This window comes from Mixophyes fleayi, chromosome 8, assembly GCF_038048845.1.
Source record: "Mixophyes fleayi isolate aMixFle1 chromosome 8, aMixFle1.hap1, whole genome shotgun sequence".
NCBI lineage: Eukaryota > Metazoa > Chordata > Amphibia > Anura > Limnodynastidae > Mixophyes > Mixophyes fleayi.
Genome location: NC_134409.1, coordinates 28,267,367 through 28,389,262, shown reverse-complemented (window position 1 = coordinate 28,389,262; position 121,896 = coordinate 28,267,367). Strand labels below are relative to the sequence as shown.

At 41.7% G+C, this 121,896-nt stretch overlaps 3 protein-coding genes and 1 long non-coding RNA gene across 9 annotated transcripts; 2 read left to right on the top strand and 2 right to left on the bottom strand.

The window, feature by feature from the left end:
- The first annotated feature begins 578 nt into the window (after positions 1-578).
- Positions 579-41,673, top strand: SMG7 (SMG7 nonsense mediated mRNA decay factor). 6 transcript variants are annotated; one of them, XM_075182241.1, is made up of 23 exons: positions 579-797; positions 17,960-17,991; positions 19,969-20,086; positions 20,966-21,098; positions 22,481-22,652; positions 23,644-23,715; positions 24,712-24,862; positions 24,958-25,093; positions 26,378-26,540; positions 26,898-27,054; positions 27,383-27,453; positions 28,699-28,759; positions 29,514-29,633; positions 30,111-30,543; positions 30,828-30,951; positions 31,095-31,486; positions 32,508-32,897; positions 33,470-33,619; positions 36,929-37,006; positions 37,120-37,279; positions 37,894-38,064; positions 38,161-38,312; positions 39,136-41,673. In XM_075182241.1, the coding sequence occupies exons 1-23, from the start codon at positions 769-771 to the stop codon at positions 39,247-39,249; spliced, it is 3,579 nt and encodes a 1,192-aa protein (XP_075038342.1). In that variant the 5' UTR covers positions 579-768; the 3' UTR covers positions 39,250-41,673. The 6 variants fall into 6 exon arrangements, with proteins under 6 accessions (XP_075038342.1, XP_075038341.1, XP_075038345.1 ...); XM_075182240.1 differs by having other exon boundaries at positions 36,926-37,006; XM_075182244.1 differs by lacking the exon at positions 33,470-33,619.
- Positions 33,627-36,918, top strand: LOC142099103 (uncharacterized). Its single transcript, XR_012678473.1, has 3 exons — positions 33,627-35,052; positions 35,301-35,895; positions 35,934-36,918. It is a non-coding gene; the product is annotated as an uncharacterized LOC142099103 (long non-coding RNA).
- On the bottom strand, positions 41,570-69,776 carry NCF2 (neutrophil cytosolic factor 2). The gene is made up of 15 exons (XM_075182246.1): positions 69,469-69,776; positions 67,808-67,890; positions 61,664-61,772; positions 58,532-58,669; positions 56,232-56,339; positions 54,491-54,550; positions 53,143-53,186; positions 51,513-51,654; positions 46,807-46,869; positions 45,870-45,969; positions 45,357-45,397; positions 43,198-43,349; positions 42,635-42,752; positions 42,172-42,331; positions 41,570-41,954 (listed from the first exon to the last, which is right to left on the bottom strand). The coding sequence occupies exons 1-15, from the start codon at positions 69,640-69,642 to the stop codon at positions 41,884-41,886; spliced, it is 1,563 nt and encodes a 520-aa protein (XP_075038347.1). The 5' UTR covers positions 69,643-69,776; the 3' UTR covers positions 41,570-41,883.
- A 15,584-nt stretch (positions 69,777-85,360) lies between these two features.
- On the bottom strand, positions 85,361-92,209 carry ARPC5 (actin related protein 2/3 complex subunit 5). Its single transcript, XM_075182239.1, has 4 exons — positions 91,978-92,209; positions 89,303-89,375; positions 87,375-87,551; positions 85,361-87,205 (listed from the first exon to the last, which is right to left on the bottom strand). Exons 1-4 carry the CDS (start codon positions 92,115-92,117, stop codon positions 87,143-87,145), a joined length of 453 nt encoding a protein of 150 aa, XP_075038340.1. The 5' UTR covers positions 92,118-92,209; the 3' UTR covers positions 85,361-87,142.
- Between the last annotated feature and the right edge of the window lie 29,687 nt (positions 92,210-121,896).

Here is a 121,896-nt window from a genome sequence, read left to right as displayed (position 1 = left end):
TTGAATTTTCTCTAATTGTCATTTCAGCCTGATCTTGAATATATATGAAATAACTGAAAACGTAATTATAAAAATCAAAGTCTCTATTTCTATTTTTGTTATTTTATATAAGCACAGTAGTAGAAAAAACACAACTCATCCGTACTTGAGTTCAAGAGGTTCACTAAAGTTTCACTTCAATATGTAAAAGCATGGGATCGAATTCTCTAACCATAAGATGAGAGGTATAAAATGTCATATAATAAGCCTTGTATAACATTCTACGCATTACCACGTACATTATTGTAGATACATATAATAGAGCGATGGCCCAGGGCAGCTGCTGACGCACTAAGCCTGCCCAGCGCCGCCACACACAGTTGCCTAGGCGATCGCTCAGTAGAACTCGTTGCTACGGTAACAGAGTTCTCTCGCTCTCTCGCTGTCCTTCTCTCATCATCACCTCCTACTTGGCTGTGACGTCACTCCCATGCTTGAACGTTTCGCGGCTGCGCACTGCCATCGAGTGGGCGTGTCTACAGTGAGCGCTGGGAAGCTGCAGCCGGAGGGATATAGTAGACGCACCGACCGGAAGTGCTGTTTAGATAGCTGTTTCCGGAGGGGAAGGCGTTCAGTGGGACTCTCCGGGGGGTTGGTTGTCAGGGGGGCTTTGCAAGCCCGGGGCCCCGAGCTCGCAGGCGGTGGGGGGCCCGGAGAAGATGGCTGAATCACGACCGTCTCAAATTTGAGCCTGTGTGGATAGACCGATCCAGAGAGCCCCGGTGGAGGATGAGCCTGCTGTGTGCGCAGTATCTCCGGTGAGGGGGCAGAGCCAGGTTATAGTGACAAGTGTCAGATGTCGTGATGCCCCCATCCTCGATATAGTGTGCGTTCTAATACCCCCACCTGCCCCCGTGATAGTGTGCGTTCTAATACCCCCACCTGCCCCCGTGATAGTGTGCGTTCTAATACCCCCTACCTTCCCGCGTGGTAGTGTGTTATAATACCCCCCTCCCTCCGTGATGGTGTGTGTTCTGGTGACCCCCCTCCCCTTGTAAAAGTGTGCGCTTTAGTCATCCGCCCCCCCTCCCCCCCTCCCTTATATTAGGAATAGTGGATTCTGGACACCCCCCTCCCTGTGGTAGTGTGCGATTCTGCCCCCCCCCCCTTCTTGTGACAGTGTGCAGAATGGTCACCCCCTCCCCCCCCCCTTCTTGTGGCAGTGTGCAGAATGGTCACCCCCTCTCCCCCCCCCTTCTTGTGGCAGTGTGCAGTCTGGCTGCCCCCCCCCCTTCTTGTGGCAGTGTGCAGTCTGGTTGCCCCCCCCCCCCCCCTTGTGGCAGTGTGCAGTCTGGTTGCCCCCCCCCTCCCCTTCTTGTGACAGTGTGCAGTCTGGTTGCCCCCCCCCCCTTCTTGTGACAGTGTGCAGTCTGGTTGCCCCCCCCCCCTTCTTGTGACAGTGTGCAGTCTGGTCGCCCCCCCTTGTTGTGACAGTGTGCAGGTCGCCCCCCCCCTTGTTGTGACAGTGTGCAGTCTGGTCGCCCCCCCTTGTTGTGACAGTGTGCAGTCTGGTCGCCCCCCCTTGTTGTGACAGTGTGCAGTCTGGTCGCCCCCCCTTGTTGTGACAGTGTGCAGTCTGGTCGCCCCCCCCCCCCCCTTGTTGTGACAGTGTGCAGTCTGGTCGCCCCCCCCCCCACCCTTGTTGTGACAGTGTGCAGTCTGGTCGCCCCCCCCCTTGTTGTGACAGTGTGCAGTCTGGTCGCCCCCCCCCTTGTTGTGACAGTGTGCAGTCTGGTCGCCCCCCCCCTTGTTGTGACAGTGTGCAGTCTGGTCGCCCCCCCCCTTGTTGTGACAGTGTGCAGTCTGGTCGCCCCCCCCCCCCTTGTTGTGACAGTGTGCAGTCTGGTCGCCCCCCCCCCCTTGTTGTGACAGTGTGCAGTCTGGTCGCCCCCCCCCCTTACCTTCTTGTGACGGTGTGCAGTCTGGTCACCCTTCCTCTCTTGTGATGGTGCGCATTCTGGTCACCCCCCCTCCCTCTCTTGTGATGGTGCGCATTCTGGTCACCCCCTCCCTCTCTTGTGATGGTGCGCATTCTGGTCACCCCCCCTCCTCCTTGCCTTGTGACGGTGCGCATTCTGGTCACCCCCCCCCCCCCCCTTGCCCTATGACGGTGCGCATTCTGGTCACCCCCCCTTGCCTTGTGACGGTGCGCATTCTGGTCACCCCCCCCCCCTTGCCTTATGACGGTGCGCATTCTGGTCACCCCCCCCTTGCCTTGTGACGGTGTGCACTCTGGTCACCCCCCCCCCCTTGCCTTGTGACGGTGCGCATTCTGGTCACCCCCCTTGCCTTGTGACGGTGCGCATTCTGGCCACCACCTTCCCCCCCCTTGCCATGTGACGGTGCACATTCTGGTCACCCCCCCCTCTTCCTTGCCTTGTGACGGTGTGCATTCTGGTCACCCCCCTCTTGCCTTGTGACGGTGTGCATTCTGGTCACCCCCCCCCCCCCCTTGCCTTGTGACGGTGTGCATTCTGGCCACCACCCCCCCCCCCCCCCTTGCCATGTGACGGTGCGCATTCTGGTCACCCCCCTCTTCCTTGCCTTGTGACGGTGCGCATTCCCGTCCCCCGTCCCCTTGCCTTGTGACGGTGCGCATTCTCGTCACCCCCCCCCCCTCTCTTGCCTTGGGACGGTGCGCATTCTCGTCACCCCCTCTTGCCTTGGGACGGTGCGCATTCTCGTCACCCCCTCTTGCCTTGGGACGGTGCGCATTCTCGTCACCCCCCTCTTGCCTTGGGACGGTGTGCATTCTCGTCACCCCCCCCCCCCTTGCCTTGGGACGGTGCGCATTCTGGCCAGCACCACCCCCTTGGTACGGTGTATGTTCCGGTCACCCAACTACTCCCATGTGATAGTATGTGCTCAGTTTTATTTTGTTCTCTGGTGTGCGTCTTTTTATTTTTTTGTTTGCTTGTAAATGGGTTTTCTTATTATTGCTCCTTTGTATTATGATCAGCCGGTGGTATGTGTACTCCCCCAGCTCCTTTGTAGCTTTTCGGTCAGTGAAACATTTGTGAAACTCTTGGTGGTCACCCTCTCATGTTCATGCTGTTGTCAGTAATGGGTCAGTTAACCTCGAGTTAAGTTAAAGGACAAGCGGCTCTTAACTGGAATCTTGTGTATAAAATGTGACCGTTATATTGTGGACATACTCTTTACAGGGAGACTTCATTCACGCTTGTAACTTTTTTGTGACTGATTATGGCGTTTTACATATTTTTTTTTACTTTGGTGCATGGTCTACAAGATCACCTTGTTGTGTCAGCTAATTTCTGCAGATTGTGCATGATGTTATGACAGACGGATTAATAATTCTGCTCAGTGAAATAAAAATTCTAGGCATTGTCCTATAATACCATTTATTCATTCTGAGGTGGTTGCTAGAGTATATCATTGCAAATATTAATTTGTAAGGTGCCATAGTGCTCTGCAGCCCCCAAAAATGGTGATAATATAAAAACATACAATGGAGACATACATGGTAGAAAAAATAAACCCATGATTTTTGAATAGTCTTGTGAGCCATGCTTTAGTAACTTGTTGACCTTCAAGCTCTCAACACAAATATAGCGAATACAGATAGTGATGCCTTGTGGGTGCTGTATAGATCTGACAACTTTATGTGTGTAAAGTTAGGGACTTCACAGAAGGAGTTTCACTTGTCGTCTTGTCGCAGGGATGGGAGGTTTGTACTGAGCTTTCCCAATGTTAATTACTTTAACTTATTTGACTGTTCAAAATCATAAACTACCATAGTAGCCTTCTATTATTTCACATTAACTATAGCAATGAGCATTTTTCATCCTTGCTCTTCTTTACATAGAATGACATGGTTATTAGAGGCAATCTGTCTGCAAAGGAGGGGAAGAAGGGACATAAAAGGTAAATGACTTAAGAAAAAAACTCTTAATGAGCTGTAGGGTCTAGAAGTGGTGACACTTTATCCAAAAAATATAGGACACCAGTTTGCATAATGACCATAAAGAACCAAAGTTGTATCTTCTTTTATTGTGTCCAAGAACCTGAAGTCTCTTTGGTGTGTTTATGTGTTTGCCATTTCAAATATGTCACTAAACTAATGTGTATGTGATTATTTTGGAGTATATCGCTCACATGGCTGAACACAGATTGATTCTGAATGTTCTTGGTTTGTGCACGGGTGGATAACTTATACAAGACCTGGTTTATAACCTAAGAACGTGATTTAAAAGCCAGACGGATTGTGCACAAATATGCTGTAACCCATAGAAACCAGATTATACTAATCTTTATTATAGTGGCAGCATGTTCTGTGCTCTTCAATCAGAAATTTGTTCAGGCACATCGGTAGATCTTACAATCTAATTTCCTAACTGCACATAGTCACACATGCCAGGGCCACTTTAGTCAGAAGCTAATTATCCTACCAATATGCCTTTGGACGATTGGAGGAAATCAGAGTACCCACAGAACAATCAAACTTGCCACAAATATCAACGTGGTTTAAATGAATCCAATAATTATGCAATTTAACCACTGTGCCAAAATGATGGTTAATATGTGATTGGTTTGGTTAGAACATATTTATGGTCCTTGCACAATGCTATTGAATATGTCTCATAGAGGTATATTTACTAAGCTGCAGGTTTGAAAGCATGGAGATGTTGCCTATAGCAGCCAAATTCTTGCTGTCATTTTGTAGAATGTACTAAATGATAACTAGAATCTGGTTGCTGTAGGCAACATCTCCACTTTTTCAAACCCGCAGTTTAGTAAATATACCTCATGGTCTCTTTCTTTTTCCATATGCACATAACTGACTTCTGTGCATCATTTCGTACTTTATTTTCAAACTGTTGCACAAAGTTCCCAGTGGTTTAGATGAATGTAACAGACATTAGAAACAAACACAAAGTCCATGGGGTAAATGTTTCAAGCTGAGAGTTTTCTGGATTTTTCAGATTCTAGTCATCATTTATTTAGTACATTCTACAAAATGACAGCCAGAATCTGATGCATTGCTATTGGCAACATCTCCACTTTTCAAACTCGCCACAAAACTCTCAGCTTGATGCATTTACCCCAGGACTGCACTTGAAAACCTTGGTAACAATGGTGTGCTTTAAAAAAAATATGTAGTGCAAGGGAATAGAGCAGATCGTGGTATGTAAAAACATTCCCGATAGCACAGCTTATTTGAAATGGCTATGATGCCAGGTATGTACATATTAATTGGTGCGGAGTCCTTCCCCTTTATGTGAACATTGACACACCATATCCCGTGAAATATCCTTGTGTTCATTTGAAAAGTCATTAAGCTTTTATCTATATAACAAAGGCTTTAACTTGAAGGATATCTGTTGGATATGTTAGCGCTGCTGTAGTCTTTATTTTTTTCATTTTTTGTTCCTTCACTTGGTCCTAAAGAACAACTTGTAGACAAAAATAGAGGTTTGAGAAGCATACTTTTATCATCTAAACAGACCTATCTCCCTCACTAGTGCTACCAGCATTACACCGCATGTCAAATGCACTCTTGTTTATGCGGTGGGTAAAAGGCCTAAAATGGAGGCATTCATCCTGTATCGCTCCAGTTGTTGTGGAACTACAACTCCCAGTATACCCTGCCATCAGAGGGAGATGTGGTTCCACAACCACTGTTGTAAAGCATACGGTGTGTGTGTGTGTGTGTGTGTATATATATATGTATATATATATATATATATATGTGTGTGTGTGTGTGTGTGTGTGTGTGTGTATGTATGTATGTATGTATGTATGTATGTATGTATATGTATGTATATGTGTGTGTATACATATATATATATATATATATATGTATGTATACATATATATATATATATATATATATATATATATATATATATATATATATATATATATATATATATATATATATATATATATATATATATGTATGTATACATATACACAGATAGATATAAAATATAATGGCAAACCTTTTGAGTAAAAAAAAAAATATATATAATGGCAAAAGAAATATGTCAGTATGAAAAAGCAACTTGTAGGGGCATATTCAATTGTCAAATATGCCCGCGACATTAAAAGTATTACCGTTATTACGGTAATAGTAAGCTGGATTTCAGCTAGCAGCTCCCTGAGCCGCGAGCTGAAATCCAGCGAGAAAAGTACCGTAATACCGGTATTTACGCGCACTATTACCGTAATGACGGTAATAGTGCGCGGGCGCATTAATTTTGGCAGTAACGCCAACAATTGAATATGCCCCGTAGTGTTCACAAAAATGTACGGAAATCTGTCTTCTGCTTTTGTAATTAAAATCATGACCTGTTCTGTGGATGCATGCAGACTTTAACAATAGCACTAAAAGGCTGCTATAAAGACACACAGTTGAGATGCCACTTATTATCACTACACTAGTAACCAGTGCCCCGGTGATGCCCAATGACTCATTGATTTCCGTAGTTGATAGTGTATTGATGGGTTGTATACTAGATCACCCAAGCAATGGCTGCCTCAGTTTTATATGGGTTTTGTCAGATATGTTATGTTTTATAGTCATGTTACCATACATGCATGCCCATGTGTGGTTCTTACTCCCATTATCGACGCCACAGTGATGTATTTATATATTTGAGATCTCTAGTAGTGGAAATGAGTGTGCAACATGTCTTCTAGAGCATTGCACTCATCCGTTCACCTATTTTTGTTTATCTGGTTTCGATAATGATGGCTTCATTGTAGTTCTACAATCAGGGACAGGGCGAAAAATAGAAATTGTGTATGCTGGCAGATTACTTTAGCAAAACAAGCCCCTCTCCCATCCTACTTAGTTGATTAAGACAGTGTTTTCCAGGTGTCAGTCTGCTGTTACCATGTGAAACCAGTCACTGCTCCATTTTAAACAATGTTTTTTTTTTTTGTTTAATAGTCTGTCATTTAGCAGCTGTAATATAAGTGTTTGCATACTACTGTAAGTAGAACTATGGGATCCTGTGTGGTTTGAAAACTGAAAAGGACACCTGCCACTTTCATATCCCTAATTTGTAGTGTAGGTTTGTTGCTTAAAGGAATACAACCTAAAATGTTATATCTATATGAAAAAGCATCTTGAGGTGTGCGTTTCGTACTCCGGAGTAACAGGAGTTAATGTTTAGCTAACGTTTGACATTGTGTTAGGCTTTCTGTCTGTCTTCCTGTCAGCTCTTCTCTTTAATTGGCTGTTTTAGACACTGAAAGTTTCTCAGCAGCGTTCTTCTGTATGCTTGCAAAGTCTGGTGTGCGTACGAGAAATGCTTCCCCATGACCAAACACTTGCCTATGGAATGAAGTTTATGAAATGTTTCATTTATGTCAATGTTATTTTAAACGAGGTAGCTTGTATTTGAGTGTTGGTGAACCTTTTTTTAACGTTTCTCTCAAGTTTACCAATGGAAATGGAACTTTTCCTGGCACAATGAAGTTTTTGGTTTGTTGAACAGTGTCTGGTTACTGTTATGGCATTGTTCGCCATCTATGAAAACAAATGTTGCAATAAACTCAATGTACTTTACTAAAATTGCCTCGGACTTGGATGTGGACAATTTCTATGCCCTCATTTTTTTATAGCAGTTCTATTATTTTTTATTAACAATTCCCAGTAGCAATGTAGTCAGGAATGAAAAAGGGGGAGGGGTGTTTAGGCTGAGATTGATAGTAGAGGGATGATTGTACCCAGCGAATAGTCTCTAATGTGGTGAAAGTTGACTGGCAAAGTTTAGTAAGTGGGAATATGTTGTGGGTAAAGGGAGAGTTGCACCATAGTGATCAGCCCATGGTGACCAGACAGCTCAGAAAGCAGTAGGGGTGTCATAGCGTGGTTGTTATGCTCTCTATACGATACGTGGCCCACATGCTCTGAATAGTATTAGTAATAGTGGGTGAAACAATGTCTTTCCAGTTGGCGGCTACAAGGCATGTTGCTGCGATTACCATATGTCTGATCAACTTTTGTGAGTGACGGGAGATATCCGGGATGGGCCTGGGTAGCGGCGTGTATAGTACGAAGGCAGGCATGCTAATGTCTGTGATGGATCGTATAAGAAAGTGGACTTCTTGCCAGTAATGGCGTATTTTTGGGCATGTCCACCATATATACAGCAGGGTGCCTCGCTGACCACAGGCATGCCAACAGAGATCCGAGGAGTTAGGGAAAAGTGAGTGAATACGGGAGGGGACCCAGTACCATCTATAGAATATTTTGTGGGCATTCTCTCTTCCTATAATTGATATAGATGTTTTAGCATGATTAAGCCTAATTTTAGACCATTTCTTCACATCCAGACTCTCTTCCATGTCCCGCTCCCACACCAATTCATGGGGGTCTTTGGGTGGCTGATATTTTAAATCAAGATTCGGTAGATAGTTAAAATAAGACCTTTGGTCTGGAAGGAAAATGTGCATGGGGGCTAGATCTCGCATAAATAGCAGGTTGTGTCCCATCGTCCAGTGTTTGAAGAGATGAGCTATATTGTTTGTAAAAACTGGTTCAACCCATAAAATGGCTGCCTCCATTATTTATAGGCGACAGGTACTCTGTAGACTGTCTTCCAGGATAGAAATATGCATATCTGAATGTGATCTTTATGCTCTTTAAGGCATTGACTGTTTACATAAGGCTATCCATGGTGTGAAACTATACAGGTCTTGCCATACCATAGGGTTGTAGCGACTGGTTTGTACAGTATAGACTATAGTTTCTTCTCTGGGACTAGTTTCTGGTTAGGGTCTTGGTTGGTATATTGATTTACCTTTTACCTGTGATGACAGCCCTGGTCATAGCACAGAATGGTAGTATGTAGACCATTTTAGCTATGCATAATAATTCTGTGCATTTGTTTCACCAAACAGATTGAAAATGAACCCTAACTCCAAAGTGAACACTTCCAACGTATTCAAACAGGAGAGACTAGGTAATACCTGGTGTAGGCGCTACTTCACTGAAGCTATTTTCTTTTGAATACAGACCTTTATTGGCACTACACGGTCATTTGTCATAATAGTAAGGCAGTCAGTAAAACATCCAGTTGGACAGCGTTTCAGGTGAGATCCTTTCATCTCATGTGACAGAACACACCTTCCTTAGGTGTTTCTTGGAGCTGCTAGTTCTGTACTCCTCTCCCACTGTGTGTGTGTGTGTGTGTGTGTGTGTGTGTGTGTGTGTGGGCGCGCGCGCGCCCAGACAGATCACATTTCTGACATGTTCCTGCCCTCAGTGCTTTTTACAGTCAGTGCAGATTGGAGCCTTTCATTTGATCTTCATGCAGTCTGAACCAATTTTTTTTGCTATGTATGTTTTTGTGCATTGCAGTGGAAGTTACATAAATGTAGGGGCTTGTCACCTTGGACTAGTCTGTTAAGTCTTACTGTTCCTACTCTGCCCTTCATTCTTTCTTCAGTGGGTTGTGTTACAATGTGTCCAACTTGTCTGAAAGGATCAATTAAAGATTGACAGAAGCCAAAGTAAGAGAGGAGTGAAGAACATCCTTGTTCCATGATATGTCATGCAGAGGAGGAGGTTTATTTGGCTCCTGACAGAAGAGAAGAGTTGCTGTTGCGTGCCCTGTTCTCGGAGGACTTCACTATCCCTCACTTTGTCAGGCTGCTATTGCCTTGCATGAAATGCAAGCTATCCATGTTCTTTCAGTAAGAAAAGAATATAATCTGGGCTTCTGCCAAAAGGAGTAACTCTTCATCTTGCGCTCTGGACCTTTTTTTACTTTAGTTTGTGCCTCTTTCTATCCTGATTCCCAGATTGGGAAACTTCTTAAACCCAGTGTCACGAACACGCTCCTAGCTGTCGTGGCTTTGTGGTGATTTGCTGTATGAGGTCACACATTTCCAGCCCGCAGTCTCTCTTTACCTATCACACAGGTTATAGACCTACAGAATCTCCCCAAACAGCGCCCACACCCCCACATACTTCAGGTTTGCCACCACCTATTGAATACAGGCAATAGGACCCCAATATACTGTCCCACACTGGCACACGAGGCTTCTAGCTGCTCACAGACTAGCAAGACCCACACCAGCAAGCAAAGGGTTAACTCTTCACACCTCCAGACTGTTAGACAAATGTAAATACAAGCACGCACAGCTTCTTAATCAAATGTATCAACAAATCACACTCTGGCATTCAAAGGGTTAATTTGACCGAGCTATTTTCTTCTTAACAGGCTAATGGATTCGTTAGAGTATCAAGGACGCAACATATTAAATTATAGATTTAATATACAAAAGTACAGGGCATACAGATATAAAAAAATAATGAATAAACAATTAATTAATAGATTGATACAACAAGCAAAACAGTTTAAAATAAATAGCACTTACTTGAGTTTCATAATCTGTGCCATGGGAAATTGGCTAGGAAGATGGGCAGCTTATCGGTGTGAATTGATTTCCAAAAAAAAGTCTGACCACGTTCTGTAATTGGTCTCAGTCTTTTAAAGACACTTCCACACCTTTTTATATCCCCGGGGGGTTGTGGCCTGTGACACTTTTTTTCAATTACAATTTGCATGTTGCCTGACTTACTAACCAATTCTACTATGTAGCCTAACTTTTCTGTGGAGCCTCAAAGAGATCTAATTTTATCATTAATAATAACTCTGTCCATCTTTTGATACGAAACATGATGAAATTTTGACAATGTGACACATCTTTTCCAAAGATATGTGATTATAACTTCCCAGATACCGCCAGACATTCACAACCCTGGTGTGATTTCTGCTCCTCAGTATGGAGTGCCACCTGGATTTCCCAAAATATGAACTATGAAGACATTTTCCTTTTGATCTCATATTTCTATATACCTGTATAGGCCTTCAAAATACTGCCTTGGGCTGCAAGGATGTCTAGCTGGGACCGGCCCCACAAACTCTATTCAGGTGTCCAAAAACTAACTTATGTTAGGATATCTCACAGCAAGAGCTCTTTGAAGCTGCCACAGGTGACACTCCTATCTTCTCACAATGGACTGATTTAACATATTTGCACTGCAGTTATGATTCATCCCTTATAAATAACTGTAAGTTCCCTAAATTCATGTCACCCAACACAATGGTCCATGATATACCTCTCTGTGTGATACAGGGGTGGACCTTCTACTGTGTTTGGTCATCCAGTCACCATCCACTGATTTGTGTATAAATTAGATTTACTTCTTGGCTGGACTTCTGAATTGTCACATTATCCAGATCTGTGTGGGTTTCTTCGTCCATTCAGCTGATGAAACCTGCATCCATTCATATCATAGGATTTGTTGCCTTACAAAACTTCCTGAGTCTTTGTAGAGGGGGCAAATAACAGCTCGAGTCCATGACCAAGGGCCAGAGTTGCTGGATGGTGGAAGTGTTCACTATTTTTGCAGCTACAGTTACAATTGTGTGCATTACGTAGATAGAAGCTCGATCACTCAAATTGCATTCATAATCCTGTGTCCGTTTTGTACTGTCACTGGCCTGTGTGATCTAGCCCAAACGGGTCTTCACTTGGTCAATAGAGCTTGCTATGGAGACTAGGCACAAGGCAAAAAGCTATTGGACAGAATGGAAAGGTAACTTCTTTGCTTCACTGACAGGTTTTCTTGGTTGTGAGCTTGTACTTGGACATAATCTGTAAATAGCACGGAAACTGATGTATTTTCATTTACACCAATTCAGCTTGGAAAGTGGAATGCAGCTGTAGCACAGACTGAGGTAGAAGTGACAATATGACACACCGTATGTTAAGCCAGGCCTGGAGGCAGGAAGTGTGTAACAGAACTAGATAAATTCCAGTAATCAGGTGGTAGACAATACTCCTGAAAAATGGCTGTTGACACTTCTCTGGGGTAATCATTTCTTTTGATGTCCATGGATTTACATGGATCATCATCATCATTTTATTTATATAGCGCCACTGATTCCACAGCGCTGTACAGAGAACTCATTCACATCAGTCCCTGCTCCATTGGAGCTTACGGTCTACATTCCCTAACACACAGACAAAGAGAGAGAGAGACACTAGGGTAAATTTTGATAGCAGCCAATTAACCTGTTTTTGGAGTGTGGGAGGAAACTGGAGCACCCGGAGGAAACCCACACAAACACGGGGAGAACATGCCTACAAGATCAGACTGGTGGACAAAGTCATTGAGGTAGTCAAATATCCTCGTGACTGCCAATAATACGACATCTTTCCTCGACTGAAGACTAAACTTTAGTTCTGATGTGGTAATTTACTACAGCATACAATAATATATATATATATATGTGTGTGTGTGTGTGTGTGTGTGTGTGTGTGTAATGATTACTAAATTAAATGAATAGTTCTTCTGTTTGGCCTTATATAGCACAATTGAACATCATTGCTTTGGTTCTCCAGTTATTGTTTATGGTACTTAATGTTATCTGAAAGGGCTAACAGCTTTTTGGACTTCGTGGCGGTGTAATTTTCCACTTCTTTAGTTTGTCGTTGCTTACGGAGATGTAAAGGTTTTGTCCTTTGCGCTAGTGCTCAACACCCTGGAGAACATCAAATGAATACACCTCCCAGTGCCGTCTTTTTGCAACACTGGTTGGGTAACTGACATGGAGCCATTGTAGCCTTTCAATCAGCATTATCAAAACGCTGCGCTGAGTGCTATCTTCATTTAAACGTCTCCAGGGTGTCGAGCATCGGAGATGGGTCAGTTACCTGTGCCAACAAGGGCTTTTGTGGTTCCCAACACTTGCAGGAACATGGTGGGTGGGGGGTTTCACTAAAATAAAGTATTTAACGGTAGTTGTTTTTGTTGTTGTTTTAAACCTGATTAAAATAAACTATTGGTACTTTAATTTTACTAGTAGTACTGCAGTTATGGCATGAAATTGAATACAAAGATATGAACTTGCAAATGAATTGTCTATGTTGTCTACATTCACATGTCTCTCTTGGTTTGAACTTATAGGGGCATATTCAATTAGCTTTCCGATTCGCGGTAACGCGAATCCTGCACAGTATTGCCGTTAATACGGTACCGCATTAACGCAGATTTTCGTTCGCAACCCTATGGGCTGCAAACAAAAAATCCACGTTATTGCGGTACCGTGTATTGACTACGTGGCCCGTTCCGGCGCGATCCCGCGGACCGGAAAGCTAATTGAATATGCCCCATAGGCTTATATTTTCTATTGTCGGCCCTCGGAAAACAATGTAACGGGGGAGAGGAAAGCATGTAGAATATGTATTCTGCCAGGTGACACACAGCACAATTATATTCAAGCCTAGAAGAAACCAGGAAGCCTTGTAGATGTTTACTTATAGAATGCTTAACAATGGGTGATATTGTGATGGCACGGTCTTTTTAATCTGTAAACTGTCATTGATACCTGATACTTTCCTGCCTCCCTCTCTGTGATGCCTCCAAAGTGGCTGATTTCCAGTATATTATTTGATCCTCTAATGTGCTAACAGCAGCAAATGAAAAATCTATAATCTGCTTTTGATGAGTGGGAGGTATGTATCCATCTGACCATATATCCTGCACTCCCATGAGAACCATGCTTCCCAGCCTCCTACCATGGAGACATCAGGCTGGCAAATGCTTCCTCTGTCATTTTAACCCTCTCAATAATGTAAAGCCACGTACTATCTTTAGCATGACTGTTCTGTCAATTGTAGCTCTAGTTTGTTCATGTACAGCTGATGGTTTTGTTTGCTTGCTGATACTTTCAACTGGTCCTGTATTCAGTGCTCTCCCCAGAAAATTTTGACAGCCGTGTGGCATTAAGAAGCAGCCGGGTGGGGGCAGTTGCCCTGTTATAATAGGAGAAACAATGGTTTATTCTATTATGATAGGACTCTGCTGGGCTCCAGGAGCTGGGTGGCAAGTAAAAACAGCTGGGTGGTGCATCCGGGAAAAAGTTGTTGGCCAAGAACACTGTGTATTAATGTGTGTATATCTACTTTAATTACTTGCCAACTGATTGTTGTAGGCATGACTTTAACTTATTTCTATATGTGGAATTTGTTTTTAATCTTATTGGTCTGACCTCTAATAAGGATACGTACCCACTGCTTTTTAGAATTGTGTTATATGCATTAAAGCACATGAGAAATCTGATATCGTACCAAGTGAAACACTACCAATTTGCCTTTTTATATGCATTTAATTTGCGTTCCTACGTTATTTTGAGTGCTTCTTGTTCCATTTCAGGGCATTTAACGCATGTCATGCTTTTGAAAATTATACAATCATCTTTAATTGCATATCAAAACACTTTATTTCCTTTTAACGAGCGTTTAAATGCATTTCAAACTCATGAATGAAGTGGTTTATCTTGATAATTGCAGACTAGTTTGTCAGGACAATTTGTGTGTCACAATAAAAGCTAAATGTCAAAAGAATTTGGGTGTTTTTGGAGTAATGTCTGAAAATAATTTGAAATATGCTGGAATGATATGATTTTCATTGGAAATGAAAGTATTTAAAAAAAAAAAAAAAGTTTGTTTTGGGGTTTTCAATGTCTTCATTTGTTCATTAATATGACTCTGTTTAGCACAATAGTATATGAATGATGTCCCACCAAAAATAAAAATTAAAAATGATTTGCTTAGTCGGCATGTTGGTAGGTGTCTCAACATTCAAACATTTTTCTTCAAGTCTCATCGCCGTTGCTAAGAAAATATAAATAGCTGGGTCAGTGTGTTGTCTAGCTGTAGAACGGTAGTCCTTTTCCTAATGGTTAATTAATATGTTAGTATGTTTACCCCCTGATAAAAACTGGATGACCCAACTGATGCTAATGACCTTGTTTAGGTTCCTTACCTACTGTTTTCAAAATACATGCTATTACTGGAATTTTTTAATGATTCCAATGACTCCATACCTACAAACATTTGTACTTGCTGTTGGAAATGTATGTGGCATATATTGCCGATGCTCCTGTATAATTTACTTTGGTTCACTGTAAGTCTGCTCATTGGGATCTACGGAATGTCCTTGGTTGACTATCGCAAGTGCTTGTTAAACAACACAGAACTAGGTTCTGTTCGGTGCAGATGTCATTTGGATGGAGTGGGATTCTGCTTTTAAATTTAGTGTTGGCGTTCTTCTGGTCCTAATTTTGACTTGTTTTGTGTGTATTTTGGCTGTATGAACTGGGCACAGGAAAATTGGAGGACTTATTACTTTTGAGCTAATACATATTGAGGGAATACATATTTACAAGCGGGTGCTGTGATGTGAGAAGGCAGCCTCCCCCCCAGTAGTGAGGGTAGAGTGGTATGTGAACCATGACTATACTCATGATGCACTAGGTTCAATGCAAAGAGAAAAACAAATTCCTCAAGTGGCAGGTTCACCTCCCCTGTTTGTGTTGAGGGTCCCACTAATACTGCTATGTATTTAATGTGCAGAACCCTTCTACAGCTTCTGCATTCTTTTTGTATCTTTCTATATCGCCTCTGTGGCATATGTTAGCATCTACCTCAACTGAGGTCATAGCAAGGTGGCAGCCTATAGCACAATTAATTATATGGTTATTCACTTATTCACTAGTGTACGTACCGTTTGCAAGCTGGCCCACAACTTGTTTTTGTCTTTAGGTTATGTTTTTGTATTGTAATCAATGTACGTTTGGTTACAATGCTGTGGAATATGTTGGCACTTCATCATAATCATCCTGAATTTGCCTTCATATTATGTTGCATTGTATATCCACACTGGCACGTTTAAAGGGTGTTGTTTGTCCAGATTGTCAGCTCTACCACCCACCAAGTCAATAAGTAGGTATTCAGAGATTGTTAGTGGTTCATATAATCCTGCATTTTCCTACAGAAGATTCATTAATTCCTTCATTCATTGGTGGAAGTCTCAAAGACTCTAGGGGTTAAGAATTTCATTTATATTGTCTGTCCTGCATCCTGTCTCCCTCCTCCCTTCCTCACTAAATAGCTGTGTCTCATACACACACCACAGATCTAACTGTGTGTCTTGCCCTGGCCTTGTGTAGAGAGAAGGTAGTAATTAAACTGACAGATGAGTTTTGTTGATGCCGGGAGATACATCTCCCATTTCCTCATCTGCTTGGCACCATGTAGTATGGATGAAGTACGTGCCCTGGCTGTGGCAGTGTTTCTGTATCCAACCCCCCCTTTTGTGTTCTTATTTAGTGAATTGTGTGTGTAATTTGAACATTCTAAAGTAGTCACTTTAGAAGTTGTATTTTATATGTACATGTGTGACTTGTGATGCTGCTTGTGACCATTATAACTGCGGGTGTTTCAGCATTTGTGCATTCCCTTTTCTGTGTAATACATAGATTGTCACTGGTTTTCTCATTACTGGCTGCTTTCTATACACTGGGCCTGATATCGAGTTGAACTTGCACCAGTTTGCTTAGCATAAACTGGTAAAATTCGCACTGTGCAAGTCCACAAAGAGAGCAGACCCATATGCAGACTTGTGCATTTCTGTCATTTGTATCACACAGTTATGGTGTGTTCAAATAGAATGCAGCTCATGCAGATTAGGAGAAACACTCGTATATATGCCGGTTAGGAGGCCTATCTTCAGCAGCTGCTAGAGGGCAGCTACAAATACACGCTGGCTATGGCTTGTTGTAAACCGAGCACATATGCGTCTGATGCGGAGCCAGGTGCATCTTGTGTTCTGTACAGTTCTGCATATGGCATTATTCTTGCGGATTTCTTCAGTAACTTTTGTCATTTTGCGATGGACTCAGCTATGCAGTTAGATTGCCCAACGTTGTCCATTTGTTGGCTATATTGGCCTAACATCACTCATGGATACTGGAAAATCCTGGCAGCAGCCAGACCAGATCTAACTAATTTGGACAGAATGTTGCCGAATCTGGCAAAGATCTTGTCATTTGGCATTATGCAGAAAGATAATGTATAATGTGTGGCCAGTGAAATGCATGGGCAGCCACTCTGTCAGAGCAGTGGGTGACTCGATCTATGTCCAGATCGGTGACCCACATGTGACTAATTGGACAGCCAGCCTTTTGGGTGGTGGTTCATTGTTTTCTGTGCCAACACATTCGTGTGTTCAGCCAACTGCACACGGTAGGTGTAATGTAGCTCTATACCTTTCTTAATGCACCCAGTCATCCGTTTATTTAATTTATGTTCAGAAAAAAAATATTTAGTGTCCCTTTATTACTTCATACCACTCACATTTTATCTGGTCCAAAAAACTGCCGAACTAAATGAATTGCTGACATATGCATTTTTTATTTTATTGCGGAGCTGTTGTCAGTGTGTTAAAGTAGTGCTTGAAATCTGAATAGAATACAGTTTGATTTTTGTCATTCTTATGATGAGCATTTAAGGACCGCTTTTGTCAGTGGGAATCTTGACTATTAATGGATAGTTTTATTTGGCTAAGAAGCGCAATAAGATCAAGGATGTTGACAAATAAAATAAAATTGAGAGATGAGTAAATTGCTGCGGTGCCTTTGGGTCACTGAGCCTAGGATGGGCTGGTGTGTCCCAGTGTTAGAGTTAATACTTTCATCGTCACCATTTATTTATATAGCGCCACTAATTCCGCAGTGCTGTACAGAGAACTCGCTCACATCAGTCCCTGCCCCATTGGAGCTTACAGTCTAAATTCACACACACACACACACACACACACACACACACACACACACACACTCTATGGTCAATTTGACAGCAGCCAATTAACCTACCAGTATGTTTTTGGAGTGTGGAAAGAAACCCATGCAAACACGTGGAGAATATACAAACTCCACACAGATAAGGCCATGGTCGGGAATTGAACTCATGACCCCAGTGCTGTGAGGCAGAAGTGCTAGCCAATGAGCCACGTTTGCTGATGGATCAAGTTTTGTGTGTTTCCGTTCTGTCCTGTGATAACCAACTTTTCTACTTTCTTCTCTTACAGGCAGGCCGAAGTCCTGAAAGCAGATATGACAGGTAAGCATGTTTTATGATCTGTGCTCTCGCGTTACTGGGTTTTATAGTGAATGGTACCTCTGTGATGGGGCACCACCCAGTTCAAAGTACTTTTCCATCCATATAAATCTGTATCTGGACAACCTGTATAGTGCTAGATAATGTGAAGGATCTACAATATTCATCTCGTTCATTTTAGAAAAAGAATTGTGCAGGTTCATGTTTCTTCCGTTCAAGCAAATTACAAACAATAATTACATTAATTAAAATAAGAAGTATAGAATTCCTAACCCAAATAACTGCTAATATCTTAATGCTGCGCAACCACCTAAGCAAGACTTTACTTAGAGGACCCTCCTACTAGGCGGAGCTTCATGAGCTGCAGCTTCAGATTGGTCCTCCTGCTCACACCCCTGTCTGCTACCATTCAAGATTAAATCATTTGCCCTGCGAAAAGCTTTGGCATGTAGCAGCTGGATGGAGAGCACCTTAGTAAGTTCTTTAGCGTTGATGGTAGTGTAGCTTTAAGTAGAACTTACATGGTGTCTCTTTAAAGATTCAAACTTTATCATACATACTAGTAGTAAAGGTAAGACATGTGACTCTATCCCCCATCGTCTTATGTTTCAAGGCCTGTTGAGCACCACGGGTCTTTTTATTATATTGCTCACCCGCCATTTGGTGCGTATAATAGACGGGTGCGCTTTGCTCAGGATCAGATATCTCCCTGATCATTAAAAGAAAAGTTTTAATTACTTAAGAAATCTTCCTTCCTGTCATTGATGATACTACAAAGAAACCGCACACAGCCATGTGAAGTCGCAGACCATTCTACACACAAAATATATATTACAGCAGTGTTATGGATAATGTGATTAAAGTTATTAATAGCTTACTTTTAAATATAATTAAACCTATGGCTGTCCTACAGAAGTTTGTTGGCGATGGGTATGAGGTATAGACTGCTTATAGTTTAGAAAGCTATGAGAACACTACTTGGCATAAGACGGTGCAGAGGATGTCTACCAGATAATGTGTTGGAAAGTATGTGGAATGTGTGCAAGAACAAGCAGTGTAGTTTGTGCACTGCCTGTAAAGCAGGGGTAGGGAACCTGTGGCTCTCCAGGTGTTGTGAAACTACAAGTCCCAGCATGCTTTGCCAGTAGATAACCAGCAGATAGGTGGCAAGGCATGCTGGGATTTGTAGTTTCACAACACCTGGAGAGCCACAGGTTCCCTACCCCTGCTGTAAAGGGATAAAAACCTTAACATTAAATTGGCTTCTGACATGCAGGTTACTCATGACCAGTGTATTGTTTTTTGTTTTGTTTTTTGAATAACATTTGCTAAGTTTTGAGGTTTAGTTTCCCTGCTCCACTCTATCTTTATGTGAATATCATGTGTCTACTTGAGGTTTTAGCCTATGTGAGCGGCTCTTTTATTGCAGTGCATTCCTAGTTGGTTTCTTTGTATTTACATTTCTTATTTATGGTCTCTTTGTATCGAATATCCTTTTTTAAGCATAGTTGTTTTATCCTTCCTTTTGTCTCCTGCAAAATTGGATTTAAATCCGTTTATAATCGTTTGTTCAATCTAAGTCTGACCTCCTGTAACGTTAATGGGGAGGGACAGAAAATTCTGCTGGCTGATGACCACGTTAGCCAGGTATGTAGGCTTGGTCCATCTGGGTACATTGTACCCCCCCTTCCCTAATGATTCAGTCTGTAATGATTTTCGCCTTGTGCGGCCTGCTTTTATTTTTTTCAAACTAGAAACTGCCACTGGCTTTCAGGATGTGTGAGATCTAGTCAGTATGCGTTATCTGCAGATTTTCTGATTTTATGTGTTTGAGTTCACCTCTGCTTTCTCCCAAAATGGCTTGGTAATTGTATAGCATTGATTCTTCTAAATCCCCATTCACTGCCAAATGTGTAGGTGTATGTAATAGTCTCCAGACTGGAAGTGTGTGATTCTGATCTCGTGAGATTCATTTGTCAGATTCTAAGCCTGGCACAGCGGAGGTGTGGACATCACGTCAAGCTCTACAGGACTTGTATCAGAAGATGTTGGTGACAGACCTAGAGTATGCACTGGACAAGAAGGTGGAACAGGATCTGTGAGTACTCCAAAGCACCCACATCACTCCTCCCGTCACTATCGGATTGTTTAAGGTCCATTTCCAGTTGAGATCCACCCCTAGCTCCTACTGAAATTACTTATGAGGTGATGGTGCCTGGCACTTGTCTGGGGACCTTGCAGTTATGGTGTGAACACATAATTACCATACCATGCATATGAGGTTGTACGTATTCTCCAAGCAATGAGGATTGGATTGTCTGTCCCAGAAGATGCTGAATTTTAGTAGGTGTAATAAAAGTTGGCGTTTCCTTTAATGCCAAGGTGTAGAACTCACAAGCTGCACTGTAATACATAGCAATGAGTGTTTGTGAGCTGGCTGACTGCTGATTGGTTTCTGTGAAATACATAGCAGTGGTTCCCTGTGAATTGTTCTAAAAAGTCTTTCAGTTGAGAGAGTGAGATACGTTTAGTGTCCCCTTCGTGATGTTTGTCATATATATTAAACATGTGAGTATTTTTTTCTCTTTGACTTGGTACCTCAATAGCTTCTGTCTAGGTATATTGTTTGTATGTTACACACACATCCAGCCTTGTACTGTGCAGTTGGTGTAATGTAACTTCACATTGATAGCCTTTGCCCACAGGCTAGTCTCTAATTGACTCAATGGAAATTAATGAGCCATAGGTTGAGCATAAAGGCTCTTCATATATGTGTTCAGATATCTGAATTGCTAAGAGGGGACATAAAACATCAGAATCTCTTGTTACAGGGATGTACTATAAGCAGAGTTAGTCTTCAGCATCTAGGTAATGGGGGGTGCATACTGCAAGGAGGGTTGAGCTGATGGTTGTTTTTTTTCTCTTCCTTTCCTTGTAACTGTTCTGTTAATCCTGCAACCATGTGTTCACCCTGTAGTTGGAATCACGCCTTTAAGAACCAGATCACAACACTGCAGGGGCAGGCCAAAAACCGAGCAAACCCAAATCGTAGTGAGGTGCAGGCCAACTTGTCACTGTTCCTGGAGGCAGCTAGTGGATTCTATACACAGGTGAGGCATGATCTCTGTATTGTAATGTAAGTCTGTACCCCCCGGAAATCTGTGCTGAATGCAGTGTCGCGACTGTTCGTCTCCTGACGTTTCTCTTCCTCTGTGCCTCTCTGCAAGAACCTTCGTTGGCTCCCCATTCCCTCCAGAATGCAAGGTGCTTACCATCCCTTATAAAGCCCTCTTTAATGCCTGTCCTCCTACATCTCTGACCTTGTCAAGAAATACTCGTCCACTAGTTCTGTCAATGACCTTCATCTCTTCTTATCGCTGATCACCAACTCACACTCCCGTCCTGAGAACTTTGCCCGTGCTGCTCCCCACACTTGCAATTCCCCTGCCCAACCAGAATCTCCTCCAACCTCAAATCTTTCAAACGCTCCCCCAAAACTCACATTTTCCTACTTGCCTACCCGGCCCCATCCTAAGGCAATTCCCACCTTGTGCTCCACCTGCCCCTCGCACTCCACTATCTATCGTCTCTGTTTATTACCCAAATTCTCTCCAGTGTTGACTTTCTCAAATTTTGTCCCCTCTACCTTCTATCTCCTCATCCTCTTTGTAATGGAATGTATATTTATAATTATTTAATTGAAACAAATTGTAATTTGTTCTAGTTGTATCATCTTATTTAGTTGCTTTCTCTATAGTCTATTGTACGGATTTTACTGATTTCATTGTTTCTCTTGTCCCTGCTTATCTATTTTTTTTCCTGTGTTTTTTTTTTGTTGATTGTGCAGCGCTGCAGATTCTGTGGTGCCATATTAATAAATTGTGATGATTGCTTGGATATGATACTTTCAAAAACCTGTATACCTAAATAGAACTTGTGTGTGTTTTTGTTTGTACAGTACAACTGCTTTCTTAAAATCATCTAGTTCTCACTATGTCCTAAAATTAGATGTCTTTATGTACTTGTAGGTGTAAGACTCATCATTTAAGTTACTGGGTTCTACAAGCTACTGAATTGAGATGTTCTCGCATTATTCACACACGGAAGTAAATGTATTAAGCATTGGATTTGTCAAGTTGCCGATTGTGACGACCATATCTAAAGCGGAAATTTTATGAAAGGCGAAACTCAACTGGGTTTTGCCTTTCGATAAAATTGTCGTTTTAAGTGGCCATCACAATTGGCAATTTGACTAATCCAATGCTTAATACTTGGTCTCTTCATATTGACTTATTTTTGTTTAATAAATAACCACTGTAACATCTGTTATGTTGTTTGTCATATGAGATTCTAATCAAATGTTATGTCCTGATATTTAAAAACACAAATTTGAAAGATTGTATTTTCTTTTGGTCATGACTGTGTGTGTTTTTGTTTTTTTTTTGTTTGTTTGTTTTTCAAAAATGTTAAACACATCATTTTTCTCCCCAAGCTTTTGCAGGAGTTATGCACTGTGTTTAATGTGGATTTGCCATGCCGTGTGAAGTCCTCCCAGCTGGGGATTATCAGCAATAAGCAGATGCACTGTGGGACAGTGGTGAAACCTCAATCCAGTTCCTGTGCCTATATCTGCCAGCACTGCCTGGTTCACCTTGGTGACATTGGTGAGGCTTTCAGGAAATTGCGATCTTATTATACTAGGAAATTTATAATTTACATGTTTTGTTTTTTTTTGTTTTTCTTCCGTCCAGCCAATTTTGTGTCATTTTCCTTTTAAGGTGACCCTATCCTCAAAATTCTGTACAATTTCCACTTAAATTTAACATCAAGTAGGAAAATGTGATTGTTGTATTTTGTTTCTCTGCGTTTTGTGTCGCCTCACTGAACTGCAGACAGGGTTAGTAGGAAGTAGTTGACATCCTAGGTTGTCTGTAAAAACCTAGTTAAGTAATGGAGCAGGTAATCTCACTAAATTGGACCTGACAGCTGTATAAGACTACTGTACAAATACAGTGGGCTGATCTGTAGATCGGTTATGTCAATAAAGGGAAGAAAAAACATGAAATTACATTTTATCTCTGTAGCATTGTTTACAGGCATTCCCTTATTTATAGAACACAACAAGCTCTTTGTTGGACACTGTGTAGATTGTATGGTTGTGATGTATAATTTACAGATGATGATACATGTCTAGACCTTATCTTCGAGTTGTACGCAGGGTCATTTGAAAGTTGCACTCCCTTTTTTTTTTTTTTTTTTTTTTTTTTTTTTTTTACATAGGCATAGGGGGAATTCAATTGGCTGCGTTACTGTTAAAATTAACGCAGCCTGCGAATTACCGTTATTACGGTAGTTTTAACACCAGCTTTTTGCTTGCAGCTCAGCTGCCAGCAGAAAGCAGGGTTAATATTACCATAATAACGGTAATATCTTTAACGCAGAGGTACTTCGGGGGGAATTGAATTTCCCCCCATAGTCTGCAGTTAGTTCATCAGCCAGCAAATCCTACAGCACCACAATACATAGCCCCTTCCACACTACCTTCCTGCATGTATACCTATTCGCCATGTATCTAGTCCTTTATTATACAATGCCTATTTCCTGAACTTTGTACATTTTCTCTGATGTAACAATTTTAACTACCTTTCCTTGCAGCTCGCTATAGGAATCAGACAAGCCAGGCTGAGTCCTACTATAGACATGCTGCTCAACTTGTCCCTTCCAATGGTGAGTAGTTAGCATATTTTAAGACGGCCAATTGGAATCCTTCTTTCATCTTGTTCCTACGGTTTGTTTATTTATTTTTCTTGACTGGTTTAACTTGTAAAATATTGTAGAAACAAGAAACAACAACACTTAATGATTTGCATCAGCATTTCACCACTTCCAGGAAGTAGAGGATTGTAAGGTAGAGCTCCTCGCACTATTAGGATGGTGGTTCTATTCCTGCAGACTGAATAGGATGTCTGACACCACATGTGGCGCCAGTGACAGGATAGGTTAGTGGGATCACACTCCTGGGATATACTGAGCAAACAGCCCGTGAAAACACGGTGCAAATATCTTGCATCTGGCTGTCAACCAGCTGTGCTTCATTAACCAGGCTGCAGCACTGGTCCACAAGGCCAGAATAGCCAGCTACTGGCCAAAATGATTCAAGATTTGGGGCCTGTCACTGAAGTAGAACGTTAGTCAGGGGGAAGGATAATGAATATAAAGCATTAAACATGATCAAAGTGCTTTATCTTAATATATGGCATTAGTGAGTTTTTGTCCCCTACTACTTCTCTGAAGCCAATGAGGGGCAATGACCCTTCCTTCCTTGGATATGCGAGTGCTAGGCTATATGGTTCTAATACAGTAATATTCTATTCATGTTGTGCCCCCATTGCAATATGTATGTAAACTTTGCCTCTCTTGCTGAAGATTGGGATGACCAAGTCTTCTCCCCCCTACATAGCCTGAGAAAAGGACAGATAGAAAGCAAACTTATGATGCTATTTGCAAACAGAGCAGCAATTTGTCTCCAACAGTTCTCACTGCTGATGGGCAGCAGTGGTCATGCTTGGTATCCCCAACAATAGGGGACCTGTAACCTCTGAAAAACATTCCTGGGTTTAGTTTTTTGGTTTGAGTGTTTCAGCAAAGATTGTTCACTGTAAATAATTTGTTCAGTCGTAATAGAATATGCCGTTGCTGTAATGTCATCTGTTTCTCTTATAGGTCAGCCATATAATCAGCTGGCTATTCTCGCCTCATCAAAGGGGGATCATCTGACCACTATTTTTTACTACTGCCGCAGCATCGCTGTAAAGTTCCCTTTCCCAGCAGCCTCCACCAACCTGCAGAAGGCCCTTTCCAAAGCATTGGAGAGGTAACGTGTTTTTTTTTTGTGTGTAGTTTTTCCCACCTCTTTACTTCTGTGCTCTTTCTCACTTGTTCATTTCGCTGTTTCTTGTGTTTTAAAAGCCGTGAGGAGGTGAAAAAGCGCTGGGGTGTCTCGGATTTTATCAAGGCCTTCATTAAGTTCCATGGACACTTGTATCTAACAAAGAGCCTGGACAGACTGAGCCATTTGCGAGAGCAACTGGAGGAGCAGTTCAAGGTGAGTAGCTATTAAAAGAACTGCACTTGGTTATCAGGAGCAACCAAGCAACCAATGTTTCCAGGGCAACATGTACCGAAGAAAGTTCCCTTTGTCACTACTGCAGAAAGCATTGATGCATGCTGAAACATTGGCACGTTCTCACACATTAAACATTCCAGCGGAAATTATATGTAAGTCTGTAACTCCTCAGTAACCCCTTGGATGGAAGCATTTCTCCCTCATCAGAAGGTGGACACAGTGGGTTATGTTTCATTCCAAGGGAGCACGCCCCTTCTCCCAATAACCCACACCCCCATTCCTACATAGGTGTGTATAGTTCTTGCTCTATTTTACTTACACCCTTCGATTGACAGCCTGAATTGTGTGGTGAGTTTGTTTTCTTATACCCTCCACTCTCTCTCCCATTACGGGAGTCCTTCAACCCTACCTCTGCCCGCAGCTGTGGATCAATTAGATTCTTCAACCCTTGGGGTGAAGGGGCCTATACACCACTTTAGACCTCTGCAGTATTGCCAGTTCAGAGCCTTGTGTGGGGCGAGCTTGTGGCCTCAGTATGTTCCTAATAAAAAAAAACAGCTAAAAGCCTAATTTGATGGCTTCTATGTGCAGAAGGCACCTGTAGAGGCACGAGTGTCCTGAAGGCAAAGATAACAGCATCTCCTCCTGTTCAGCCAGTCATGTGACAGTGCCACACCTTGCCTGTACAGTGACAACCCTGCATGTCCTCTGTTCTACTCTGCTCGCTCATGTCTCCACTAATTCTCCATTATTGTGAGAATTGGTGGTAGGAGAGACAATTGGTACCTCCTGCAGTGCCCTGCTTCCTATGTGTGAAACATAACCTGCAGTCTTGGAGAAAGGGAATTAATGTTAAATAAAAAACAAAAGGCAAAACTAAGTGCATGTTTGTTTTTGGATTGCAAATGTTATGAATGCAAATATTTTTATTCCCATTGGTCATCGTTGTTCTAATTGTCAATTCTCTTTCCAATTCAAACATCCACAAATGAATCTTCCATAAAGAAATTCCAATCTTGTACTGCTACAGCAGTAGCATCTATCTCTTACCTGGCTTACATCTCTTGGCCCAATCTATCAGTTCCCAATGCTTTGACTAATAAGACCATGAGCCTTTATTTATCTTAAGCTTTGGAGCCCAATGCAGAGTGACAGCCCCTCCTCCTCCTCTTACTGCTTTGGAAGTTACATATTACATAGTTGACTGTAAGAGCTCCCAGTGTGTTTGATTGCTTTATTAATAAACTCACTTTTGTCTTTCAGAATATGCTCTTTCAAAAAGCCTTTAATTCCCAGCAGTTGGTTCACATCGCAGTGATAAACCTATTTCAGCTGCACCATCTACGTAGTTTCGGCACAGAGGCCGAACAACTGAGCTTTAGCCCAGAAGAGGACTTGTGCTGGTCTCAGCTCCTGGCTCTCTTCAGTGAGTGTTGCTGGTGATGTTTAATGTATAATTTTGAATTGGGAAGTATGAATTCCTGGTGTGTTTATAAGGTTTAGTATAGTCCGTCTACTATTTAGTTGCTATCGTTTGCAATACATGGTCCTTCAAAAATCTGGCAGCAAAGGTAAATTTTGGCTAGTATACAGAAGTAACAGGACTGAACCTACATAACTTTTCCTGTAAGTCCTTCCCCCCCCCCCCCCCCCCCACCCAAGTTCTTCCTTTTTTAAGAAATCAAATATACAGATGTTTTTTTTATGTGTGTGCGTGTATATAATAAAATATAACAAATGTCTCCATACCATACATTATGTTCACAATGTAAATCTTGCACAGTGTCGTTCCTGGGCATCCTTTGCAGAAGCCGCTTAAAGACCCTTCACTGTGATGAAACAACCTGTGTCGATCCACTTCCTGCTATCAAGGTGTCTCTGGACTGGATGAAGCTGCGTCCCACTGTATTCCAGGAGACCGTTGTGGAGGAAAGACAATAGTGAGTGGCAATCGCAAATTGCTGAATTGTTTGATCAGTTAGTACTAGGCAACATAGAACTGGAATAAACTCCAGCCATGGGGATTTACTTTGACTTTAAAGGTTGATTAGACCTGTTTCTAACATGCAATTGCTCGTATGTGATTTAAGGCTTCTGCTTATAAACTGTTCTATTCCTGAACAAGGAGCCATTTCGGACACACACGTAAAACCAGTGCAGCCGTAATGCAACTGTCCCTTCTCTGTCTGTGCTGGTCTTTGCTGGCATTTTGAGATTTCTTAATTTATGTCAAGGAATTTGACTTGGAGTATTTTGTCCTTCCTGCAGTGTGTGGCCGTGGCTGATTGCTCTGTTAAACAGTTTCCATGTGCTTGAGGAAGACCTGGTCAGTGCCAACTGTAAGTAGCATCTCTATTGTGCAAAGTAACTTTAAATCGTTAGGGCCAGAGATTTAGATATCCTTTTAAATTGGGTACTTTTGGCACCCCTATATTCTAACAATACACGTAGTGTGCTTGATATTTACTAGAGTTGTATGTAGGTCGCTTGGTCAAAGGTAAAAAGCTAGTTTTACTCCTATAAGATTCCATGTGTTTGTAACTAAGAAAATACCCTGCTGTTTAACTCTCATTAAACTGTCAGTATGGTGTATATACACCTGTGGGCTAAAGGTAAACACATCATATTGTACTAGCAACTTGTTTTACTTTCACGGTTGTTTTAGTTATTACTGTAATTGGACTGCCTTGGACATATCACAAGATTAGCATGTTGTAAGGATATATGGATTCGTTATTCATCCACTTAAGGTTAGAGTAATGAGACCCTCTTCTCTATTCATGCTCCATCCCGCCCTCTCCGATCTGCCAATGACCGTCTCCTCTCTTCCCCCCTGATCACCTCCTCCCATGTGCGTATCCAAGACTTCGCCCGCGCTGCCCCCCTCCACTGGAACAAGCTCCCTCCCTCCATCAGAACTTCCCCTAATCTGTTCAGTTTCAAACAGGCTTTAAAAACCCACCTTTTTCTTAAAGCCTTCCAGTCTCCCACTTAATTACCTACCTTCTCTTCTGCCTCTTTCCCTTCATTCCCCTTCCCCTATCCTCCATTCCTCCCTCTCTCCCCCGTGTCTCTCTGTCTGTCTTCCACACCCCATCGATTGTACGCTCCTTTGAGCAGGGTCACCTCTCCTCCTGTCTTCACCACTGTTAACTCTGCTCTCCAGCAACCTTGCCCTCCTCCTCGAGGACCCTCTTCTCCCCCCGTCCCCTCCCGCTCCCTCCTCTCCCCCCCTGGGGGTCTCCCTATCATCCGTGCCCTCCCTCTTGGGCTCCGTCGTATGCGGACCTTCCCCTCTCCCCTCCTCTAGCTGTGCTTTGAGCTCACTAAGTTACTGTGCTTATTGTTTACTGTACTGTGCTGTCTCTCCTCATATTGTAATTTCGTTTGTCCCTGTACGGCGCTACGGACACCTAGTGGCGCCCTATAAATAAAAAATAATAATAATAATGAGACTGCATTTATAGCGGGTATATGTTCTTGGAATACAGGAAAATAAAGCCAAGTGTAAAGGGGGGTGTACTATTAAACACTGTGAATGCACTGATGTGTGTTATTGACTACACATATAATTGTTTCCCCAGTGTTGCCACTTCCAGAGGAGTTTGAGCTGCAGGGATTCCTAGCTCTTCGGCCAGCATTCAGGCAAGTGCAAACCTCCCTGTTCAGTGCTGTCCTCATCTCTCGCTCTTTGGATACTTAGTCAGTTTTTGTTTAATACTGTTTGTTTTTTTTAATATCTTCACTTTGGGACTTCTCCCTCTCCATATGTGGGATATTCCCACCTTTTAAAGAGCCGCTGGACTGTTGTTCTAGACCAGGAAGAGCAGAAAGCTCTGTTTAATAGTAGTTCAGTTGTGCTGGGACAAGTGTGAGTGAATGCTGACCTTCAATCCCCAGATTGGCTACAGTCTTCCATCACTGAACGGTCTTGGTCTGAACCAGCTTAGCCCAAAAGCTATTCATGGGATTACTATTGTTCTTTATATAGTGGCAACGTATTAGGAAGAATTCATTCAGATTGGTCCCTGCCCCAGTGGTGGAGTTTGCAATGCAATTTCCCTACCTCAAGAACACAATCTTACACACACCATGGCCAATATTATAGGACACCAGTGATCCTGCCAGTATGTTTTGTGTAATACTTGATGGAAACAAGAACACACAAACTCCACATATATAGTGCACAGGAAAAAACAGTGCTAGCACTGCCACCTATGGGATTAAACAGACCCCTGCCAGATTGCTGCATTTGGCAGGGAAAGGGGGTGATTCATAAAGGGGACAATCCCTTTAATGTTCTTTTCAAAACCATTCTAATTGTTTCTGTTGTCTTGTTCTGGTTCATCCATGGTAAAAATATGTAATTTGTTTTGGTTTTTTTTTTTGCATCCTTTAGAAACCTAGATTTCTCTAGAGGTCATCAAGCCATTATTGGAGACCGGGAGACCCAGCACCGTAGGCTGCGACCGATCCGTCTTTCGTCATTAGGAAAATGGATCTCTGAGAACCAGCCCCGGTGTGTTCCCCAAACAGCGATACGTTTTGTCAGAAAACCTTGACGTACTCCCATCACTGTTAAATTAAAGCACTTTCTGTTGCCTGTGTGTGTTTTTGTGTTTTGTTTTGTTTGTTTTTTTTTATTGTCTTTTTAGTTTGCGTTTTAGTGTTTTGAGTAATAGTTTAGACCATTAATAGAAGTGCTTTTAAAACATCATCATAGTCCTCTAGCTCCATCCATGCAACCATTCCTTTGACTAGGCGAAACTACTGTTTTAATTCAGCCCTGGATTGGATAAACTGTCTATATATGTAGTTTCCATACCATATTTGTTTATTCACTGTTTGCCATGTAAGCACAGAGATTCTTGATTTTCTAACAGCAAGTTTATTGGTTCCCATTAAACTTGGGAGTATTGGCAGGTGAGGAGTCCAAATGTTTACTTTTATCTCTGTTCATTTGCACTGGTTAAATTACAATACTTCTCTTTCTCAGACTGATACAATATCATACTGTCCAAGGGGAAGTGTCCTTCTTCACAGACATCCCCGAAGTCATGATTGAAGATGCAGATGAGGCTGAGGACAGGTCTTCTCCGCAGGAGCCTAGACAAGCAGAGACTCAGAAATCTGAAGGAAGCCCTGGTTTGAAATCTGTACTCTCCAGTGGACGCAGCCCCAGCTGTGAGTCGTCCGAAAAACCAGTGGTTACTTTCAAAGAGAACATTAAACCACTGGAGGTAAACAGAGAAGTGCCGGCTCGGAGCTATACCAGATCGTTGAATGCTGGTAAGGAGCAGAGAGACTATAACAAGGGGATGAATACTGCTGTTAACAAGAAGGATAATAACAGTAAAAGGAAGAATGAGCTTAAGAAGACTGGTGCTGAGAAGATCCAAGAACCTGCAAAGCAGAGCATTGCTGTACAGGTGTGTGTACTGTTGCTGTGTGGGGGGGGAGTGTGCAGTGTATAGTGTTGCTGCACAGGGGGGGGGGGAGCGTGCAGTGTATAGTGTTGCTGCGCAGGGGGGGGAGCGTGCAGTGTATAGGTTTGCTGTGCAGGGGGGGAGGGTGCGCAGTGTGTTGTGGGGGGGCGGTGCTGTGTAGTGTTGCTGCTCCATACAGTTGGAGGAGAAGGTTTATTGTTATGCTGTGTGAATCTCTTTAATAGAGGGGTATTGATATCCTAACACGATATTTTATTCTGGGATAGGTGAAAACGCCAGTGTCCGAGGCAAGGAAAACATCAGTGACCCCAACAACAAGTCCAAGTACGAACACCCAGTTTATACCTATTCACCATCCTGGAGCCTTCCCACCTCTGCCTAGCCGGCCAGGTATTTTACTGTAAAGCTGCTGTGAATTGTACTTTGTTTTGTGTATTTGATACTTTCCTGTTACTTCTGTCATGGAGCTAGTCTGTGAGCTCTGGCAGAGCTCACATCTGTAGCTGACTGTTTATCCTCTTCTTTCTCCTCAGGTTTCCCCCCTCCTGCCTATGTCATCCCACCTCCTGTGGCATTTTCCATGAGCTCTGGGTATAACTTCCCTACAGGTGTCAATGTTCCAGGATCTTTCCTGCAGCCTTCATCTCATCCAGCTGCTGGAAATCAGGGCCCTCCCGGGAAACAGTCCCACATTCCTTATAGCCAGCAGCGTCCCTCTGGCCCAGGGGCACCTAACCAGGGAGCTCTTGGCAACCAGCTACCCGGCCAAACGCAGCCACAGGCTCCGTCCAATTCTCCGACTCAATCCAGCGCACAGACCGCAGCACAGCTACAGATTCAAGTATTGGCGCAGCAGCAACAGTCGCCTACTAAACCTATACAGTCACTTGGCAAGAACTCTGCGCATCATCCCTCTCTCCAGCAGGTTATTGGGTTTTTAGTGTTCTTTGGGGGTGGGTTGTAAATAGTTTAGTTAATATGTAGTTGAGGTCCTAAGCTGGGCAAACTGTATTTCAATTAAAAAAAAAATCTTAAACAAAAATATGTATTTGTAATATCTAAAAGCACAAGCTCTTGTGCACAAAGGCTGAAGTTCTCCTTTTCTGTTTTTTTGAAAGGAGAACGGTTGATTGCACAACAGATACATACACAGATATCATGATCTGTGAAGAGAAGTTGGTATAGAGCAGGCCTGTCCAACCTGCGGCCCTCCAGATGTTGTGAAACTACAAGTCCCAGCATGCCCTTCCAGCTATCAACAGGTTGTCTACTGGCAAAGCATGCTGGGACTTGTAGTTTCACAACACCTGGAGGGCCGCAGGTTGGACAGGCCTGGTATAGAGCATACAAAAATAACAACATGGAATATAGGGCATGTTCTCCACTACTTCGTTCCTGCACCCGTGTACACTGCTTTGGCGTCTCTCCATAAAGCAGACGTGGCCAACCTGTGGCTCTCCATGTGTTGTGTAACTACAGTTCCCAGCATGCTTGTCTGTAAACAGCCCACATGTAGCTGGCAGGGCATGCTGGGACTTGTAGTTTAATATCACCTGCAGAGCTACAGGTTGGCAGGTCTGCCATAAAGATTAATGATTTCTATTCCAGCATTATGATGTATTTCTTTTTACTGTCAAAAATCAACCTCAATAAGGCTTTTCCTTCATTGATCTGTTATATATCATAATAGATGATCCATTTACATAATGATGGCTGGTTTTGGTGGCCTTTGTTCTGAAGGGAAATATGAACCATTGTTTTGAAGTGCGATGGTACATTTTGTGTGCATGTCGCCCGTTCATGACCTCTCTTGGATCGGATCACCTAATTGGTGAAATCCCAGCTTATTTGATCACTGCCAACAGCCAGACAGGCTTTAGTTGATGGGGTTGCTTAGGTCTTCTCTGGTTTGTATATGATGATGTTTTCTTTCTTCTATTTTCTAGTACCAGCAGGCAGCAGACAAATCCAAGCCGCTGTGGAACTCTCCTCAAGTCCCAAACTCGCTGGGAAAGCTGCTTCCTCCCATGAAACAAAATTATTTCATGGATGGTCGCCTGCCCACCGAACCTCTGAGCATGTTGGAGCAGTGCCTACAGCACCCGGTCATGCAGCAGCCTCTGGAGAAGAAGATGAAGCCTTTCCCAATGGATGCCTACAACCAGAACTCTTCTGAAATGAAGATGTCAGACTTCTACTGGGGGGACCAAACACCCTACAACCTGAACGACAACAGGGCCCTTTTGGCACAACAATCTGTTAGTAACCAAAGGGGCAAGCGCCAACCTACCGGCTATCGCCCAGGCCAGGACTCAATGACTAGAATGCCCTTTGAGGTAAGAAATGTGTGTGATTTATGGGCAGCAGCAAAGTGTATCCTCAGTGGTTCACCGACCTCCTCACTCCCATCCTTCATATTACTTTGTGCTGTGTTTCAAGTTATGGCTGTCAGTGACTTCCTGGATTTCTGCTCCCTCCTTCCTCCAACACATAGGACGGGGATTGCAGGATAATGACAGCACTTTAGTGCGTTGGACAGGTAATAGTCTGGAGTCTGGCATAGTTACATTATGCTACAGTGGTAGATGTAAGGTTGATATTAGCAGAATATTGTAGGCTTGGTAAACACTGATTTCATTGTATTAACCTGATCTAAAGTGGCAAGAAAAGCAAATTGTGCTCAGTGCTGGGTACATATGTATACATAGATGGTGCAGATAGACTTGGTACATCTTAAGGGTACGGTAAAGTCAGACTGTGCGGCAATTATTTATGCAATCCCCGGAACGATCCTTTTTCATTAATATTCTATATCATTTTGTATAACTCGTACTTTCTCCATTTTATTTTTTCTGCTTTCTCTCTCTCTCTTTTCTTCCTTTGTTTCTTTTTGCCTGTCTCTTACTAGGAACCGAAGCGTTCCCCTCTCCTGCCCCCGGACCTGTTAAAGAGTCTGGCTGCTCTAGAGGAGGAGGAAGAGCTGGCTTTCTCCCCTCCTCCTGATCTTTACCCAGCTCTGCTCGGCCCTCTGGCCACTCTCCCTGGACGAAGCCTCTTTGTATGTATTCTGCATGGTGGACTCTCCCCTCTGCTTCTGCTCATTGTCTTTCTGTAACACTTAGGGGTAAATGTATTAAACTGCGGTTTTTGTAAGTCACTGATATTCGCCGAATATCGGCAACTTGCAAAACCTGCAGTTTAATACATTTACCCCTTAGTCTCTTAATGTCCTTCCTGCATGGAAGCTGCCAGCAAGTTCTTGCTAACCTGCAACACCGCAGTGTATTATTCAATCCAATAGATGTCGTATTGATCATTTGATCTAGCACTAAAAGGATAGAAATGTAGAGCATTTAACTGTTTTGGCATTTGTTTCTGTTATGTCCATTATTTCAGTCTTTCAGTGATAACAATTGGAAATTATCAAAGAAATACCTTTATCTACAAGACTTTAGTTGAAGATCGGTACATTACAAACACAATAAGATTATGGTAGAATGTTGAGAACCGTTATGACGGGTGGCATACAAGAAGGGAGGAACAAAGACATATCCCAAAACCTAAATGTGGTACCAACAAGAATATTTGACTAAAAACTGATCAGCAAATATTGTAGTCGGATACAATTAAAAAGAAATACATTTTTGAGCCTGTATCTTTCATGAGCGCTGTCACAGGATTTTTTCTATTTGGTCTTTGTTATAAAGATATAACATTTCCTATCTACCCCCCACCCCCCTTTTTTTTTTTTTTGTTCCTCTTTGTATACAGACTTTTTTTTTTTTTTTTTTTTTCCTTTCCTCAGACTTTAGGAAACTGGCTGTGTGAGATTGCATGTCTTTATAGATATGTTACAAGACTACTTGTGCACAGCTCTGACACCTGTAATATCACTCCAGATTGCCCATTACCAGAGTAGACATTCTTACAGTTGAGAATATAGTAGAAATGTTTCTACTTGACGGGTGGATCAGAGATCCAGTCTAAGGAGCTGGAGAAGATCTGCAAACATTGCCTACAATAATTGTTTTACAGAGGGCCTCTTTTAATAAGACACTGTTAAATATAGTGTTTCTGGGTTGTATTTTTAAAGGTAACAAAAGATTCCCATTTAGGATACGTTAATGTGGTTCAGAATGTTGGAATCTAAAAACGCAGTTTACTCTTGAAGTACAGGGTGGTTGTTACACTTTACCTTGTTTTACCAGGTCTCTGGCTCTGTCATCTTCCCAGGCAGAAGCAGTACTTATATCTTGTGTTTTGAATATGCTCCGAGTTTCATTCAAGAAGGGACATAGCAGCCATATTAGACAAATCACTGAGCGGAATAAGCATTGCATGACTTCATTTGCAGAGCTAAAGAGAAATGTTTCCATTGTTGAGCAGAGCCCCATGAAATCTATTCTTGCACAGGTTGTATTTCTGATATTTACGGCAGTTTGACGGTACTCTTGATAGTACTGTTTAGATAGAGAAACTTTCCAGCTTGCTGTCTTCCATAAACCATTAAACAGTACGGTACAGTTATATCATGATCACCAGTAAATTCCCGAAAGTCTTTTGAGATGATACTGGGTGCTCCGGTTTCCAAAAACATACTAGTAGGTCAATTTAATAGCAGCCAATTAACCTTAGTCTCTCTTGGTCTGTGTGTGTGTATGTTGGGGAATTTAGACTGTAAGCTCTATTGGGGCAGGGACTGATGTGAGTGTGTTCTCTGTACAGCGCTGCAGAAATAGTGGTGCTATATAAATGCTGACAACAAGCACATGCACATTCTTCCAATGGTATTAATGATGAACACATTTACAGAATCTTTTTTTTCATGCAGTGGTTGCACAGTGGGAGGGAATTTTTGTTTCCCCCCCCCCCCCACCTTCACATGAATCATTGGTTTGTACATGCATGCTTGCAGCTTTTACAGAAGCTGTTGCTTATTCACATTGTGCTTTTATAGACCTATGACTATAGTTGTTCTTTCTCTTCCTGTGGTGCACAAAGCTGCTCTCTGAATCCCATTATCTCCCGTGTCGTAGCACCTCATTAAACTACTCTGCCTGAGTATATACATTGATGGCTTAATGTGAGCATGAAGGTGTATGGAAAATCTATTTTCTATAAGTTACGGAAAGGTGTTTGCAGGCTAATAAATTGGTTTCATCCAAACTGGTTTTCCAATTTAAGTTTTTGTAGACATTTTTACCCGGAGGCTGGAATAGTAGAAACCATTAGAGCAACATTATTAGTATTATATTATTTCTAGTGAGGGGATTGATCAGCTACCCAGATCTACAGGCAGCTTTGCCTAGGTTTATAGTGTGTGTGTGTGTGTGTGTGTGTGTGTGTGTGTGTGTGTGTGTGTGTGTGTTTAGCAAGTTGGATGGGTGATCTTTTGTAGAGGTGCGTTTGAACAATCTTCCCGAACCAGTTTGACAGGAGGTTGACGTCACTACTCTGCTGTTACCATTTAGTTGCTTGGGTTACTGTTGTCTTGGTCCCTCCCACTAACCTATATGTGGACACTCTGAGTCGGCTGAGTAAAAATACTCAACATTCTAATACTGATTGGCTACATGTTGTTCTAGCTCTGCCCACTTCTTTTTTTAGTTTTTCTTGTACCCCTAAATTGGAAATTGGTGACTATGAGTAATCTGATCCTCTGGTTATAAGATCCTCAGTATGCCAGTCAAACACACCACCTATAAAGCAGAAATCATTCTTTCATTATCATAAAGCTAAATATATAATTAGGTGCTGTAGATTTATGTTCATTTGAATGTTCCCAGTGATGTGTGGGAAAATATAATGGTGGGACAGCACACCCATATCTAACTAGTGTGGAGCTGTCTGTTAAACAAGGAAAACTTATAGCCTCAATAAAATAAAAGTCCAAACCAGGTTGTGATCACCTGGACTACTCGCCAGGCTCTCCGGGGATCTCTAGGTGACACACACTCAATCTCTAGGTTGTTGCTGCGTTCCAGCTCTAAAATCCATGTCAAAAATCAGTGCATACCTTCTCCATACATTTCTACAGCACAACCTGTAAGGTTATGGTGAGGTGGGCTACAAAGGGAACCAAAAAGAAATCCAATTTATAGTAAAATTGCCTCCAGAATAAATCCCTTAAATTGTTGGTGGAGACATGGACATCTGCCCTTGTTTCATCAGCTAACTGCATCCAGAACCCCTGGTGTGATACCATAGATACATAGGTATGCATGCATGTACTTCTGGAATAGATGCCTTTATTTTTAAGCCCAAACCTGCCTCCCCCTAACCCCCCCACCTTGTTTACTTAATGGAAGCAGATTGCACTTTCAAATGGGTCTGGCAGTAAATTGTATCTCTCTTTCTTTTGGAGAAGTCTCTTCTGGAAAAGCCATCTGAGCTGATATCCCAGCCCCCCTCTTTCCTCTCGCTCACTGGATTTTCACTGAGCCAGGTAAGGGAGGTTATCTGCAGACCCGTTTATTTAGAGTAGACAGGAGTTGTGGTTAGATTTGTCTGTCTTCGCTGTGCAGTGGTCTAATGTTTGTGCTTTCTGGTGTTTTGCAGGAACGGTTTCCAAGTAACAGTGTGTTCAATGAGGTCTACGGCAAGTCACCATGCAGTAGCGCAAAGCCTGACTCGTGTCCACCCATTGGACAGCAGGAGACCTCTCTGTACTCTCTCTTTGAGGGTAAACCTTGGTCTCCATCTCTTCCAGCAAGCTCAGGTAAGAGGCATTAATAGTAACAGGAGATATCATTCAAATGATGAAAGGCTCAGTGTAACTAAGTGATTGGGTGTTCAATCAGCTGGCAAGTTTTCAGTATGGCGCAGGTCTATGACTACTCAATACTGTCCTAACCATAGTGATCTCCGTAGTGGGATGAACCTACAAATAGGTTTGATCAGTGTCCTCTAGTGTGAACATATTTAGTTAAATGACCTATAGTATTGTTTGTGTATAATTGCATTTGAAATGGTTTTCTACCTGCATAAGTTTTTTTGACTTTTACATGCTCTTGCAACAGTTACTAAATTACTTTATTTTTCTGGCTGTCTTCTGCTGTTCCAGCCAAGTCTTTATATCGTTAGCCTGTTATTTCTGTTGTACTGCAGTGTGACCGATCTGTGCTCTATATACAATGCAGAGAACACAACTGTCCAGGTGAACACAAAAACAAATCTGTCTCGGCAGACATGAAGGGCAAGTGCAAGGTTGTCAATTGATTTGAAGTTGGGCAACCCCCTTAACCTTAGAGCTGTAAAGCTCTTGAACCTGTATTAAAATACATGCATGTAATTCAGTTTCTATGTTCTGATATATAATTTTCTGTCTAACAGATCACTCTACACCAGCCAGCCAGTCGCCTCACTCCTCCAACCCAAGCAGTCTGCCCAGCTCTCCACCCACCCACAACCACGTAGCTCAGCCTTTCTCAAACTTTGGGCCTATTGGAACCCCAGACAACCGAGATCGCCGTGTTGCTGACCGATGGAAGACTGACAAGCCAGGTATGTTTACGTGTTTGTTGACTTATAAAAGACCATTTCAGTGTCTCCAGTGTTCAAAATTCAAATTGGGCGGTGTCTTTTCTTTTTCTTTTCAAGCGATGGGTGGCTTTGGGTTGGATTACCTGTCTGTGGCCACCTCTTCGGAGAACAGCTGGCGGCATGTAAATAATTCCAGCAGTGCTAATGCTTGGGCAGCGCAAAGCAACACAAGAGAGGATTCCTCTGCTGCCCTCATGGAGAGCTTAAAGGTTAGTGGAATTGGGTGTTTTAGGTGGTCATTTTCATGATTCTATTGGTGTAAAGTGTGAGCACAGCTGCTACATGTTGTGGATTATACACGTCTAACAAATCTGCCTTGTACGCCATGTCTATTATATGAAAACCTTGGGGTACCACTGACGTTAACAGCAGCCTGCATCTGGGCTTTTAGTAGTGGTCAGTGGCTGCAGCTGTGACGTCTGTTCCTCCGTGAGCCATGTGCCTTCTTGCTCGTTGATCAGGAGTTGTTCTGGATACCCAATTACTTACATGGGCACTGCAGTTTCTGCTCTTTGGGATGTTTACTGCTGGATGCTCTGGATATTGTTAAATGCAGATCACTTCTCCCACAGTGCCCATTGTATTCAAAAGTACTATGGGAAACTTGAATGTTTTTTTCTTTCCAAATTTGCCTCTCGCTATATACTGTCCATGGCACCAATAGATGGTGCCATCTGATATGTACTGTATTCAATGAAAGTTTGTGTATTCACAGTTTTATAAGATGCAGCACGAACATTTTTTTAAAAATAGTGGGCAAAGCTCAGGTTTGCATTGAAAGGTTTTTTTTCAATTAAAATAATAAAAAGCCTACAAAATGACCTTATTGTTATGGTTATTAACCTGAACCCACGCAGCCCAGTTCATTTTCTTTAATGAAAATTTCTTTTAGTATTTGTACGGTGGTCTGCAGAAGCATTATTATCCTCATATAAAGTATTTCATGTGCAACACTTTTAGTAAGCAGTAAACACAGGATGGATGTTTTGTACATGTGTGATTTTCCCCTCTGACCGTGTGTTTTCTCCGCAGTCCATTTGGTCAACCACAATGATGCACCCTGGCCCGTCAGCCCTGGAGCAGCTCTTGATGCAGCAGAAGGAGAAGCAACAGAGAGGCCAGGGATCACTGAACCCTCCGCACTGAGAGAGAAGGGGAGCAACATATGACATGACTGGTCAGCAGCATAGGACAGGATGTGTCCTGAGCCCTGAGGAGGGCAGCCCTCTCTCCCCCCCCCTTACCGATCTGGGGGGGGGGAGCATGTGTGGGGGAGCGTCCAGCGTATCCCACCAAATCTGAAAACCCCCCAGCCCCGCAGGCGACGATGTTACCTGACGGACAACAGCAGGAAGTTCCCATCCAGAGGGAGCTTGGGACTTCTTGAGTTTGGGGGGGAAAAGGGGTAACGTGCCCCCATCTTTCTCGTTATTTGTGCATGCCGCTCACAGCACCCCCCCAAACCTCTGCCTAACACATGGATAGCAAGTATCCCCCAGCAGTGCAAGGCAGGCGGGGGGGAATAAGAACCCTCCCCTCGGCATCTGAGTTGTAATGAGTTTTTTATGGTTCTGTTTGTAGGTGGTGGGTGCACAAGGAACACCCCCATATCCAATTTACAGCCGAATGTCAGGAACTCTCTCCATTAGAGGAGATGGAGAAACTGGTCCCCTCTCACCCACCAGCTTGTGCTGGCTGAGGGAGATATGATTGACTGGGTGGCTTTTGTTCTTTCCCCTTTCGGGAAACTGGGTGAGGGGTTGAGTGTCTGTCGTGGTTATGGATGCTTGCTTGTTCCCATTGAGTGTCCTTAATCTACTTTGGTGTCTGTCTCTCCCTGCCTGCTTAATTGTCATGTGTGTTTGTATGTGTGTGCGCGCGCTCAATGTTCCCCTAAATCTGTGTATTGCAGGATGGGTGCTGGCATATTAGGGGAGTTGCTTTTATGATGGGACAGAACTTAGAGAAAGTACAGGCTGGCTCTACGGCCTCAACATTGTTACAGCTAAAGTGCAGCTGTAACTTTTTTTTTTTTTTCTCCCTCCTCCCTCTTTGGGAAGTCCCTTCCATCTGGCAGAGGGGCAAAGTATCGGATCAAGTTGCAATACTGGGTATAAGTGCCAGAGCTCATAGCACAATACAAGAACAGAAATTGTTTCTGTCCTCTTCACTGCTCCAGCAACACGAAGAGCATTGCACACAAGCAGTGAGAGCTGGGACGTTTGTGATTATTGGGCAAGATGAACGCATGATCAGGTACAGACATGGTGTAAATGAGAGCGTACCCTCCCCTCTAAATCTGGAAGGAAGGAGACGTGGTTCTTCTACTCAAAGCTGTCACATAGGCCCCCCTTATGTGTTTGTGTTTCTCTGTATGCCACAGTAAATTTAGCACTTCATACATTGAACGTACACATTGCACACTGTTTGGGGCCAGACATCTTGTGCATAACCTTAGGATTCTCTTGGAGGAAACCAGTTCTTTCACTGGGTATAGAAAATAAGGTGGTGAGATGCCGTTCAGGCTGTGCTACCGTTAGCAGGATCTAGAGAGTGTGGAGACTCCTATTCACTCTCACCCTTTCCTTGTGTTCTTGTGTGAGCACCGTCTGCTCGGATCTGCTTTACCATTAATAAACTCATCTTCTCTACAGCTACATGCATGACTTGTCCTTTTTGTCTCTTTCCAAGAATGAACTTTCATTCATTTAAAGAAAAGCTGTTTTGAATTGTAGATCTCTAACCTTTTGTTTCAGAGTTACATTTTAGCACGTCTACTGAAACTTTCAGCTTCCTACCTAATGTCCATGACATTGAATGAATAGGAGGAAGAGACAGATTCCGTAGGTGAGCTAGCAGTTTGTAAATGGTTTTGCAATACTTATTTAGAACCAGGGAAGACAGTTTGAAAGCAGAAACTGATCAATTGGTGGAAGGGATTTTGAAATTATTCTAGACTAATCTTTTTGACAATGTGTATTATTGCAATCAGCAGCACATAAAGCTAAATTACTGTTGTATTTAAAGGGTATGAAAACAATTCTGTTTTGGAAAATTGTATAGTCTTTAATCAGTAATGTATCTCCTTTTTTTTTTTTTTTTTTATCTAACTACAATAATTATGCTGTAATTGAAATAGGTATTTTTCCTTAAATAGCCTATAAAAACTGAAGCGCACTGTTGCTGCCACTTGACAGGTTCTGAATAACTGACCTTGCTCAGCAACAGGTGTAACCATGGAAACAAACTGTACTGCATTATTTCTATGGTTACAGATATTAAGGTTGTGAATGCCAGACCTTCCTATTTGTCAAATGGCAGCAATACTCTATAATTGTAGCCTGTAGTATAATGCCCATCAAAGTGGTTTTAATTGGGCGATTTGGTGTGTATGCGCAATTGGTAAACTTTAATGTTGCTGACATGTTTTAAGTATATTAAGGGGGAAAAAAAACAAGTAACTGAATATTTTGTAATAAGAATATTTATAATCCTTAAGAATATTTCAAATTGTTCCCATGAAGTTTTGTTTTAGCCATACCTTTGTAAATAAAGTGTCTGAAGTCAATACATTTTGTGTAAAAGCATTAAGTCCTACAGAATTCATCCAGGTGTATACATGAATAGTGCTCTCATTATATTTCACTTATATATTACGCATCCCACTTAAAGGTTTAAGATTGAGTAACATAATTATGTACATGAATGCTTTGTAGCGCAGCACTGTGGCTTCATGCTCGGATGGTCGTCGGCCGCACTGGGAATTCACATGCGGACTTCTCATTCTACAAAGGCTGATGGAAAGATTCCCACCTTCTCGTGGCATTCTCCTTCCCACCATTCCTCAGACACTGCAACACAGCAAGACCGTGTCATTCAGTCTTGGATTAAATGTGATGTTGGATTTTAAACATAGCTTTAAATTAAAATGAAACATCCTTAAATTATGCAGCAGCATAGTCTTATTGGCTTGATATTGGTGGGTTGCAAAATCTTTGTCTTTATCGCTCATTTTCTAGTAAAAAATGTTTAACATCCCCCTATAAAAGATCCCTGAGAACCATTTACCTTTATTCAGAACCTTAATAGTATCTCCTTTTTTAAATGACAGATCTTCCGGTTGTGAAGCCCCGTAGTCAAACAGGGCTGTTACGCTGGTCCCTGACTTATCCTCTGATGCAGGACGTCTGTCATTTTCTTCATCTGCTCTGGATGGAGATTGTTCAGGCTAAAAATAGTAATAGTATTATTTTACATTGTTTCTCTTTTAGATCGCGTTCCCAATAAATGAATCATTTCTATGTGGAATGTGATTTTGTTCACGGTGGGTTCAGTGTTGGTATCTATGACAAATGGCAACAATCCAACACACACACACACCTCCCCCCCACCCCCAAGTGGTTTCGGCAAGGTGCAAATTTGCTTATTTTTTATTTATTTTTTCTTTGCTGCAAATGTGATTTTCACTACAGCATCTTTCACTATAATACCCCTAGAGAAATCAATGCATAATACAGATAGGGTAACATACCATATGCTTGTCATCCAGTTCGGTGCACTTCAGTTTCAGGCAGTTGTCTGTACTTAGTTCCCAGGCTTTATCCACATTGTCCTTGTTAAGCAGCACATCGACTTCTCTATCTCTGAAACTAAACAGGTTACAGGCTATTTATTACCACCAATATATATGGGGGTTGCACCCTAATAAGAATTAGTGAAATATCTAGCCCTCTAGCAAACATTTTATATGGTACCAACATACTCTGTAGTTCTTTACAATTTGTTTTATTGGAAATCACTTATAGGCATTCATATCGGTCTTCCTCCCCCCCCCCCATGTCTGTGATGTCACCTAGTGAACTGATTGGTACTTCCTCACTGGTTCAGCCTACACTGTATACAGAAAAAGAGCATTTGAATTCCTCTCATGGACCAGTAAATCTGGTAGAATTTACACATGCAGATGACAGAGGCCTAACCATCTTGTAACTACGTGTGTTTTAGGTTTAGTGGCACTTTAATCACTCCTTCCCCCCCCCCCCCCCAAACAAAACACCATTCGTGTTCCCTTTTATGTCTGCGGTTTGAGCTTACCTCAGTGTTATGGCGCAGGGAGTCAGCTGCAGCTTACTGCTGATCAGTATCAACAGGTCGACATATGAAAGTTTGTGGGAGACTTGTATTGCTACTGTATATTTATAATAAACTTTAACAACGTACGACGTGCAGGGAGTAACTGCTGTTTCCTACAGTCAGGAGACAAAAGGTTATTGGAGAACACAGAGACCATCCATTAGTGTACGTATCATCTGGATACATTTTTTTTTTTGGATCGATAACTCTAAGTCCTTGTGCAAGCTTTTAACGTCGTTCTGTGTTATACCTAATCTAAAGCCTGTTTCAGAAAAGGCCAGTTCTCAAATGCAGTGTTTATACTCTGGTTTCAATGTGTTTAGTTAATTACGAACACTTGGATCAAAACTCATTTATCAAACCTAAATAATTATTTTTTTATTATGGTCACAAATTACAAGGAAATGTCATTTTAAAAAAAAAAAAACAACAAAAAAACCTTCCCCCTCCGCTTCGCACCTCCTGTTTCCTGCTGCTTGTGGAAGCAGAAAGCCCTAAATGAAAGGTGTAACTAGTCACAGCAACTGCATTACTGTAGCTGCTTCTAAGAGCCGCCTAAGTTTAGCCACGTGTTATTTTAGTTGTGTTGTGGAAGCTACAGAGAATAAAATGAAGGAGTCTCAAGCTGTACTATAGGTGGTACTATACCCAAGATAGGTTGTCTAGAATGTTTCCCACTGCTACTCTGAGCTGTTGGCGGAATTTGGCCAGAGAGGCACGATGCTTCATATATGGTGGACCTGTCCCCGTATAATCCCTTATTGGAACATGGTCCTTGCACTTATTAATTCCGTATCTGAACAACAGATCACTAAGGATCCCTGGTCATTCCTTCTCTCTCGCCCTATCCCTGATGAGACCGCCCCTTCCAACAAGCTGATATCCCACATACTAGCTGCTGCCAAATCCCTAATAGCTAAACACTGGAAAGATCCCAACCCTCCCTCTATGCAGTCCTTATGGAACTACATCTGGCATACTGCAAGCATGGAGAGTATTACATGCTACCTTCACGATAAATCTTACAACTTTGACAAGGTTTGGGCCCCGTGGTATCTCCAGCAAAGCCGTAGCTGTTTACCCCCTTTGGCTCTCTCGTCCTCTAATGGTACATAAACTCTGGGCCGTCTCCGGATCCTCCAGGTTGGTCGTCGTGCGCCATGGGTAAGAGATCCATATATCTTGCCGTCTACTTTTTATTTTCTTATTTATTTTATAGGTCGTTATTCTGTAGATATGTTGCTTACAACCTCCTTTGTAATAGGAATGGTGATATACGTGCCTGTCCTTCCCAACCCTCCCCCCCCCCCCCCCCCCCGTTTCCCCTCCTTAACCCGTTTTGTTTCCTGTCTCTTTCCTACCCCTTCCTTCTACTATAAAAAATTAAAATAAGAGGAGACATCTTGTTGTCTTAAAACAGTTGTTTTTTACTTGTTTGCTTTTTTCTATGCTGTTTCCTCTTGTAACAAAGAGTTAAAAAAAAAAAAATTAAGGAGTCTATAATTCAGGGAGTGAGGTAGTAATTGGTTTGCTGCAGTGTTGGAATTGTCCTGGAATCAAAGAGGGAGAGATTGTGAGCAGTGTCTTCCATTTACAATGTTACTGTGGGACCAGTCCTTTCTAATTACACCGCTGACAAATATATATTATTTAAAGGTAATGAAGCCTAATTTATCTTTTGAGTGCTATGCCCAGATCAAGTACAATAAATTAAAGTACTGTGACAACTGCCAAAGCACAGAGCTGAGTTGTCACATCCAAGGGCAACAAAAACAAAACCAGAATAAGTTGCATTTAAATATAGGCTTTGGGGGGGGGGGGGCATATGGAAGCCAGGAACATGAATATTAAGCAAATGTTTCAGCAGGTAATTAACAAACTGATACATTGAAGTTGAAGACTCCTTTCATAATCCTTTGCAGGTTATGCCCCACACTTATTTGGCTGTACAGGCTCTGCCCACCTCTGATTAGAGACCAGACACATTGGTACTGGGACAACATGGTTACAATAAACCTTAAAATATCAGGCACCCTAAACTGTATTTAATTGGCTAGACTTTCTGCTGGGGAATGGTTGCTATGTAGCTGTAATGGATGTGAACCTCTTCAAACACATACCCTTGTGGAGGCCTGTGACGTCTCCCTTGTACTGGATTTATCTGGAAATATTAATGAAAGCAAGTAATTGAATGGTTCGTGCTGAAGTCCTAAATAAGACGGCAAGAGACTTGTAAATCTGTATGAGTATTTATAACCAGTGTCCACATTTTTTTCAGCAGTAGACCTTCAGTGAGGAGCCTGAACCTGACCTTAGGGAACAGTGATTCCCTTCAAGTTAGATTAATTTTTTAATTATTTCTGTTTATTTTTGTATTTTCATGGTGGACTGTATTATGAAGAGGATATGAAGTAAAGCTACAGATGGGCCTTAAGATTAGCAGAGAAGGGAAAAAAAAATGCTCCTGAAAGTCTTGCAAACCACATTGCATAGTACTAGCCCATGTGCTTTGAGCAAAGCCAGGTCAAATCTGTGCATAGCTGTGTCCCATTGCCCACCATTCTCTGGCATTTAACAAACACCTTCAACAACAGAATAGGTTAATGGCTAAAATCCCTATAAACCCCCCTGACCTTGCATATTGTTTGGTACTGCAGGGGCGATGGAGGTCGGAGCAGCTGGAATATCCATCTTCGGTGTTGTAGGTGTTTCCTCTTGCTTTGGTTCAGCTGCCTGAAAAACATCTGGTTTTAAATAAATTCCTCTACTATTGCTCCTCTATCAACAGCGGCGTTGGCTATATGTGCTATAATAATTAGTGATAGGAGTACCGCACAAGTTCATTGCACTCTATCCAACAACTAATCTCCATTGTGTTTCCAAGAACAAATAGGGAATTGGGAGGACTGTTCTGGAAATATCAGGACACATGGGAGCCCTCCCCTAAATGTCTAATGCATGATATACCAGGGTAAATAGATAGTTTTTGTTGCTAAAATCTGGAGGCTCAGGTTTGGTTTGCATTGTGTTGTCGATTTTGAAAGTTTGACAGATATGTTTCTATAGACAGTTCTTGAGCTCTGAGAATATAGGTGACGATTAGTTTTCGCACAAAATTCCACATTATTCATTCTCCACCTTTCAGAAAATTGCCCAGAAATGACACCTTCTTTAAAACCATATTATCAGAGATGTAATTCACATTTTTTATATAATTAATCAGGTACAATGATGGTAAACAAAACAATTAAAAATGTGTTCTTTGTAGGGTTAAAATGTGAAGATTTACAGCCTATGTATGATTACTTCCTTTTATCAACGAAGAAAGGACATTTTCAAAGACATTTCATAGAGTACATAGCAGTAATTTGGCCATGTGCATGTTTACTGTTTCTGACAAATTATTTAATCGGATACAGAAATAGCATTAAATCCTTTCTAAAGTTGTCATTCTAACTAGTATTTTAAATAACTTTCCACTTAAAATGACAGATAATGTTGCTTTCTTCTTTTTTTTTTTTTTTTTAATGCTCCTGTGTTCAGTACATGAGATGATGTAAAAGTTATTACCTGTGTTTGGGGTTGAAATCTCAGCTCCACAGGCTCCAGGTAATTGCATGGGACGATCCCTTTCTAAACAAACATACACAGACAATAACAGAAATATAGGTCACATCAGATATGAATGTAAGTAATTGTAATAATTAGCAGTCAATTACAGCTTATCATCATCAGTTATTTATATAGCGCCACTAATTCTGCAGCGCTGTACAGAGAACTCATTCACATCAGTCCCTGCCCCATTGGAGCTTACAATCTAAATTCCCTAATATAGACACACACTTACATAGATAGACAGATAGGGAGACAGACACTAGGGTCAATTATTGATAGCAGCCAATTAACCTAGCAGTATGTTTTTGGCGTGTGGGAGGAAACCGGAGCACCCGGAGGAAGCCCACGCAAATACAGGGAGAACATACAAACTCCTCACAGATAAGGCCATGGTCGGGAATCAAACTCATGACACAGTGCTGTGAGGCAGAAGTGCTAACCACTAAGCTACCATGCTGCCCACAGCTTATATCTACAGACAAGGGCAGAGCTCCATATCATGATTGCCTTCTGGGACAGCTTTTCCTACACAGAAACGACCCTGTCAGCAAACTGAAGCAGCTGGATTTATCCCAAAATGTAATTGGCCAGTTTTCTTTGAAACAAAATAAAAATGGCCTCACCCTACATTTATCTGTTATTGTTTAAATATATTATGCCACTGTATTATATAGCGCTGTACAAAGAATATTTGTCATTCACATCACTCCTTGCCCCAATGGAGCTTACAGTCTAAATTCTCTAATGCACACATTATGGTCCATTATAGTCAGCAGCCATATAACTGTATGTTATTGGTGTGTGGGAGGAAACTGGAGCACCCAGAGGATACCCATATAAACATGGGCTGCCAACAGATATTTCGGGCCCCGCTACAGAAACTGCTTGGGGCCCCTTCCATAGCTACTGAAGGTGGTGGGGCCACACAAAGTTGATGACTCCTCCCACTACACAAGCAGGCCTGGGACCCTATACTTTGTGCCTGCTTCCCTCCCTCTCTGTGCCCCTGAATACAAACCCCACACAGATCAGGCCCTGGTCAGGAATTAAATTCATGACCCCAGTGCTGTGAGGCAGCAATACAACTATACCCATAATATAGATACAGGGACATTTACAAAATCTCTACCACAGGTAACTGTAGAAAAAGGTACTACCTAGACCAGTGTTGCCTAACCTGTGACACTCCAGGTGTTGTGAAACTACAAGTCCCAGCATGCTTTGCCAATATATAGCAGCTTATTGCTGGAAGGGTATGCTGGGACCTGTAGTTTCACAACACCTGGAGTGTCACAGGTTAGCCAACACTGACCTAGACAGACAATTGTTTTTGCTTTCTAATCTTAGGAGAAACAGTACAGAGGATTTAATTAATTGCCTGTAGAACAGTTTTCATAATTGTGTCAGGAGAAGGTTTAAGTATATAGTTAAGACAAGCTTATTGCTCTGGGTGTAGTGCCCTTGCCCAATGCAAACATATCAAATAAGTCATTCCATGGTGAACAATTTCCTTATCTCTGTTTCATGTTATCTCTTGTTCTTGGTTTTAGCCACAGCTATATATAACAGCTCATGTTTTCAGCCTGAATCACAGATTAGGATTCATATCTCTAGATACCGCAAAACTGCCCGAGATATTTGATCTGTAAGGCGCTCGCTCTGAGATTTAACTATTTGCTTTAGAAAGTGGCCTATACAGGACGGGCTAACCAGCACCAACCTGGTTGTCCCAGGACAGCATTGGACAACCAAATCTCAGTGTAGAGCCCCTGCTCCTTTCTGTACTAAGGGGCTGAACGATGACCGCAGACAAGTGAAACGAGAGGTTATCATTCGCCTTTGTTTCCCACTGTACCAGATCAAAACTGATCCAATTGGCTGGACTGATTAAATTCAAATATAAAATATTAGAATATAATATCATAACACAGCACAGCATTGGCCCCCAGAAATAATGGGTTAATTTATCAGTAAAATAAAGGGGTGAATATGTGAGCAGCATGCTAACGCTGTAAATAAAATGGTAAAGAGATACAGGATACTCAAATAACAAAATGAATTCAGTGGCATCATCCTAACACCTACCATTATTCAAAGACAAAGCTGAGTTCAAATGCCAAAGAATCCAAGGAGATGCCGTATATTTTACAAGTACAAATACTATGTTAGACTCTAAGCTGCAATATTTCTTTGATAGATATGTAGGAAATTATTGTTCATTAAATTGCAGTTATTGCTCTGATGCATCCTTTAATATATTGGTTTTGTGACAAGCCAAATAAGTTCAGCACACCAAATAAGTGGGGAGTGTCAAGGGAATTGACAATAATAAACTCAATATATTTCTTGCATTTCCTTTTCCTTTCACATTGCAGTGGGCACAGAAGGGTTAATACCCATTGTAAGCAGCTAAATTATTCCATAAAACAACATTACCACGTGTCATTGTTCTTCCTCTTGCTGGAAAGATTGGATCCCAGGACCCCTTCCCTCTGTAACATTATTCCCAAGAAAATTGCTTTCAACTTTTTAAGTTCCTTGAAGTCTATACACCTGTACCCCCAGTACCCCATCTAACCAGCCATCGGGATCTCATAGGTAACCCGCTCTAGCTGTGGCTCACTTTGAATCATTGGACTACACTTCAGTTATTTTACCACTTTCTTATTTGACATGAAGGTGGGAGAAAAGATGAACCTACAAGTTTCCATATTGATAATCTTGAGGTGAGTCGCTGCATTAAAATCAATCTGTGAAGAGTCAGACAACTCAGGATTAGCTGTATAACTAGAGGTGACAGATGGCGCTCAGGCAGAATATTCACCACCACAATGTGTTACCGTCTACAGACGGAGGGATACATGCAAAAGCCAATTGAACAAAAAGCAGTATCAAGTCCCCTGAGTGTAAAGGCTCATACTACTCCGGCAGTATCCACCTCCTGGTTTTTCCTATCTGCCAACCAACCCTTTTTCTTATATTTGCACTACGTCGTTCCCTTCGATGCTCACTGCATGTGACGAGAACAGGAAAATGTGAACATTTCTTCAGACTTTTTCTAATTTCCTTTTCCTGAACCAAACATGCAGTGGGCACTAGTAACACCCACTTTTTATATTTTCTCTTTGCAGCTGGTAACTAAGACAAGGGGTAGACAATGAGGTGCAGATACTTTCTACTCTGAATTAGTTGGGTTAACCTTCAGTTAACAGAGTGAGAGTTAACTCTTTGGTGTCCACTACTATGTTCAGTCCTTCGAAAGGAAATTATGATAAGACTAAAAAGGATGGTTTCTTTGAGATGACTAAATTAATGTTCACCAACATTACAGTGATACATTGTAATAATCCTGAATCATTGGTCCTGGTCTATCTGCATTGCTATGTTGGACTTCAAGGGGTATATTTACTAAACTGCGGGTTTTAAAAATTGGAGATGTTGCTTTGAGCAACCAATCAGATTCTAGTGCCTGATTCATTAAGGATCTTAACTTAAGTAACTTCCTATTTAAATCTGGACAAAACCATGTTACAATGCAAGGGGTGCAAATTAGTATTCTGTTTTGCACATAAGTTAAATACTGACTGTTTTTTTCATGTAGCACACAAATATCAACTTTAAACTTCAGTGTACAAATAAGCTATCAAGTATTTGTGTGCTACATGACAAAACAGTCAGTATTTAACTTATGTGCAAAACAGAATACTAATTTGCACCCCTTGCATTATAACATGGTTTTGTCCAGGAGACTTAAAAAAGAAGTTTATTAAGTTAAGATTCTTAATGAATCAGGCCCCTAGTTATCATTTATTTAGTACATTCTACAAAATGATTACTAGAATCTGATTGGTTGCTATAGGCAACATCTCCACTTTTTCAAACCTGCAGTTTAGTAAATATACCCCCAAGTGTTTCTCTTTACAAAGTGATTTTATGGAAGTAACATTAGCTTGACCTCTGGAAGCAAATGTCACTGGCAGACAAAATAACATACTGCTCAATAACCAATATGTGCAGTGATAAATCCAGTAGTCCCTTACTAAGGCTCCAATTCTCATACATTTCATGATGTATAGTGTTATTAATACTATTTGTATTAAAAAAGTTTAACTGGATACCAGACAGGATCTGCACAGTTTCAGTGAATATTCAAGAAGTGTCTGGGACATGTACTCTGCAGCTTTGTGCTTGTGTATTGCAATTGGATAATTAAAGCCTTTTATATTAATTAGCTAATGTACAATTAAGTACATGTTATGAAACGTTTGGGCCATGTGAATACTCTTCCTGCTCTCCTTTGTTGAAAGGTTAACAATATATCAAATTGTGGGAGATTGTTGTTTCACGAACAACCACTGAAAATATTAGCAGTATTTACTGAACTGTTTTAACACATAAATTGACACTTTGTAACAGTCATGAAACCACCCAGAAGAAATCAGCTTTTGTGTAGCCTGGCTGAGAATGCTGCAGCAGGGCTCCAAGTCACCAGTATTTACTATTGTGTATTTTATTATTGTTCCTACATTAGGACTGACAACCTCCATAGACTCTCTTCAATTAGATACATTTCAAACAGGATCTTGCCACCAATCATGTAATTATATCACTATTTAGCATTATGTCTGCAGAATGAGGATAGCACTGGTCACTGTGGTTACCTTTCCGTTAAAAAGAGCGGTCGCCCAATTATCATCCCCTTTCTTGAGCACAAATACAATATTTCCCGGCATGAGTCCCATCTCCTCTGCAGTCTCGGGGGTGAACTCAAACAGAACCCGATGCGGTGTTCCCTGCAACGTCCTGAAAGATAGGAAGGAAATTGTTTCCATGTGTCTCATTGCCTAGTTAATGGGTGGGACTTATAACCCCACTTCTATATTTCACTACAGACAGTGAGGCTGGGTGCGCACTATACAAAAATGTCTCCCGCTGCGGTATCATTAACGATTTTACCGACGACTGAAAAAAAAAAAAAAAAAGAAAGTCCTGATCACCATGCCAATTCATGTGTAGACACTATACACGATTTACCTACAGATCTGTGCTCTTCATCTGTCATAACCATAAGGACACTGCAGGTCCTGAATGCATACACACTGCAGAATTGGGACAACATCGTCCCATCGTTGAACGACATATTTAGTCCGGTTTAAAACTCAAATGAAACGATACGATGTGCTTTGGGACGATAATCAGTCATCGTTGGAGCGTACGCACTAATGTGATATCGGGCCGAACATTTGTTTATTCAATTCCCGACCATGGCCTTATCTGAGTGGAGTTTGTATGTTCTCCATGTGTTTGCGTGAGTTTCCTCCGGGTGCTCTGGTTTCCTCCCACACTCCAAAAACATACTAGTAGGTTACTTGGCTGCTATCAAATTGATCCTAGTCTCTCTTTCTGTTTGTGTGTGTGTGTATGATAGGGAATTTAGACTGTGAGCATTTATACGGATTGCAAAAAGCACAGTCCCCCTATTGTCATCATGACGGCAATAGAGATAACAATGAGATTCAAATAGTAATCAAACTAGATAGGGTAAATATATAGTATGAAAAATCCCCATTCTAATTTACTGACAGTAAGTAAAATGCAACTTCATTTACCAATGAGAAGTAAATCTCAGTAAAAATTTGACAATCTCCAACTCTATTATAATATATACATACAATATAAAGTAATTGAAATACAGTAAGAATGCAAATATATCAGAGTTACATGCTTACAGATTTTGATTGCGCTACAGAGAAGATGGTCGTTTAGGTTATCAATGTGAGTTTGGTTGCAGCATAGGTTAGGATATAGGGAGGGAGAAAGAGAGGGAAGAATGGGAGAGGGGGAAAAGAATAAAATAAAATGGGGAAGAGCTATCTTTTGGAGATCCCAATAATTAAAAAAAGGAAAAATGTTTGAAGATTCATTCATTCCAGGAGAAGCACGTTTATATTTAAGACAAATTATGGAAGACAGTGCTTGTTGCATGACACAAATAGTGCACCAATCCACTTATGTTGCGTGTTCGGAGCTAATGCGGTGGCAAGCAGTATATTTTCTCCATGCCAACATGTGCTGCATTGAACATTCTGTCTCGAATAAACATGCTCCACCTGTAACATACTCAAGTTAAATTGACAGTAGCAATTCCTGGTTGTTAGTAGATTTTCCCTTATAAATTTGCCACCCTTGGAGGTATTTGTTAGGCCTTTACTACAGGACCAGTCCTGGAAACGCATTTGTTGATTTTCTCCAGCCACAACTGAAATAGCAGTACAAACGTATCTGGCTTACCTCAATACTTCAGGTGTTTTTGATTGCGGTGGAGTACTGTCGGCCTACAATATTAAACATAAACAGTAACATAACATGTTCTGGAACAGTCATCAGAAGCCCGTCCTCTCTTTCTCTTTTAATGTAGAAGCTGGGGGGGGGGGGGGCTATAGCCAGTGGAAGGCCAAGGCATTTCAATTCAGGTATCCCACCCGCCCAATACTTTAATATAAAAAAAAGGTAGAGGGGTAACGGTGAAGAGACAAGATTGATTTCGTACTTTGCATTGTTGTATTGTAGGGTGTGTCTCTCTATTATTTTCTGCTTTGTCACAGACACTAGGGGTGGGGGATTGGGGAACAAATCAGCGCGCATGGCATAGGAATAGGGAGGAGGGTGCAGAATCATCCTGGCAGAACGGCCTTTGCCTGGTTCCAGCTTCTATGATTGGGCCACCATGAGAGGCCAGCTAAATTCAAATAAAAGGGTGGTATGTGCCAAGGGGCTGGTCTCCTGTTTGGGGGTGTTGTGGTGCTTACATGGTAGGCAGAACACCCCTGGTGGTTGAACTATTAGCCTTATGCACCGCTTTTTATTGCAATGTGTTGTGTAAATAAAACTGTGACCATCTTGTCAATACCCATCTGCGAGTCGTTACTTGGTCAGTGTATGGCAGTGTGGCGCCAGCTGGTTGCCCTATGCCCCCTTAGTTCCTCTCTCTGATTCACAGGGAGAAATGGCTCAAACCAGAGGCTTCTTTCATCTAATGATTTAGATTAGACCCCAGGGAAGGGGTTCACAATAACTCGCTACACATGGAATTAGCTACATAAATGCCCAAAACGAACAACCCCTTTAATTGAGATAGCTTCTAATTTGTGGTAAATAGCACATGTTTAGAATGGAGATAAAGGCGTTTGCGACATGAGGTTTCAAGAGGACCTGTCACAATCATCTGTCACCATCATCAATTTATATTTCCACAGGCTGTTAGCTGATCCTCTCTTCCATTGTGAGAGATCTCACGTGTCTCATGGCATAATGTGATTCAATGCTAGATCACGTATCATCAAGTGAGCATACTTGAGATTTCCCAGATATATGTAATTATGGAAGTCAGGGAAAGGGCCGTAACCAGGGCGCAACGCAGAAAGGGGGCGCAGTTTATGAATACTAAAGGTTCATTTGGTTAAAATTGAGGGCTAGGGAGACGGCAGTTTTCCTTCTGTGCCCAGGCGCTAAAATGTTAAGCTAACGGCTCTGGTACTGGATGACAAATTAATTACGTTTCTTGTTGTGTTTAGTATAATGACCATTTCGTTTGCTGATACCGTTGCAGTTTCCATGTCATGTTTGACAATGCATTTACCTGAGGTTGCAGTGGTGCAAATCCAGAGAATTTGTCTTTATCAACCACCGAAGCCACAACCTGCCAAGCAATGACATACACCATTAAATGGAGAAAACCTCCGAAATGTGTGGGAAAAAAACAACTTTATATATATATAACAAAACACAGGACAGAACAATCAACTGTCTGCACCAGAGGTACTGCTATATAAGAAGTAACAGAACACTGTACTAACACCTCGATGTTACAATTTCTCAGTTTTTAATCCTTTGCATCTCTAATAAGCATCAATCTCTACTTGTGCATGTAAGGAACAAAAAACATAATCACTCACATGCTAAAATGGTTGTTTTAATCCCCTTTCATTTGTAAAGCAAATAAAGTCTCAAATAATTTTAGATTTGGGGCTAGATTTACTAAACTGAGGGTTTGAAAAAGTGGAGATGTTGCCTATAGCAACCAATCAGATTCTAGCTGTCATTTATTTAGTGCATGCTACAAAATGACAGCTAGAATCTGATTGGTTGCCATAGGCAGCATCTCCACTTTTTCAAACCCGCAGTTTAGTAAATATATCCCTTAGTGTTATGTCTTTTACAATAGGTGACAAATCAACACAGTTAGTTCATGTATATAAATGAATTGCAATGCGGCTATGCCACACCTATATTCCTTATTGGAAAGTCAAAATAAAAATAGTCCACACCTCCATCTGTCCAAACCGTGTCCAGATCCACATAAACCACACCCATTTTGGACAAGATCATGGTGATTTCCCAATGGGCTACAAATTACTTTGATCACAAAATATAGGGACTTTCCCAGGAAAATCAGGACAGCTGGTGGAGTTGCTATGCAGCTCATGAATATCAAAAGTAATACAATTAAGTTATTGTTTAGGATAGTTTCATTTTATGACCCAGGAGTTCTTGGGATCACCTTGGATAAGCAGATGAAAGAGGGGTTAGGAAGTCTAATGGTAATGCCCCTATCTTGTTTGGTCCAGGGAAACTGCCTCTTCTGCTTGTTTACTAAAACGGCCCTGCTAACCTCACAACCAGTGATGGCACCACTGCCACTGCTGGGCGTGTGGTCACTACATGGCCTAAAGGTGAGGGGAACCACCATTGCTGGGTCACTCTCCAGAGGCCCTTGCTTTCCTCTTCTGAGTATACACAGGGTTCAGAGCTTTCAAGAGGAGGAGTAGACCTAAATCATTGGGTCCTCCCCCAAATATTCCACCCCTGCTTAGTGCTGCACTAATTTTTACATCTAATTTCTAATTCAGTGTGACCGATTCCCCCCCCCCCGGAGCAGCATACTTCGGAATCTCGCGACCTCCTCCACGTCACATGAGCTCCTCCACATCACATGACCTCCTCAGCACAACACAGAGAGGTCACATAATGCCGGCAGCGCGTTATCTATGCTATTTGAGCTATATCACCTATCATAAGCAGATCTAAAATAATTGGCGTGGTTTATTTGAGATTTTGACTAAACTCTGGCAGCTTAGATTTTTCTAAATCACTGTACATCGTCGGCAAACTGAGTTTGGACCATTCAAACCACTGAATAATATATCTGGGGGTTTGGTGGCAAAAATTTCCAGTGTTGTGCGGTGGTTTCAAAAACACAAAAAATTGCAGCTTGATACATTTCCCCTTAAGTCTTATCTTTACTATACTGTATATCCTCATCGATGCATTTCAGGCAGTTCTATGTGAATGTAGACACCGTTCTATCTTGTTGGACATACCATTGCTTTACCCAAGAAGTCTTTCTTCTCCAACTGTTCCACAAGCCTCTCATTCGGCTGAAATAACCGACCTTTTGGCATCTCTATATGTGGGAAGTCCTTTTGCTTCTGAACATGTGCAGAAAAGATAACACATTTGTAGTTACAGCAAAATCTATCAATGAAGAAAACAAATCTCAGCATATTTGGAAACTGTATAAAATAACGTAATGAAGCCTTTATGTAAAAAAAAATAAAAAATCAACAAAAATTCTATCTATGTGCCTGTTTTTTAAGCTCATAATGCAACTGTAAAAAAAAATGCAAATTCTATTGGAGATTGTTTGTTCTTGTGCATTTTTCAAATAGTTATATTTCCTATGAGATCATTACTAGGACTGTGCATAAAGACACTGCATGATAAAAATAGCAGTGGAGACAGCTACCGCCATGCAACATTTATGTAGTAGCTATAAACACCGAGGGTTGCTGTGTGTAAACCCATCTAATTTATAGAAAAGTGATGCAGTATGTTCAGTAGCTCTAAAAGTACTTTTCCAGGACGTATGCCAAATTCCTATAACGTTACCAAATGTAATTTCTCTCTCTTATTACAAAACCTTTTATGCTTTAATAAACCCTAAGCAACTGCAGGGAGTTGTGAGAAGAGGCTACGGACGGGTGTTGTCATTATATAACCAGGTATGTCCCCCTTCAGATGGCTGTAATGTATGGGCTTATCACACACAAGTGATGTTAGTATGTGTATAAACTCTAGTACATAATATCTGATGTCATCACTTATAATCAGTGATGTCATCATTTTAGTGTTTATTAGGAAAACTTGTCTATTAAAAGGAATAACTCATTTATTTGGTCTGTGGCTTGTGCTTTTATCTGGTCATAAAATTCCTCTATGACTTCTAATTTCCCTATAATGTACAGTAGGGAGTTGCATTGTCTCCTGCAACCATTTATCATCATCATTTATTATATAGCGCCACCAATTCCACAGCGCTGTAGAGAAAATATTTGTCATTCATATCAGACCCTGACCCATTGGAGCTTACACTTTAAATTCCCTAACATACACACACATACGCACACACACTATTTTGTCAGCAGCCAATTAGCCTACCAGTATGTTTTTTGGACTGTGTGAGGAAACCCACTCAAACACGGGGAGAACATACAAACGCCACACAGATAAGGCCATGGTCGGGCATAGAACTCACATGGCCAGCAGTGTGAGTCCACTAAGCCACCGTGCTACCCCAACCCTTATTAAATTCACAGCTTTATCTTTCTGCCTTCTATGTTTTTCAGCCATATCTTTATCTGAACAGGGTTTTTTTAATTTCATTCCCCAGGTACAACATAGCTGCCCTGTGCTTTCTGCATTAGATAATATTGTATATTGGTATCTTGAATCTATAAGAATAAAGCAACACATTTAACAAATCCGGTGAAAGGTAGAAACAAAACAATAAATGAGTCATCTAACGAAAAATGTTCCATTGTCCATTCCGCCCGGCCTCTGGACCTATCACACCAGAATACTGTACACTTGCTGCCACTTTACAGTGAGACAGGGCATGGTTGCATCACTTTGTGGGCATGCCCATTACTTTTCAAATGCTGGGTCACTCCTAATCCCTTTCACCTAAAAAGCCCTTTCAGTAGCACATCCTCAAAGCACCAGTTAGCAGGACACATCTCAGGGGCAAACACAGGATTTGTAGAGGGGGGTTCCCACACCACGCCGCCAGTGGGTGTGACCAGCATGCATGGGGGCGTGGCTATAATATTAGACAGTGCTTGGCTGCTCTCCTACTCTTCCTATCCCCATAATATACATGGGCAATGCTGCGTGCACTACTGTTAGGTGCATGCAGCTCTCTCTTTTCAAGCAGAGCCACCTCAATTATACAGTGCCCCAGGCTTGTGGGGGGTTTCCAGGCACTAGGAAACCCCCCTCGGTTTGCCTATGCACCTCCCAGCTGTCCTGGAATCAGGACAAAAGTCTTCATCAGTAGGACCATGGGACAGTGCCCGGCCTCAGCTGGCAGCTATGCATTGTCTAACAAAATATTTTATTATCTACATATAAATTTAAAGAAAAACAATGGATTAATAAATACTGGGTTATTTAATAAATAATCACCTTTAAAACTTGACTTTAAAAAGTATTTTAGTAATTTTTTAAACCTGATTCTAGATTGTCACCCCCCCCCGGCCGCACCTCTGAATTTGTTCCCTGAATAAAACCATACATACAACATAACAATTACACATGGTGCTAGGACATGTCCCAGACTAACCAGGATTTCCTGCATAGCTTTCTCTATCTTGGTACCGTGCCGTGGCTCCGACTTCTGACTGAGGGCCAGGATGAGATTTTCTTCCGCTTTTGCCCAATTCCCCACTTTTGCGTGTCCGAGAGCAATATTATACAGGATCTGTAACAAGGAATACAAAGTAAAGCTGCAGGAGAGTAAGAAAGAGTAATACGGCAAAGAATTAAAGTAATGTGATCTACCTGACAAAAATATCTCATTGTTTGCACCTCCCAAACTCTGGATCTTTCTATCTGGTACCAGCATAAAGCAATTGCCATCGATAAAACCTACACACAGTGGAGGCAGCCATTTTGGGGGCTGAACTAATGATAACTGCCTCATGCTTGAGTGATGTCACAAGTTCCTAGTGAACTGATAGGCTGTATTCTCATGGCTGCCTACAATGTACAATGTGTAAGTGGTGTACACTGTAAGATGGCTGCTGACATTCACTAACTTTTGGCAGATTGTTGCTGTCACATTTCTCACAAATAATGTATTTAATTGCACAACTTTCACCGGAAAGTCCCCAGACTTACAGAAATGTGTTGTACTACTTCTCTTTCCCCTCTGTCCCAGAGTGGGAAGTAGCAATTGTTAATCAAAAGTCAGCTCTGCAGACTGGCCACACACCCTCTGCAGACTGGTCACACACCCTCTGCAGACTGACCACACACCCTCTGTAGACTGGTCACACACCCTCTGCAGAGTGGCCACACACCCTCTGCAGAGTGGCCACACACCCTCTGCAGACTGGCCACACACCCTCTGCAGACTGGCCACACCCCTCCATTATGCCCTGGATTTTAATTGGGCAGATTAAAGTATAAGTAACATCCTAATTGACAGAGGAATATTTTCAGGAGATGAGGAGCTGGTGTATCCCCACAAGTTACACGTGATACTGTCTACAATATTCATCCTTTTATCCCTTTTGAATTAATAGTATACTTTTTGCATTTTAAATCATCTGGGGAAGAACTGCATCTAATATGCACAAAAATGCTATACATAAGGCAAAAAAGACAAAAATGGTTTGCATGGTCACCACCCCCCTCCCAGGTAGCGTCAGCAGCATTGGCTTTTCCATAGCTCCGTTGGAAGCCTGGGCGAGTCCACACAGTCACACACCCCTATAGTGCATATGCAGTAATGGCTCTTGTGAAGGCTGTGTGCGCAGCCCTGGTGGGGTGGTGGCAAGAAGTAATCACACTGATGCCTGAGGTTCCTCTCGGTGGCCCTAAATATCGCACAAGCATTAAAACTGCACATTAGAACAGGCACTGCACATTAAGGCTATGTATATACTGGTACATTACATTTCAAGGTTTGTGAAAATAGAGATCATTCTCCCAAAATGTGACAATACATATTTGCATTTCTACATACACTTAATTTGTGTTGCAGTGCTCTATTTTGAACACAGTTGAAAACTATACATTCATGTCTAAAGAAGTAGCAAATGCATATGCATTTTTTAGGCATTTTGCTTGTGTTTTAGAATGCTATATAAAAGCGCACTTCAAATCTCAGTGAGTATGTAGTGTAAGAAAGTACAGCATTCACAGAAACAGGACACGGGTATGCTGAACCATGTAACTGTTTATTAGCAGTTGTCAGGATAACAAACAGTTTCCAGCAATTGTACAGCAGTCATCCAGAAACAGTAACATACAAATCCCCACCACCTACATCTGGCTAGACATAACTTCCCTGTCTGCAAGCCGGCCACTTACTGGCATCGGTGGTCCCACCCACACATACAGACAGTGCCTTTATGCTTCACCCCAAGCACTACAACAAATTACACCAAAGCAAAACCGATTACACCCACATGGAACAACTGTGCGTGTATGTGCTAAAAGAGGAACCTAGGCAAAACGCAACCCTGTCTGCAGCCTGCTGCTGCAGACTAATTGTTTACCTATCAGATCCCTTATAGGGGAACTGTGGCAAAGAGGAATATTTGCCACAATAGCCTAAAGCAGGCGCTGCATTGAAACCATACATTAAACCTAGTATTACCAATACAATTAAACTTTGATTACAAAGGGAATATATTAGCAGCTAGCCACACCTCAGCCCCCACTCCTGAGAAACACTGTTCTGCAACAAAATGCTTGGAGGGGGAATTCTCCCCCAGGTCATGCCCCTGTATTGAGTCACGCCTAGGTCTTGCACCCAATATAAATTCTCCTGCAGGTAATGATCCCTGAAGAGATTATGCGCATAGTCTCGAGATGAGCCTTTATCATATTTTATTCTGCCAGAGAATGGTCCTGTGCCTCCAGCCCTCCACCCCTGCAGTTGGACATCGGAGCATACAATGCACCCCGAACAGGACACATACAAGGGGATCTGGAAATGACTTGCCCCACTGCACCAGTCATAATCCAGGCCGAAGTTGAAAGTATAGATGCATCAATGTTAACATGAACCTCAAAACTGGGCAGAAAACATAGAAGGGAAGTGGAGCACTGGCGGATCCAGTGGGTAGTGGTCAGGGCTATCGCCCCCCCCCCCCCCCCCCCCCCAAGTAGCACTCTTCATACCTTGAAATTGCAGCCGAGAGCTCCAATTAAAGTGAAGGAGGGGCGGGGCCAACTAATCAGAGTGAAGGAGGGGCGTGACTATGCTAAATCGCCCCCTCCCCCCCAAATAAAGTGTCTAGATCTTCCCCTGAAGTGGAGAAAGGTAAAGATAAGGATATAAAGGACGGCTTAGGATTACTGTGTGTGAAACATTTTTTCAGATTTATTTCCATGCCTTCCAGAAGTTAGGTAAGATTGGAAACATTTTTCTACTAGGAGATTACAGAGACCAGGCCTTTCTTAATAAAAAAATAAAAAACATTTTTGAGTTTAAATAAGTCCAATAATTTGCTAATCAGTTAACAAGAATATTTATTTTAAGTCTGGAAAGGCGCTCATTCAGAGGCATGCCAATAAAGGGTGCAGGGTGTGCCAGAGGAAGGAGGCCTATGTAATAATTGTGGGTGCTGTTGATATAAGGTTGGAGAGGAAGAAGCGAAGAGTATTCCCTTGTTACTAAGTAGATGAATAATACCTAAACCTTTTCCAAACTGGGTCCCAACATTCTATGACAATATCTCACCTCACAGCTGTACAGTTTGAATGTCAACCCCAGGATCTTGTAGTCAATCAGCTGGTTTCCCCTTAACTCGGTAAAGCAGCGAGACCAGTCCTGGAGAGCTTGGTTATACCTGTGCACAAATACATAGCCATGTGTTAGAGGGATTGTGACCACAAGAAGGTGATTTGCTCAGTTGTATTTTGCACAGGGGAATATATATGCTAGATATCAGGGGCGGATCTTGAGAATACTTCTACCCGGAGCGATTTAGGGGGGCGATTTAGGCCCCGCCCCCTTTTTGACATCTGAGGCTGCCGGCGGCTGCATACTATGTGCAGTTCCGTTCAGCAGTGACAGGTAGGGACAGTGTGCTGCCCGGATGCTTTGATTGTGTTTAAAACACAATCAGAGCGGCCGGGCAACACACTGTCCCTGCCTGTCACTGTGCAGCCGCCGGCAGCAAGTCCCTGCTAGGGATCGCCCCGATCGCCCCCCCCCCCCCCCCCCCTGGATCCGCCACTGCTAGATATAGCTCTATGTTATACCACTAGACAGGCTATGAGCAATTCAGAAAATACCTCTCAACATTTAGGTTACTGAAGTTAGGGCACAGATAGGTAGGGGGCGTGGTCACATGACATGGGTTGTGGCATACCCACAGAGGACATTTCCTAGTGCATCTGAAGCAATACACCGCCCCTAAACCCCTCTCTCGTCCCCCAATATAATACTTAAGCTAGGTACACACTGGAGAATTTTCTAACCTACGTGTTATCTACAACGATTGTACCTACAACTGAAGGTGCGATCGGTCGGGCAATTCATACATTCACACTGACACGAATTAACTTCAGATCTGTGCTTTTCATCTGGTCCTATAGTCGTTTAGAGAATGACAGCAAAATATGCATTCATTCATTCCTGTCACAGTGATTAACCCCCTTGTTATAGCTATCCACATGTCATAATGTATTTCGTTAGCTTCTGTGACTATGAAACTAAATAGTCACTCTCAGTACTAATTATTTCATCTACAGCACTCTCTACATTATTCACCAGGACATGTTCATTAATAGCATCGGCTGAAAAGAGCAGGACTCTGTAAACTCTATGGAGATCGTGAGCATGAGTGCATACACACTACATCAGGCCTGTCCAACCTGCGGCCCTCCAGATGTTGTGAAACTACAAGCCCCAGCATGCTTTGCCAGTAGACAACCTATTGATAGCTGGAAGGGCATGCTGGGACTTGTAGTTTCACAAACATCTGGAGGGCCGCAGGTTGGACAGGCCTGCACTACATGATCAGAAGGTGATTGGAACGAAATTATTAAACAGTACGACCATCCAAATGAAACGGCAATCAGCACTTTGGAACGACTGTCGTTTATACTGTAAGTATGCACAATACCGCGATATCTGACCCAACGGTCGTTTATCTGGTGATTAGCCTGATGATTGGCTGCAAAAGCTCCAGTGTGTACCTAGCCTTAGAAAGGCTTTTATAGGTTTTTTTTTTCACTGCTACCTACTAGGACAACCTCTCTCTGCACACTGCATATAATCACCTAACTGCCAGCAGGGGGAGTTTCCAACACTGTTCCCTATTTCTACACACAGCCTCCTTATCAGAATAATTGGAGGATACAATAGCAAGCGTTATACTTTATTATCACGCTGACTTCCTCTTCCCATTATAGGTTATGTTTTTATTTCAAGATGAAAAAGAATCAACGTTCATTTCTGTTGCTACACACAGTCAATTAGACAGAGCTTTATTTTAGGTTAAGGTCATAAAAAAGCAAAACATACAAATTTCCACAAGAAGTTGACAGATAACCAGACATTAGGTATAGAGCATATACTGTTCCTTCCTATACAACAGTATGGCATAAATTGCATCGAATTGAAGTCAAGACAACATCAATACATTCTACTGGAGGCAAGCCTTCAGCATGAGACTTCTGCTCATAGATGTTTGTAATAAATCTTGCCCTACTCTGAATAAACGCTTGTCAGTTTCTGAGGATGGCTGCTGGGTGCCCCTGTGCACACATCCATGAGTTAGAGATAGCATGCATGCGGCTGTTGTCATAATGGGTGGATATTTATTTGTAGCTGTCTGTGCAGAGTATAGGAAAGGGATACACTTAGCCCTTTGATTCTGGGGTACCTGACCAGACAGTAAGGGATTTAGAACAAAGTCCAGTTGCCCTGGGCTTTAGGTTGGCAGAGGCTGAGAATGAATATGATCTTTCCTACACAGTGCATATGTGAAGCTTTTTTAGGGTACCTAGCTTAATTAGTTCATCATCATCATCATCATCATCATCATCATTTATTTATATAGCGCCAGCAAATTCTGTAGCGCTTTAGTTTGAGGACTTATACAGATGTGTGGTCAGTGTACAAGCAAATTTCATTCCCTGATAATAAATGTATGATACAGAGTCCATTGCCTGGTGGCCTATTAACCATACTGTGCAAAGCCCCTGGTGAGCAGTGTGTAATACAATGCCCAGGCTCTGGTGGCCAGAGTACAATATATTGGAGAGTTCCTGGTGTCCAGTGAATTATCATTATCGAAAATTTGTTAGACCCCACAGTGCTCTGCAGTGCCGTACAGTAGGGAAAACGGAACATACATAAAACAGGGACATACAATGTAGACAATATAAATGCAGACATTAAAATAAAGGGTATGGAGGACCCTGCTCATTAGAGAGCTTACATTCTAAGTGGAAGAGGGCACAGCTGAAACAAGAGGAACGACTGTGGCTCAGAGTGGAGATTGGGACAGTTGTGAGGGTGCAATCAGGGCCGGTGCTAGGGTCCACGGCGCCCTAGGCATTTTTAAAAAAGCGGCGCCCCCCCCCCCCCCCCCCCCGCAAAAATCGCCGCCCGCCCCGCAAAAATCGCCGCTCTCCTCTCCTTACCTTGTCTCACCACCGCCGCCTCTCTGCTCCGTCTCCTCCCCTCCACTCACTGACACTAGTAAGTGGAGGGGAGGAGACGGAGCAGAGAGGCGGCGGTGGTGACAAAATAGCCTCTTCCCCCCCCCCTCCCCGTCCATCTGAATGCTGTGCGGCGGCCGTGACAGATATGGTCAGCGGTCGCCACACAGTTTTAAAGTATTTTAGAATTCTGTGGCGCCCTCCAGAGCCCGGCGCCCTAGGCAAGTGCCTAACCTTGCCTAATGGGAGCGCCGGGCCTGGGTGCAATAGATGGATTCCTACAGATCACAGTCCTAGGTGGCCACTGAATAATGTAGAGCTCATTTATGGTAACTAGGGTCAGATAATAATAATAATAATAATAATAATAATAATTATAATTAATCTCCATCCACACTCCTGTTGGGTCTGGTCTCCAAGCTGCTGTCATTCTGTAACATTGACTGATATTATTTTAATTAGTAGTCCTTCACTGAATGATGACAACCAAATGTAATTCAGTGTAAGACAGGAAGTTGAAATTGATCAACCGTAGCATTCAGGTTCCTGTCCTGTCAGATTTCAGTGGGGGAGGGTAAATAGAGCCAATAGACTGCTAATAGCTCTGTGATCTGGTAGGTATATTTAGACAGTGACTGAGCACTTAAGCCCAGCTGGCGATAGCTCTGAGGGAACCTTACCCACCTCTGTCTTGGAACAGCCGTAACTGGGATATTTCAAATGCTAATTGGGAGATATTAAAATTGTAAGTATCCCACAGAAAAAGGGTGAAATGGAATGTCTGGGAATGTCACTAATTGGGCTAATGTTTAATTAACCAGGAGTGGGATATTGGGCACCAACCTGACTGCCACCCTTACCACCTCTGTGCCTCCCAGTTTCTTACCTAGTGCAGAATGGGGACAGCATATTCTTTTCTTGGGACTTTGGCACTGGGTTGTGACATCACAGCCAAGGACCACACCCCCAACCTATTACAAACTTGGAGGAGTGGCAGCGTCACATTTAAGAAGCCGCCAGTTGCTGCCCCTCGATGTCAGAGGCCGGTACTCAGTGTGGGGGCACTGTGGTGACAATAAACATAGGCATACCGAGGGGGGATTCCTAGTGCCTGTAAACCCCCCTCCAAGCCTGGGGCACTGTATAATTGTGGTGGCTGGACCCTGCTTCCGCTTCACACAGCTCTGCATGCACCTAACAGTAGTGCACGCAGCATTGCCCATGTACATTGTGGGGATAGGAAGAGTTGAGGAGCAGCCAAGCACTGTCTAAAATTATACCCACGCCACCATGCATGCTGGTCATGCCCACTGGCGGCGTGGTGTGGAAAACCCCTCTACAAATCCTGCATTTGCCCCTATAAAGACACGGGATAAGTGACATTATGCCACTCATTCAGTGTTTTAGGCATCAGTCTAGAACCTGGTGCCCTAGGCAGCTGCCTAGAGGTAGAGTTGGCCCTGGTGAGGTCATGGAATCTTCTGTGTACATGAGTTATGGCAAGATGGAGCCTGACTTACAGCTCGCATTGCTGGAAGCCTACAGACCCAAAGCATGTACTGCTATCTTGACAATGTCATATTTGGTTGTCTGGATGAATAAACAAGTTATGCAAAGCTTCTGAGATTAAAAACAAGTTTTCTTCTCACAACGTGATCATTACGATAATATCTTATATCTGGCGGACTAACAGATCTTACTTGAAGTAATCTTTCAGAAATATGATCATCCACTTTTGAAATGTTTGCTCACTCTGACAATTGTATCATTATGTGTGTGGGCAGATGGAACAATCCTAATTCTACGATCTCTTCTCTCAGCATGCTCACAAAATCCATTTTTATGAAATTGAGATGTTTCTGTGTTTACAAATCATCGAATTAATAATTTGTTTCTGAAAAGATCTTTCAATTAAAATTCATGGATGTCAGGTGCCGTCTCCGCGCTCTCCACAGGCACCGTAGACGGACACCTTCTCTCCGTAATCCACGTCCTGTTGCCTAGCAGCAGAACTCTATCTCTACTCACCTGTCTGCAGCCAGCATGTCTAAACCGCCTAAATCTCCCTAACCCAATCAGGAGGCACATTAGGGTATATAAGGCAGCCTCTGACAAAGGTCTAGTGCCAGAGTATTGGTTCTACCCTGCTCCAGCATTTAGTTGCATTCCTGTTCCTGACCTTCTGTGTAAAGACTCCTTGGCTTGTTTGACCTCTCTTCCGGATTTCCTTTGTACTTCGCTGCCCGCACTGGTATTGACCTTTGGACCGTCCCTGACTACTCTTGCCTACTCTCCGTGGTACCTCGCTTCCTTGGTTTCGACTCGGCCTGTCTGACTACCCTCTATTCGCTGCACTGGTGACTTCCTGGGAGAACCGCGACCTGCACATCGCACGCAGCAAAGCCCAAACCTCCTTGCGGGGGTCCCTGGTGAACACCGGTGGTGTGTTAGACTCCGCGCCTCTCAGGTTAGTAGCGCTAATACCAGTCAGTGATATTCTCTGTGTAAAAGTGTGACAATGGAATTATTGCATGTGCCAGTACATTATCTCTTTTGTACTATCACTATAATCTCTGGTCACCTGTCCAAATGCCACCATTTTGTTGGAGTCCATTGGTACCAAAGCACACTGCAGATCAGGATCTGGGCTTTAGAAAAGCTAAGAACTCTGCAGTATCCATTGTTGGACCCTAGTTAAACTTACTGAGCTGCAACTTCCCATTAGTGGAGACCTAGGAAATTCCCACAGTTTTTTCTATGAAACGGGTCCTGACTTTTTTGACTGTAGTCCCCAGTGTTCCACTAAGGGTAAAGACAGCTCAGGTTATTAAAACAAATTTCAGGAGAAGGGTATTAAGTATAATGTCCTGTCTGGTGGCACAAATGGCACCTCTACTGCAATTGACCCTCTAATAGCAGGGGAAAATACTACTGGATGCTTACATCCATAGTCAAATAAGTCCCAGGTGTTCCAGTGTAACATTATAAAGACCCCAAGTATATCAGTGTTGCATAAAGATCCCATGGATACCACTGTTACAACATAATAGCCACAGGAAGACCGGTCTGGAGCTAGTGAAGATGGTGGGTACGTCAAGATAACATTGTTTTGCTTTAAAGCTTTTGAAACCTGCTGAGTTATCAATCAATTTTCCATTAACTATCTCCTTAAATATAGCATGCATTATATAAGGACTATAGCGTTTCTTACTTTCTCTCCTTGAAGAAGACTGAGCCACGCTGAAAATATCCCACAGCCAAGTGGTTGTCTTTTTGTATGGTGTTTGTAAAAGCCTGAAAGACAGCAAAATTATTGACAAAGGCCAAATTGATTAGTTGTGTGCTTTCACAGCCAATGGTATTAACCCTTGAATTGATACTTAGCGATCTTCCCTATAACATGTAACAGTGTTTTCTATTCAATTTTATTCAAAGTTTAGATGAACTGAATACAGTTTTACCGTAAAACAGTTCAAAATGTATCCAACAAGAATACACTGTGGAGGCAGCCATGTCACTAATTACTAATAAGTGCATAGGCTGCATTCTCATTAATATATCAGCTCACTAAATGATTACTAGTATATATAATATATATATATATATATATATATATGTGTCTGTAGGTGAAGGGTAATAGAATATTAGGAACAATTGGCCCAATATTGCAACATGTGTGGCCCCCTTATTGCCACTTGAAGTGATCCAGCAGTCTTTCAGCCTGAGGGCCGAGCATCTGGATCTGATTTAATCTGGCCACCTAAATATGTGCCCAGATAGGACAGTGATGCTGTAATTTGACCCCCAACATTAGTGATTACACTCATTCATTTACCCAATGGCTTCTGTGCATTGGTTTATAATTTATCAATGTATAATGGAATCTATTTATAGCACTGAGTAATGCACATTATTGGCATTGCTGTCAGATGGTGTATCAGATGGATACCAGGAGATAACAGAAACTGGCTGTTCTCCCAGAAAGACAAAAGGCTGATCTGCTGATTAGTAACATCCGTGTGGTTGTGTAGATTCAGAAATCAGTTTGCCTTTGTGATTATCAAGATTTGGTATATTATATTGTTTCAAATACAAATAACAAAAGTGATTTAAAAATCATCGACAAAGGTGCTTTAGAGCCTTTTTACACTTGCAATGATTTCTAGTATAAGTAGCTCATAATGCTCAATTCATTTAAAAATGGATGAATTTAAACTTCCAAGTTCCTTACCTGACGCCTGGGTGCCTCCGAGGAACCCCTCACATATGTGCTGAGGGACCCCTGATTACATCGAGCACCCACTAAGGAAGATTCCACCTTCTGTAACAGAGCTACTGCTGCTAGGACTTCGAAATGTAATTAGCAGAAGGTGGGAAATTAGTATTTAAATACACTTGTTGGATATTGTAATTATTCCTCAAGGATATCCTCCAAAAACTAATTTTGTAATTTTAGTTACAAACAAATTATTTGCAGGGATTTATATATTGAAAGGTAAATATTTTAAAAACTTCGCTTTTATGACTTTTTTCCTAATTAAAACATGGGCGCTCCATTTCTGGTGGGATATTTCCTACAAATATATATCCATAACATGCAGGTGTTCTATACATTCTCAGGATATTTCATTATGCAACTCTCCCCCATATAAAACACCTAGAGCACATAGGCTAAATGAGCTTATCTGCACAATATAACTTATGCACATATATTTATTGAACATGTATAGTACAAAATAAATCATATGAAAAAGTTTTATGGTTTATTTTATTTGTTTTAGCAAATTGTCCCAATTAATAATGTAAGAGGAAACTATTGTAGATAACAACCCAAAATCAATCACAATCAGTTTAATCAGGCGTATTTGTTACCTCTTCAGCCCCATGCATGTTTCCCATTACAAGGTGACAACAGCCGATATTGAAATAGATCTTGGCTCGAGGATCTGTGATGGAGTTGAAAGATTTTAGGGCACCAATCCAGTCCCCTTTGTCTGCAGCAGCTACTCCCTCGCTCCAAAGGCGCATTATCTCAACTAGAGCCATGACTGGTTCACTATGATGTGGCCCTGAGTTCACTCGTCCTTGTTAAGCGTTATTCTCCTTCTGTTACCAAGTCACATAAGCATCTGTGTCCTTATGCCATCCAGACTCATCATGTGTGGTGTTGTCAGAATGAGTCGATGACACAAGAGGAAGCAGCATGACACTTCACAACAGTTAGCAAGAGATTCTGAAACTGGAATACTTAACAACTTCCTTATTTCATTGCTGTCCTCCATTACCACTGCACAGAGAGGCACAGAGCGAGTTTCCACTGCACTGTCGAATCACTCATCTAGATTCTGATCACATCATCATCATCACCATTTATTTATATCACAGTGTTCTACATAAGGAAAAAATGGGACTGATATTTTAATACCCACATTTTCCAACATTTTAATCACATTTTAAGAGGCATTTTGCTGCAGGGCAGGTGTGTCTAAGCCTAAAGACAATGTGCGTGTTATACGGACATGGGACACTGTAATACGTTACCCCTGAAACTGATATTAACACTGTTTTATATTATCTTAAATATTCTCCTTCAATAAATATTAAAGGTGATCTGTTGTTTTATTGTGGCTAAACAGTCTAGCCGCTTCTAAAATGTATCAGACTGTATATAAAGAGCAACAATGGTTGTAGAACTCTTAAAATGCATAGCAGGGAAGTTTTTCCCAAATAACACACCTGGGATAAACCTTTATTCCAAACCAAATAAAGACACGGACACAAAATTAAAGTTGGAATGAATGACGGTATTTATTTATTTTTAAACTAATAGGACTGTAAGGCGGATGAGAGCAGGGCAGTCAGGAACGCAAAACCAATACGGTGGAAAGGTCAGACCATAATACCACCAACCCAGGATCATACCTTATCTATTAGCCGGTGCTAAGATCAAGTCCAACGGCAAGACTACACCCCCTATAAACTCCGCCAGTATAAACCATACAAAACTGGCCCAAAGGTCCTACTAACAAAACGGACCAACCATGGTATGACACCATAACCGCAGGGGGGTAGTGACCTATGACAAGATCACCCAAGCACCATATGCACAGTTACAGACTGCACTGTTCTCCTACTCTCAACAACTACATTCAAAGTTATGTAACCAATTGTAGGGAGGGCGGGCGGAATCCGAAAGCAGGAAGGGCAGAAGCCTCTGCACACTGACTTATAACTGTGTATAAGTCCCAACCCCTTCCTGCACTCATTGGCTGAAACTTACAGGAATCCACAGCTAATAGGTTCTTTGGTAAGTCACTCACCCGCATGATTTTAACTGCGTTTAGTCTGAGGGACACACTTCTCGCAGGCTGCCTGACAGTGTTCTGTTTGTAAAGATAACTGCATGGTGTTAGGGGATTGAATAACAAGGTCAAACATTTTTTGGTACTGTCTCAAATTAGAAAATATGATCCAGATATTACATGCTTAATAGAAACTCATCTTTACAGTAGTAGGGTCTTGGTCCTTAAATGTTCCTGGGTGGGATGCAGGGGAGGGCCGGTAAATTTCAGCCCGGGATTCAAGACTCAAGTCAGCAGCCTATTTTAAAAGAAATAAATGCAGGTGGCCCAATGACCCAGCCCAAGGTAGCCCATTATGGGATTGGCCGGGGGGGCCAGATGCCCCCTTGCCCCCCAGGCCAGCCTGCCCCTGTTGGGATGGGCGTACCACTCTCTGCATTCCCCGAATTCTAGAGGTGTCTCTTTTTTGATTAAAAACGCATCTCCATTTTTCCTGAGAACATATATATATTGACCCCTATGGAAGATCTATATTGCTCCTTGCGGTTGTGGAATCCTACCCTATTATAATAGAACAAAACATCCAGCACCCGTAAAACTTCGAATTGCTTAAAAAAGCTGCAGTCTTTATGGCCCTTTCCCCTGAAACACCGGTGGTGTGCCTAGGCGATTTTAATAATGCTTTTGACCCCCACAGGTGGAGGGAATCCCTGACCCAATTGCCTTTCCAGTCCATCCCATTCTCTAGGCTCAATGATGAAATGGGTTTGGTAGATGTGTGGAGCCTATTTAAATTAATTCTGGCTTCTCTGTCTTTTTAGGGACCTGGTGGATTTTTTCAATGCCCCCTTCACTGTTGAAGAGTTGGACGTGGCAATTGACTCGTTTCCAAATAACAAGTCTCCCGGAGTGGATGGCATCCACATTGAATTGCATAAATAATGTTGGGATTTTTTTCATCCCTCAATTACTAGATAACTTCCACTGACTCCTGGATCTGGGCACTCTACCAAAGTTCTCGCTACCTGACTCAACAATGTTATTGGCCAGTTGATGTACCCAGACCAGACGGGGGTTCATGCCAGGTAAATCCACAACGACTAATCTACGCTGTTTGCTTACACATTTCCAGATGATCCATGGGGCGGAGCCGGTGGCAGTAGTGGTGTCTTTTGATGCTGCTAAGGCAATCAACTTGGTCATGTTGATCTACCTGTGGGTATTTTCTAATTTGTGGGAGGTGATGGTTCAGTTTGGCCTTGGAGACACTTTTTTCAAGTGGATTAAATTGTTATACTTGGCCCATCAGAAAGAGTGTGTGCCAATAACTGTTCTACAGCTCCGTTTGGTCTGGGTACGGGTACCCACCAGGAGTACCCGCTGTCTCCCTTCATGTTTGCCTTGGCTATCGAGCCACTGACGTGTTTTATTCGTGCCTATCCTGGTTTCAGTGGACTTTCTGTTGGGGGTTCGTAGATAAAATTTCCCTCTGTGCGGATGACATGTTATTGTTTATTTCTGAATCTGACCACTCACTTAATAATCTCCTGGAGACAGTGGATGCCTTTGGTCAATTTTCAGGTCTCTGGAGAAGTCAAGCATTTTTCCGGTGCATTGTGCTCTCCTTGTTGGTGTGCCATCATGTTGCTCCTTGTAGTGGAAGTTGCGATGTAAATATTTTGGAATCTGGGTCTCCTTGTTTTCATCAGAATTAATTTTGCTTAATGTTGATCCCATAATGGAATACTTTAAATTTAAATCAAAATCGTGGGGGCAGTTGCCTCTTACCGTGTCAGGGAAAATTAATTTATTTAAAATGTTCATGCAATCTAAATACCTCAATATTATATAACATTCTCCCATGCCCCTCCCTTCCAAAATATTTATCTCCATCAATAAGTATATATTGTACTTTATTTGGGGGGCTAAGCAGCCCAGAATTAACCTTACCACCCTATGCAGATCCAAGGCGTCAGGCGGTTTGTCTCTACCCAGTCTCAAGCTATATTATCTTGTGGCACAAATGTCCTATCTACTTGAATGGATGACAGCTCCAAGAGACAGTGCATTAGTGGAGTTCCTTGCTGAGCAGATGGGGTCTCCCAATACTCCGCTTCAGGTACTTATGGCAGACGGTAGGGGGCGGAGAGTAGCCCCTATTATTAAGCAAGCGATAGAGGTCTGGTCAATGGCTCACGCTATTTTGGGTGGGGACGGTTATGACCCCAATACTCCTCTCTGGCATAATGGTATACTACAGGAATTGCATAAACTGTCTAGAGGTAATATTTAGCGTGTGTATGGGGTGTCTGCACTGTGACATATCTATTGTAATGGTATCCTGAAATCTTTTGCCCAGATAAGATAGGAATTTGGACTCCCCAACTCTGCATTCTTTCCCTGCCTGCAGTTGTGTCATCCTATCTGTGCTCAGTTTAAGGACTCTACCCCATTACACTCAGTTTCCCCACTTAAAAACCTGTTGCTTACCATGGTAAGCAACAGGTAATTTCCACACTTTGCTCAACGTAATTCTGAATGTGCCCCTGATGGACTGCTCCCGCCTACATCCAAATGGGAGGCTGACCTGGATCTCAGGTGCTTAAGAGCCTTGGAGATGCCACGACATGAATTAGATTTCAGCAAATACACCTATACATACTCCATAGGGTATACCACACTCATCTCTCTTTAGAATGGGTGGTAGATGGGACACAGCCTGTCCGAAGTGTGGCTCCATGCTATGGGACTGTCCAGTGGTTTGGCAATTATGGTCAGAGGTTTGGACATGTGTGAGTGATGCGGTACATTATACTCCTCCTTTAATCCTTTAGTCTGTTTATTTAGCACTTCATTAGAGGACAATATGACAAATGCACTTTATAAATATATTTTTACTCTTGTGACATTGGCAAAAGTCATTATTGGCCATTCCTATCTTGCTGCTGACCCACCCGACCTACAGAAGTGGCGAGCTCGTGTCACTGATACTATGGGACATGAACTCTATATCTACACAAGGTTGAAACACCAACATAAGTATCATCAGATATGGTCTCCTTGGCACAACTCCAGGCATATAATAAGCTCTGGTGGATAGGAAATGCCCTCACCTCCCGACGTGTAGTCCTCAGAGATTTTAGTCCTGTCTGTCTAATCGTCTATTTGTTTTTTAGCATTTGCTACAATATGTACACACTGTTTGCTCTGCCTTTCACAAATACACAAATTATTTTGTTCCAAGTTGCTCTGATTCAGTGCCAACAAGGAAATATGTATGCATAACGTCATTTATGTGCTGCCAGTTTATTACAGTATATGGTATTACACAGTGCCATGCCATGCTATTTCTCAATGGGAATCTGGATACCCTATAGGTTAGTTAGTCAGCTAGTCAGGTTTTTCATTTTTCTTTTTGTTAGACAAAAAAAGTTAATAACAAGGGGCCTGATTAATTAGGGATCTTAACTTGAGAAACTTCTTATTTCAGTCTCCTGGACAAAACCATGTTACAATACAAGGGGTGCAAATTAGTATTATGTTTTGCACATAAGTTAAATACTGACTGTTTTTTTCATGTAGCACACAAATATCAACTTTAAATTTCAGTGTACAAATAAGCTATCAAGTATTTGTGTGTTACATGAAAAAACAGGCAGTATTTAACTTATGTGCAAAACAGAATACTAATTTGCACCCCTTGCATTGTAACATGGTTTTGTCCAGGAGACTGAAATAAGAAGTTTCTCAAGTTAAGATCCTTAATGAATCAGGCCCAAGTACGGGATTAAAAATATATATATGCTAGTTTGGTGGTATGATGGACCAAACTAGTATCTTTACAATCTTACTTGACACAGTTTGGCTGCATTCTCCAGCAGACACCAGCAGTTACCAGAAGGTAGTAGAAAAAAATAAAAAAAACCATTTGAATACCATCTTTTCCAAAAAGACCGTTCAATGCATTACACACTTGCAGATCAGAATTTGTATCCCAATTGGGAGTTTTGCATACTCCACCAGTAGTTCAAAATAATTTTGAAACAAAGAGGAGCTTGCCTCACATAAAATTCTGCCACACTAAGCCCATGCCTCCATGTTTATCTACACAATTCTAGGCCTGCGTAGACTTTCCTTTTAACTTATATAGCAAACAGGTAAATTACAAATGTAGAAATGTTAAAAATGGACATAAACATAATGGGCCTGATTCATTAAGGAAAGGAAAGCAAAAAAAATTAGTAACTTTGCACCTTGGCAAAACCATGTTTGCATGGGAGGGGGATGTAAATTCAAAATGTGATGGCAGATTTATAGTTGGGGTAAGTCATGTTCTAGATCAACTTTAAATTTCAATGTACAAATAAAGCTATCAAGTATTTGTGTGCTACATGTGAAAACAGCCAGTATTTAACTTATGTGCAAAATAATTATTTGCACCCCTTGAATTGTAACATGGTTTGTCCAGGAGAAAATTTACTCCTTTGATTTGCCCTACCTTCCTTAATGAATCAGGCTTAAAAGCTTGAAAACCTGTTGCTTACCATGGTAAGCAACAGATAATTTCCACACTTTGCTCAACGTAATTCTGAATGTGCCCCTGATGGACTGCTCCCACCTACATCCAAATGGGAGGCTGACCTGGGTCCCCCCTCTGACGAGGACTGGTCTCAGGTGCTTAAGAGCCTTAGAGATGCCACATCATGCATTAGATTTCAGCAAATCATCATCATTCATTTATATAGCGCCAGCAAATTCCGTAGCGCTTTACAATTGGCAACAAACAGTAATAAAACAATACTGGGTAATACATAGAGACAGAGAGGTAAGAGAACCCTGCTCACAAGCTTACAATCTATGGGAGCACCAATATATATTCCATATGGTATATATATACTCCATAGGGTATACCACAAGCTGGCTTCTCTCTTTAGAATGGGTGGTAGACGGGACACAGCCTGTTTGGCTCCAGTTAAAGTGCACATGCTATATATGTATATGAATTTGGTAATACCTGAGACTGATACGTGGGGAAGTGCACTCCTTAAGCTGTAAACAAATACATAAAGATATGAAACAAATTTATTAGCAGTTCGACAAAAACATATTTCAGGCATGATTGAAAACCAACCAAATACCAAAATGCAGTGCAACCAGTTGTGTGAAAGTGGAGAAAGAAATAAACATGATACATTGCACTCAGAGAGCTGTAAACCTGAATTTATTGACCACAGATGTACACAAACAATGGGAGATTGTCCATAGCTCATTATTTACTTCGTAATAAAAAGTGAATATATGACTAGCCTACGTGTACCCTAACCTATGGCATTGGAAAAATAATACAGATATTTATATAAACAGAAACAGCTCTTTCACAAAGAAAATCTAAGATTTAGCAATAGCTCTTAAAGCCACTGGCCGTGTTCATGAAGATGGTTCATATAAATCCACAATATCAAGTCAGCTGCACCGTCGTAGTACAGATTCACCAACACAATAGGCAGGAAATTCTTACACACCGCTATATATATGTGTAATAGGCTTCTAACCAGGATGACACAGAGAGGTCTGGATACAACAACGAGAGAGGGCTTCCAATAGATCTAAGTGTGTGTAATAATAGTAATAAAATAAAGTATTGCACCTACAATTATGTGCCAATAATATTGCCTTAGGACACTGACTGTCTCTCACCACACACCATCAATATTAGGACAGTTGTCAACCCAAATAATCATGTAAATAATCTACGCATTTCGCAATAATGATTTCTTCTGCAGGCTCTTCATGACAGGTGTGCTGAAAAGAACCACATTATATACACGTTACAGGAATTATTTATCATGGATTTTTAGCTTAATACCTTTGGGTTTTAATAATAGTTTTGCTTTTTCTGTATTTTTAGGGAAATAAGTATCGTGTGATATGTTCTTTTATACGTGTTTTAGAATTATCACGAGCTGCGACCCTCTGCCTTCCCTCTCAGTTACGTCATCATGACGACCGGGACCTCATTTCCTCTTCCATCCAAATCATTGCCAGGACAACGGTCGGGGCGCTCTCTGCAGCAGCACCGCGTCCCCGGCCAGCCGGGTGCGCGCACAGGTAGTACATTTATTATTATAGGTTTGGGGACGTTTAAACAGGGAGCAGGGACATTTATAACTCCAGATGGAGTCTTTTTCATTAATAAGTTTGACTACATTATGCATTACATATTCCAGGGTTATGTGTTTGACCAATTCCAGCCCTGGACAAGTAATTAATCAGCAGCCTCCTGAGGCTGGTTTATAGCCCTGTGACTCCTCTGTCCTGATTGGCCCATCACAGTATTTAAGGCAGGGAGGGCTTAGTCTCCCTGCCGGTTATAGCACAGATTGCTGTCCTGCTGTTGGATACATTCTCTGTCCTTAGACTGTTAACCCCTTGTGACCCTTGGCTTGTATTGGGCTCTGCTTCTACGCTTGTGCCCCTTTGACCTTTGCCCGTTTCCTGGATTCCTCTGTTTGCCGCTGGTACCAACCTCTGGCCTGTTTCACGACCTTCCTTGTTTGCTTCTGACCCATGACCCTGGTCTGTCCCGGATAGCCGCCTCCAGTATTCTGATTACCTCCATCCTGTACCGCGGTTATACTGATAAGCCTTTACTACCCTAGAGCCTAAGTCCTGGGGGCATCTGAGTACCTCCAAACAACATCAGTTCTACGGGAAAGGCTACAGCTAAAGGTGAAGACCTCTAAATAGCTTGGTTCTAAAGGCTCATCTACTAGCCGTGGTTATAACAAGAATGAGATCTTTTTATATTTGTATTTGCCATTATGCCTTGTTTGTTTAGTTGAAATGTGCTTTTCAGAGTTAATTGGGTTTAATTAATGTATGTATGTATGTATGTATGTGATTGATGTACTGAGAGACTTCTCTCTTTGTTGTATCCAGCATACACATTGAGACACAGAATAAGCAGCCTATTAATAAAGTTAATTATGTTGTGTGTCATAATGACTATGCTGCATTGCAGAGCTTGCAAGTCTCAACATTCCATTTGGGGGCCCCGTGGTTAACAGGATTACCATCCCCAGACCTTATCCCATCTTCAATCTAACAGCAACGCATTTTAGGATAGACAATATCTCCTTGTCCCACCATTTTCTTTACTTTAATATGAAGTGTTCAAAAGTGCAACAAAAGAAATAAGTGCAACATATTCTACAAATAATTATTAAAGCAGAGGATACAAACATCAAGGAAATTACCATTGATACTGATCATCATACATAGGTACCAAATTCATGCTCTGCACTTAGTCCATAAGTGCTGGGCAGAACCAGAAGCGAGCGCCTCTGTGACTGTTTGCATGGGGAGCTAGACCAGGTTACTTCCAGTTACTAATGTTAGAGCGGGAGTTGTCTAAATGTTCATATTTAATGACATATAATGAAAATTACATTGCAATCATATAGTTACTTAGAAGGAACATTATTAAATGACATTAACAACATTCCATTTAGTTTAAGATTGTTCAGCTAAATAGATAGTCTATCAGATAGATAGATAGATAGATAGATAGATAGATAAAGAAAACACTTTGAGATGGGGGTGGATAATGTCAACATTAGCTCACTTTAAAGGAGATGTCCTTTAAGAATATGTGACGCATGCATCTAACAGGTGGGGTACGGAATAACGGTGCTGATTACACCGACAAGACTTACCACGACATCTTGAGTCAGGACGGCTGCTTCCCCGAAGAGAATCCATCACGATTCTTCTGTGAAGCGACTTGAAGAGTAATGTAACTATGCAGCCATGTACAATGTACAACCCTTTGTAAAGTACATTGTACATGGACTCATAGTTACATTACCCCCTTAAGAGCAGCATTAACAGCGTCGCCTATGTCAGTGACGTCATCCAGTCCTACCGGCGGCTTCTTTCTTTGGGATTGCTTCAAGTTGCTTCACAGAAGCCACCCGGACTGAAGATGTCGTGGTAGGTCTTGTCGGTGTAGTCAGCATCGATATGCTGACTACCACTGCATCTAACACCCCTAAAACATTTCTCAACACTGTTTAGATCAGTGAGGGGCAACATGAAAGAGGTGGAGGCCGCTTCTTCCGCCTTCTAGCCCCCAAAGGGGCCGTGCAGAGTGCCCTCCCTCCGCCTCCGGGTACACCGCGTGACATCCCTGCACTGTACAGAGGAGGTCACATGATGCAGAAGTCAGCTGCCCCCATTCTGATAAGATCAGATGTAGGCGGCTGGGGGGCCAAAGATGAAAGTTCGGCGGACCACCTGTTGACCACCGCTGGTTCAGAAAATCATTGTTTTCCTTCCATAGCTTCCAAATTAGCAGCCACTTTGGATAGCTACATGCAATACAGTAAGGAAGAGAGTCAAGTCAACAATGAACCATGGAGATAACTGTCAGAAACTAGAGATGGATGTGGGAGAATCCTGCAGATAAAAGAAAAGGCACCTGTGTAGATCTCCAGAATTGTAATTTTTTAAAGAACTTTTTGGTGGCGACAAGAAGTGTAAATGATATTGTAAACGTTTATGGACAATCGGCATCCTTAATTATTATTTTCTGTCTTCTTACATTTCAATGTACTTTTCTTGTAAATCCATTTTACCAAAGAATTTGTAACCAAAAAAGGGGAACACAAAAAGGGTTTAATTGAAAGATCAGTTCACTAGAAACATGTTCCAGAATGAAGAAACATTTCCTTCCCTTTCAATTTAGTGCAATACGTTATGGAGAAACATTTTCAATTGCAATACAACCATATATCATCATGTACTGAATTAGGTTGCAAAAGTAATAAATATAAGGTGGTTTTTTTTGTTTTTTTTTATAATATAATAAATTAAAATAATGTTTTCTTTGGTGGAAGAGAAAATTCCAAAAACATTTAAAAAAATGATCAACCATTTAATAAATAATTGAAATGTGACTGTTCTTCGTAATAATTAGTAAATATCCTCTTTCTTCAGGGATGTCACACTTGCGTAACTTAAGTGAATATTAAATGAATAAGGCAAACCCTTACCTTACTGCTGATCTGCAGCTCTATGGGATTAGCCACATAGATGCATTTATTAAATCAAACTTTGCATTAGATTAGTTTGCCATGCAAAAATTGAATAGCTATATAAATATTGTGTGAGAGATCCCTTATTAGCAAGAAAATATGATTACAAAGTTGGACAGAGCTGACTTTTACTTGCTTTTAAGGCAAGTAACTACCTATTTGATGTAACATTATTATTAACCAATATATTCTGCATCGCTTTACAGAACCTGTTTTAATCACTCACATCAGTCCCTGCTCTGTGAATGGGTGGGGGGGGGGGGGATTTACAATCTAATTTCTCTATAATAACAGTAATGTTTCTTTTCATAGGCAATGGGCACCGTTTTTTGTTTTTTTCTGATTTATTCCAAAAACAAGTATTTGGAAAACCCAAATACCCCCAACCCCCACCCAGCTGTAGACATCTTGGGCCTGAGTCATTAAGGAAAGTGAGGCCAAAAAAGGTGTAAATGTTCTCCTGGACAAACCATCCAACAATACAAGGGGTGCAAATTAGTTTATTATTTTGCACATAAGTTAAATACTGGCTGTTTTTCATGTAGCACACAAATACTTGATAACTTTATTTTTACACTGAAATTTAAAGTTGATCTAGGGCATGTCTTACCCAAATTATGAATTTGTCCTCACATTTTATATTTAACTCCCCATCCAAAGCAGCATGGTTTTGCCCAGGTGCAAAGTTACTTCTTTTTTATGCTATGCTCTCCTTAATGACTCAGGCCCGGAGTCACCACGCTCTTCCCTACACTGAGCAACCAGTAAGCAGAGCAACAGGAGATGGGGGATGGCACTGTACAAGTGGGGCATCAGTGTGCAGAAGGAGTTAAAATGCCACTGGGTTATCTTCATGATGAAGATTTAGGACTTTTTTCTGTAAAGTGGAATTAAAATTGCTGTTCCCCAGAAATCTTTTATTTTGCTGCCTACTCTTTTTCCTAAATAAACATTATATACTCTTGCTGTAGCTGCATTAAAATACCCCATAGAGAATAGAGTAGAACTGGATCTGAACCATGCTCTATTTGTCATCCTTTACCATTCCATCAACCAGCCTCCCCGTAAATAACCACCAATGAAGTCTGAACTCCTCACTTACAACCTCTGTTCCTCTACTTCCAGGATGCAATGCTCTATGTCTACAGTGTGCTATCCTTCAAGACTCTGCTGTCAAGACTGACAAATCCAAACCCTCCCTCCTTGCACAATTTCTGTAGCCAAGTGTTAAAGTGTCTGATGTGAAGCATTCTATCTTCCTCTGTTTTATGAACAAGTAAAGCATCTGAGAAGGACATTGAGGAGGATGCCTGGCCAGGCTCCTTCCTCAACAGACAATAAAATCTCTGTACTGTTCTAACCATCACTGATAGATAAATCATTAGCACCAACATGATCAGTAACGTCTACCTCTCTACCTTGGCTTGTAACCTCTCTATTTCCTTCATGATTAACTCCCAAGATAAATACATCAATACAATACAATAGAATCACATATTTTCCTCATTCAGCTTAATGGACCCTTGGAGGACAATACTGTTTACAGAACTTCCCGGCAACTCATACAACATGCCTCCTTCACTAGAACCAACTAGAGTGTTACATCTGTAACCTAATGATCTCTCTCTGCAAATGTGAGAACTGCGTACAGATCAGACAAAGCTTATGTCTTCAAAATGTTGCACGATATACAATACCAAACATTTATTGCACTGCACTAATCCCGGCATGCTTACAATAACCATATTACAGATCGATAGTCAAACCTCCTTCTGTTTCCAGACTACGAAAACAATTTACTTGTTTGTATTGCACTTCCATTTCATTTACTTCCTATTACAGCTTGTCTTTGGTCATTTTGAAGGGAGTATCTTCCTAGTCTTCTATCATGTATTCAGAGCCGGATTAACAATAGTGCTAAAGGGGCTACAGCCCAAGGGGCCTCGGGCAGCTGGGGGGCCCATCGTCATTCATCGGGTCGGGGACGTCCCCGCCCCCTGGCTCCATCTGTCACCTGTTCAAGGAGAATGGCAGGCAGCTAACAGCAAGTGTTATACTGTTAGCTGCCTGCTGTCACTGTAGGACTTACGCAGCGCGCAGTAATCTCCTTACTGAGGAGATCTCGTGAGAGTGAGACTATGACTTCTCCTCAGTAAGGAGATTACTAAGTGCTACAGGGAGTGGAACAATGGAGGGAGGTAAGCTCTGGGGTGGGGGGGCCCTCACAGTAACCTTAGCCCAGGGGCCTCCCTTCCCTTAATCCAGCCCTGCATGCATTAGGGTTGAGGTCAGGAAAAGAACATTCTGATCAGTATGGAATAAAGTTCCATGATCTTGTTCTATTTTTAAACTCCATAGTAAGTTCTATTCTGTTGTGAAACAAGGTTGCAATACTGCTATTTGTGATCAAATGACAGAGTTATAATTGTTAAAGTTGAAATGAAATTCCGTTGTAAATTACTCAACTTCATTTTCTGTATGTCACTACTGGTGGTATAAGGACGCCAATATCTGTAGCACTAAGATTGTGCGGTGCAATCTATCTTATATAGTAGTTGTAAGGAATTCTACAAGTAAATTTAAGCTCCTCAAATCAAATGTAGAAATAAATGTCATTACACTATCTATAGATCTTAGTTTACTTCTGTTTTCCTGTTAGTGCTATCTATATTTTTTCTATGAATTACATAGATATTGTACATTTTCTTTATTAAGCTTTTGACAATCACAAAAATCTCTCATTACTTATATCTTTGGACTGTTTCTTTCCGAGACAAGGAACATATTTAAACACACATCATCCACCTTTTGGACATGACTAAAATGGAAAGGTTCTCATGATGAATGGCACAAGCAGCTGTGATGTTTAAAGATATCGCCACCTCATACAAGACTCCCAAAGTTGTGCAATAAACAACCAGTAATCTCATCTAGCCTAAAATGTGATAAACCATAAAATCCACCCCATACTTCTTTTTAGACCCCACATTAGGTAAATCGGTTATAGGAGCCTATGACTCTTGTCCTGTTAATGTGGTTTTACTAGGAAATAGAATGATGAGAATATATTGCAAGCTAAAATTTGGGGGGGGGGGGGGGGATATATTTTTTTTTCTGGGAATACAGGAACACATTACAGTCCCTCATACAAATGTTCTACTTCAGTGTAGGCTGCATTGTACCTTAAGTCCAATTTGAATAGGATACTTCAATCGTGGCTGATACAATATCGTTTTCCATTTGCCACTATTTTCCAGTTTGCTTGTCTGCATATACGCTCTTTGGAGAGTCATATATACAGGAAATTACACTGTACATTAATTAGAAAGGTTTCTGGCAGCTTGCAGTTGTGGAGCACATATAGTGGATACATTATATTTCATTATATACAGATAATTAGTTGATGTTGGCGATGTCTATATGGTCAACAATTTCTGTTTACATAAAGGGCCTTTTTGTGGTAATCCTACCAATGTGCAGGAAAACAAGTTGGATGCATAAAATTTGTTTCATAGATGTGTTTCACATATGGATCATCATTGGTTGCCAATTAGCTGACCGGCTGCATTCATCATCATCATTTATTTATATAGCGTCACTAATTCCACAGCGCTGTACAGAGAACTCATTCACATCAGTCTCTGCCGCATTGGAGTTTACAGTCTAAATTCCCTAGACTAGGTTCAATTTTTTAGCAGCCAATTAACTTACTAGTATGTTTTTGTAATGTGGAAGGAAACCCACTGCATTCTCATAAATACTACTTAAGTCCATAAACGATGGCTGTAAGTGTTCTTTAATATGGACCAGTTACATACACACAGGGGAGATGGCCAATTGGTGGGTTGAACCAATATTAATAAAGATAGCTGCCAATCAAATCACTTGGAAATACTGACATGACTAGTTCCCAAGGAACTAGAATGGTTGCATCCACTGTGTAGAAGACCGAAAATGTCCAGTGGATAATACTGATTCTTTATGCAGAGCATTACTGTGAAAAGCCACATTCTAGTAGACAAAGGCTCTGATAATGAATTTACATTACAAACATCATGTTTTGTTTATTTCTTTCTTCTGAGGGGTAAGATCACAACTGGAGAAACAATCATCCCTGCTCATTTGCATCCTTTTTTTTTATTTTGCTTTTGTGATGCACAATAAAAATTTAAAAGCTAAAATCACCAGCATCCTTAATATGACACAAACAGAAACATGCATTTATACTTATTTTATATATTGCAGTGATGAAGTTAGTCCCCCCCCCCAAGTTGTCACCAAGGCAGCAGCATAATCACCTTTCCACTAAAGAGCACAGTAAACAGGTTAGTAGACTTTTATGAAGCTCCACTACACATTAGAGTTCATTAACATTTAATTTACGTGCAAATAAATCATGGCTACCAATTAGACACCTGCTTCTACTGCCTATCTTGCACGCAACAGAATAAAAGCTCATTGCTAATTGATTATTAGGTTAGCAAAAAAACAAAAAACTCTATTACCTATTAACAGTGGATTAATAAGATTGTAGCTGGTAAAAAATCTAATTTCCTAGAACCAACCCAAGAAAGCTAATTGTTTCTTTTGTGGATACAAGTTCTACAAAGGTGTATCCTTGTATCTTAGAGGGATTGCTCTAAGAAAATGTTCCCATACAATAGTGTACAGATAATGTGCTTGTATGAGTTGATTCCTGTATCTAGATGAGCTTTATTGTCAACTAAAACAGTTCATCCTGGAAAATGGTGTGGGGATAGCATATTATAAATGTAAAGACTGCTAAAAGCCAATACAGAAGAGAAGTACATATATTGTTCACAAATACACCCTACATAGTTGCATTTTTGTTTATATCAAGCTTCCTCCTTTTCTTGTATAATGCCAGTGGCTCCAATATGCCAATGAGAGGAGTAATTTAGCAAAACTCTAAGGAGGGAATTCAATACCCTGCAATGTGGTGCAGATTGCCTCTGGAACGGTCACAAAAGCACTCCACGGTGTAACATCGCAGTTCAGGAAAAGTCGTGGCATTTTGGTAACTTGAAATGAGTGCAGCTAGCCGTCGCCATTAAGTCTGGAGGCTCATCACCGGGAATTGAATTTCCCTTACATATCTCAACAGTTAAATTATTTTGTTGTAACAAAAGGGTATTTACACAAATCCACATTTAATGTGCTAACTTAAGCTTCAGGTTATTCTCAGTAGAGATCTGTATTTATCCCAGTCATGTTTCCTTTTTGGGGTTGATTTTTCTAGTACATTTGTGAGAAGTTTATCCCAAGCACTGGCTTTGTAAAGTAATACACAGCAAAAAAAAAAAAAACCCAAAAAATGCAGTATTCAATAAAAACACATGAAAACAATTAATCCAAATCAATATTTATTCGTTAAAAAAAAAAAAAAAAACATCAAAAGAAACCCCCCCCACAACATAGCAACCTTTAATTACGTCAGTGCTTCGGGCCCAGTAAAACAAAGGTCAACATTAGAGGCCCCTAAAGCAAGTATGGGATTAAGGCTTCAACCATGTGGGTATGTGGTTGTGAGGTGTTAACTTGTAATCCTATCTGCCTAACCATGAACAAGGAAAGTCCCGTCATTTTGTCTGCTCTGCAGAGAAAGCGGGATATGCACAACCAGAGCTACTACATGGATCCCTGTACCAACATCAAATTCATTAACTCTTTCAACCATGAGCCTGTCAGGAAGAGGCGGAGACCATGAAGCCAACCCTGCACTTGGGTACTTTCGGATTGTCAAAAAGCACCACGATGGGAGATTTGATAGTACACAAGAGCTGTTTATAGCAGATCCTTTAGGACATACAAGTACTGGGTCGGACAACCTTTGGAACGCCAGCTGAACCAATTAGCTGTTCACTGAGCATCACAGGGGTGGTTGCCCAGCAACACGTTGGGTGAGCATCAGGAGATATACCAGCAACCAACAGCTGGAGGGTCAAAGTGTGCCTATCCCTTTACTATATGGTACAATTAATGAGGTTTGTAGGAAACCTAGATTGCTTTAATGTTCCTGCTCAAATCCTGTTGCTTTCATATTTAAAAAGAAAACTTGATCGTAATAAATGGAGCTGCCTGTTGGAAGTTAAAGACCCGTTTCACAATTCCAGTCTTTAAAGCCAGCTACAAGACACAGTTTTAAGGCGGTCTTTGTGTGGGCATTAACACTAGGCAGCGATATCCTTCGCACCTGGCCCAGGGTCACTAGAGACTAGAATTGAGAAACACTGATCAAGGCCACCGGTGGATAAGCAACAAATCAATGCATCATTCATTGACAACTTGTGTGGGCTCAGTCAATATTAATAGGCAATGTGAGCCATGTACATACCAATATAGATATAAGAAAGGTCACAATTTGATCTAAAATCCATCCAAATCTAAAAAGGACTGTAAACCAATTCTCTTTTACAAAGTACTGCTACTTTAAAGAGCACCTCAGTGCACTTTCAGTAGTTGACTCATGGAGCTCAGCGTGTTGGTTAAGGTATGGAACCCAAGTTGCTACAGCAGCATAAGGAATCATTTTACTGCATTACGTATCCCTTACACCCTTAGGACCTGAGGGAGATGCATGCAACAAAATCCAGGTGCCACCAGGTCTGCATTGGTTGAGCCTAGATAGGTCTCCGGACACTGTTCAGTGATATAAAAGCCTTAGATTGCAAAACGCCACTCCTGAGAGAATAATCCTAACAGTGGGGAATGTATGGCAGCAGCTGGAGTTAAAGGGGAAGTTTGAGATAGGTGCAGGGGCCAAGCTGTGGAGATTAGCCCTGCAAAGTATGGGGCTATAAGGCGCAATACAATTCAACTAGGAGCAGACAGCTCTGCAACCTAACCAATGGGGAGGATGACGGTTATTCAACAGAGCCCAGCTCATTGAGGGCATGTACTGAAAAGCGGATAATTTAACACTCATATCAACAGAGCACTGCACCCAAAGCACACTCTCACATGTAATGCGTAGTTCAAAATAGTATCAAAAATGAAAGCTGAAGGAGGGGAGGGGAGAATAGAAACGCGGGCAGCAACAAAGTAAGGGTTGGCCGGCCACAGCAAGGCTGCGGCTCAGAGTTTTGGTCTTGGCACCAGCTCTTCCATCTAACACAACCGGATGAACATTCAAACTGTCTTCCTGGCAGTCAGTACCCGGACTATGGAGCCAACTCCGCCCACCGCCAAAGCCTGCAAAGAGAAGTGGATAAAGTCAAAAAGTTGTTGCTTAACACATTCTCAAATGATCTATGAAGTTATACACAATAAAAAAAAAAAAAAAAAAGGTCATTTTAAAGGACAACCAAACCTAAGTTGATTTATACAAGACTTATATATTGTGTTACCAGCAAGTGCTCACCTTTTCATGCCACTGCAGTAGGACAGCACTGCTGTTGTCAGACGGACTCTCAAATCCTTTGTAGATGTATTTCATTAGCAGGTCCACGTTATTTTTGTCCAGAGACTGGACCGCCTTTTCTATCTCGTTGGTTTTAAAGGAGATCAGAACTCTCATCACTACACTCTCTGCACGATCCTGTGTCAGAAATGATAGCTATAAATATATTGTTTCCACCAATACAGAAAAATGAAATATACCCAGTGAGACAATTTGATTGTGACGACATGTTTTCGACTAGTGACAAATGATTTACCTCGAAATTAATCAAAGCTTCACTCGATATATCACCCCTGGTAAGATTGTGAGATCCAGTTAATGTTTAAGTGTGAAATAAGTCACTGATACTTAGGAGTAGCATTAATCATACAGAGGAAGTTCAGAGTAACATGTCAACCATTAACACAGCATAAATAAGAAGGACAATCATTAGCCACAAACCAAACTACATAAACTAATGTGGTCTCTGAAGTATTATTAGAATGTTTTAATATAGCACAAACACATTATGCAGCACTTTACAGAGAGTGTTTTATCATTCAGAATAGCCCTGTCCTAGCGGAGTTTACACATACAAATAAAGGAAGTGGATAGAAACATCACAGAGATAGGATCCTGGTCTGAATGCCATGGCACAAGCCCTGTAAGGCAGCAATGCTAACCAAAGTGCCGCCCAAAAGGTGTAGTTCCTGAATGTAATAACGTTCTTTGCCTGGTTTATTTTTGACTAGTTTTAGCTACTATGAATCTTGGTGTTTATGCGTTATATATATATATATATATATATATAAATGCAATTAATCTACCTGCACAACATGATAGTAACAGTGGCTAAGATATTTAGATATTGAAATTATCAGGAATGGACAATGTACACTGAACAAGATCTATATGTCTGAATGCATGTTAGTTACCTCTTTTGAAACATCATATACATTGTTATATTAAAGAGAAAATATATAAAGGATGAGTCTTAAATTAAGACCTGAAACATAGGCAGCACGGTGGCTTAGTGGTTAGCACTCCTGCCTCTCAGCACTGAGGTCATGAGTTCAATTCCTGACCATGGACTTATTTGTGTGGAGTTTGTATGTTCTCCCCGTGTTTGTGTGGGTTTCCTCCGGGTGCTCCGGTTTCCTCCCACACTCCAAAAACATACTGGTAGGTTAATTGGCTGCTATTAAAAATTTACCCTAGTCTCTGTTTGTTTGTGTGTGTGTATGATAGGGAATTTAGACTGTACCCCCCAATGGGGCAGGGACTGATGTGAGTGAGTTCTCTGTACAGCACTGTAGAATCAGTGGCGCTATATAAATAAATGGTAATGATGATGATATGTAACTAAATATATCCATTAAGCTATCTTTCAACCCTTGGCAGCAGGACGTCATGTTAGGAAGAAGTCATTTTTCTATTTGAGCCCATAGGGGGGTATTCAATTGTTAGCGAGTTCCGCTAAATACTCGCACTCTAAAAATATTACCGTTCATACGGTAAAATGCACGTAAATACCGTTCATACGGTAATTTACTCGCTGGATTTCAGCTCGCATAGTGTGGCTTTGAGCCTTGCCTTCCAGAAATATGCTGTGTAGATTCATACACAAGGCAAGTGTCATCACTGCAGCTTAAATAACTGCATGCACAACGTTTTGTCCTGTGGAAGTTCTCATTAGAACTGTCCTAAGGATATAGGATGAGTCTTCAGCCATCTGTAGAGAAGTGGGGAGGGAGTACTCTGTTTAACTTCACTTTTTAACAAAACAAAGCTGCAAGTCAGGGTTAAACAACTTCTTTTAATATTGGGGTTTGCAATTCAAGTAAATGTCCTTGTTTTTGGGGTGCACCCAGAACCATTCCCATTCCCCACCACTGTTGCTATGACCTTACCTTTACAGACTGATTCTTTGTGTTAATTGGTGGATTCTTCAAAGCAGCCTGAAGAGCACCCATCATGTTTCCTGTGCTTGGGTGTTAAGGGAACCACAGAACAAGAAAACACAGTAACAGTGACAAGAGCTTCCAAGAGAAGCCACTGGCTGATGTGTGTTGCTGGCATCCATCGCAAAGGCCAACAGCAAAAGCTGGTGCAGCCGACTAGCTAACAACATTTATTGGAAAGGCCACTCAGAGCAGCGATGTTATAATGTACTCTTGTAACAGTGTATCAATAAAATCTGACATATATGTTCCTTAGTTTGGATACAGCTGCAGATTAGTTTATAGCTATAATACTGATAGTAATGTTACTTATCTGATGCTTATGACTGCATTTTTATTTTAAAAAATCTACAAGATAAGCTTTTCAGTATTATCAATTAATTTAAGTAAAACTAAACATATTTTCTATGGTCATAAATGTAATGTGCAATATAATTTCTATACTGGGATAATACATTAATAACTATATCTGAACGTGAAATACTTAAGAAATGAGATTTGTTTGCCGTTGCTTTATAAAATGCTAAAAAATAAAAATATGAATGAATAGTGTTTTTCATAATCAAAGCCTCTAATGAACCTTAAGAGACAGCACAAAAAACACAGAGCTGCTTATATTATTTGTTTACTATTAATAAGGGACTGACATTGTCCAAGGGTTCTGTAAAAACAAAAAAGTGTTTTCTATGACGAGGTTAAGATTAAACTGATGAATCACCAACTTCAAGTGGTGACAGTGCGTTTCTGGAGTGAACCACTATCTTATGAATATTAGTCAGGCCTCTTGAATGCTAGTCATGAATTACCCCAATGAGGTCACTAGTTCTTAGTGAATTTATACTGAAGTGGAACCACAGCCTCATGAATGTTGGTGATGAATTATCTACCTGACCCCACACACACACACCCTTTCCATGTATCATACAACCAATGTGAATTATTTCAACATTCTAGCAGGCTGTACATTTTGAATAAAAAGATCAAGGTAGTTTAATAATAAAATGCTCTTTTAAAGCATAGGCAATGAGGGCATTGTTTCAAAGTAAATTTAGTCTTGTCTAATAGCATAAAATATCTATTGTTTTCTATTTTTACCAGACTCACACACCAACAGCTGTTATTTTATTAGCACTAATACACAGTGGCTAGTTTGGCCACAACTAATTGCATGCAATCACTAGAGTTTTCACTTATCTGCTGGTAATGATTATATGTGCATTATCTCAAATCATCCCATTTATCTTGATTGTTATTGTTTTATTTGCAAGTGGACATATAAATATATTACATTTCCAGAAATGCCTACATTAAAACATGTGGGGAAAAAGTGATGTGAAAAAAAATAATACATTTTTAAAAATTGCCATTATAGCCCCAGCCTTTCGATCACATTTTAAAAATTGTCTTACCCGGGTCAAAATACCTGGGTAAAAATAATGGTGCCTGAAGCTGTGTGTAAGTGCTAAAGTGTCCCACTTCACAATGCACGTTAGGGCATCAACACACTGGGCTTTCTAGAAGATAAAAGTCATTAGTTAATCATTTATTATTTAGAATGAAGACTTTCTCTTTGTTCTCTTCCTTACAGCTCATCATCTAAGGGCCAAAATTATTAAAAACCACAATAGCTGAATTCTTCAGGTATGAGGCTAGAAGGAAAGTGTGGATCTAAGTGCTAATATAATATACTCCAGCAAACGGACAAAAAGTAAATGTAAAAATATGCAAGACATGACCTGAATTTCCTTCTTCCCCAAGTCTGAAGCTCCCACTTCCTGCATTCCTAAACTGCAAGCAAGACAGAGCTTGCCTGATTCTACCACCAGCCTGAGCACTGTGTACTCATTGATAACACACAGTATAAGAGTTTCACAACTAAGGTGTGTATTCACCAGCAGTAGGTAACACGGCATAAAGTTCACAACAAATCCATTGTTCAATGCTCTCTAGAAAAGTGTGGACTGAGATCACTTTGATGCAATGATATTTTCTTTAACCGTCAATACTATGGGTGTTACAAGCAATCCCTGTCATTTAACGTGTACACTGACATGACGTATGAATGTTTTTAGGAAGTATACAGAAGTCCAAGTTGCAGAAGTAGAATATTATAATGACATTTGCACAAGACAGTGACACACAGGTTCCTCTTTACAAAGTGCACAGAGACAATCTTGTTACACACATAAGCTACTTATATTTTGTGATCTTCACTATGACAAGAGTGTACTGTGTAATCATAAATATATATAAATATGTAATCCCCCCCCCCTTTGTGAAACAAGCATTTAGGTGTTTAGTGGCCTGGCACACTTGTATTAGAAGACCCCAGTCTGACTCAATATACTGTAGGCTGCTAATGTATGAGTCAACAGTGAATGCACAGAATTATAACCCATATAAGGTCAGCTATATACCTAGCAGACATGTGAGGCGAGTGGTGAGCAGCCTACTAGACACACACACACATATTGCACACACCTAGTCAGTGTCCTACAAGCACATGCACAGGTATATATCTAGAAGACATTTAGGGTGAGGGGTGACCAGCCTACTATACACACACACACTGCACACACCTAGTCAGGGTCCTACAAGCATATACACAGGTATATAAAGGATATCCCCGGATAGCTCCGTCCACCTCCCCCTCGTCCGGTCCTTGCTGCCCATCACCCGCCTCCTCCTCATCAACGAACTTGTTCTCGTCATACTCGTCCACATCCACCTTCCGGAAGCGGGCTGACACCGTGTTCTTCGCCATCCTGAACCGGAGCACCGTGCAGCAGGCAGGGAGCGGCCGAGCTCAGTGCGCAGGCGCAGCGGCTTCCGCTTTGACTGCCGGCTTCCTGTCACTGGCTGTGCCTGTGTATGGTGCTGCTGACATGTACCCGGCAGGGGGCGGGGCCTAGCGGCTGTGTATGGTACTGCTGACATGTACCCGGCAGGAGGCGGGGCCTACCGCCTGTGTATGGTGCTGCTGACATGTACCCGGCAGGAGGCGGGGCCTAGCGGCTGTGTATGGTGCTGCTGACATGTACCCGGCAGGAGGCGGGGCCTAGCGGCTGCTGTGGTAGAACGTGGGCAAGGGCCGGGGGCATGGCAGGTACCCAGAACCCCCTGCTAGACAAAAACTGTGTTTAATAGGAGTCTAAAATGCTATATATCATGTCTAGAGCCTCTATCCTGCTTGTTTTCTGAAGGGGAGTGTCATTTACTGAGCATATTGTTTGCCTTATGTACGTTATTCATTCTCTCTCTCTCTCTCTCTCTCTCTCTCTCTTCATTCTCTCTTCATTCTCTCTCTCCCTCCCTCCCTCCCTCTCTCTCTCTCTCTCTCTCTCTTCATTCTCTCTTCATTCTCTCTCTCCCTCTCTCTCTCTCTCTCTCTTCATTCTCTCTCTCTCTCTCTTCATTCTCTCTCTCTTCATTCTCTCTCTCTCTTCATTCTCTCTCTCTCTCTCTTCATTCTCTCTCTTCATATTTTCTCTCTCTCTTCATTCTCTCTCTCTATCTTCATTCTCTCTCTCTTCATTCTCTCTTACTTCATTCTCTTTCTCTCTCTTCATTCTCTCTCTCCATTCTCTCTCTCTCTCCATTCTCTATCTCTTCATTCTCTCTTCATTCTCTCTCCATTCTCTCTCTCTCTCCATTCTCTCTCTCTCTCTCTCCATTCTCTCTCTCCATTCTCCCTCTCTCCATTCTCTCTCTTTCTCTCCATTCTCTCTCTCTCTCTTTATTCTCTCTCTCTCTCTCTCTTCATTCGCTCTCTCTCTCTTCATTCTCTCTCTCTCTCTTCATTCTCTTTCTCTCTTCATTCTCTCTCTTCATTCTCTTTCTCTCTTCATTCTCTCTCTCTCTTCATTCTCTCTCTCTTCATTCTCTCTCTACATTCTCTCTCTCTCTTCATTCTTTCTCTACATTCTCTCTCTCTCTCCATTCTCTCTCTTCATTCTCTCTGTCCTTATTCTCTCTCTCTTCATTCTCTCTCTCTCCATTCTCTCTCTCTCTCTCCATTCTATCTCCATTCTCTCTCTCCATTCTCTCTCTCCATTCTCTCTCTCTCCATTCTCTCTCTCTCTTCATTCTCTCTCTCTCTTCATTCTCTCTTTCTCTCTTCATTCTCTCTCTCTCTTCGCTCTCTCTCTCTTCATTCTCTCTCTCTCTCTTCATTCTCTCTCTCTCTTCGCTCTCTCTCTCTTCATTCTCTCTCTCTTTTCATTCTCTCTTTCCTTATTCTCTCTCTCTTCATTCTCTCTCTCCATTCTCTCTCTCTCTCTCCATTCTCTCTCTCCATTCTCACTCCATTCTCTCTCCATTCTCTCTCTCTCTTCATTCTCTCTCTCTCTTCATTCTCTCTTTCTCTCTTCATTCTCTCTCTCTCTTCGCTCTCTCTCTCTTCATTCTCTCTCTCTTTTCATTCTCTCTTTCCTTATTCTCTCTCTCTTCATTCTCTCTCTCCATTCTCTCTCTCTCTCTCCATTCTCTCTCTCCATTCTCACTCCATTCTCTCTCCATTCTCTCTCTCTCTTCATTCTCTCTCTCTCTTCATTCTATCTCCATTCTCTCTCTCCATTCTCTCTCTCTTCATTCTATCTCCATTCTCTCTCTCCATTCTCTCTCTCTCCATTCTCTCTCTCTCTCTCCATTCTCTCTCTCTCTCTTTATTCTCTCTCTCTCTCTCTCTCTCTCTCTCTCTCTCTCTTCATTTGCTCTCTCTCTCTTCATTCTCTCTCTCTCTTCATTCTTTCTCTCTTCATTCTCTCTCTTCATTCTCTTTCTCTCTTCATTCTCTCTCTCTCTTCATTCTCTCTCTCTTCATTCTCTCTCTACATTCTCTCTCTCTCTTCATTCTTTCTCTACATTCTCTCTCTCTCTCCATTCTCTCTCTTCATTCTCTCTGTCCTTATTCTCTCTCTCTTCATTCTCTCTCTCTCCATTCTCTCTCTCTCCATTCTATCTCCATTCTCTCTCTCCATTCTCTCTCCATTCTCTCTCTCTTCTCTCTCTCCATTCTCTCTCCATTCTCTCTCTCTCTTCATTCTCTCTCTCTCTTCATTCTCTCTTTCTCTCTTCATTCTCTCTCTCTCTTCGCTCTCTTTCTCTACATTCTCTCTCTCTCTCCATTCTCTCTCTTCATTCTCTCTGTCCTTATTCTCTCTCTCTTCATTCTCTCTCTCTCCATTCTCTCTCTCTCTCTATTCTCTCTCTCCATTCTCTCTCTCCATTCTCTCTCCATTCTCTCTCTCTCCATTCTCTCTCTCTCTTCATTCTCTCTCTCTCTTCATTCTCTCTCTCTCTTCATTCTCTCTTTCTCTCTTCATTCTCTCTCTCTCTTCGCTCTCTCTCTCTTCATTCTCTCTCTCTCTTCGCTCTCTCTCTCTTCATTCTCTCTCTCTTTTCATTCTCTCTTTCCTTATTCTCTCTCTCTTCATTCTCTCTCTCCATTCTCTCTCTCTCTCTCTTCTCTCTCTCCATTCTCACTCCATTCTCTCTCCATTCTCTCTCTCTCTTCATTCTCTCTCTCTTCATTCTATCTCCATTCTCTCTCTCCATTCTCTCTCTCTCTCTCTTCATTCTATCTCCATTCTCTCTCTCCATTCTCTCTCTCTCTCTCCATTCTCTCTCTCTCTTCATTCTCTCTCTCTCTCTTCATTCTCTCTCACTCTTCATTCTATCTCCATTCTCTCTCCATTCTCTCTCTCTCTCTCCATTCTCTCTCTCTCTCTCTCTCTCTATTCTCTATCTCTCCATTCTCTCTCTCTCTCTCCATTCTCTCTCCATTCTCTCTCTCTCTCTCTCTCTCTCTCTCTCTCTCTCTCTCTCTCTCTCTCTCTCCCTTCATTCGCTCTCTCTCTTCATTCCCCCCCCCCCCTGATTCATTAAGGGAATAAATGAGTAAGTTTTCACCTACACAAAACCATTTTACAATGCAAGGGGTGCAAATGAGCTTATTATTTTGCACATATGTTAAATACTGCCTGTTTTTTCATATAGAGCACAAATACTTCAGAGCTTTATTTTTACACTTAAATTTAAAGTTGATCTAGGATATGCTCTACCTCAACTATACATATAACCCCCCTTTTTAAGTTTACCTCCCCATCCAATGCAACATGGTTTTGCCAAGTTGCAAGTTACTACCTTTTTTACTTTACTTTCCAGTAATGAATCTGGCCCATTGTGTTTAATGTCCTGCGCTGGCCCCTATGAAGGGATGCTGAAAGCATATTTTCCATATGCTCGCTGGGTATACTGAATGCACTTAATGCAGGTGTGTGGGATGCATGTTTAGAGTTTACTACACTTTATATTTTTGTAAATAGGATGAATCCCACGTAGCAGTAGCCAGTGGTGGAACTACTGCCACTACAGGGGGGGGGGGGGGGGTGCTGCCTCTCTCCCCCATTCTGAGGCTCCTAAACTGCTCTTCTAAGCGTGTGCCGGATCTGGCACATACACAATGGGGCTCATTACGCATACCCCAACCTAGTTGGAATGGAGCCCCAGGGGTGTGGTACAATGAGGAAGTTATGCTAACCATTTTTCCACCATGCTGCTAGTTGTTGTTGTTTTTAGGCAGTACTCATCAAATGAACAGCTTTCTAAACTGTAGCACAGACTTTTGTAGAGTGGGGAGCTTGAATGTCTCATTGGACACTGAAGAAAACACAGGGAGATACCCTTCATTTATTGCATGCCCATACCAGTGCAGCTTGATTTATTAGGCACAGGGGCTATGAATGGAAGGTAAACAGACTTTTTCATGGAGTTCCCCTTTATCTACTCCCCAATAAATCGCTGTTTTAAAACATGTTTCTGGTGGACTTTTCAGTTTGACGTGCTATTCTTAAATTGACAGGTTAAAAATGGTTTCACCACTCTACTAAGAAGTAGCTCAATTACATCTACTATACACTGAATTGAATGCAGTACGGTGGCTTAGTGGTTAACATTTCTGCCTCACAGCACTGGGGTCATGAGTTCGATTCCCGACCATGGTCTTATCTGTGTGGAGTTTGTATGTTCTCCCTGTGTTTGCGTGGGTTTCCTTCGGGTGTTCCAGTTTCCTCCCACCCTCCAAAAACATACTGGTTAATTGGCTGCTATCAACTTGACACTAGTCTCTCCCTTTGTGTGTGTGTGTGTGTGTGTGTGTGTGTGTATGTTGGGAAATTTAGACTAAGGTCCAATGGGGCAGGGACTGATGTGATTGAGTTGCGGAATTAGTGGCTCTATATAAATAGATGATGATGATGAGCAATAGGGGAGACCGTTAAAATAAACCAGGGGATCCCCTAGTTAAAGAATTCAAAAAAACAAAGAAATCCGTACCAAAAATGTTTTTTGACGTGTTACTACTTTCTACTGGTATTACTCCCTCAAATCCTATTATAGAAGTGCACTCCCAGAACAATGAACAATATCGCAAACAAAAAAGGAGAGAAAAAGGGTTCTGATATTGGCACTAAATATTTTTTCTCTATACCAGTACAAGAACTTAAAAATAGCAATAATAAGACAAATATTAAAAAGGAAAAAAAATAAATTCTCACACTCACAGCATTGTCTCTCCTTCCCATTCACAATAAATTGCTATACTTGTTATAGCTATTGGATTACATCTTTAGGTGAATTAGAAGACTTGCACTAATTGTGTATAAGTCACAAAAAGTAGAATTTTGAAAAAGCTTATTTTTTTTACCCAAATTTTGCCTATGTTTCCCCTTATATCAGATGACAACTACAAATATATTTATTTCATATTGTTATAAAATAATAGCAGTCCTATCACAAGAACAAAAAAGTTCTAAAATTCTCATTGTGAAACTAAAAAAAAAAAATGTTATTCCTGGCAAAATGGACACATGCCACCCCAAACCTGAAAATGTATTTATTTATTGATAAAAATAAACAAAATGCAAAGTGAATGAACAGAGGATAAACACAGTTTTTGAAGGAACTCGGCAGGGAGGTTGTTGAAAACATCTTGGAGAACTAACCACAGGGGGTAAATGTATTATGCTCCAATTTTTTTTATCTCGCTGGAAAATCTGTGACTTTGCAGCTAAAATTTAAAGCGGCGACGGCTTGTAAAGGCAAACTTGTAGGATGTAGGCTTGCTCAAGTCCTTCTATCTCTTCATGTAATCCCAGACAGACTTGGGGCTAGATTTACTAAACTGCGGGTTTGAAAAAGTGGAGATGTTGCCTATAGCAACCAATCAGATTCTAGTTATCATTTATTTAGTACATTCTGCAAAATGACAGGTAGAATCTGATTGGTTGCTATAGGCAACATCTCCACTTTTACAAACCCTCAGTTTAGTAAATCTAGCCCTTGATGTTGAGATCAGGGCTCTGTGGGGACCGTATCATTACTTTTAGGACTTCTTGTTCTTCTTTACGCTGAAGATAGTTCTTAATGACATTGGCTGTATGTTTGGGGTTGTTGTCTTGCTGCAGAATAAATTTGGAGCCAAGCAGACGCCTCCCTGATGGTATTGCATGATGGATAAGTACCTGCCCGTATTTCTCACCATTGAGGACACCATTAATCCTGACCCAATCCCCAACTCCATTTGCTGAAATGCAGCCCCAAACTTGCAAGGAACCTCCACCATGCTTTCCACACCTGAATAAAACTTTTGCACAGTATTGTGTGTGTGTGTGTGTGTATATAATATATATATATATATATATATATATATATACAGGGCCGCCTTCAGAAAAAATCGGGGCCAGTACGGGCCCCCCCCATGAGCGGGCCCCCCCCCATGAGCGCCCCCCCCTCATAAACAACACATACTTACCTGGGGCCTGCCGCTGGTCTCCGCTATTCTGTCTTCAGCCTGGCTGTCACCGTGACAGCCAGGCACCAGGATCCGATCGCAGGGGTGGAGGATTCATTCCCCCTGCGATCATAGGCCGGGTGCAGACCAACAGGCAAGTAAAACAAGAGTAATAATCAGCAAAACAGCGCAACAAAACTCGGTAGAGCTCTCGCGTGACACGCCTGGGCAGCGGCCAGGGAGTAGGGAAGCACCATAACACAAGACAGAGTAAACACATGGGGGCATGGAATCGAGAGCTATTGGCAAGTGATAGAGTTTTACTAGGGGCATGGCCTAGAACTAGACCCCAGCGAAACAACAAGATGAAGAGAAACACAGAGAGTAAACATGATATAGCAAGTCAAGACCCAGAAGGTTCAATGGTTTGCGAGGAAGATGACGATGACGTCGGGATTGTGGTCCACTCGGTCCTGGGGGCTTGATGTGACGACTGTTTAGACGGCCTCTGAGGGAGGGGAGGAGCTTCAGGGAGATCAGCAAGTCCTGTAGTAATGCCAAGTTTAGGAAGTAGAGCCTGGGCTTCAGTGAGAGTTCTGGCCATAAGCATAGAGCCTTAGTGCCAGATTAGGAGATGAAAAGGGAAGCCCCAATAGTATTTAATTTCCTTTTGGTGGAAATTGAAGTCTCTCCACTTGGGCAGTGTAAATGGGGAGAGGTCTTGGAAGATTTGTAGGGTGGCATTGTCGTAGGTGATCGAGGGAAGTCGGCGTACCTCCTTCATGATGGTTTCCTTCGCCGTAAAGTAGTGCATTCTAAGGATGACATCCCTGGGTTGGGACAGATCTTTAGAACAGGGTCTGAGTGCACAATGGGCGCGATCCAGAAGGAGATTGTCTTCAGGGGTTAGAGGAGAAAGCTGGGTGCCAGGCGGACGGGCCCTCGTTGATCCAGCCCCACAGGGAGCCCGATGATAGCCGCTGGTGGAGTGCATGGCTTCAGGGGTCCAGATAAAAGGTGCAGCCAGGAGTGTCCGACTCCCGAATCGCAAATCCAGCTGGGCCGACCGGAAGTGATTTTGTTGCGGTCCGGGTGCCAGCAAGCCCACGACGATCCAGGTTCACAGGTGCTCCGTTAATAGCCGCTGATGTAGTGCGCGGCTTCAGGGGAGGAGGGAGACAGCCCGCAGTGGGAGAGACGGGCCCGGGGAGGTACGTGGCAAGATGGCGCTCTGTTGGGACGGGAGCAGGAACAATGTCTTAGAGGGTCAGAAACGGTCCATTTGGCCCAATAAATCCCACGGTTAGGAGGTGTCTCTCTTTCCCCAATTCTGGGGCAGTGGTTTAGGTCCAAGTAAAGGACTTGCACACACAGATCTCTTTGAAACTGCTTGCAGCCATCTCGGGTGCCAGGTCGCACCCCGAGGGTTTTGTTTTTTTAATAACGTAATTTGGATTAAAAGGTCCCATACATTGTAAGCTTGCGAGCAGGGCCTTCTCACCTCTTTGTCTGTTTTACCCAGTTTGTTTATTATGTTTGTCCCCAATTGTAAAGCGCTACGGAATATGTTGGCACTATATAAATAAATGATGATGATGATGAAGATTGGATTGTACAGAAGAAGTGCAGAGTTGGTAAGTATAAATGTTTGTTTTTATTTTTTAATTAAATTTTGTGGCTTGAGCGAGGGGCAGGGCTGGCTACTATATTGCCGCACAGCAAAAGCTATGTATTCAAATCAGCGGCCCACACATTATTGAAAATTAAACAAAAATGCTCTTTCCAGAGAGGGGGGAGAGTACAGTGCTGTGCAGATTGGGGCTCTGGTGATTCAGCTGTGGGGGATCGTTGGGCTTGGAGAAGCCACGAAGGACCATTCACCTACCGCCCAATGCTGTAATCAGAGCTCAGGTGATATGTTGAATTACAGGTCCATTGACTGCTCATAGTAACAGAGTTGCACGTTCCCTGACTTATGACTCATTAATCATAAATAAGGCAGAGTCTGAACTGACTGCTCCATTAAATATCTAACCACAGATGGCACTTTCTAGGTGACAGCAGGCAAGTAAATTGCTCTAAGATGTCAAAATCGTGTATAGAGAGATTATTACAGCTATATAGTCGGGTCCGTCTGTCAACATATACCCAGGCTCAGTATGTCCAGCAGCTGAACAGAGATTGTTAGTTAAAATGCCCAGAACTGCGTTTTCACACAGAGGATACAAAATGTGATCCTTTATAAGTATTACTGTGCTTCAGGTCAGATCTTTTACAGTAAATTGTCTAGCCTGGAGTTTTCTCTGAAGTTTTACAAAACCATCACGGATGAAACGTTGAGTAGCACGGTGGCGCAATGGTTTACTTTGTTACCTCAATGCGCTGGGGTCATGAGTTTGATTCCAACCAGGGACCTACACCCTGAGCACTACACACTGGGCCCTACACCCTGGGCCCTACACCCTGAGCACTACACACTGGGCCCTACTTCCTGAGCTTTACACCATGGGCCCTACATACTGGGCCCTACATACTCCCAAAGATATACTGGTAGGTTAATTGCCTTCTGACAAAAATGTACCCGTGTCTGTGGTAGGAAATTTAGATTGAAAAGCTCCAATGGGACAGGAACTGATGTGAATGACCTTATATTCTCTGTGCAGCACCTCATAATATGATTGGTGCTATATCAATAAATGATAAATGTTTTTACTAAGGATATCAACATCCTAATACAGGTCATAGACTGCATCACGTATTCTGAGTCACCTAAACAGGCACTGAAAGATTAAAATTACAGAAAGTTGGGGTATCAAAAATATTGTATTACAAAATAGTAAAGTTACTTTATTAAAATGGCAGAACTTGTCTGAACTCCAGAGGACGGGTTTCGAATTCCAGCGGATGGCACAGATACGTTGTTTTGTATATCCAGTGGACTGTGTCCAAGGTTACAAAGGATGAGAAAACAGAATCTGCTTGAAAGAATTCTAATGCAATTGAAGGAGTCTGTCAACCATTGAAAATAATTGTATCAAAAAATCATGAAACAGCTACTTCTGTAGAACTCAAAACTCATTCGAAAGATACCATTTCCAGCAAAATAGTTTGACAAAAGCTTAACAAATATATATGAGCAAAACCAGCTTTGGACTCAATGTGCAGCAAAATTTGCACAAGCACAACTAGATTGTCAGTGAAACACATGTTTATGGAGCAAAGTGGTGCCATTTGGAAGGAACAGAAGAAGTTGGGTGGAATGACGGTGTTTCTAACAAAGTATGGCATAGGTACCGCAGTGAGCTTTGTTTTGCAGTGGATGGTGGCAAGGACACATTGTTAGCTTGCTGGGCAGAGGGCCACTTCCTCTCTTCAAAAGGACGCCAGTTGGCAACCTTCAAACCTTGTCTTTTCATCTTAATGGCATTCATATTGCACCTCCATGTTGCACTTTGGCAGAGAAGAACATTTCTAGGTGCTCTCCAAGCAGTGTAATAAAAAAGCTTCACAAACACAAAATTTCCAGAGGTAATAAGATGTTTGCTGTATTCTCTGATTCTCATTAATGAATGATATTAGGAAGGAATTTGAAAAGTTTATTTTATTGAAAGGGGTGGTACTAAATGTGTCAGATTGCTCAGTTGACCCTCCATAAAAGCTAAGTAAATAATAAGATCACACAACACCAGGTAATTATATAATACATGTTCGCTTAGCATACAGGAATAGAAGCTATCAATATTAAAAGCAAGGGAACTTTTATCTCTGTATGGGATTTCCTACAAAGGAGTTTCCTTACCCTAATACCAAGAAATATGCAGGAGAAGATGGCCAATCGTCACTAATGGCTCACTAAGAAATCCAGCCAATAATAATTATTATTATCTCTAATGTTCAGACTTTAAACAGTACTATACCTGTGTCCAGCAGGAAATAGCATTTCAGACATGGAGTAGCCTTACATTGCTTATCTCATCATAAAAGTACAGAGTTCCAAACATGCAAGCACACACATAGCGTGAACCTCTGTTAACTGTTTCAATCCTGTTACAGAGTAGATTGGACTTTGATGTGACATTTGCATAGTACTCCTAGATTTGTCCGCCACTTTATACATTGAGGTGCACTTCGACTTTGCAAAAGAATCAACCAAGAGAGAAGAGTAAACGTTCACCTTGATCAGCACTGGGCAGATCATCCAGACGTAGTGGTGCAAAACCAAGGCATTTTGTCCTACACACAGAGTACATTTCCTGATCAGCTCCAATGGCCATAAAGAATTCACTCCCTTTCTAAATAAAGTATTAAAACACATTTTAATAAATATTTGTAGGCATTGCAATATTAAAAATTGCTTTATTCTAAAAAAAATGGGTATCCTGGTGGTACGATGGCGATACTTCATAAATAGGCTATACACATCTAAGGATTTATCACCAAAACTTCTAAGGGGCCGGTACCGGAACATAACAGAGCTTATTTCAACTAAATATGATATTATTTTTCCCACATATGCATATAAAACATAATTACATTTTATTGATTCCTTGGGGAGATTCATTATCTCTATAGGGGGCCTGTATGTGTGATTGACATATTATCTGGCTAGTTCCAGTGATTACAAACTTGCACAGAGGTCTACTCAAACATGGATTATGGAAAGTATTGATAAATTATGATTTCTATTAGGAGTATACACTGAACTTCGAGTGATCAAATTATGTTTCTTTCTACCCAAAGGAATTTTTGCCAAGCATTTAGGATCTGTGGGGCTCTTGGCTGGGCAATACAAAGAGTTGATTGCTCTTCTGTGATAACATGGCATCTCTGAATAAATAATCAAAGCAAGATGATACTAAGCAGGCTCCTGAAGTATGTACAGGGCCACCTTAACAACTTTATGGGCCCCCGGGCAATGCAGTGTACCGGGCCCCTAAAAAAAAAAATATATATATATATATATAGGGGCCCCCTTAACTTACCTTAAGTCCGATCCTCTTCTTTTTTCCGCGCCGCTGAGTCTCTTCTGCCCTCTTCCGTGCTGTGGTTGCATTCACTGCGAGCACAGCACGGAAGAGGGGACCAGGGAGGGAGCCGGATCACCGCTGATGTGACTGCAAGGTAAGTATTTTAAAAAAAAAATAATTTTTTTTTTTTTTTTTTTTAGGATTCGGATGGGCCCCCCTTGCCTGCAGGGCCCCCGGGCACCTGCCCATCGTGCCCAATGGAAGAGACGGCCCTGAGTATGTATGTCTTATTTTTAACAGCTTTATTTTGTTTTTCAGCTATAACAATACAAACAGTACCAGACATTGGGTGTGTACACAAAGGAGACATCTAAGCACAGGATATGCAACATAGTCAGTTTAACAAAGATAGTGAAATTGTAATGGCGGTCAACAGGTACCTGAATATGCCAAAGGATTAGGAAAATGCCTTTGTCAGTGAAGGTAAGAAGTAAAGGTTAATATTAAGGGAGGGAGGTCATGGGGTCACTGATACCACTCTCATACCTTTGGATGACCAATGAGAGAAACAGGAGGAGGATTATCCTGGAGCAAACTCAAAATTGTCCCAGAGTTGGGTAAGGTAAAAGGGTCAGTGGTATAGTTAAAATGCGTTTTACAGTGGTCCCATATATGGCAGGAGAAACAAACTATTGGTATGAGTGCTAGTATGGCAGTGGCAGATCCAGGGGGGGGGGGGGAGGGGGGGCGATCGCCCCCCCTAGCAGGGGCTTGCTGCCGACAGCTGCACACTGTGCAGGTCAGTTCAGCAGTGACAGTGTGCTGCCCGGCTGCTCTGATTGTGTTTTAAACACAATCAGAGCAGCGGGGCAGCACACTGTCACTGCCGAGCGGACCTGCACATAGTGTGCAGCCGCCGGCAGCCTTAGAAGTCGGAAAGGGGCGGGGCCTAAATCGCCCCCCCCTACATCGCCCCGGGTATAGCAATTTCCTAGATCCGCCCCTGTAGTATGGCCGATAATTTGGCTGGGACCATGGGCAAAGAGGCAAACTTGCAGGAGACGACCGCTAAAACAATACATCTGGGAGCACGATTGGTCGTAAAACAGGCTACTGTTTGGCTTAGGTGGGATGTCAAGTAGTAGAGGTAGATGTCAGGGAAGCAGTTGGGGGTGGCATGACAAGTTTATAAAGCTAGTTCTCGAATTGTTTTTCCAAATTAATTGGATGACTCATTTATGTAGTTCAGTCACGGTGGGACTGAGCACATGGATGGGCAGGGTCTGGAAGTGGTAGCCTAGGCAGGATATTAATATTAAGGGACATTATTCTGTCAATCTTGGAGATTAACAATTTCTGAAATTTGAACAAGTGCAATTTAATCAATCTTATGATAGGAGGAAAATTCTCCTTGTAGAGAGTGTTGTAAGTGCAGGTAATGTAAACTCCTGTATATTTTATTATATTAAGCTTCCATGAAATATTGTGTTTCCTCTTAAGGAGTAAGAGTAAGAAGGGGAAAATGAGAACATTGCTTTTTTTGTCCCTATAGTAAACTAGAAAATTACTGGCATCTAGGGGAAACAGACACTGTTGGAATATGAGGTTATGTCATAAATTCCTCATACGTTTTCTAAAACTTTGCTTTGGCCCAGCATTTGCAAATTGTTTTGCTGCCATGGAAACACTGGTATCTATAGGAATTAAAATTTTACCAAGTAATTTAACTCACCTGTAGTTATTTTGATTAATTAAACATATGTATCACTGATGTCTCTTCTAATGCAAATGTATTCAATTCGAAATTCATACATGGAGTTTAAAGGTATCGCTGTTCTTAAAGATTACCTGGTAACAGCACATTTTTTTCTATTCTCCAAGATTTACTCAATGAATTGTGTAAAATAAACATGTAATAATCTCATTGCCAGATGGCAGTAACTTGTGAACCTGTGTCCAATAATGCATCAAACTTATTTCTAATTAGTTCTAGCACTGGTCACCGTCCCACCAACTTCTGTCTGTCCGCTTTATTTGGTGAACCTAAACATTTGTCTGTTGGGGATCAGTCCTCAGTCATCAAGGTCTGGCATTTAAACCTTCTTTCCTTTCTTCATTGCCTGTTTTCCTGACCAGCTCCTCCGCACTACTGACTGATGGATATCCCCTCTCATCAAGCTGATCAGAGTTTCTTCTCTGATAGCTATAGTGGGATTGATATAACTTTTTTTTTTTGCATTTTGTTATTCATTGCAAAGAGTTAGTGTTATAACCATATTCAGCACAGGTTCCTCTGTCAATTTTACATTTTTTTTCTCTGCTAGGAGTCACAAATAGGTGCTTACATTGGGAACAGCAATTCAACCCCCAGAATTAAACTGCCTTTTCCTTAAAGCTAGAAAACATTTCATATGGATGTTGTGTACTCAACATTTTAATTGTTTACCTGGTACTCTCTATAAATCTTTCAGTTATTGCCCATTCTAGTCCCATATTCCCATTTATTACATTTGCTGTAAACTGTTAAAGATCTCTCAGAGACCACATGTATAGTCTCTCCGAGTTCCCTTACATTGAATCTTCTTTTTACCTTTCCTGACTTCTTACAAAAAAACTTGTTTTATTCCATTGAAAATATGCTGTGTTGTTGCTGTCACCCCTGCTGGCCATGAGTTTACTTCCCTTCTGGCGCCAACTTTTAATTGCCCTTTCAAGATCTGTCTTCCAGATAATGCATACAGATCAAAGGCTGAGAACTGCCATTGTCTATATGTTTTCTAGATCTTACTCTCCTGACAATAATGGAATCCAGAATGCCCCAAGGTAACAGTAAATTTGTGTGTAACATGTAATGTAGATGATGGCATAATGCAATATATTCAATCACATTTTGTAATATGCTATGTGTGATGCTAATTCAAGTTACACAATATTACTGTGTATGTGTGTAGGTACAGTGAGGGAGGATGAAGGTGTGACATGTGAGACGTTAATGGGTAGTCTCAGATACACTTCACTAAACTTAACACACAACAACAGATAGTGCTTTTTTTGCATTTCTAACCCATTAACCTACTTCGGGAGCACATCTAACCACCAAGAGAATGTGGAATGGAAGCAGAAGATAGAGAATTATCTGACTTGTAAAAAAAATAACTGAAAAGCTTTATTATTTGGATGGCAACAATAAACTTGTGGCAAAACTGCACCAGCACAACACAAAAACAAATGTACAGTAATAGTGTTGTATAAATACATTCTTACTAAATAACTATCCCTTGCTTGTAGCCTCCTTCTCTCTAGTCTTCTGAAGGAATGCAAAGGGGCCCATAAAATAGTGTGTGCGATGCCGTGATATAACTCGTCCTTGATTGAATGTGCACTTACCTTGCATCTTGTATTCTGGTCTCTACCTCTCCTTATCATGCACCAGACCCTCCAGCTGCCTACCAGGGTCTAGCGGACCCTTCCCAGTGGCAGCTGCCATCTTGGATTGAGGTCTGCGCATGCGCAAACCCGTCTTTTAAAACCTCCTATATTCAGCCATAGGCTGACTGAATATCACTCTACCTCTCTTTGTACATCCCTCAATAACCATCTCAACCATTCCTCAGCCAACCATCCCCAATCTAATGGTCCAACTGAGAGACTGAACCAAGATTTGCAAACCTTTATCAGGACTCACACCTCTTCCAACCAAGTTGACTGCTCAGACATCTGTGGGCAAAGTTTGCAGACAAAAATCTTTTCAATGAGTCTTCCTCTTTCACTCTATTTTTCCATTGTTTACAAACTTCATCCTTTAGTTTCCACATTTACTGCTCTGCCTACTACTGAAGTTCTTGCAGTCAACTCCTCTTAGTGCTACCAATTGTTTGCCGACAAAAACGACAGGCTGTGTCTGCACTAGAGAAGGGAGACAAAGTTTGGCTTTCTACTAGAAACATCCTCCTAAAAGTGCCATGTATGAAATTTTCACCCAAGTACATTGGACTCTTCAAGTAGTCAACCCAGTGGCCTTTAATTGAATAAAAAGCACAACAAATTGACATACAGAAATACAAATACAAAACAGGTTTCACTAAATTAATAATAAAATAAATATAATAAAATAATAAAAAAAAAATGGTCATAGTACACTCTGGAATTCTGCCGTCTAGGGAAGGCTAAAAGGGCTGCACAATTCATCAGTGGAAAGACTTAGCCCCAAGAACTGACCAATTTCTAACATCAGATTAGCAACAGTCTTTCATGCTCACCCCTTCCTTTCCTCTCCCCCTCAGTGAAAGAAGTGTGTTGGTGTGCTAATCTGTTTTAGGAATTCAGGTATTCTATTGTCAGGATATTTCTCTTTTGAAACATGACACAGATATATTACGCCCACTAAATAAGTTATGATTTCCTGCACACATGCATAGGAAACATTATTATGCTATATTGATTATTTACTCCTTGTTAATGCCATGCTTCCTGATGAGGTTAACATCTATTGATGTCTATTAACATCTGATTTGCTAGAAGCAATGTAATCGAAAACCCACTTGTCTTTAGGAGAGGCCATGATCTCATTAATGTATCATTTTTCTAATTCCCGATTAGGCCATGATTATGATGCCTCATTTTACACTTAATTTTATATTCATGATGCCACTGTAATACTCTCTCATGTGAGAAAGTTCAAATATATGAATTCCTGTATGCTCATGTTACCAGAAATAATTTTTAATTTTACCATAATTCTATTACAAAGGGGACAAGGGAAGGTCAACAAATAATCTGACCCTGACGGGATTAAATTAAAAGTGTTCCATTCCTACAACCCCTTTATGACAACCACCCACAATATATTTGTTTTTGTTTGCCTTTATACACTTAAGTATCTGATGATCTAGGGGTATATTTACTAAACGGCAGGTTTGAAATAGTGGAGATGTTGCCTATAGCAACCAATCAGATTCTAGCTTTCATTTATTTAGAGCATTCTACAAAATGACAGCTAGAATCTAACTGGTTGCTATAAGCAACATCTCCACTTTTTCAAACCCAGTATAATATACCCCATAGTAAATATACCACCTAGTTTTGATCAAAAAGTGTGCAGACACATTAAGCTGCTTGCTCATTGCTCGAGCCTGCACTGTAATTTATTGAATGGGTCTATAGAATTGCATTTTTCTACAAGTGTCTTGCATATAATATGGCTAGGTTTCATGTAATGTACTATCCAATATAGCTCATTATAGGGTATTAGAGAAGCTGCCATGCAGACTGAGATACCTAGCTGAGCGCCTCACACTGTCTACACCTTTCAATCAGGCTGGCATGCTGGATTCATAAGTGTAAGTAAAAAACAAATGACCATTATGAAGAATAATAAAGAGATTGGAATTTTTAAGTTAATTGTACAACTCTTTAAATGCACACAAGATTGCTAAGGATCTGGAGGCACTGGGCAAAAAAGTGATTTATTAAATAAATACATGGAATAGTAACATTTGCATACAGATCAAGCTTAGGCAATAAGTTGCTGTCCTGTGTTGTGGGACTACAAGTCCCAGGTTACCCAGCTTGCCTCAACTTCTTTCCAAGCCTGATACAGATTAATATTATTATAGCAGACCCAGTATTACATTTTATGTAGCTTTAGAAAGTGTACCTCATTTAAAATGGAATTATCAGCAATTTGCACATTGAATACACCCACACAAGTAAAACTGGTTTCCAATTATCACAGTGGGTTAATCATTCTCAATGTGATGAATAGCTCAGCAGATTCAATCCCGTGTGTAGCAAAAAGCTACATTATTCATTGGATCAATTAGAGGCCTAAACCAGAAATAGACCCGTAATGTTCTTCAATTAACCCATTGCTCTATAGCAGCAATTAGAGTACAAGGTGACATTTACATGTTAAACTACTGTTTCTTGTGACAATTATTGGTCTAAATTAATATATACATTTTATAAATTGACTGACCAAAATAATCTGAGTGTAAGATAATTTTAGTGATAAATAAGATGACCATACACAGGCCACTTGGCTTGACCGCTCCATCATATATATGTGTAGCCAAATATTAGAAACCTTACTGTTCAGTTACAATGACGCAGTCTGACAGTGATCATATACATGTCATGCCTCACAACATTTATCCAGGCAAAATCAGGATAAAATCATCTTAACCGGTCAGTGAAAAGCATAACCCCTAATCCTAGCTACGCCCACATCCTGGTGAAGAGCCACACACTTCTTAAGCCGTACCCCTCCCAGAGTCTGAAAATTGGGACAGTCGGGAGGTATAAGATCATCATCATCACCATTTATTTATATAGCGCCACTAATTCTGCAGCGCTGTACAGAGAACTCACTCACATCAGTCCCTGCCACCTTGGAGCTTACTGTCTAATTTCCCTAAGATACACACACACAGAGACTAGGGTTATTTTGATAGCAGCCAATTAACCTTCAAGTATGTTTTTGGAGTGTGGGAGGAAACCGGAGCACCCGGAGGAAACCCACGCAAACATGGGGAGAACATACAAACCCCTCACAGATAAGGCCATGGTCGGGAATTGAACTCATGACCCCAGTGCTGTAAGGCAGAAGTGCTAACCACTACGCCATCGTGCTGCCTATATTAGATGAGGTCAGTGCCCAACAAATATTACCTCCTGTCTCAATCAACATCTGATCCACCCTGATCAGATACTGCTAGAGATCAATGGTCTTTTTGGGCACATACATGCTGCAATTTTTTGGCAACTAGGTTTAAAACAGCCTGATTAGTCATCAGAATAACAACATCTATGGACACATTTAGAAATATGTGAATCCAAACAGGACCAGTTCTAGGCTAAGTGGAGCCCAAGGCATCACCCTTCATCCCCACCCCTGTTAATCATCACCCCTCTTCATGATCCCCTCCCTAACCTCCCACTCATTATTCTTCACCTCCACTTCATTATTCTGCTTTATTACAATCCCTGCTATTTATCACCCCCCCCCCCACTCTATATAATTACCATATATAATTTTCCACATTGAATACTGTAACCTTCTCCTCACGCTAGACTTATCTTCCTCTCACGCCGCTCCTCCTCTGCCTCTCCTCTCTGCGTGGCCTTACACTGGCTCCCCTTCCCCTACAGAATTCTTTTCAAACTACTCACCCTCTCCTACAAGGCCCTCTACAACGCCACTACTCCTTACATCTCTAACCTTCTCTCCATTCAAACTCCCTCCCGTTCCCTGCGATCAGCCAATGACTGTAATCTGCTCCACCCTGATCAGCTCATCCCACTCCAGAAGCCAAGATTTGTCCCAGGCTGTCCACTTCTACTGGAACGATCTCCCATGCTCTATCCAACTGTCCCCTAATCTGCGCACCTTGAACAGGCACTCAAAACTCATCTATTCCTCAAAGCCTACCACCTAACCATCACTCCATGCTCAATCTCATCAACTCTCTTCCCCTGTCCCGCTACTCCCTCCTCTTGCACTTGTTCCCCTCCTCTGACTCCCTTTGTGCCTACTGTCTGTTTGCCCTCCATTTAGGATGTAAGCTCTTAGGAGCAGGGCTCTCTTCCCTCCTGTCTCCTGTCTCTCTACCTATTGTTCTGCTCCAACTTCACTTTCTAGCGATGTTTGAAACTTTGGAGTCCTAGGGGTATATTTACTAAACTGTGGATTTGAAAAAGTGGAGCTGTTGCCTACAGTAACCAATCAGATTCTAGTTATCATTTATTTAGTACATTCTACAAAATGAGTTAGAATCTGATTGGTTGCTATAGGTAACATCTCCACTTTTTCAAACCCGCAGCTTAGTAAATTTACCCCTTAGTGTTATCTGTATATTGTTCTGTACTGTTTTGCCTGTATGGTCCACTGCCTGTATTCTGTATGGCGGCGCTGCGGAAATATTATGGCTCCCTATAAACAAAGGATAATAATAATAAAAATAATAATCATTCAACCCACAATTCCTCTTTTTCCCCTGCCTATGTCTTACCTTACATAGTACAAGCGGTGGCTACAATCTGCATCTAACCACATGTTGATGTAACTACCAGCCATCATGTGACCAAATGGAGAGACTCCGCCACCTCTAGCTGCCTCTGACTGTGTAAGGTGAGAGAGTAACGGGAAAAACCTGCTTTTAAATTGTTATACCCAGCCCCCTCACTTTTTAGTGCTGCTCAGTTTTGCCAGATAAAACTCTTAAAAATAACTTTCTCCACCCAAGAAAATGTCATTTTTATTTTTTCTTGGAAGACATAGGGTTTACTTTTGATACCATAGCTGAGTAAATATCTGCCACTAGGCTCCCCAGGGCATCACACACTGAAGGCACCTTACCAGCATCTGGAGAAAGGCTGTAGCAGCTCAGTTATCAGGGGATACAGATGATTCACAGTTGATGGTGACCTGTAATGACAAGCAACAGTGCCGGCTGCAGACAGCTGTATATATATATTGTCATTTGTGCAGAACTAGTTTTAAACTATATGAGGCCCAGAGCAGAAAAAGGAAACATTCTTTTACTGTATTTAAAACCTACACGTTACACGTATGATGCATGTCTTGTGACATGCATTACGACATGAAACCTGGATATCAGTGAAAAATTATTTGATTTTAAATATCAAGGGAAGTGGCACTGCACATTCATACAAAATATTAACAGATACTGAGAATTACAAACAGCATGCAGAACAAGACAAGTAGTACTGTGCATTTCTTCATACATTGATAAAAAAAAAACATATACTGAGATCACATCCAGCATACAGAACTAGAAAAGTGGTACTGTGTCATTGGTCACTGTTAAAAGAATTGGAGTTATTGCCACAGTTAAAAACTGACAGTGTCTCAGCAATTTACAACTATTGGCAACTACGTTGCAAAAGGATTGGAATAAATGACTGATGAGGTAAGTTTTAATTTCTACAGGTTTCCTAGACATTAAATGGTGTAATTTCAATACATTTATCCGTTGGCTATCATGGTTTCCAATGTAACATTGTCTTTTATGTCCACTAGGTGGCACAACAGGTCCAAATTAATTGCCTCAGTGTAAAATGAAGATTCAGGGCCTGATTTAGAGTGGACAGGTATTTTGATACATGCAACTGAAAATACACAGTGAAAATGTGACTACATTAAGATATGCTCTGAGCGTTTATCGATGGGGCTGGACACAACTGTAAACCAGGCCCCCAATGTAACCATACAGTGCCAAAAAATTATTATTTTAGAACTACTATGATGGCTTTATTGCTTTAAGGAATAGACTGATATATAAAGTAAAAAGTCTTACCTATCTATACTCCCAACATATGTCTGTATGCCTCCCTTAAATCGGGTCAATTAGTGTGCACACATAAAAAAGGGGCGAGATCACACTGCCTCCAGTCATGGGTATGCCACGTGTGGGTGTGGCATTTACTCTTGGGGCATGCATAGTTCTTCAGAATGCCATCCCCAGCCCACCTCCGCCACCTACCCTGAAAACAGCCTTGAACCAGTGGCAGGTGCACGAAACACCCACTCACCCTAGTGAGCAGGAACATACCTCCTGGGGGGAATCGGGACAAATGTGCCGACTGTCAGAATGGTGGCATAGTCCCCTTAAAATATAGGACTATCCCACCTAAATCAGGACTGATGAGAAGCGTGCCTATCCAATATTAATTTCCAATATGAACTTATGTAAATAAGTGCACATAGTTTACTATTACAGCTATTAAAATGGTGCAAAATAAAGCTAGCATTAAAGCATACATTAAAGCAACATAATATATGCATGCCAGGCCTTCTGGTAGACGAACCTAGGGGATTGGGGGTGCCTAAAATATATAGGGGTGTATTCAATTAAGATGGCAGATCGCGGTTACGCACGGCTGCACACTTCCCGTTACCGCAACATTGTGGTGTTGCGGTACGGTATTGGTACTTTATGTGTGCAGCCACGTATAACCGCAATTTGCAAGTCTTAATTGTATACCACCCATAATGTCACTCATCCAGTGATTTGAATGCCCCCTTGATGCCCCCACACGGTACGGCAGCCACTGACATGAAGTAGAAGCAGCTTTTTACATGTGAAGGAACTGGCTGCTTCTCCTCGATGTCAGTGTTGTGCTGGGAGTGTGACCGTTGGCTATGATGTCACAGCTAAGCGTTACACTTCCAGTCTGAGGAGCGAGGAAGCCACAATTACCTCCCTCCCTTCTGCTAGGGTAAGAAGCATCGAGTGTGAGGAGGGAGGGGGTGCAGCCTGCAGTGACCCTGAATATATGACCAGCAGATAAGGAAGAGTAAAATTGTTCTAATGTTCTACTACTAATTAGATATGTTCAGGCTCAGTTCCCTGAGAACCGAACACACCCGAATTTAGCAGATCCGAGTATTGAGCCAGCTCAGTACTTTCACACGCCCTCAGAATTGAAAACAAGGCAAAATGTAATTGTTACGTCATCGGATCTCGCCAGTTTTGGATTCTATAAGTACCGCCTTCCACAGCGATCCAGCGCCATTTCACAGAGGGACCCAGAAAGGGTAGCACGGTTCTTGGCAGTCTCTATTGCAGTTCGGCAGCGTCATAGGTAGCAAAGAAAGAGGAGGAGTAGCAGTGTTCTTCAAAGTCTCCAGTGACATTCAGGAGAGCTCCATTGCTAATTGTCATTGCTGAAATAGAAATAATAGGGCTGGCAGGCTTGGTTTTCTAAATCTGCAGTCAAATTGTACGGTGTCATATAGCTAACACACAAACAGGAGAGCTCCATTGCTCCATTGCTAATTGTCATTGCTGAAATAGAAATAATAGGGTTGGCAGTGTTCTTCAAAATCTGCAGTTATATTGTACTATGCCATAGCTCACCCAGAAATAGGAGAGGTGGCAGTGTTTAGTGTTGAAACAGAAATTCAAATAATAGGGCTGGCAGTGTTATTAAAAGTCTCCAGTCACATTTTAGCGTGCTATAGCTCATACAAAAACAGGAGGGGTGGCAGTGTCCTTGTCACTCTCCAGTCTTAAGTCACATAGTTCTTGTCACCCTCCAGTCTCAGACATGATGATACTAATCCCTTTACCTCATGTGATAAAGCCTATGTTCAAGTGCATAGTGGTTTAAGTCAGGGGAACCAAAATGTAACTAAAAATATTGTACCTTTTTAAAGAAAAAAACACCTCTCTAATAACTGAATGTTTACTGTAGAAAAACATAAAATTGCCATTCTACCCAAAATATTACCAAGCATACCAGTATCAGCTAGCTCCCTTCTCTCATAGAGCTCAGCACCTGTAAATCTACACTGTCATCATATTCACCCTCATCAGTGTGTACATCATCCTCAAACAATACTAATTCATCCCCGCTGGAATCCACCATCACAGAAGTCTGTGTACTTTGATGTAATTTCCGGTAATGGCCTTCCTCATGGAATTTGTAGCTCATTTACAAAAGAGCTGTCGCAATTTTTGGGCAATTCTTTTAGACCAGACCAAATGTCAGAATGTTGTGCAGACTCATCTGCATCAACACTGAGTGTCTTGGGAAAGCTAAGTTTTTTCATAGCAGCAATTTCCAGAGCAACTGAAGGAGGAGACGTCATTGTGTCATGTACCACTTGAGCTGTCAGCTTGCTAACCAGGAACTCATTGCATCTCTAGAGATCTGGCTCATTTGGAAAGAAAGAGAAGACATAACTCTTAAACTTAGGATCAAGCACAGTTGCCAAAATGTAATGATCCGATTTCAAGATGTTGATAACTCTTAGATCCTGGCAAAGCAAATAAGGTACTTAATCTACAAGTCCAACATAATTAGCAAAATTGCTTTGTTTCATTTCCTCCTTCAATTTCTCTTGCTGCTTTTCAAAAAGTCTAATTAGGGGAATCACTTGACTCAAGCTAACAGTGTCCGAACTGTCTTCACAGGTGACTACTTCGAGTGGTTTCAGCAACTTTCACAACATGGAAAGTATTCTCCACTGCGCTGGACTAACGTACATTCACCTTAAATTCTATTCTTCTTGCATTCTCCTACATGCTGTTGCAGAATCCCGTAAATGACCCTAAATATTTCGGGACACGGACAGCATCTCCTGCATGTCATTGTCATTTTTTAAAAAGTTCTGTACCACCAAGTTAATTGTGTGAGCAAAACAAGGAATGTGATGGAATTCCCCCCGCTGTAATGTTCTAAAAATATTGGTGGTGTTATCAGAAATCAAATATCCTCAGGAGAGTCCAAGCAGGATAAGCCATGTTGCAATGACATCCCTTAGTTTTTCAAACAGGTTGTCAGCGGTATTACCTTTGACCTGTGCCTTGTCTCATCTTTGATAACCACCTCTCACTCCCACCTTAAAAACTTCTCCCGTGCTGCTCCCCACTTATGGAATTCCCTACCACACTCAATCAGACTTTCCCACAGCCTTCAAATCTTAGAATGCACTTTGAAAACCCATCTCTTTTTTAGAGGTGACCATATCATCGATAACACTATTCACACTAATGCACCCTCACAACTGTCAGCTGTGCCCTCTTCCCTTTAAAATGTAAGCTCTCTAATGAGCAGGGTCCTCCATAACCCTTGTTTTCATGTCTCCATTCATTTTGTCTGTTCTTATTTTACGTATGTCCTGTTTTATGTATGCCCTTGTCTTCCCTACTGTACGACACTGTGGAGCACAGTGGTGCCTTACAAATCTATGATAATAATAATAGTAATATGCCTCTTAGTGAAGCAGATGATACACAGAGTAGTCTGCCTCTGAAAAATGTGATGTTCTTGGGTACATGCTGCTGCTGTTTCTGTTGATGAAGGCGCATCACCAAGCCAGTGGGCTGTCACAATCATATAATCTTTAGTTTGCTCAGTTACGCTTGTCTACATATCTGTGGTTAAGTGTACAGTGGGTAGAATGGCATTTTGTAGCCCTATACCTACATTTTTACGAACCTTCTGGTAGAGTTGAGGAATAGCTTTTCTAGTAAAATGGTGTCATGATGGAATTTGATAACGGGAACAGAAGACCTCAAGTAACTGTCTAAAGCCAGCTGCATTAATAGTGGATATTGGACGCAGATCTAATATTAGCATAGTCGCCATGGCGTCTGTGATCTGCTTTGCGACTGGGTGACAGCTTTCATACTTGCTTCCTCTTGCAAAGGATTGTTTAGCAGTCAATTGTTGTAAACTACTAGTAGTCTTCTTCTTGGTCTGCTTCTGGGTTGAAGATCCACCCCCAGCCACAGGAGCAGCAGTAGTGGGCCTAACGCTCAAGGATTCTTCTGAGGAGTCCTGGATAGGGGAGGCGTCATCTTGCCTTAGAAACTTGGATGCAGGACTAACGCCGATCACTTGTGAGGATATTGATGATGAAGGTGTTGGGGGTGGGGATTGCAGGTGCTGGGATCTAGCTGAAAGAAGGGAGGTAGCTGATGCTGGACTGCTTATTATTTTTTAGCATAAGTTTCTGATTTTCACAAAAGCTTTCCATGAACTCGCTTCAAATGGCGTAGCATGGATGAGGTTCCTAGATGGTTAAGGTCCCTACCTCTACTTACTGTGGCTTTACAATGCTACAAATGGCTAGACACCTAAAAGTGGATGTTTTGGTCTTATGCCCAGGCATGATAATGGTCTTCTTCTTATCACTGGCAAGAACTGCTTCCACTGGTGCATGACTTTCCACAGTAGAGTTCATTGACAGCACTGTTTGCTTAGGTGCCTTAAGCCCATTGTTAGCTTGTTTTGTGGGGACCCAAGCAAACCAAGCACTTCAGCCACGAAAGTGGCACTGCTTGTCGCTGGAGTGCTTGCTTTGTTAAACTGTACATGTCCTTTTCAATATCTTACATAAGGGTGGGAGGGAGGACCCAAGGACAGTTCCATCTTGCACCACTTTTCTTTTCTGCCACTGTTGTGTGGCAATGTTTCTTAGATGTGCTAGGAACTGCCGTGTGTTTGTGTCATTGCTCTGTCGCTTAGCATCCAGCCAGGTCGCAGCAGTCTTTGTTTGAAAGTGTATGAAAATAATATTGTGACCTGTGAGGTGGTCAAAATTGACTGCAAATGACTTGTAATTAGTGTTATTGAGGTTAATAATTATGTAGGCAAAAAAAAACAAAATTATGTGATTTTAGCAAAAAAATTAGGGACTTTAGAAAAAAATAGGGATCCAAAAGCAGAACTCGGGGGTCAGTGAACATCTCTACTACTAATATCTTGCAGATTATCAGTTAACTGCCTATTATATCTGCACAATATTGCCTCATTCCACCTGTCCAGGCACATATTGATATATCTTTTAGAGGACTTATTTCAGACCTCTTGCTAGACATTTACAATGCTAAAGAGGATTATGTATCTGAAAACAATTTTGTGCTGGAACTGAGTTGCTGCCTGTTTCACCATACTTGCACCAGTGCTGGAGCTAATCCGTACAGTGAAAGCTGGAATAAGATAAACTAGACACCATGCTATAAGCAGCAGTACAGTAGAAAGCTGAATACATTTCACAAGGTTGTAAAATGTTTTAAAATATATACAGGCCAGTCATAAACTGATGTATTATGACTGGAACTGAAACCTGACTACCTCTGACCGAAATATTTAATTACTTATTTAGCACAAAGCACATTCAACTGTAAAACACCAAAATAACAACATGCAGGCTAATTGTGAGCAAAAAGCAAACTTAAAATACATGTTGCCTTATATAAAAGAGCTGTTGAAAACATTTTCAAATATATACGTAAAAGTTTCAATGTGGATGGCAGTGTTGCATTTTTGAAACCTACCAGTTCTGATGTCACTTTATTAATGTGTGCTTGTGTGAGTTTCCTCCCCCAGTCCAAAAACATACAGGTAGGTTAATTGGCTGCTGACAACAATGACACATATATATATATATACACACACACATTTAGAAAATTCCAACCAGCCCGGGCGTTAAATCAATAGGACCCACAATTAATACCAGCCCCAACATTAAAGTAATAGTATTCCCATTTAATAAACCTATTTCCCTCCTTCCAGACAATCCCTGCAATAAATTAATCGCATTTACGTATAATAAATATACCTATTTCCCGCAACCGTCACTGCCATTAAATAATTCATATTCACATTTAATAAATCAAGCTCATGCTTCTCAAACTCAGCCCCACATTCAATTAATAGCCCCCAAAAACCACCCCATGTTAACTTAATAGTCCCCACTATAAAATTAAATTGCCCCACCTTCATCCTACAAACAAAATAGCACCCATAATTTAGCCACCACCTACCACACACATATTACATTGCCACAAGCCCACTGTGCCATCACACACACATTACTGTGCCCTTTCATCACCATGATGTGCCTCCTTATGATCACATTGTGCCCTCCATGCTGCTTTTGCCCCCCCTTCTCCTGGTCCCCCATCATCACCCTGTGACATGCTGCTTTTGCTCCCCCTTCTCCTGTCCCCCCTTCATCACCCTGTGCCATGCTGCTTGGCCCCCCTTCACCCTGTGCCATGCTGCTTTGGCCCCCCTACACACTCTGCCATGCTGCTTTGGTACCCCTTCACACTGTGCCATGCTGCTTTGGCCCTCCCTTCACACTCTGCCATGCTGCTTTGGTCCTCCTGCACACTCTGCCATGCTGCTTTGGCCCCCCTTCACCCTGTGCCATGCTGCTTTGGCCCCCATTTCACACTCTGACATGCTGCTTTAGCCCCCCTTTCACACTCTGCCATGCTGTCTGTGCTCCCCCTTTTCACTCTCTGCCATGCTCCCCCTTTTCACTCCCCCCTTCCTTCACTTACCTTTTCTATCGGCCTCTTTCTTCTCTTCTGTGTTCTTCCTGACTCCTCTCTGCGGCGCTCCTCACTGAACGTCATTCAGTGCAAACGGAGCAGAGAGGAGTCGGGGAGCGTCACAGTCACATTATTTTTAATTTATTTATCTTTCGTTTCCCGCTCCCCCCACCAACGAAGAGGGGAGCGATTAGGGCCGGAGCCTACCGGGGGATAGCCCGGTCCCCCGGTGACCCAGTCCAACCCTGTATGTATGTATATATATATATATGTATATATATATATATATATATATATATATATATATCAAAGGGTTTACGTAAAATCCCTAAAATTTAAAAAAAAGTCATTTTAGTGCAGGTAAAGCTAGCCCACTATTATTTAAAGGAAATGTTCCTTTCATTTAACATAGGCTAAGCCCTCATTTTTATTCTTGTAATGTTGTATGCCACCTCTAGATTGTCCTCTAATTTATGTGTTGGTGTGTGTCGAGGATTTGCTTCGTTTTTAGCCACTCTCTATTTGGAAAGGCCATCCAAACCTGAAGTATATGTTACAATGAAGCAGGAAGAAGCTGATAAGTGTGTGCAGTGTGGCTGAGCGTCTGTTCAATGTGGCTGGTGGTCTGATCAATGTGGCTATAGGAATCCAAGCAATGGAATTCATGGGTGTGTGCAGTGTGGCTGGGGTTTGCGCAATGGGAGTGATGGGTGTGTGCTGTGTGGCTGGGGGTCTGATCAATGTGGCTGAGGGTCTGTGCAATGGGAGTGATGGGTGTGTGCAGTGTGGCTGGGGGTCTGATCAATGTGGCTGGGGTCTGTGCAATTGGAGTGATGGGTGTGTGCAGTGTAGCTGGGGGTCTGATCAATGTGGCTGAGGGTCTGTGCAATGGGAGTGATGGGTGTGTGCAGTGTAGCTGGGGGTCTCATCAATGTTGCTGGGGTCTGTGTAATGGGAGTGATGGGTGTGTGCAGTGTGGCTGGGGTCTCTGCAGGTGCTAGCTGGTAGACTTTAACCGGGGGGCAAGCACACAGCACTGGCCCATAAGTAGCGGCTCATCCTTAAAGAGTGGTTTTCGGTACAATATATATTTATCAATATAAAAGAGACTATTTTAGTGTTGCTAAATCCAGCGATACTTTTTTTTTTTTTTTTTTTTTTTTTTTTTTAAATCCAGCGATACTTTATTACTATACTATTATATATATTTTTACATACCTGGCTAATTATAATGGGATTTATCAAAATGCAAAAAGCCTGTTTGCTTTAAACACCTAGGGCTAGATTTACTAAGCTGCGGGTTTGAAAAAGTGGGGATGTTGCCTATAGCAACCAATCAGATTCTAGCTATCATTTTGTAGAAGGGTACTAAATAAATGAAAGCTAGAATCTGATTGGTTGCTATAAGCAAAATCCCCACTTTTTGAAACCTGCAGTTTAGTAAATCTAGCCCTACGTGTCAATCTGACACCCTGGCCCAGAGCTGGATTAAGGCTCTGGGGGGGGCCCAGGGCACTTTAGACAGGCGGCTCCTATGATGTAACATTTTTATCATTTTAGACAAATACACAGGCAATACTGTGTGCACTACTGTTAGGTATACACAGTTTTGCCTTCACGAGCAGTACAGCGTGAAGAGGGACATACCTCCCAACTGTCCTAAGCAAAACAGTCACCCAAATTCGGGACTGTCCCACCAGATTCTGGACAGTTGTCAGACTGTTCTGCTCTCTCCTACCTGTTCTTGTCACTTTCACCACTTGTGTCTGCTGGTTTCTTTAAGCTCATTTGCTGGTTGTCTGGATCCTGAAATGTTGGATGCCCTATTTGGAAAAAAAATGGGCACATAAATTTTAGAAAATTCCAACCAGCCCCGGTGTTAAATAATTAGGACCCATGTTTTATAATTAGATCTCCCTCCAGCCCCAACATTAAAATAATAATATTCATATTTGCTAAATAGATCTGTTTCCCTCCAGCCAAACCCAACATTAAATTAATAGTATTCCCATTTAATATATAAACCTATTTCACTCCCCCCAAACAGCCCCAGCAATAAATTAAATTGCACTTACGTTTAACAAATATAACCATTTTACACAACCATGACCGGCATTAAATCATCATCATCATTTATTTATATAGCGCCAACATATTCCGTAGCGCTTTACAATTGGGGACAAACATAGTAAACTAATAAACAAACTGGGTAAAACAGATAAAGAGGTGAGAATTAAATAATTCATGTTCATATTTAATAAATAGTCATCCTCCCCAAAATCAGCCCCATATTCAATTAATAGGCCCCAAAGCACCCCAGAATTAAAGGTCCCATCATCTAACCTTAAATTAATAGGCCTCACTACTAAATTAAATAGCCTCACCATCACCCCACAAATAATTAGCCCCCACCTGCACTTAAATAGCCTATCTCCCACACTATATTAACACCCCCCTTCCCATACACACTATATTAAAACACTTGTCCCCACACACACACTACATTAACACACTGGCCCCCACACACACACGCACACGCACGCACACACTACATTAACACACTGGCCTCCACACACACACACGCACACACTACATTAACACACTGGCCCCACTCTCACACACACACTACACTGACACACTGGCCCCCACTCTCATACACATACTACATTAACACACTGGCCCCCACTCTCACACACTACATTAACACACTGGCCCCCACTCACACACACTACATTAACACACTGGCCCCACTCTCACACACATACTACACTGGCCCCCACTCTCACACACATACTACATTAACACACTGGCCCCCACTCACACACACTACATTAACACACTGGCCCCACTCTCACACACACACTACACTGACACACTGGCCCCCACTCTCACACACATACTACAATAACACACTGGCCCCCACTCTCACACACGACATTAACACACTGGCCCCACTCTCACACACACTAC

What these genes read in the sequence shown, in the direction of transcription:
- NCF2 (XM_075182246.1), bottom strand. Translation starts at nt 69,642, where the DNA reads ATGGCTCTAGTTGAGATAATGCGCCTTTGGAGCGAGGGAGTAGCTGCT. An exon ending in ACATGCATGGGGCTGAAGAG is followed by an intron (nt 67,891 to 69,468) that starts GTAACAAATACG and finishes GCTGTCTTTCAG; the next exon opens with GCTTTTACAAACACCATACA. An exon ending in TCAAACTGTACAGCTGTGAG is followed by an intron (nt 58,670 to 61,663) that starts GTGAGATATTGT and finishes TCCTTGTTACAG; the next exon opens with ATCCTGTATAATATTGCTCT.
- ARPC5 (XM_075182239.1), bottom strand. Translation starts at nt 92,117, where the DNA reads ATGGCGAAGAACACGGTGTCAGCCCGCTTCCGGAAGGTGGATGTGGAC. An exon ending in GTGGACGGAGCTATCCGGGG is followed by an intron (nt 89,376 to 91,977) that starts ATATCCTTTATA and finishes ACACCCAAGCAC; the next exon opens with AGGAAACATGATGGGTGCTC. An exon ending in TACTGCAGTGGCATGAAAAG is followed by an intron (nt 87,206 to 87,374) that starts GTGAGCACTTGC and finishes TTCTCTTTGCAG; the next exon opens with GCTTTGGCGGTGGGCGGAGT.
- SMG7 (XM_075182240.1), top strand. Translation starts at nt 769, where the DNA reads ATGAGCCTGCTGTGTGCGCAGTATCTCCG. An exon ending in TCAACTTGTCCCTTCCAATG is followed by an intron (nt 23,716 to 24,711) that starts GTGAGTAGTTAG and finishes TTTCTCTTATAG; the next exon opens with GTCAGCCATATAATCAGCTG. An exon ending in ACCTCTGCCTAGCCGGCCAG is followed by an intron (nt 30,952 to 31,094) that starts GTATTTTACTGT and finishes CTTTCTCCTCAG; the next exon opens with GTTTCCCCCCTCCTGCCTAT.